This window comes from Eschrichtius robustus, chromosome 3 (assembly GCF_028021215.1).
Source record: "Eschrichtius robustus isolate mEscRob2 chromosome 3, mEscRob2.pri, whole genome shotgun sequence".
NCBI classification, from domain to species: domain Eukaryota; kingdom Metazoa; phylum Chordata; class Mammalia; order Artiodactyla; family Eschrichtiidae; genus Eschrichtius; species Eschrichtius robustus.
Window position 1 is genome coordinate 79,218,585 of NC_090826.1, and position 144,179 is coordinate 79,362,763.

The 144,179-nt window shown below is 41.6% G+C and overlaps 1 protein-coding gene across 7 annotated transcripts; it reads left to right on the forward strand.

Annotated features, from left to right (window-relative positions):
• Positions 1-10,106: 10,106 nt before the first annotated feature.
• Positions 10,107-118,873, forward strand: LRRC8D (leucine rich repeat containing 8 VRAC subunit D). 7 transcript variants are annotated; one of them, XM_068540254.1, is made up of 3 exons: positions 10,108-10,388; positions 31,616-31,766; positions 115,590-118,873. In XM_068540254.1, the coding sequence occupies exon 3, from the start codon at positions 115,592-115,594 to the stop codon at positions 118,166-118,168; it is 2,577 nt and encodes an 858-aa protein (XP_068396355.1). In that variant the 5' UTR covers positions 10,108-10,388; positions 31,616-31,766; positions 115,590-115,591; the 3' UTR covers positions 118,169-118,873. The 7 variants fall into 7 exon arrangements, with proteins under 7 accessions (XP_068396360.1, XP_068396355.1, XP_068396361.1 ...); XM_068540255.1 differs by lacking the exon at positions 10,108-10,388 and adding an exon at positions 10,427-10,837; XM_068540258.1 differs by lacking the exon at positions 10,108-10,388 and adding an exon at positions 11,095-11,274.
• Positions 118,874-144,179: the final 25,306 nt, after the last annotated feature.

The following is a 144,179-nucleotide window of genomic DNA, read 5'->3' on the forward strand; positions in this document are numbered from 1 at the left end:
TGGCTACAACAGCAGAGGTTGATTTCTTGATCGTGTTATGTGAACATGTTATATAAACAGGAGTCGTCCTATAAGTCTGCATTGAATTGCATAGCATAGGCTCAGCCCTCATGCTGGCTGTAACTCTGTACCACATTTTCTTTAGTCCAAGATCCAGGCTGAAGGAGCAACTCTAATCTGGCACATTAATATTGCCCAGGAAGGGACTGGTGGCACAGTGGTTAAGAATCTGCCTGCCAATGCAGGGGACACGGGTTCAAGCCCTGCTCCGGGAAGATTCCACATGTCACAGAGCAACTAAGCCCGTGCGCCACAACTACTAAGCCTGCGCTCTAGAGCCCGCGAGCCACAACTACTGAAGCCCAGGTGCCTAGAGCCCGTGCTCCGCAACAAGAGAAGACACCATGATGAGAAGCCCGCAACCGCAACGAAGAGTAGCCCCCGCTCGCCGCAACTAGAGAAAGCCCGTGTGCAGCAACGAAGACCCAAACGCAGCCAAAATAAATAAATAAAATAAAGTAAGAGTGGTAACCCATGAAGAGGGAAAAGAGAGGTGGTGAGAAGCCATAACAGCTCTTAGAGCTCTTCCTTTAAAAAGAAATGGTCGGGGCTTCCCTGGTGGCGCAGTGGTTGAGAATCTGCCTGCCAATGCAGGGCACACGGGTTCAAGCCCTGGTCTGGGAAGATCCCACATGCCGCGGAGCAGCTAGGCCCGTGAGCCACAATTACTGAGCCTGCGCGTCTGGAGCTTGTGCTCCGCAACAAGAGAGGCCGCGATAGTGAGAGGCCCGTGCACCGCGATGAAGAGTGGCCCCCGCTTGCCGCAACTAGAGAAAGCCCTCGCACAGAAACGAAGACCCAACACAGCCATAAATAAATAAATAAATAAATAAAAATAAAAATAAAAAAAAAGAAAGAAATGGTCCATGTCACTTTCACTCACATTTCATTGGCAAAGCAAGTCATGTGGCCAAAACTGAGGTTGCTGTTTGGGAAAGTATAAATCTCCCACAGAGGAGAACAGTAGACATTGGAAACAATATCACAGCTGCCATAGGATGGACCTTGAACATCAGACCCAGTGGTTTATAGCTAATGCATAGGAAACCACTGTAAGCTTCTGAGGCAAGCAATGGCACCAGAAAGCTGTATCACAAAGCCATCTACTTTGCTTGTAAATATAGATTGGGGTGGGTGGTGGGGGGAGAAGAGCATGCTGGGTAAGGGCCTCGGCTGGAGACCATTACATTAATTCAAGAATGAATCAATGGATTTGGGTTGGGGATCATGCAGAGGGAATGGAGAGAAACATTTGGGTAGAATAGTTATTTTAAAAAGCGAAATAGACAGGACCATTTACCTGGATAGATATGGGAGCTGGAGGGGTGTGAGTGATGATTCCAATGATTCCAAGATTTCTCCACTAGCTGAGCCGTGAGGCATTGAAACACGTTATTTAGTTGATGGTAAAGAGTCTTCTAAAGATTTCTCAGAATCACAGCACACTGATTTTCAAGGTCGATGTGCAGCAGCTATGATGCAGTAGCTATAAAGAGCACTGAACGTGGCCTCAAAAATCTGGGCTGGGTTCCTGCGTCCGGTGTTTATGAGCTGTGTGGTTATGGGAAAATCCCTTGACTTTTCTGTCTCGGTTTTTGCATTTGTACAAAGGGAGTATGCGATCCATACCTCACAGAATTGCTTGAGAACCACATTTCCCGTGAAAATTCTTTATAGTGATTTATAAGGTATGAATATCAGAGCCCTGGTTGGAAGTGTGTCCTCAGTCTAGCCACCGATGATTATATACTGTCTTGGATTGTTTTGGGGCTTAAGGCATGCCACCGTCTCATTCTTGAAATCTATCTTGAGGTTTCCTTGTTGAAACCCTGGGCGTATAGCCAGATAATGTAAACTATCGATCACAGCCTCAAGAGACTAGAGGAGCCAGATAGGTAGTTTAAAGGTAGGTCACGTACAGGGAACGTGAAGCACTTTTGGAGGAAACGTTAAGACGTGGTACAGAGAATGTTCCCTGTTACAGATAAAACAACACGCACAAAATAATAAAGGGCAGCAGGCACCCCTACCCCGCCCCCCCCACACCCCCACCCCGCAGACCATCAGGAGTGGCCTGGGTGCTTGTGAACTGCAGAGAGAGAAGCAGCTGAAAGGGGGCAGCAGCGGCTCAGCCCCAGCACGAGCTTGCTGTGCAGGAATTACTCAAGGTTTGCCAGATGTTCTGGTTGTTAAAAGTGCTGGAAATCTGGGTATTTATGTGACATTTCCTGATTATTAAATATTGGCAGCTAATTGAAAAAGATTTTTAGAAAACACTCTGCAGTTAAAACACATCTGCAGGCCGTGGGTGCACAGATTGTCACCCAGGTATCACAAAAAGAGAAGGGGGACGAACATGGTTACTCACAGAACTCTTACTGAGTGAGAAAGAGAGAAAAGAGGAGAGATTTTGGAGATGAGGCAAAAATCAGGAGGGAAGTGGCAAGAGGAACTATCCATTACCACGCTGGAGATAAACTTCCAGGGGATGTCAGGGAATGGGAGGCCCCTGGTCACCTGGTCTCAGGAACTCAGATTTAGACTGAGACTTAGCTGCCCTTTGGCTCCGGGGCCCTGCCTGGGCTGGGAGAGTGATCAGAAACAGGGGCCAGGATGGTTACCTCCTCCTCTGTGTCCCCACTGCCTATGCCAGGGAGCCGCTCACCCTAGGAGAAAGCAGACTTTGAGTTCCATGACGACTCTCCACCCTCAACTTTATTTTCAAGTCATCTCCAGGCCACACTGCTTTTTTGTTTGTTTGTTTGTTTGTTTTTGTTTTTCAGTGTTTTGTTTTGGGGTTTTTTGGCAGCGCCGTGCGTCTTGTGGGATCTTAGTTCCCCAACCAGGGATTGAACCTGGTCCCTTGGCAGTGAAAGCTGGGAGTCCTAACCACTGGGCCACCAGGGAACTCCCACAGGGCACACTGTTTTAAAGATCTATCAGATTAAGTTTCAGACAGTAATTATAGACATAATAATCTTTCAAACCCAGAATGCTAGCATTTCACCCTTGAGTAAGAAAACCCTCCAGGCTGGCTTTTCTCTTCCTGTGTTCACATTCCTCTCTCCAGCCCAAGCCCTGCTCAGCCTCATCTTGACAGGTCAGGTTTCCGGCAGCGCTCATCTTCCCTTCCCACAGACAAAGCTCTAAGGAGACATCCCAAACGGGGCTGGTGGGGTGGGTTCCGTGTGGATTTTTAAACATTCAACTCACCATTTGGAAACGGCAATCACCCTTCCTTCCTCTTTTCAAACGACCGTATAAATCAGTTTGCTCTGGGAGCTGGTTCTGTTTTGTTTTGTTTTGTTTTAAAGTCTAGCCCGATTCCTTTCCACAGTGCTTTTTCTTAGGATTTCTGTGTCATTTCAACTTTCAACTGCCAAAACTGTAATTAAGGTCCCCACTTGCTATTTTATGTCACATCTATGTTTTTTTATTTCATTTAAACCTTTTCTTTTAGCCAGATTAGACTACATAGCCACTTTACTACACAACATGACAGTTTTAAAGTAATACGTTACGAGGAAGTGAATGTTTAATCTTCTCTAACTTACTCTTTTCACTACTGTGTTACTTTGCTTAAATACTTTCCTTAGTAAGAATATAATTTAGGACTTTGGAATTATTATTTTGCAATTTTTTTGTTAACTCAGATGAGCTTGTTTTCCTGTTTGCTAGAGAACTAACAAAAAGGTAATATTTTCTACTAAGTTTCTTCTTTTGCCACACAAACTACCAGGTACTGTTTTTTAATAAAAGACTTGGAGACTGAATATGAATGCCTTTTCTCAATTAACAACTACTTAGAGAACAGCATGATACGAAAAAATCTCTTCCTAGGAAAAAATTTCCTTATTTGTATTGATTAAAAATCTGTAATAAATCTATTCATTTATTAAAACGTAATTATTGAGTGCCTATTATGTGTCAGACACTATTCTAAATACCTGGGATACATCAATGAGCGAGACAGATAAAATTTCCTGTCTTTAAAGGGCTTATATTCTAGGGACTTCCCTGGCGGTCCAGTGGTTAGGACTCCAAGCTTCCACTGCAGGGGGGCACCAGTTCGATCCCTTGTCAGGGAACTAAGATCCTGCATGCCGTGCAGCGCAGCCAAATAAAAATTTTAAAATAAAATAAAATAAAAAAGTTTATTATTTAAAAAAGGGCTTATTTTCTAGCAGGGAGAGATAGCTATTAAACTGTATATATATAAAATAAGTAAATGATGAGTGCTCAGAGGAAAATAATAAAGCAAGGTAAGAGGAATGGGAGTAGGAAGGGAGTTTCAATTTTAGATATGGTTGTGCTTAGGGGATGCAGATCAGGTAAGAACCTTGCAAACCAATGTAAGGATTTGGGCTTTAGTCTGAGTAAAATGGGGAGCTATCACAGGGCTTGGACAAAGGAATGAGATGACTAGACTTACATGTTAAAAGGATTACTTTGGCTGCTGTTGAGAATACACTGTAAGGGAGGGATGGGACAAAAGCGTGAAATGGAAGCACATAGACTAGTGAAGTGGCTAGTGAGTTAGCCCAGGAGAGAGATGACAGTGGATGGAACCTAGGTATAGCATTGGAGGGTGTGTGTTTGGAAGGTAGAGCCAATAGGATTTACTACAGTTGTGACGTAGGTTCTGAGAGAAGATTCAAGGATGATTCCAAGGCTTTTAGCCCAAGCAAGTGGAAAGATGGACTTGCCATTTACTAAGAGTGGGAAATCTGTGTGGGTTGCACAGGTTTCTGGGGGAAATCAGTTTGATTTTGAACTCAATTTTGAGGTATCTATTAGAGGTCTAATGGGAAAAACAAGTAAGCAGTTAGAAATGCAATTTGGTGCTCAGGAGAGAGAACTATGCTGGAGATGTAAATGTGGAGTTGTTGGCATAGAGAGGGAATCCAAAGCTCTAAGACTAGATGAGCTCCTTGGAGGGAGGGAGTGCGGTATCTTGGAAGGGAGGAGAAGACAGCTTACCAAAGAGGAGGGAGTAGTCAATGTGTTCAATGCCACTGAGAGGTCAATTAAGGGCCAAGAATTGATCACAGTATTTAGCACAAAACGAGATGACAGTGTCCTTTGCAAGATCAATTTCAGTGATGCAATGGGTAAAATCCCGATTAGATGGAGTTGAAGAGAAAATGGAAAGAAGTGAATTGGAGATAATAAGTATAAACAATTCTTTTGAGATGTTTAGATGCAAGGGAAAGAGAAGTGGACTGGGGAAAGCAGGGTCAAGAAAAATTTTATTCCTAATGATGGGAGAATAACATTTAAAAAAATGGTGATGGCAGTCATCCAGTAGAGAGGGGAAAGGGGACAGGGCTCAATTGCTAGAGCAAATCAAATCTCAATCATTTGAGATTGAATGAGATCTGGCGCAAAAGTGAAGGGACTGGCTTTCGATAAGAACATGGATAAGTTCATCCTTAGTAGTAGCAGGCAGGAAGGCAGAGGATATGGGTACAGACTCTCAAGTAGTTGGCTTTGGTATTTCTTTATGCTTTTTAAAAAAAATTTCCCCAGTGAAGGGAATAGTTAGACTAGGGTTACCAATTAAGAAGCTCTGGCTTACCAGTCAGGCAACCCTGATCTGATCTCCCTATGAGTCCATTTTAGAAGGTATAGGTCCATTTCTTTCTTCTCATTGTGGTTGATTAACACATTTACCCTTAGTTTTTCTAGTTTCAATTTCACCACATTATTTCTAACTATAGCAGTCTGGCAATTCTCCTTTCCCTTTGGACCTTATGTTACGTCAGGATGCATCGAGAGTTACCTTACGCACCCCACTCGGTTCCTTTTCTCCACACTGTTCTCCACCCTCCACCTATTCATTTCTAGTCTGGTCTCCAGCATTTCAGTCTCCTTAGCTGTGAAGAAGGCAGACAATTTGTTTCCTACCTCCAAGGCTGAGAGTTTAAATAGGTCTAAGAAGTAAAATGGTTTTAACCCATGTAAAGAGATAGAAGAGAACAGTGGGAGGTAGCACAGGAGAAGAAAGATAAGAGTACTGCTTACCATGTGCTTAGGTTGAACCGCGACTATGTAATTTCTAAGCCTTATATGTATGTGAGCCCCCAGGTGTTGCATGTTATGTAAGCTGCAGTATTTACAGAATAACCATAGACTAAGAAATCTGTCACACTTATAATATGTGGATACACTTATAGTAGGTAGTATTTACTTAACGGTAGCTATGTTCTAGGCACTTGGCTAAGACCTTTCCATATGTGATTGAATCCTTGGTCTCACAATATCTGGAGATAGGTGCTATTATCTCCATTTCAATAACCAAGAGAGGTGAGAGAAAGAGAGAGAGGTTCATATAATTTGAAATCCTGTAGCTCTTGAGCTCATCGGTGTTACTGCCACTTCCCAAGCAAATATATTCCACATTTATTTGTGTATGGTTATACAGGTGCAATCAGATTTAGCTCTGTCCCGCCAGGGCTATTCTTTACTCTATGAGGAATTCATCATGATATTATTCATAAGCTACCCTTTTGGATATTTGGGATGTATTTGGGATCAACTTATAAAGCTTGATTTTTGCACAACTTTTCAAAAACATGTTTACAGATTACTGAAATTCATATCGCTTACCACATTTTGGGCACGCTACTGGGTGACAAACACAGGAACAATGCAAAATCACTCCTCCAAGGAGCTCAGATTCTTCTCTAGTAGGAAAGTCAGTTATTCATTCACTCATTCAATAAGTATTACTGGGACTTCCCTGGTGGCGCAGTGGTTAAGAATCTGCCTGCCAATGCAGTGAACACGGGTTCGAGCCCTGGTCCGCGGAGCAACTAAGCCCGTGTACCACAACTACTGAGCCTGCGTTCTAGAGCCCGCGAGCCACAGCTACTGATGCCCGCGTACCACAACTACTGAAGCCCGAGCGCCTAGAGCCTGTGCTCCGCAACAAGAGAAGCCACCTCAATGAGAAGCCCGCGCACCACAACAAAGAGTAGCCCCCGCTCGCCGCAATACAGAAAGCCCGCGTCAGCAACGAAGACCCAACGCAGCCAAAAATAAGTAACTTTATTTTTTTTTTAAAGTGTTGAGTGCCTTATGGCATGCCAAGTGCTACAATTTAGGTAAACACAAATCAACTTAGAATCACAATACTTGGTAGAAAGAGATGCATGTATAAAGGCCTTTATCTTACATGGTCCTCAGTATTGTGAGTGTTTGGACCTCTAGAGCCAGGCTTCGGGGCTTAAAAGTCTGGCTCTGCCATTTAAAGGCCGTGTGATCTTGCACTGCTTATATAACCTCTCCAGGCGTCTCTAAAAAATGAGGATAGTAGAAGTATTTCTCTCCTAGGGTTGCCGCAAGGACTAAAAGTGGACACATGTACAGTACTTAGAGCAGTGCCCGGCCTATCACAAGCACTGTGTTAGCTGTTGTCATTATTAGTGTGATACATATTTAACAAGTGCTGGAATAGTTGCCGATTTGTGACCATAACTCAACAAAGGACAGTAAATATTCTTAAGTCTCTGCTGACTAAAACTTCCTTGAAGCCTTATTGTGTTTGCCCCACCAGATCCCTGTAGACAGGCCTAGAGTAGCCTCAGATGCCTCTTCTATCATATTTCTTCATTTTGAATCCAATGTCAAATCAGTTATCATTCTTTACTGCCTCCTACCTGTTTGTTTTCCTTGGGGAATAGGGGAAGCTGACCTTTTTTTTGCTTCCTAGACCCTCAGAGTGATCTTCATTATTTGTCATTGGTACAGCTCTTAGCAATTTTATCTTAAAATTTTTTTTGTTTACTACTTTTCTTATTATCAAAGTAATAGGTGCTCAACATAAAAACAATTCAAACATACAGAAATTTGTAATGGAAAGCAAACGGCCCTAGTAATCCCACATCCAGAGATAACCACTGTTAACTGCTTGTTATATATGCTTCCAGATTTCCTCTAAGCATACATTTTATAACATGTGTATTTTTGACAAAATATGCAAATAAAATGGGATCATACTATTCATATTGTTCTGCAACTTGCTTTTTTCACTTACAGATTTTGGACATTCTTTCATGTTAGTACAAATAGGTCTCTTATTTTTATAAAACAAGTTAAATTTGCTTAACCAGTTCCCTACTGGGATTTTGTTATTAGACTTATACACCGTTATACGTTTCCTCTGTTATAAACAATGCTGTAATAAACATACCTGTACTTATATTTTTCTACATGTGTGTAAATATTTCTGAAATACATAATTTTTGCACACATATGTCCAAAGTATAAATTCCTAGATGTGGAATTGCCTGGTCAAAAGAACCTCACATATTAATTTCATCCCAAATTGCTAAATTGTCCTCCAAAGGGATTTACCAAATTTGCACTCATTTATAAGAATATGTACCTCTTTCTCTACATTTGACTGTTTTCTGAGTATTACTTTTTTCTTTTCTCAAGTTATCCCACTCTGGAAATCACATTTCTCTCAAATCTAGAATCATAGTTTAAAACTCAGGGGAGATCAAAACACAGAACAGTGTTTTTACAGACAGCAAAACATTCCAAATTAATTATAGCAGTGAGGTGTTTTCAATCCAAACAAACATCACACCACTAGACGTTAACAGTTTTAAAACAGCTCTAACCTCCCAGATCAGCGAATCTGGTACTGTAACTAGATCACCTGCCGCAGCTCCTGCCTACACACCTCCTTCTTGGCTGGGTTTGTGGAATAGGAGAGGCTGCTGGCACAAGGGACAGGGCAGGGAAAGTGAGAAAGCAAGAGGACGTCAAAAGAGCTCAAAATCTAGTGTCATCTTGTGAGCAGTCTAGGACTGTCCCTTGAGTGTGTCCTGGACATCTGTTCATACTCCTCCTCAGGGCTGCTCTACTTTACTTCCAGTGCCTGAGGAACAAGTGCTCACTCTCCAAGGGTCAGTTCTACCCCCTTCTCTCTGAAGTCCTTCCTGAAACCCTAGAAAACCACTCTCTTTACTGTGTCATTATATCTGAACTCACACTTTCCTGAGTACCTGTAACATTTTGTGCAGCATGCTTATGAACAACAGTTAGATGCTTAGTAAATGCTGATTGAACATTCACTGACTTGGAGAGATCTTGGTAGAAGAGAGATGAGATTTCCCATGGTTCACAGAAACGGGTGGATTCAGATAATAGGAGATATTGAAGTACTGGGCTTGGAACCATTTGTCATGTTAAAAACCAACAATTCCAAACATCCCTCCTGACGTTATTTCTTGACCCCTACGTCTCCCCACCCACGAAAAAGACTGCAAATATACTTTGATCTTACAACAGAAACAAGAGGGAAAACTATCAGGTTGGTAAACACTTCTTAGCGGAGGACAACCTTTCGTCTGCCTGCTTCAGATACAAGACATTTTTGGCATAAAAGAATGGGGGGGAAAAGAGTAGACTCAGATTAAAACAAGAACTGACTCTCTCGTGTATGTTTAATAGCAGACACTGAACAAATGAGGGTGGGAAGCTATTCGTTCCAAGATAAAAGTTGTGTGTGCCCCAAATCCCAGGAAAGTGCGTTCTCCGTAGGGTTGGAAGCCGCCGAAATGACTTTTACGCAAATTTCCCCCCACCATTTCATTGCATCCCCCACCCCCCCGTCTTACTATCAGAGCTTGAGTTGACAGGATAGCCCCAGGGGGGATGAAGGTTCCTGAGGTGGCCTCGCGCCAGCCTGGCGACACTGGCCGCCGGGCCCCGCGCCCTGTCCAGGTGGGCGTTTTACAGCTGAGCGATGGGGCGACTGCGAGCTACGGCGGCTGCCCCTCCCCGCCGGCTGCACCTGCGCGCACTCCAGCAGCCTCCCGCCGCCAGCGTCAGACCCCGGGCCACCGAACTCGCCACGCCGCCCCTCCGGCCAGCACGCCCAGCGGCGGAAGCGCCCAGACCTCCGGCAGACGCGGGAGAGCCGGCGGGGGAGAGAGCTCGCCATCACATGGAGGCCCGAGCCCGCCCCATTGGCTGCGGCCGAGCCAGTCGCGGCGCTCGCTGGCTGCGGTTGGTCCCGGAGCTGCAGCGCCTGCACGGGCCCGGAGTCCATGTTACGCTTTGTTTAATTCCCCCCGCTACAGAGTCATGTGCTGCTGCTCCCGTCGCCGCCGCTGCCGCCGCCCGTGGTGCCCCGGCTCCTCCGCCGCGCTTCGAGGTGGCAGCCGCGGGCGGGGCCGCGGAAGCAGGGTCCTGGGCGCCGCGCGCCTCCGCCGCCCCGGCACGTCCGGGAGCAGCCGCCGCACGCCGCAGGTGATGCCGCCACCTCCCGCCTCCGCCTAAGCCGGGGCTAGGCGGCCAAGCTGCCCCCCAAGGTTGGTGCGCGCCTCTCCGGGGCAGGGGCCGGGGGCTGCGCCAGTGGGAGCCGCGCCGGAGCCGACGCGCGCCACCCCGGCGCCGGCGACCTGCCCCTCGGCGCCGCGGCCCGAGAGGAGGCTGCGGCTGGGACCTCGCTGCCGGGGGGCCAGGAGCCCGGGGACGGGGAAGGCGAGCGGGGCCGGGCCGGGCGCCCGCCTCGGCCCGCTGGGGCCCGAAGATCGTTCCGCTTTCGGCAATTTGAGCGGCGGGCGCCGCGGCAGCCGAGTGGGCCCCGCGAGAGGACGGTGCCTGCGACCTCCTCCCTTCGGCTCCCCCCACGCGCGCTCCCTTCTCTTTCGCCTCCCTCCGCCCCATCGGAAGGGCGGGGGGACCCGGTTACGGCTCCGCTGATTCTTCCCGGAGGTGGGTGTTTGGTGTCTGGCCTCCCTGGCCCGCTGCCCAGAAGGTGAGCCCTTCAACTTCTCCAGAAACGCTTCCCCTCCGCCTCCTTCCCGCGCCGGGTGGGCTGGACTGGGAAGTGAGGGCCCGCCCCGCCCTCAGCGCGAGAGGGAGGGAGCCGGGGGCCCGCAGGTGCACCCAGCCCGCCTCGGGCCATCTCCGGGTTGGGTACCGGTATAATCCGCTTCTAGCTTGTTTGGAAGCGTGGGCACTTGGGAGCCGGACTTCTGCTCGAATCCCGTTCAGTGGCTTGGGAAGGAGGAGGCTTGGGGGTGGTTGCTCAGGGAATCATCACCTCCGCTTACTGGAGGGTTGATAGGGGCCTTCCTCTTTCTCTTCCCCTTTATTTGGGGTATCCCTTATGGATAAAGAGATGAGTTTTTTTGGTTTCTTACAAAGCCAGCCGCGGTAAAGAAGAGCTGCCACAGGTCGAGGGGAGGAGAGGTAGGTCCCTGCTGGAGAGGGAGAGGTGGGGTATGCGGTCCCATTTGGATACGCAGTTGGGGGTGTATGTGGCAGAAGGTGGGGACGTAGGGTTTCAGGAAAGAAATAGTGCAAAGGTGAGAGTGTGGGAGCACTCAGGAGGCGCAGGGGATGGGGAATAGGTATCGGGGAGTCCTAGCCGACTGTGGGGCCCAACTTGAGCCACTTGGGCTCCTATGTGGCTCCTTCTGTTTTGCAGATTTCCTCCTTTCCTTCTCCTTGACTTTGAAAAAATATTTCTTGTTGGGCAAAGAAAGCTTTGAGGACATATTTTGAGAGATTCAGGAGTAAAGAGAGAGCTGACTTACGGAGACTTTCCTTAGCAGCTTTGATAATAAAATTCTAGTCAGGCTGCGTTTATTGAGCACCTATTATGTGTTCTGTGCCAGAAGTTGGAAGAGTCTAGGCCAGCAGGGAATTCCCGTCTGCAGTACTGGTGAGGGCTGTTTACTTCATAAACAACCGAAGGGCGCTTCCAAGTGCCAAGAATGACAGTGATTCAGACCTTCCCCGCCAGAGCTTCTGGGGCCTCTGCATGGTACAGACCTGTGGGAAGAAACCTGCACCATTCCCAGTAAATAGGGTCTTCAGGCAGCATTTATTTTTACAACTCATTAATACTGACCAGACACCTCCCATCAGCTAGGACACGGTGAGAGTTGTCTCTTTTCCTGTATTCTACATCAAGTGACTAAAACCCTGTTAAAATACAAGAACAAGATAGGAAAGATCCTGAGATGAAAATTAGGTAAAATAGGGTTCCGGCGAAGTCCTTGGTCTCTATAGGTTAGTAAGGGAGCCTCCCATGAAATGATTAGGTAATCCATAGAGCTGGGGAAAAAGCAATCCAAAATCTTGAATTGGCATGGTTTATTTATATACTTGAACATTTTATCTTAGATTTGTCTCATTTTTATTGAGGGCGTGTGCGTGTGTACTTTGTTGATTAAAACCTAACACATCAGAAGGTTGGAGAGGAAACTGTCCTCACATGACCCAGTCCTCCAGTCTCTTCATGACCATGTGGAATGGTGTATGATGCAACAGTTAAAGTATTGAGCCATATTTGTATCCTTTTCTTTCTGCCAAGGTTTACAGAATTTAAAAAACTTGGTCAAAACTTGACCTTTTTTTTCTTAATTTTTATATTGAACAGAACTTTTTTGATTAATTTTTTAAAAGTTTGCTGTGTTTGTAAGGTCCCAATAGCTAAATTATTTTGGTAGCTGTATTTTGGAAATCAAACTTGGTTCAGTCTCAGTACTGTAGGTAAATTGGCACTAGCTATGAAAAAGTCAAAGTTTTGTCAAAACGGTGTGCTCATGATTACATATGTTCTTGAAATGGCAGTTGGTAAGGGGTTTCACGTATTTTTCATGTATCATTGGAGCTGATGTTGACATTCTGAGAAATGCCAGCCAATATTTATTGAGTACCAGCAAGAAGCAGAGAACCAGAGTGGGTGCTGTGATGCCTTAACCAGGAAGGAGAGGATTCTTGTACGAATAGAGGGCAAGTAAGACCGCCCACGTGAGGACACCACCAGAAGCAAGGGATTGCGTTTGTCTAGGAGGCCAAGGAATACCGAGATGTAAAGGGTGTTTGGAGCCAGCCGCCGGGAGTGTTGTGTGTGTTGGGGAAGAGGGAAGGAGCACGTATTAGGGGAAGTGTTGAGGTATGTCATGGGTCAAAAATAGGTTTGCCTGGCTGGAGCAGAGAACATGACTGATGAAGGGAGGTAGAGGGAATCTAGTTAGTGGAAAACTTAAACCACAAGTCAGTGGTGTTAATCATTTGCCTCAAGAGTGGGTCTCCACAGGGGGTGACTTTGCCTCCCAGCAGACATTTGGGAATATCTGGGCATGGTTTTATTTTTGCTTGTCCTAGCTAGGAGGCAGGTGCTACTGAAATCTAGTGAGTAGAGGCCATGGATCCTGCTAAACATCCTGCAATGTGCAGGATATCCCCCATGACAAAGAATTATCCCATCTGAAACGTCAGTAGTGCCACGGTTGAGGAACCCTGCCTAGACAGGGAAGGTAAAGGCCGCTGTGAAGTGAAGTTACATCTCAGAATAGGCCTCGAAGGAGGTGGTTTTGACATGTGAGGAAGGACGTTGAGGTTGGGAAGCCAATCTGGGAGACTTCTGCTATGCTCAGGCCAGAAGTGGTTAGGATCTGGGCAAATTCTAATCAGAGAAAAAGGCATTTTTGAGAGATCGTGGCAGATGAGCTAGCAGGGCAGTATAATACTGGGTAAGTGGAGAGTCACAGAATTAGAACTGGTATTTTAGAGAAGTCTTGGTCTAACTTCTTTACTTTAGTAAATTCTTATACTTGTGAGGCAGCCTCTGTTTAAACACCCCCAGGAACAGGGACCTCTGTACTTATGAAAACATGTCATCATATCTTTGGACTGTGTGTATGATTATTATTTGAGCTGAAGACTGCCTCCCCGAAACTTCGTTCTGTTGATTCTTTTCCTCTGGAACTACCCACTTCCCCAGGACAGCCCATCAAATGGGCAAAGACAGAATGACGTCCCCCTCCTGGCCCTCCAGCTGATTAACTTTTCTCAAAGCAAAATAGTCCCATTTCTTTTCACAGTCCTGCATGGGACATGGTTTCTGTCTTCTCAGTTTGTCCACATCTCTCATGGAAAGTTATGGCGACGGGAATTGAATATGGTAATTGAGACCTGATCTGGTCCACAAAGAGTACAGTAGGACAGCTATTTCCTGAGACCAAGGCACAACAAGCATCTACTTTCTGCAGCTTAAGCTTACAAAACTGCCCAGCACAGACTCATGTACAGGATTCTGGACAGTCAAAACTCCCAGATATTTGTTGTATGAGCTGCTGCATCCTGTGTTCATCATGCAGATTTGTGTGTGTGTGTGTGTGTGTGTGTGTGTGTGTGTGTGTGTGTGTGTGTGTGTGTAGACGTTGAGTGGATGTTTTTTGGTTTGTTTTTGTCCCTGTTCAGTGCTATCCTATTTATTTTGGTCCGGTCTTCAGGCCTTTTGAGATTTTAAAATCTTAGTTCTGCCTTGTAATCACATGAGAGAGGAGTGGAGGATGACTTTGTCGAAAGCTTTGTAGTCACTTACATTAATACTTCATGAAACCCAGTACTTTGTTTGACACTGCTGGTCCTATTTGAGAGCTGGGCGTGCTGGGTGATGGAGGTGAATTCCAGGGGTTGATTAGCCCCAAATTTAGGGGCGTCTGAGAAATTTGTGTTCATGGCCAAGCTACACTGAGTTTGGCTCTTGCTAATGTTTGCACCTGAGGTGCCCTTTCGAAATTATTTCAGGCTGTTGCAAGCTTCTGAAATCGGTACTCCTCTGGGGTCTTTGTAATTCTGTTTAGACATCTGGAAGAGCATTGCTAATGTTCTGTGCAAATCTGAAGCTTGCCAAATCCAAGTTGCTTTTGAAATTTGTGAAGAGGTAAACTGGGTAATAACTGGTATTGGCAAAAACCATGGATGAAGTTTGTTCCCACTCAGGCTAAGTGTTTTTTTTTCTTCTTTTTTTTTTTTTTTGCTAGTATGCCTGAAATACTTCATTAGTGACAGCTTTACATTTGGGGAAGGGGTGGGGGGTGTTGGGGATTAGAGATAGGCCTTTCTCCCAGTACTAAGATTTAGCTTGTTGGTGGTGTAATATCACACTTATCAGATTTCACATGTCTTCACTGAGAAGACATTAGGAAATTAACCATTCTTGGATGTCTTTTGAAGCAGACAGGTTAGAAATCCTAGGTGGCTTAGTGCCAAGTTCTCCAAATGTTCTAGATCTATCCAGCAAACTAGATTTAAATAAATTACTTGATTCAGGTGGTCGCCATCCAACAGTGTAGAGAGTGCTAGAACAAAATTCCAGATCTCATAGCCAAAATGTGTAACCTCTTTGTTATGAATGTCCATTGTGCCCCGAATCGTTGCAGGTGTGTTGCCTGTCCAGATGGTACAGTCTGCTTGCTCTCACTTCTGTGCTAGCCCACATGGGAAACCTGTCTGTATCCTCTGGAGATGAAGGATATTCCTATGAGAAGAAGGGATTTTTGTGAATTTATGAGATTTCTTGAGGGGGGGAAATATTTGAAAACCCTTGGAGACTGTCCTTTTACACTTTCAAAGGCTGTATCAAAGTTGAAGTCACCTTGGGTTTGAGGATTCAGTGTATCATTTTTGAGTAGGAGGAGGGAATTTTATAGATGGGAGTGATCAACGTTTGAATTAGATAGAGGAGGAAATTGAGGCCCGGGGAGCGGATGTAGTGACAGAGCACGCATTAGTATCCACCTACCTTAAAGACCACAAATTAAGTCTAAGGCTAAAGACATCTCTGCTTGGAGGTGTGTAAACAGTGGGGTCCCTTAGGTCTTACTTACATAATTGATCCAAAAGAAGGAGTACCCAGTGGAATTTCTAGGTTTACAGATGACAGTAAGCTCTTCTGAATTATGAAATAGCTAACCAATGGGGATTTACTTCGGGGAAGCTGTGCTAGGATATGTTAGTCATCAGAAGATTTGCAGGTGAGTTTCTTTGTGGGCAAATGTGAAGTCAGGTATTAAGGAGGGAATTACGGAGCTGTCATAGGATGATGTTTTGGTGGGAGAATCCAGGAAAGGGCTTTGAAAATACTTGCACAGTGTTGTCCCAGCTTGTTGTTGCAGATTAAAAAGGACAGGAAATACTAAGCTTCATCAAAAGATTTTGGCAACAAAACAGAAAACACAGTCTTAATTGAGTTTCTACTGTGCTTTGTTCAAAGCCTGGGCACCTGACTTTAGGCAAGACACCAGAGCTGGAGTGAGCAACGTAATGGTACCTAGAAAGGGTAGACAGTCCTGCCAGAATGGAAGCTCCGTGAGGACAGAGCCTTGCCCATCTGCTTTTCTGATGTAAATATTCGAGTTTCTAGTATCTGGAAGAAGACAGCTGGGAGGAGATGTCTCTGAAGCCCATGAAACCACTAGATTAGGGACAGAGGAAACCTGAATTGTTTCCCTAATCCTAGCAAACCTGAGTGTGCTGTTTCAATCGCCTGCTTTCTTGTCTGCCTGCTCCAGTACTCTGTCAATGTGGTGAAGGCAGGGATGTATCTGTCTTGCGCTCCACTGATTTCCTAGTGCCCCACGCATGGCAGGCCCTGCCTTGGTATTTGACACCTGAAGGAATGCATGAAGAGGTGCATTCCTTAAAGCTTTATAAGATATAAATTCAGGATAAATGCAAAAAAAATAGGGTACCAGTTTTTCTTAGCCCTGGCTGGCATCAGAATCAGCCTGGGGAAGGTTTTAAAGTTACATGAGCGCAGACCTTTCCCCACACCTATTGAGTCAGAGTCTCTGGGAGTGGAGTTTCATTTTGAAAAGAGCCCTCTTCACTCCCCAGTGATTCTGGTGTGCAGTCAAGACTGAGAACCACCATCTTGCATAGTTGTACAGAAAGGCTGGTATTGACTGGAGAAACCTTCAGAAAGTTTTGAAACATTTGTGGCTGACAGGCCCACAAGTGGTAGTTAAGACAAGGAGCTTTAAGGATACATCTGTGTCCTTGGAAGATGATGACCAAGACAGCAGATGTCCACCATGTGGCCCTTGGTGCCTCCATGAGACGCTGTGTCCTGGATTGGATGGCATGAGGGGATCAACCTGCAGTCCATTCTTGAGCAATTGTTTCCAGAGTGGATCCATAGTGACAGTTACACCAGCCTATGGAAAAATAAGAATAAAGACAGTGCAGCAGGCTTTTCATGTTTTATTTTAGTACTAAGTTTGTTCAATTTAAAGGATTTTTTTTTTTTTAATCTTGGGATCTCTTACTTTGAGGGGTTAATTTTTTTTTCCTTTTATGAAAGGATGGTGATGGTTTGCTTTTGGTATCATTTCTTGGTCACCTAAAACCTGGTAGTTTTGTAACAGTCTTCTTTTGAAATTTTACTAGTCTGTGATATCAAAAGTCTGGGAATTACTACTTCCCTGAGGTGTTCAGGATGTCCATGTCCTCCTCTTGACACCTGCTATTGGGGAAGGATCACACATGTCGATGTTAGATTCTATTATGAACATTTTTTTTAAAATTAATTAATTAATTAATTAATTTTTGGCTGTGTGGGTCTTCATTCTGGTGCGCGGGCTTCTCATTGCGGTGGCTTCTCCTGTTGCGGAGCATGGCCTCTAGGCGCGCGGGCTTCAGTAGTTGTGGCTCGCGGGCTGTAGAGCGCAGGCCCAGTAGTTGTGGTGCACTGGGTTAGTTGCTCAGCGGCATGTGGGATCTTCCTGGACCAGGACTCAAACCCATGTCCCCTGCATTGGCAAGCGGATTCTTAACCACTGCGCCACCAGGGAAGTCCCATGAACATTTAATTCCTTAAAAAACGTTTTATTTTCCTTCTCTGCTTGCTGGTAATAGGAACTTTGCCAGAGAAGGTTTCACTTCCCCAGCAACTCTTAAGTCCCATTGCTAAATCTCAGTATCAAAAGATCACCAATACTGCAATGAATTCTACAAAGCAGGGAGAAGGAAGGAAGTGCAAGGCAGCCGTTCTCTCTGAAGGGTGTCAACCACCAGGAAGCTGCCTCTGCAGAGCTCACTCAGTGGAGACGGGACAGATTCATGCCCATCACACTGGGTATGAAGTGCCATCTGTCAAATTCTCTTGTTCCCAAGCCAGTTCTAAGAAATATTTGGATACTAAAATTCTTTGGAAAATGACCCCCATGATTCTTGCAATGGCACCCTACTGAATAGGCTTTTAAAATTAGTTTATTATCAGATATAACTAGTTTTTTTTTTAAACTTAACTGGTCAAGAAATAATTGGGCCATTTATGGAATACCCAGAGCTAATAACAATAATCATTTATTAGGCATTTACTGATTGTCCAGACCTATGCCTTGGAATTTACATGCATTCTCATTTAATCTGCAAAACAATCCTGAGTGGAAGGTGCACTTATTCCCTCTTTAGAGATGAGGAAACTGAGGCTTGAGAGGTTATGTGATTTGTAAAAAAAAAAAAAACACAAAGAAGTGGTGGAGGTGGAATTTGAAGCTAGTTTTATTTCAAAACTCATTCTCTTAATGTACTGCACTCCTCTCGTTTATCTTAGATTTCTTTGTATTCATTTTATAATATTATTAATATTTCTTTTAAAGAAAGAGAATCCAATTTTGAGGTGTAAAGAGACCTTACAGCTTGTCTAGTTCATGCTCCTCATTTATGGACCAGGTCTGAAGCGTGGGTACACAGCTGAGGAAAGCTATAGGGGCACCCAGCTCTGCAGGCTTCCAGGCCAGAGTTCTCATCAGCGCACAGTGGTTTTAGAAAACATCAACCTGTCGGTAAAACCACTTGAGTGAAAGTTGATCCTAGAATTGAGAGGGTAATTTAAAATCACTTGTTTTGGTGCTTTCTCTAGCCCTATTCTCTTTTATCATCACTATTGGTGATAGAATGCCACTTGTAATAGCACACACTAAGTGCCCTCCTCCTAATTAGATCTGACCCTACAACACTACTGTACATGAATATATAAAGATGTAGCTAATATTTGTTAAGGTGTTTTTGTCCAAATGTTTGCTGAATAAATGCTATCACAAATATATGCAGTTAAAGACAAGTAATCGTTACCCCATATCCTCTGAGTTAATGATGATGAATCAATAAATAGCCATATATCTATGTGATATGTAGTCTGTTTTATTTATAGATTTATTATGCTCAAATATAATTATTTCAATGGAGTAAATTCACTCTGTTAGAGTTTCTACTTTAATGGCTCTATTGTTCATATTAACATTTAGCCAATAACAAAGTACAGATTGGGAAATGGTCTGCAGTGTTACACAGCTTGCACAAATGAATCCCCTTCCTACGCACACACATGCACGCACTTACGCACACACACGCAGAGGCTTTCTCTTTAACTTAGTTCTTTTCTAGCATTTCTCTATTACGGGACATTTTCCTTTCTGTTTAGTTCTAAGTTCTTTTCTTTATGAATTATTTGTACCTGGAAAATTCTGTACGAGGCAGAAACTTTATAATTACATCTGTAATTTCTGCTCTAACCAGAGAGAGAGTTAGAGTTAGATGCCAGCTGTGGTCTCAGGCATATCCCAAACACTGCCTGAAGCGGGCCTCACATGGGATAATTTATGACAGCTGGTACTCAACCTCAGGGTAGGGTGATCAGGAGGGAGTGGGGGGTGAACCTGGGCTGAACCAGAAACTGCAGGTCCTGTCGAAAAGGGGCCTGTTGAGCAGATCTATTCAGCAGCCAACTGTTGCCATATGGGAATGTGGGCCAGTCTTGACAGATCTTCTGATTTTTTCACTGTAAGCCAGAAATCTGGATTACTTAAAAATCTCCTGATTTTAAAAGATTGGCTAACACGACGTTTTAAAAAGAACTTCCTGCAGACCAAACAAAATAGCTTTGTGGGCTGGATACAGCCTGTGAGCTTAGACCCTTAGAGATAGATAGACCTTTAGTGGCCAGGTAAATGGAAGCATATGATTCAAATAAAAGCATAATACACTTTTAAAAAGTTGAAACAAAGCAAAACTTGATGTCATCGTTTTATGTACCACACACACACGCACACACACACACACGCACACAAACACACACACACACACACACATACAGAAAGCAGAACAAAACGAACCAAAATCCCCATACTTGTAATGGTAACAATTTCTGCCCTTTACATTTGGTTTGTTACATCCAGAGTGGTTACATTTGAAGGGGTTGTCCTGCCTGAGGAGTGACAGACTCGGAGAGAAATACGCGGAGTATGGGAATGCAGCAGGTAGGAGAAGATACGGGGGGTGGGAGGCAGGTGGGCCCCGTGGTAGAGAACAAAAGGTCAGAGCCGCTTGGAGGGCCAGAAAGATCATCCACCCCAGGAGATAAGTGAAGAGGAAGACTCCATTATATCTCAACATTGATTTGGGGGTTATAGGGAGGAGAGGGAGATGGAAGAGGAGCCCACAGTGAGAAGGGAACACTGTGATCTGATAAATATTCAGAAATAGCGCAGAAGCTCTGGGTGGGCAGAGGGCTGTTGTTTTGCCCTTCCTAGTGTGCACGTTAACTTGTGTGGTGGCTTCTTCAAAAGGAGAATTGGAGTGAGAAGGAAAAGAAAGGATTTAGGTCAGGAGAATATAGAGTGAGGAAAGGAAGAGGCGACGACAGGACAGCTGGCGTCACAAAGTAAACCAGTAAAGCTGAAAACGTTTCCCTGGTACAGACCAGCACTCTTCCCCCACCCCCCAAACGACGGCATTGTCTGAGGGGGTGAGCACCATAGCCCCCCGCTCCCGGATGGCTCTGGACTCCAGCTTGTTTGGCTTGCGGTGGGGGGGGGGGGGCTGGTGCGCTCAGTGCCACTGATGTAGCCCCCCAAGGGCCTTTCGTGTGAAGTTGGTGGCAGCAGGGCTGCATCTGCCCCGCCAGGCACGCTGCTTGGAGGTCAGTGCAGGCTGAGTTTTAGCCCCTCTTCCCGGCTGGGTGCCCCCCGGGAAGGCCGTGACCCCAGACCTGTGTTGTGACCCTTCCTTCTAGGGCTCCTGTCTTTAGTTTTATCTGCTGTTCTGGGGAAAATCCTTCCATTGTTTAAGTCTAATCTGTTATACATATGCCCTCTCCGAAGGAGAGGAGAGGTGATACTCTAGCAGCTCTGTTACTAGCTGAGTCGAGACTTTTAGCCTGAGAGGGGATTTTTAAAACCATTTTTCTCTTAATCATCCCAAGGATAGCACATTGTTCCTGGAATTCCAGCATTTTCTGGGAAATAAACCTTTTGATTCATCAGCAGGTTTTATCCCAGTCCTTAGGACTGTCATCCCTGTGTGACCTGAACCATGTCTTTCTCAGCTGGTATAGCTTTAAATTTTTAACGCTTTGGTTGCTTTCAGGATATAAAGCAAATTTTACAGATGTTCCCCTATGTTAGTTAGTTCAGTGCTATAAGTTCTTTGTTTTGTTTTGTTTTTATTTAGTTTCTCAGCGTGGAAGCCCCTTTGTAGTACGGAGAGAATGGGTACAGATTTACTTGCACTGTTGCTGGGAAGGAGGAAGATTCTTCGAATTCCACTGTTTGTTCTTCCAGGGACTCTAGCCCACAGATGGAAATCCTGGAAGATCCTATCAGGAAGTGAAACTTGTAAATAATCTTTGTGCTGGTTTGGGGCATTAAGGATTAACAAATTGTGCAAGAAGTCTTCTTTAACCTTCTTCTAAAATACACTTGAAAAAGAACACAATCGTAGAGAGTAATCTAGTCTGGAAATAATAATAGGAAACACTTGCGTAGTACTTACACGTGCCTGGCACTGCTTGGAGCACTTTATGTATATTAGCTCATGTGTTCCTCACAACAGCCCATTTTGTAGCAGAGAACAACAAGGGCCGGTTCCCCTGTCTGGCTGCACTTCCCCATCTCTGCGAGCAGCCAAGCGACTCAAGGCCACAGAGCTGGAAGCGACAGAGCTGTGATTGGAACCTAGGCAGTCATGGCTTCAGAATCTGTGCTTCTGAGGACTGCATTATGGCCCCTTGTACTCTTCTCACGACAAGGATCGCAAATAGGCTTTACAAACTTCTTTTGCTTTCCATATCACCTCAGCTGTAAACTTAGGATCAGGGTTTGATGTTAAAAAAAAGAAAATTATACTCCTTCCCTAATACCTCCTCCCCAAACCAAATGAACAAACGGAATTGTCAGGAGACAGTTTCCATCTAGGAACAGAAACTAAAGGGTCTTCCTGGAACACTGTCCTAAGATACCGGACTGATCTCTCTAAGGGCTGCAGGTGGGGCCTCCTTGCTGTGACAGCCCTCACTCTTGGCACCAGATTTGTTTTTAAGAGGACAGAAACTATTTTACCTTTACAACTAGTGGATTTGGTGAGCTTCTGAGAAAGTTTTAAAAATGGCTTTTCACACTTCATAAAGGACAGTGGGAAGGGCCAAGGACTTGGAGCTTAGATGACTTGAGTTTAGTCCTGGCACTCTTCTTCGCTACTGACTGTGTGGCCTTGGACTTCTCGACTTGGGTTTCATCCCCTGTAATTGGTGGAGGGGGCGGGGTGATAACGGCAATAGGATTGGTTTGGTGAGGATAAGGAGCTATTACATAGGACGATATTTTATTAACAACAGTGGCCGTGTGTGTTAGGCAGCTGGGGACCAGCGTGTGCTCTGCGAGCGTCGGGAGTCTTTCCTGTGGGTGGGTGGTGAGCTGGACGCTTGGGAGTTGGTGGGAAGGTTTGCGTTGATCTGAGCTTCTTTCCTTTCCTGTTCTCTCCTTACCTGTGGTACAGTGTGGATGATAATGTGGGTGTCCACTCAGTGTCTGGCCCAAACTCCTTTTCCTTGGTGCTCCCTCCTGCTTCGGGCTCGCCTCCGGTTTGCCTACAAAGTGCTGTTTGTTTTGAGGGTGAAGCGGGCAATTCTCTGGGCAGTGCAGTTACTGTAGTTCAAAGCAGAAAGCCAAGCTGGAGGAGGAGGGACAGACAGGGCTTGTTCGTTAGAATTTTGTACATTGATTTTTGAAGGAAAGAAAGGGGATTGATTAAGAGATGACTTCTCCATAGAAATATTATGAAATGCCCTTCATAACAGAACAAAATTGGGCAAGGAGAAAGGGCTTTAAGAAATCACTGCTTATTACTTTGAAAGCAAATGCTTTTGTTTGTTTGTTTGTTTTGTTTTTTTGAGAGGAGGCAAATACTTTTGGAACTCTTACTATGTCTGCAATGCATTCTGGTAGGATAGGAAACAAAAATTGATAAATGATATTTACAACAGCTGTCATTTTGGTGCATTTTAGGTGGTCCTCATTGGGCCAAACACTTTTCCTGTTTTATCCTCAGATTAGTCATGAAGGCAGGAATCATTTTTTGTGTGTCCCATTTCAAAGATTATAAAATTGAGGCTCATAGTATTTAAATAACCTACCAAGGGTTACAGTGCTAGTAAGTAACTGGAAGAGCTAAACTTTGAACCTAGGTCTGTCTCTCATTCACAGTATGAAAAATGAGTGTGTCACATGCCCCTGCTTTCAGGGGGAGACCACCACATACGCAGTTTGGTGTAATTCAGCTCAGCACGCGGTATATGCTGTAATTGCTGCATGAGCTAATTTTTTTGAACATTTGTTCAGGGGAAGGAGAGACTGATTTTGATTGGAAAGATCAGAGAAGGTTTCACAGAGAAAAATAACTTGAGCAGCGCGGAGGTAACATTGGGGCAGCAAGTGCCGAAGACATAAAAGAAGCATGTGATGTGTTTGGGGAATGGTGCTGTGACAGAGTGAGGGATGTGGGAGGGAAGGAGGGCAGAAAAGTAGTTTGGGACAGATCACAGAGGGACTCCAGTGTCCCGCTAAGGAATTTAGACTTCATTCCATTGCCTTTGAAGGTTATTCCATTAAACGTTCTTGAGAAGGGAAATCATTTATTCTAGTCTCTGATGTGACTGATTCTGGTGGCAGTGTCTAGAAAGGAGTAGAATGTGTGCAGCAAAGGTTCCCCAACCAGACTGCAACATAGGGTCACCTGGGAGTTCTTAAACATACAGATGCTGGGAGTACCCCATGCCCACCAGCAACACCCACCCACCCCTGCCCCAGACATTCTGTTGATTCTGAGTGCAGTCAGATAAGGGAGGTGATTCTGAGTGCAGTCAGATAAGGGAGTAGGGCCTGTAGACATTCTGAGGCTAATTGTGAGTTTGCCATTGTGTGGATGATTTATAAACCACAGGAGGGGGCCAGTAATCAAACCTTGGGGAAGATCTGTCTATTTAGGTTTTATCGTTTGCTTATTATTCCGTATAGATATTAAATAATCTCAGAGCATCATCATTTTCACATAAATTTTCCCATTCATATCTACAATAGAATGCAGTATGGCTCTAAACTTTACGCCTTTGTGCTAAGTCCCCTACCCTGCCCCACCCCCTTTTTTTGTTTGTTTATTTCGGAGGAAATGGAACACGTAGCATTTCCTTCGTGACTGTCCCTTCATGGACAATCTCTCATCAGCTGTGGAGTCCACTGCCTGGGGCATGGTGGCTACAGAGCTAATAGTTCAGCTCTTCAGTCTCTTAGGAGTTGAATGATATGATGCTCACTTGTACATTTCCTGGGACCTAGCGTGAAGTTAGGCCATTTTTTTTTTTTTTTTCCAAATGTTGCAGACCTCTCCTACTTCCGTTTCTTGAGTTCTAAATCAACTACTGACTTTTAAAGTATAAACTTTGCTGGGAGAGCAAACAGTTCTACCAAGGGAGAAGCAATTTCTCAACATTAAAAAAAATTAGAAATTATAATTTATGCTTAAAAAAATAATGTTAGTCCAAGTTTTTGCTCTCTTCTCTCTTCCTTCTCCGTTGTTCTTTATCCTGCCGTATGTTTACAAACCATTCTCATGACCTTCTGCCTGAGCAGCATATTTGTAGTGGGGCCAGATTATACATACACCACTGACTTTTTCATCTGACCTCTAAATTCAGCCTTTGAGCCCCTTCATTTCTTTGAGTTTTGCTAACAGAGTCTTCTTGTTGAAAGGAATATTATTTCCCATGGAACTTTACTGATGGTGTGTGGAATTATAGGATCATGCTTTCTGAAGTTCAGACCGAAGGTCCTAAAATCTTAAACGTATCCAGATTGCTATTGCTTACTTTACTTTTAGTTCAGTCTTGGCATTTCAGGTCTAGAGGTGGTTACTACCCAATGGGCATCCTCAGCCCCTCCCTGAAAATTAAAGGGAGCACATAAATGAAACCAAACTTCTTGTTTTTCCTCACCTCTCTGTTAATTTAACTAAGTCAGTTGGCTTGCCCTCATTTGCCCTTTTCACCCCTCCCAAATTAATGTTATGTGCCAATTTGATTATAACAGTGTGAATAATTTCTAAGTTACTTTTCAATACAGATTGAATACTGTTCCTTGCGGTTCTTTTCTTCATCACACTGGTAGATGTATCCAGTGTTTTTCTATCCAGCCTGCTTAACTCCTGTGTGGTTCTTGTAGCCATGTAAGTTTCAGTTGATTTGGCCATCGTGATTGTATGGGACACTGTATCAAATGCTTCATCAAGATCAAAGCACGTGGAGTTCAGTGCATTCCCTTCCCTTGCTAACTCACTTGTGCTGGAGGCAGGCAGTCCTGGAGCCTTGCAATCCAGGATTCTGGTCAAGGTAAGGAAGCAGCCCTTCTTCCTGATTTGGCTGTTCTGCAAATATCTTTTCCTTTCTTTTAAATATTCATTTATTCAGCAACATGTAGCAGGCACTGCATTCCTGACCCTGTACAACCAGTGGTTACGTTCTTGCTATAGAAAGGAAAACCTCTTAGCCTTTCACTTCTCTCCTTCTGCCTTAGCATGGGACTCTTCCCCGTGAACTTTCATGCTAGAGAAAGCAAGCCCAAGCCAGTGGTGCCCCATTGGTAGTAAAATGTGTTGGTTAAAAGTAGATTCTGTGGCCAGCCAGGCTGCCCAATTTCTGGTATTTGCTAGTAGTATTATTTTAGGCAAATTACTTAATAGCTCTGTGTCTGTTTCCTGGTCTGTAATATGGAAGTAATGGTAGTTCTTGCTTCATAGAGTTGTCTGGAATAATTGAGTCAATACATGTAAAGTGGTTGGAATTTGTTTAGCTAGGTTTAGTTTAAAAATTGATGAATAATCTTTCAAAAGTTTATAATAACGTTTCTGGATTTTCCAGGCACTTTGTTTTTCTTTCATACTATTTGCCTTAGTCACTCCACTGCAGACAAAGGAAAGGAGATGAAGATCAAACAGTCCAACTTTGCTACCTTAAATTATTTGTAAATTGCTTTTCTTCTTGAAGACTCCATTATGATAGGTAGTTGAGAATTGATATACTCAGTAGACAATATGACTTATTCCCTATTTACTCTTATATTGCTACTTCCCAGTGTGTAATTGTACAGATACTCATATTTTAAAAATCTTTTTAAGAACATTATTTTCTTAGTAATAAACATTATATTTATTAGACCTGTTAAATCATTTTAAGTTGTTGGATTTTTAATGTATTATTTTTAAACGGATGCCCAAAGAGAATTTTTAAATTTTTTTTTTAATAAGGAGGCAGAAATACCCACTACAGACAATGAATAGACAAAACATGCCTTCCAAAGAAAAATGTCTTATAGGACAGTGTTTAGTCTACACAATACACATCATGATCAACAGTCAGTAAATAACCCAAGGCTGTTCATGTTAGCAGTCTGTGCTAGGAACTGTTTGAATACTCTTAACTTATGTACAAGTATTTGCATTTAGTCAAGCCTATATGGCTTCCTGCTAATCTTTCATATTTATGCTCACTGAATCACAGTACATCAGCCATCATGGCTCACTTTACATGTATATTTGCATATTAACTGAAGAATGAGAGGGGAAACTTGGAAAAAATGTATTAAGATTTTGTCCATTGGGACTTCCCTGGTGGTGCAGTGGTTAAGAATCTGCCTGCCAATGCAGGGGACACAGGTTCGAGCCCTGGTCCAGGAAGATCCCACATGCCGTGGAGCAACTGTAAGTCCACGTGCCACAACTACTGAGCCTGCGCTCTAGAGCCCGCGAGCCACAACTGAGCCGGGGCGCCACAACTGCTGAAGCCCACGCGCCCTAGAGCCCGTGCTCCACAACAAGAGAAGCCATCGCAATGAGAAGCCCGCGCACCACAAGGAAGAGTAGCCCCTGCTCACCGCAACTAGAGAAAAGCCCGCGCGCAGCAACGAAGACCCAATGCAGACCAAAAAAAAAAAAAAAAAGATTTTGTCCATCACAGTTTGATCGACCTGTGGATCTGTCATTATTATTTTATTAAATACTTTTCAGCTGCAAACTAAGATCATGTTTAACCTAATTTATATTGACATATTGCTAAAAATCGGTTGGCCCGTTGCAAAATACATGTTTATAGTTTACTCTTTCAAACAACTTGGGAAGTTGATGAAGTCACATGATATAGTTGAGAGAAGATTCTTCTGAGTAAAAGATGTGTAGCACAGAATAATAAATCCACAGCCAAAATGCACCTACTCATTTCTTTTCAATTCAGAGGAAGAACAGACCCAGGGTGAATTTTAGCTCCATTACCTACTGCTTTGAGAAAAACACCTATGAGCTCCACTTCTTCTAGCACAGTGGTAATGAGTCTTCCTTGCAAAGGCAGTTCTGAGAATCCAGTGAGGCAGGGCATGTGTGGGTCCTATGTAAATGTTACTAATTCTGCTCAAGATGTGTGTGCTTTGAAGCACTGAGCTGAGGGACATACCAGCTCACGCCTGTAGCCACCCAGGCCTGTGTTTCTGACGTGTAGCTGGGTCTTGCAAGTAATGGTGCAGGTGTTCTGAGTAGTGCTTTCCTTCTCAACTTGCTTGAAACCAGGAGACTCTGTGCCTAGGAGGGAGCCTAAACCATCTTGCAGGCAGACTTACTTACTTACTTACTTACTTACTTACTTACTTATTTATTTATTTATTTATGGCTGTGTTGGGTCTTCGTCTCTGTGCGAGGGCTTTCTCTAGTTGCAGCAAGCGGGGGCCACTCTTCATCGCAGTGCGCGGGCCTCTCGCTATCGCGGCCTCTCTTGTTGCGGAGCACAGGCTCCAGACGCGCAGGCTCAGTAATTGTGGCTCACGGGCCCAGCTGCTCCGCGGCATGTGGGATCTTCCCAGACCAGGGCTTGAACCCGTGTGCCCTGCATTGGCAGGCAGATTCTCAACCACTGCGCCACCAGGGAAGCCCCAGACTTTTTTAAAAAGGTGATTTGCATCCCCTTGCTACATTTTTGCCATGGGAAGTGACACTCTGGCTCCTTGAAAATGGCTAATAATTGTCCATGGGTAAATGCCAATCAAGCCAGCCAGTTGGCTCTGAAGACATTTTCCTTGAAAGCCACGGCCCAGGTTTTGCAGAGGCCGGGAGATGAGTGTGAGTGCCAGAGACCTCCTTCACAGAAAAGCCTGTTGCATGTGCTACCCTAGAAGTGAAGACAGAGACAGGGATGCCGCTGTGAAGCCTGCTATTACAGAGAGACAGTCTCTTAGGTAACCAGATGGCTTGTCATTTTTCTTTCTTTGTTTGCAGAAAATCCAGCTGTAATAATGGCCAAGAATCCTCACACAGAGAAATCGTGTGGCAGACGTTTTTAATCATCAAAGTAAGGTCTTTCTCTTTTAAGATGAAGAAAGATAAGGAACATCGTTTTGGGATATGAGTTTATCATCTCCTCCTCCACACCCATTAGTCCTTAGGAAAGCTATCTTTCGTCACTTAATTTGGAGCCTCTAAATGGCTTTCACACTGTTGCTGTCTTGGTCCATGGACTGTGGTACTTAGGGAGTGGAGACTTGCAAAATTAACCTCCAGTATTCTTCCAAAATCAGTTTTATTTTTTGTGGCGTCATTTGTGCCTACCTGGGAGCATTTTTTTATGAGGTTGTTATTTTAATATTTTTTTCTGCCTAACAGTGGCAAGGAAGAAACACTTTCCATGAAATACAGAAGGGGCAGGAGAATAGCTGAGCTGTGAGAAAGTACGATATGATGCTTTGGTCTTGTGATTGTTAGGATACATACTTGTCAGGAATGGATGCAATCTTAGGATGTTGTATTATCCAAACTATGAACTTTGGGATCCAGACAGCTTAATTTAAGCATGTTTCCTTTGCTTTGTCTCAAGAATTTCATTTTTCTTTAGAGGTTTTCCTTTTAGGCTCTTGGATTTATGAGTAACAAATGAAGGCAGAGATACCAAAAGGTATTTTAAAATAGAATTGTATCCAAAACATGGTAATCATTGACTTTTTTTTTTTAATGAGAGAATTGAGAGAAGTTTTGAGTTAAATGCCCTCCTTCCTACCTCCCTCCCACCAGGTACTTTGTGGGAAAGCAATGGCAGTGCTTTGGGAAGAAGCATTAAGTTTGTGAAAAGAAATGAAGAGTGGACAGGTCCAGGGTAAGCAAGGGACTGAGAGAAGGAAAATGATGGCAGCAGAGGCAGACCTGGACCCTAAAAGCATGCTAAGATCCCTCAGGAGGTTTTTAGTAATAAGCCCGCATGCCACTGTGCGAACCTGAAGGATGCGAGTGCATCTGCTCGTGCCCAGCCCCTGCCCAGCCCGTACCGGCACACTTGAACTGTCCTTGCCCTTCACCTGCACGCCCTACAGCTCCAGGGTCTGTGCTGCTGAGTGAGGTGGTGGGGAAGGGCGAGTGAGACACAGTTCATCAGGAGAGAAGACAAAAGCACTCACTTTCTCCCTCACTCTCCGCTCAAGTGTCTGGGGTCTCATCATTGCCAAGATTCTTAATCACCTTTTAATACATGCTCTGTTTCTTGGCTTGTCAGGAGGCTAATAGCAGCATGCTACTGACAAGTGAAGTGTGAACTAAGTGCCAAAGCAGAAGGAAATGGAAAGTGAGAGAATTTCAAGTTTCACTAAGAGTGGAGTCCATGCCTCTTTTGTGTGGTGTGGTTTTTGTTTGTTTGTTTGTTTGCCTTCTTCTTAAAAGGGCCCAGTTGGAAGAGAATTCAGGGAACAAATATTAGTCAGCAGATTAGGTTCTGAACTGGATAGACTTTGTACCTTGGCATATGAGTGGTTATCCTAGAACCTTTTGAACTTTTACCACCGAGTAATTCTGAAAAGGCTGACAGAGCCAGTGGTAGATAATGGGAAAGAGCGCGGTGTCCTCTGCTCAAGTAATCAAGGTACATATTATTCAGGTGGGTAAGGAGCCTAGCTAGTTCAACAGAGTGATAGCATGGAATTGCAGGCTCATTTGGAGATGAAGGAATGGATCACAGATGGTCGATGGGCTTGATTTTTCTCTGAGAATTCACTATTGTTTTGAGAATAAGCAGAGCTTAGAGGAAATGGCCCAGATTTTACACTTAGGAAAGAACTCTTATTCAATTCTCCATTTGACCACTTTCTAGCTAAGACATCAGGACAGTTACTTAACTTCTCTGACCCTGCTTCCTCAATTGGGAATATGAGAATAGGACTTTTGCAGATCTGTTGGGAAATATTAAGACTAAAGGGAGATTAAAATGAGATGCTAACGCTTAGCAGGAGCTTAATGTCCATCAGTTTCTTTCTTTCAGTCAAAATTTAACTTTTTATGTAGAATAATCATCCTTTATATTCTATTCTCCATGTTGAGTTTTGAAACAGGAATAACTTTTATTTAAGCTATCACCTTGATGATAAAAGGAGTTGTTTATCAGAGACAGTGCTGTAGGTGCCTTGCAACCAGATAGATTCGTGTGCAAGGGCAGGCAGGGTACCGGTGAAGCTGTCCACACCTGGAAGCCCAGAAACTGGGCACTGAACGCATAAGCGGACTCCTAGAGCTGGTACACTCTGCCTATGGCAGATTCTTAAACCACCTGTTTGCTATCTTTTAAACACTACCCCGAAGTTCACCCAAGTCAGAGGGTGACAAAATGGACATAAACGCAGAACTTTGGAACTGCTCTGTGATTCATACGCCCAGAGAAATACTTAATTGTTTTCTGGAAGAATGCACTATATGATGATCTTTTGTGTGGAATTGGTATGTGTAAATGTTAGGGCACTGTGCGGGTAAGGATCCCAGTAGACAGCCTAGGAACCCGGAATACTTTTTTTTTTTTTTTTGGCAGTTCGTGGCTGCTGCATGCACGCTCTCCCTTTTGAGTCAGCCAGGCGCAAGAGAAGTAATTTCCCATCCAGAAGCTCTTTCGGCAGCTGAGCTGTAGTGGATATACTGGGATGTGGCTAAGTTTAAAATTGTGCGTAAATCCAGCTTCCTCTCCCCTGGAAAGGCTCAGCTTGTCTTTATACCTTCCCCTCCGGCCGATTTTTTTTGTTTTTTTCCGGGGGCAGAGAGGAGAGGAAAGGAAAGGAGGAACACTGAGGCAGGCGGACAGCTTGTAGTTGACTTAGGTCCGCGCGGGGAGGGGGAACCCAGGCGGGGGCTGGAAACGGAAGGTCTGCCAGTGCGCCGCAGGCGAGGCCGCCGGCAGGGGGAGGCCGGGCCGCGGGCAGCCACCTCGCGGGCCGCCGGGGTGGCGGGTCGCCCTCCGGGAGAGCGCCGGGTGCCGCGGACCGTGCGAGGCGGGCGGCGGCGGTTATGCAACCCGCAGCCCCCTCGTCCGCCCTCTCCGCCGGCCTGCGTCCCTCCCTCCGCTTGGCCGGCACTCGGATCTCTCTCGGTCTTTCTCTCCCCTGTGTGTTTCAAACAGGAAGTGCACGGCTGTCTGTAACGTGCCGCCGGGTCCCAGGATGGAAGAGTGAAGTCTTCGCGTCGCGCCGGTTCCAGCTCGCGGAGCCCGCCGGAAGCCAGTCCCCGGAGAGGAGAGCGCCCTGAGGGAGCAGGGTGGCCGCCTGGTCCAGGTGCGGGGCTGGGTTGCGAGCCCGCGGGCCGGGCGCTGGGCTGTCACTCAGTCACTCAGCGGATCTGCAGCTCCCGCGCTGCAGCCTCACTCGCCGTGCCTTTTCTAGGTTGCGCTCCCCTGGCTACTTTCTCTCCCGGAGGATCTCTCCAAACTCTGTGGCTCTGCTACCCGGGTGCGTTGGACCCCGGTGATAAGGCGCGTGGCGGCACGCGGCGCCCGCGGGACCTGCCCGCTTCCTCACCCACCTTAGGCGGGAGCTTTCCAGGCTGGGCTGCTTGTGCCCGGGAGGCTTCCCGAGTCGTCAGCTGCCCTCTCCACCCTCGCCTCTCCTCCTCCTGCCGCCTGAAGCAGCGGCTCTTTGTTCTTCACTTTGTTCGCCAGGCCAGGGGTTATCTACAGAAATGGGTGGCTTGGGTGTTAATAAGAGTGATGTGAGTGGGAGGGGTGGGGACCTGGGAGAGAAAGAGGATGAATTGAGGGTGATGTGTAAGTTGGAAAGGGGAGCAAGAGCCTTGGTGTCCGGGCTAAGATATCTCACCAGCTCTGTAGCCAGTAAACAGAGGAGTCCAGGCTCTTTGCTTTCCATTTTGGAAGAGCCAGGCTGTCAGGAACTGAGGGAATTCGTGATGCAGACACACACTGGAAAGGTAGTGACCAGGAATGAGGGGCAGCTAGTTCTGAGATGTTTAGTCTGGTGTCTGGCTTGTTAACTCCAGTTGTGGATTCTTAGCCAGCCTCTCTTGCTGAGACAGAGGTACTTTTAAAGGTAGAAGCCTGACATCTTTATTCATTAAATGCCATTTTTCATCGGAGTAAAATTGAGAACGACTTTTCTCCAATTCACTGGGTAGGTTACAGTTTCACATTGCTTGTCTTACTCCATCTCAGAAGTGCATAGGTGGAGAACAAAATGCTAGAGGAAAGGTTGGTTTTATGCGCAGAGTTTTTGCTTCTTCATATCCCTGGCAGCTCCTCTCTCTGCGGACTAAATCAGACGGACTTTTCCCCCAGTGAAAGCCTGGTCTTGTTTACCCGCCTTTACTTGTCTACCTGGTTGAACGCCTGTCTTGCGGAGGGACACTAAAGGAGGTGTGATGGTTGAGAGGAGGTGAGAGGCAGTTTGATGGGAAGATTGTAGCCTCAAATTAAATGTTTGAATGAAGTTAAAGCCAGTAGGATCTTCTTTCTCTTTCTTTTGGAAGAAGGGATCCATGCAAATGACTAGAGGGGAGGAAAGTGAGATTCTGCAAAGAAGGGCCTCTTTCTGTAGCAGGGAGGGAAAGTGCAAAATCACAGTACTATGTGCGCTTAGCCCCTTCACCTTATTGGGTGGTCAGGCTTTCTCGGGAAGCAGGGTTGGTTGTAGAATTTAAATTCGTGATGGCCTATGCTGACTATACCACTCTAATGCTGATGTTTTTTGTAGTGAAATATTTACTACATAATTAATTTTGCTTTGAAAGGAAAGTCTTTTGTAGTTACTCAGCCTGGTACATTTGTACTTTCCCCTCCCTCCCTTTCTTTTTCTTATAAGCAGCATGGAGGTAATTTAAATTATAAGATCCCATTATTCCAATAGTCCTTCAGAACTTTAATCTCTTTTAAAATGCAGGTGCTTTGAGCATTGTGATATTATCAGTAATTGGCATAATTGTGTTAGCATTAAGTAGCCAAGATACACTAAGAGCGCTGAGCAATTAATTTTATCTTTTTCTAGATAGATGTGGACTTCTCAAATTTGAATTTAATTGAGACGTCTGTGTTTATGCCTCTTCTTGCCAAATACATCATGAGATTAAAAGTGAAAACAAGTCATTAAGAGAGACTCTTGAAAGACCTGTACAACCATAGTATTTGCCTCTATTTTTATACCCAGGTATACTCCTGGCCTTCTGATTCATTAATTTACCTGAGGACTTTCCTCAGCATCTGTCATTCTGTTTCAAGATAAAATAGAACAGCCTTTGTGACCGCCCAAACTTGTCCCCTATTTAGGAACAGGATTTACTCCCACCCTAGTGGAATTTGATAATAATTAATTAATAACCCAGGAATAATAAATGGCCTTTAGATCCTCATTTTCTGTTTGTTTACAGAGCGCATTTTCTATATCTCCTGTATAATTTATTACTCTGTTTAACAGTCTGAAATAGGATTCATTTATTCTATTTGATGGAGCGAGGAAACTGAGGCTGATAAAATGTGACTTGTCAGTGGTCATACTAGTAAATGGACCTGCTGGGACTTGAACAAGAGTCTTATGCTTTATAGTGCTTGGCTCTCTTATAATCTGGAAAGTGGCTGCTTAAGGAAGAGATGGCAACGCTGATTCAGATGGTCTTTTGCCTTTCTAAAAGAGAGCTGATAAACACTGACTCGAGATTAACTTCACCTAAATCTCCAGATCTTTTCCCATTCCTCTCTACCCAGAGCTTAGGGGGTTCTATTGTTGTTGTTGTTTTTTCCATGTTTGAAATTTACACTTCCTCTGTGTTAGTGACTAGGTTTAGCTGTGTTTGCATCATTTTGATTTGTTTTCTGCTGCCAACATTCTAATGGCATATTTTAATTTACAGATATCTTATGTCAGGTCTTAGTGAACAGTATCTTTTTGAAAGGTCAGATTAGCATATTTTAACTTCTTAGAGTAAAAAACAACATTTATGGTTTACCCCTAGGACATAGTTTACATCCCAGAAAAGAAATAATAAATTAAAAAATTAATAAATGATGTATATAGCTCTCTTCATACTCCACTACCCTACATACTGTATGACCACTGTACATAGCCCCCTAACTTCCCCACCCCAGTTCAGGATAACTTACTGAAAACCTTATATTATAAAAGACATGGGTAAATCCATATACACTTTATATATTAAATATTTTTGTAATACTCCTCAGATGGAAATAAGTTTATTTTTCTTATTTTTGCAACATTTAATGTTGAGGCTCTTTTTAGCTAGGATTTTTATGTTACACCGAGAAGAATATAAATTAAAATTTAGAGTATATTTTCAATGGGATATGCTAGATAAAATATTTATTTTGTCTTCAACAATTGAAGTATCTGTAGTGATCTATAACTTCCCCTTTGTAGAATTGTGTCAAAGCATCAGGAGAAAGGGGAGAAGGTGGGGGGGAGGGAGGGGGAGGAAAGGGAGATAAACTGAGTGATCTTTTCTTTTATAAGTAAGGAATGGAATGATATATGCATATTTTCTTAATACACAATGCACTGCCACTTCTGTCTGTTTTGAACAGTTGCAGTGGCTTGTGAACTAAGAATGAAAGGGTAACTAGCTTTGATGTTAAATGCCAAGGAAAAGTTTATGGCCAAGAGAGGACTAGGAGTGGAGATGAATGTGCATTAGGATTTTCATTTTTTCAAAACCCTCTCTCTTTTCCTTCATGTCTATTATAAAATAAAAACTATCTTCGATTGGAAATTGTGAACTTTAAAACAGTGGTTCTCAACCCTTAACAAAAATCAGGAAACTTTTATTTACTACTAAAAGATTTCAAAGATTTTGACTTGTTCAGAGTTTTACTTCTCATTTCTGATGATTGGTAATATTTAGTGACAGAGTCACTATTTAATGTTACTTAACTGGATATACATTATAAAGAATCACCACGGCATCTTCCCGTATTTGTAAAATAGTAGTACATGTATGAGTGGGACAGGGGTTCAGTCTACCGACTTCTGCCAGGATCCTGAAGTCCACAGGTTGGGACTCAGGACTGAAGTAAAACAACTGCTCCAGGCTGAAAATGCAGAAATGGTGATGTACAGTATGTTAGCCGTCAGGTTATAAAGATTCCCAAGTGGAATTTTTCCTCTTTAAATTTTTCCTCTTTAAATAGGTGACGTGTAAAGTCCTGACTTTAAATTTTTCCTCATTAAATAGGTGACGTGTAAAGTCCTGACTTTGGATCTGATCTTGTTTCTGGGTTAATTGTTTTCATGGTCAGCTTTGAGGTCCTGTAGTTACTCAGTCACGGGTAACTGGAGTTCTTCTAAGAGCCTTCTCCCGACATTCTCCCTACGGTGGTTCCTTACGTTTGTCGAGTCAGGACTCTGACACCAGTCCCAGGGTCACCACTGTCATAACTGTCACCATCTGCAGCCTTATATTCATTTCACAGAAGCTAAAATAGGCTTCCCAATCTTAACCTTTACAGTTTTCAATAAGTATATAGAAGGAGAGAGATTATTTACCCTGTTCTGTAGTGGAAAAAGCTGACATATAGGTTCATATTGAATCTGTCTCTCTGATTTCCATGCCCATTGCTGAGGTTTTGGTGTTCTGTTTAAGGCAGATTAGGCAGGGCACCAAAATCTGTTAGGGTTAGTGCATGATGCTCTTCTTTCTGGTTAAAAAAAAAAAAATCACTTTCTATTTATTGAATGCTTTTTATGGATTATCGGTAGTCTTCCTGGTGTTGTGCAGGGTGGGTAATATCCCTGTTTTATAGGTAAAGAAACTGAGGCCAAGTGGAGATTGTAATTTATCCAGGTCACATGGACAAGCTGAGGCCTGGCCTCAGATCCAGGTTTGTCAGTCCCCAGGCTAAAACATTTCTGTCATCACATCTGCTTCTTTCTCTGTCCTTAACCTCACCTGTGAAGAAAAATGAGAATATTTTGTTTAGTCTTACCTACCTTTTCAGCAAAGGTTCAGTTAAAATCATACAGAACATGCAGACTTTAGGGATAGGGACATGAAAGGGTCAACATTTTTATAAGTATTTTTGGCTTCCATGCAGTATATATGCTCTTTTTCCCCCCAAGGAATGTATACTTATATTCGTGAGTGTATTGAATCTGTTGGTAAGAATTTCTTGAGGCAGTATTGTCCACAAGCAATATTGCTGGATCTTAGGTCATAGCATACTAATTTTACTAGGAACTGCACAGATTGTTGTCAGTTTTATATCTCCACCAATTCTACACGATGATTTCTTTTTTTATTAACAAATTTCCTGATTTTTGCTATCCATTAGATGTTCATTGTGCCTCGTGGTTGAATTTTGCCTTGTTTTGATTATAAGTGAGGTTGAGCATCTCTTCATGTACTTAATTTCCCTTTTCTGTGAATTGGGTCTCTTCCCCTTTTCTTGTAAGAAGTTCCTTGAAAGAATTCTTGTGGAGTTCCTTGTATATTCTGGAAGTTAATGCTTTGTTAGCTGTGGATATGGTGGATACTTTCTCCCAGTATGTCACTTGTCTGATAAGTTTGTCTGTGGTGCCTTTCAGTAACAACAACAACAAAATCTTTAATTTTAATGTAGTTGAACCCACCAGTTTTTAACATTATTGTGGTCTGTGCATTTTGAGTCATTTAAGAAACCCTTCCCTATTCTAGGCTCATATTATAGTCTCTCTTCACTTTCTTAGCTTTATAGGTTTACTCGGGTTTTTAAACGATTCGAAGTTTAAGATATGAGGTGTAAATTCATTGTTATTTTTTGAAAACTGTTCATCTTGTGAGCCAGTTTCTTCAACACTATTTACTAAATAATCCACTCTTTCTCCACAGATTTTTGGTGCCACCTCTAGCATATAAGTGTACATTTATACAGATCTCCTTCTGAGATCTCTGTTTTGTTCAGATGGCTTATTTGTGTGTTCCTGGGTGGTTGATTCACTTTTTTAAATTACTAGGGCTTTGAAATATGCCTTATCTTGTTACCCGTACACTTATATGACTTGATATTATTATCATGATTGATATAAATTTAAAAGTTCAAAACTATTGGAGATTATTTTGGGTGGCTGTCTTGCCCTTATTTGTATGTGCTAGCCCTTTACATCTGCAAATGTATCTTTGAGAAGTGTGTTTACTCCTTCGGGAATATTATTTATTTAGTAGCATAATTTAACGTAACTCTAACATTCCTGACATTACACTTTCTTCTCGATTTTATTATTATTTCTTTTTTTTAGCAATCACAGCTCCCTTTCATGCTTGGTCATCTATGTAGGGCAGTGGGTGTCTCACTTCAAAGTCCTCTCTTCTTCAGTGATCTGCACGCGCTCATAGATCTGGGATATGCATTCCTGATATGGCTTTTGAATGAATGTTTTATGAGGTGTGATGCCGTAATATATGGCTGAATACTCTTGAAAGCCTGTTAATTATAGATGTCTGTTTATTATTGGGAAAACACTGCCAGTTTCAGCTCGGGTTTTCTCCAAGTTTACTTTGCTTCACTCTTTTCCCAGCTCACGGGGGTCTCGTTCTCTCTCCAGTCTCCAGTGTATGTCACACTAAATGCTAGGTTGCTTTATTTGATAAGCAGGCATTTACATGTCTTTTGTGTGTGTGTGTGTGTGTGTGTGTGTGTGTGTCAATTATTTTTTTTTTTAACATCTTTATTGGAGTATAATTGCTTTACAATGGTGTGTTAGTTTCTGCTTTATAACAAAGTGAATCAGTTATACATATACATATGTTCCCATATCTCTTCCCTCTTGCATCTCCCTCCCTCCCACCCTCCCTCTCCCACCCCTCTAGGTGGTCACAAAGCACCGAGCTATCTCCCTGTGCTATGCGGCTGCTTCCCACTAGCTATCTATTTTACGTTTGGTAGTGTATATATGTCCATGCCACTCTCTCACTTCGTCACAGCTTACCCTTCCCCCTCCCCATATCCTCAGGCCATTCTCTAGTAGGTCTGTGTCTTTATTCCCGTCTTAACACTAGGTTCTTCATGACCTTTTTTTTTTTCCCTTAGATTCCATATATATGTGTTAGCATACTGTATTTGTTTTTCTCTTTCTGACTTACTTCACTCTGTATGACAGACTCTAACTCCATCCACCTCACTACAAATAACTCAATTTCGTTTCTTTTTATGGCTGAGTAATATTCCATTGTATATATGTGCCACATCTTCTTTATCCATTCATCCTATGATGGGCACTTAGGTTGCTTCCATGTCCTAGCTATTGTAAATAGAGCTGCAATGAACATTTTGGTACATGACTCTTTTTGAATGATGGTTTTCTCAGGGTATATGCCCAGTAGTGGGATTGCTGGGTCGTATGGTAGTTCTATTGTTAGTTTTTTAAGGAACCTCCATACTGTTCTCCATAGTGGCTGTATCAATTTACATTCCCACCAACAGTGCAGGAGGGTTCCCTTTTCTCCACACCCTCTCCAGCATTTATTGTCTCTAGATTTTTTGATGATGGCCATTCTAACCGGTGTGAGATGATATCTCATTGTAGTTTTGATTTGCATTTCTCTAATGATTAATGATGTTGAGCATTCTTTCATGTGTTTGTTGGCAATCTGTACATGTCTTTTTTGTCTGCCGTTCTTAAGGTGCTTTATGGATATAGTAGAGGGACGCAGTCCACCTACTGAAAGCTTGCATAAAGTGTGATAAAATGATAATGTAGAATGTTCTACAGTCCAAAACCTGCTTATAAGACCAATGTCCTTGGGCTGTTGGAATTGTTCTCCTATTGTGCTTTAAACAGGAGGTATTCACCTGCGTTTAATGCCAACAGCCCCAGCCTCTGACCTGACCGACCTCACATCCTCAGGAGAGGACTTCATCAGTGTGGACATTTTCCATTTCTCATTCAGGTTCCTCTGTGATCACCTTACCAGCTGTCAGGTCGACCTGTCTTACCAGCTCCTCTCCAGTTATTCTAATGTAATTGACAGCTATGCTACTTCATTCGTTCAACAGACATTTGCTGAGTTCCAAACTATTAAATCTTAGTTCCCTTATCTCTCCTCCTCCTATCTGCTGTACACCAGTCATTGTGCTAAATTCTGAAGATACAATGTGAGTATGACACAGTGCCTGACCTTAGAAGATAGACACACAAATCATTAACTGGAACTTAGAATGTGGAACACTTTACAGCAATACCTTGTAATAAATAATAACAGAGAGTGGGGCACAAAGGAGGGAGTGCTTTGTTCTTTCTTGTTTGTGAGGAAAGAATTCATGCCGGAGGTGATTTTAGTGCTAAATATTGGAGAGATAGGATTATTTATCAGGCTGAACAGGAAAAAAAAAAAAAAAAAAAAAGGAAGAAGAAACAGCCCAGATTCAGAGCCCGGTAAGGAGCACCAAGTATGTGGGACTGGAGCAGAGGGGTCGTGGTGCAGAGGCGAGGAGAGCAGGAGGTGCATCTTGGTTCAAATTCTTGGTCCAGTCCTGTCTAGGGTCGTACATTGCTATTTCTGGAAGTGTGGACTTTTTCCTGGCAGCATTGTGGAATCATCAAAGGTGAAATAAATGCTTAAGTCACTGTCTTAAGGTATGTGAAAAGAAAACAGGGAGAAGCCCAGTGGCTGTTGAAATAATCCAGGTAGAAATAATGAGGACCAGACCTAAGGTGATGATGGCGGGAAAGGAAAAGGAGAGGATGGATTTGAGAATCACTTAGGAGAAAGAATTGTTTGCTGATTTGGTGGAAAGTGGGAGGGGAGTAAGAGGGAAGAAGAAGAAAGGTGACTCTTGATGTTTCTCGTTGGGAAGATCCACTGTCTGAGGGTGTCATTCATCGGGATGGAAAACAGCAGAGGAGCAAGTTTGGAGAGAGAATGGTGAGTTCAGTTTGAAGTAAAGTTGGGGTGTCTGTTGACACTCAGCTGATCTTGAGAGACCCAGACCCCAGGAGAGAAGTCAGGGCTGGAGACGTGTATTGCGGAGGGAGTGGAACTGGTGGTTCCAGCTGTGCAGACAGTTGAAATTCCCAGGGATGGCCCAAGGACCGAAGACAACAGACAGAAGAAGGGGAGAGAGAAAGAGGACCAGGGAAATCCACAAATACAGATGATAGTAATATTAAGCACCAGGGTTTTTGGTGTTGTTTCCGTATGTTATGTCAGAGAATTTTTACAATACCCCCAGAAATAATTATTGTTATTGTTCTTTACAGATAAACTATCCAAAGCTCAGGTAAGCAACTTGCCAAATCGCCCAAGTGTTACATAGGGAAAACTGTCAGGTGTGTCCAAGGCCACAGGAAGTTCAGGTAAAGATTGAAAATGGGAGATGAATTTGGTGATTAGGTATTTAGTTGGTAGAGAGTTCTAAAGTCTAAATCTAGGTTGTCATGGGTGAACAGAGTAGGAGTTGAGAAGCAGGGGCACTGAGTGGAGAGTGTGTGTGTGTGTGTGTGTGTGTGTGTGTGTGTGTACACATTTGTCCACGGAGGAATATTTTTTGTGTATCATGGTAACTAGAGCTTATATTTTAGTTGAGAGTAGTGGAGAGGAAGTGACTGAAGGTAGAAGAGAGAATAACTAAGGGAGTAAGTTTCCAGAAAAGATAGGGTGGCCCGGGTCTGGAGTGCAGGCTTGTCTCGGGAGGGAGTAGGAACGTTCATTCCTTTGAGACAGGAGAGGAGGAGGGAAAGACACGTGTGACTGTGGATGAGTACGCAAGTGGAGGCCGCGAGGAAGTTGAGAAAGTTCCTTCCTGACGGCTTGGGTTTTCTCCGTGAGGTAGGAGCAAATGAAATCTGCCGAGAGCGAGGGGACCTTGAGAAGACAGTCGAAAGTGAGTTCACAGTTAACTTGGGAAAAGGAGCTCACTGATTTAGGACAAGTAATAGTCCTGTATCATTGAGGGCCCAGCTAGGGTTTTGTCAGTGGGGATTAGATGCTGGTGGTGGTGTTTTTTTGTTTCTTTGTTTTTCTGGTTGATAGAGGAAGATGAATACCATGAATGACCTTTTAAACTAAAACACACAGCCCTTGCCTGCAATGTTAAGTTTAGATGGTGATTTAAGGAAGCTTCAGGATGTTGGATCCAGGGTGGGGTGTGGAGGGCAATAAGACAGAAGGAACAAAAATTGAGCTTAGGGAACTTGTGTTCTAGTCTTAGTTCTTCCAGTAACAGAGAATGGGTTTAGGGGAGTCAGCTAATCTCTCTGAACCTCAGTTTCCTCATCTTTCACTGGAGGAAGTTACTCTTCATGTCCCCCAAGTCTCTTGTAACTCTTAGGACTTCTGTGAGACTTGTACCTCATTGGACAAAAATGAATGGACAAAAGAATAAGAGTCGTTAGATTCCTGTCATTTATCATTCATGAGTCCTGATAACAGCTCTAACGCCAGTGAGTATTGACAACGTGAGACTAGGACAGCCGTCAGGTGACCATGTCCAGGTCTCTGCCACTGGGCTGCACCTGGCAATGGGAGAGAGGTAGCAAGTCAGGAAAGGGGGAACAGAGCATGGGGCTATAATGGGAGTTGGGCAAGGGGCAGACAGGGTGGGTTTGCTGTGTGCCAAGGCTCCCTGAGACATCATTTCGTAAGGGTGGTCATAGTCTTTGTGTTCCTCATCTACATTTTCTTTCCCTATACGATTGCATTTTATTTTCACTGGGTTTATTTCTCCCTCTTAGTTAAAAGTGTGCCATGTGGGAGAGAATTCGACAGTGGAAGAAGGTTAAGCATTATTTGAAGCATCTTACCTTAAATGTCCTTTCTCCTTCCCATCTCCTTCATTACACCTTGCTTTTCTTTGCCCGTAGAGAAATCAGAAACAGTTTGAAGCATTTCATCACTCTTCTCAGTTAGCTATGTTCTTCCCCTGGAAAGTTTATTCTTCAAAGCCATGAACTGTTTCTGCCTCCTATTAAGAGCAGGGATGGCATCTTTAAGCCCAGGAGGGTGTGTGACCCTAGCATTAAAGGGTGAATCCGGATCAGGTGAGTGACTCAGAGATGATTGTAGTGATTTAACATGCCTAAGCAGGTGATAGGACACTCTTTTTAAAATTAAACCTTTAATATTTCTCTATGCTGTTAACATATTTGAGAGAAACTTGGGCATTTCCTTTTGTCTTCATTAAGCTGTTGCACAACTTAATGCTTGGAAAATTCTTCACAGGAAGAAACAGGGTGTAACAGTTCGTGTGAGACATTTTTTGAAAATTCGCCTTTTTAGCTTAAGTCTGAGAATATTCTCTCCACCCCCCTGCTCTAATTTCTTTCAGAAAGTGTTAATATCTCCACATAATTAAATATTCTTCAAAGAGAGACATACTTAAAAAATTAAAACCATTTAAACACAAAATTAAAACATAGTCTATAAATGTGTTCTTCCATTTCCTGAGAAACAACAGGAAGGATTTGCTTTCTCAAAATAAACTAAGTAGCCTGACTGAACTCAGAGTAGTAGAGATCAAAGATTCCAGCATCATCACACAATGGGAAATTTGCAGTCATTTTTTCTAACCTCGGAAAATCAAGTCTAATACTTTTTTTTTTTTGAAACACAAGGAACTAGGATGTGTATATACAATTTAGAAACATACCTTTGGCATATGTGAAATTGTGTAACCTAAATATGTCTAGGAGAGTCTGTTTCCAAGATGTATTTGATCAGTATGGGCATGTTAGACATGCAACCATGGAAAGTGTCCTTCAGCATTAAACTTAGAATAGAGAAAAACCAACTGAGTTTCTATATATCCATATAGCATCTAAACTTGAACTTGCTAGGTTAGTGAATTATTTCATAGCTTGGCTAGTAAGAAAAGTTTAGCAGCTCATGTTGACCATGGAACTACATTGAAGAAGGAATCTGCTATGATAATCATAATAATAATAGTATATGAATTCCCAGGCAGGAATAGGGGCATTTGTTAATATTTCTCTACTTCCAGAAACGAGGAGTGGGAGCCCATTTTAAAGAAAGGAAATCAGTTGTGTTATGGTTGCCAGATTTTTGTTTCTGAGCTATCAGCAAGATTAGGGAGAAAATATGTGTTATTCATCTATCATTAATTTGTAGGCTCAAAGAATATACAATTTTATATTTCTTAAATATAACATAGGTCAACATTTTGAAATATTGAGCAGTGTTTATGTGTATTGGGGAAATTATGTATACATTGAGAACTTTATAGACTTTCTCAATAGACTAGTTTTTTTTCTTTGTCTTTCAAGAAAAGGTAGAAAAACAGATCTCAAAGTAGTAGACAGCCCATGATCTCAGTTTCTTTCTCAGTCACTTTATTTTTAACCTAAGTCTTTTATATTTACAGTGGGTCTCTTGTAGATAACGAATACGGGGTCTTTTTTAAATCTTCTCTGACAATCTGTGTCTTTTAATTGGTGTATTTAGATGATTCACATGTGATTATTGATATAGTTGGATTAATATCTACCATGTTTGTCCAACTGTTTTCTGTTTGTTGCATTTGTTCTTTGTTTCTTTTTTCCCCTTCTTTTTCTGTCTTCTGTGGTTTTAAGTGCACATTTTATATGGTTCTATTTTGTCTCCTCTTTTAGCATTTATTTCCTTTACAGAATTTTTTAGTCCTGGCCCTGGAGGTCACAATTGATCTCTCACTTTCTTAAACAGCAACAACAACAAAAACAAACCAGAAAACAAAACATTTGTGTGTGTATGCATAGAAAAAAATTTGGAAGGATATATACCAAGACATTAAGAGTAGTTATGTCTGAGTGTCAGGATTGTAGATGATTTTTTCTTTTTTTATAGTTTTATGTATTATCTGATTTTTTAAAAATAACAAACAAGTATTGCTTTTATAATCAGGAACAACGAGGCTCTTTTCATTTTGAAGAAAAGGAAAAGGCAAGTCAGAGCAGAACAAGCTGAAAATCTCCCATGGTTCTGAAATTTATACCCTTTCTCTGCTTCTAGCTTGAGGTAAGCACATTGTCCCACTACACCAGCACTCCACAGGTAGGAAATAGGAAGGGGCTTCGCAGCTTCTCACCTTGCCCTGGGAAGGTTGTCAATTCTTGTCCTCTACCATCTGTGCCTGTACAATGAAAATGAACCTTCTGAATGACTTAGCATCAATTCACCCTGTGTGGTTTGACATAAAAAAGTTTTCCATCTAATACAGAGTAAACCAAAACCCTCTCTTTCTGCATAATTAAGTTTTCCTCTACCTGGAATGCTCCTATGCCTCTTAACTGTCTTTCAAAAAATAATAAGCAGAATAAGAACACTCGAAAACTAAAGTATAGCTTTCCATGTAAAACTTGTAATAGTTCTTATGGTTTGCTGGTATGAAACCCGTTCTCTTTTTGGGCAGGATGGGGAGGGGAGTGTTAGGGCTGGTACCTATGGTAATAGGTGAAGATATTGTAACTAGTGTGAGGCTGTTGTTCTGTCTGGATTTGGGGGAATTCAGTCCCCCTTGTGAAGTTTTAGAGAAAATTATCACTCCTGTTCTTGCATTGTTAATTGTATCCTCTGAATTTACTTGTGCATGTAAACCAAACCCAATTAAGGTTTAGGAAAGTTGCATGGCTCAGTGCGAACAGATGAAATGTAGATTTTAAAAAAAAATGGTTTTTAGTACCAAGTCACCTGCCAGGTGTTTTCAAGAAAGTCATAAATTTTGTAAATACTGCAGTTTGTTAGCCTGTATAATTGGGACTATTATCTTTTGCTGCTTAATTGCTGCATTCAAGTAGACAAAAGACAAGTGAAGCTTTTTGTGTCTTCTGAAAGAAGAGAGTCTAAAAAAAGCAAACTCTTTTTTCTCTTCTTCCAAGTGAAAACCTATAGTTCTCCATTTTAATGTATCTTATTATAAGTGTCAGGAAATTTTATTTAAGGTTAGAAACGAAGTAGCAGTCATATTCTGTTTAAAGCTAATAGAATTATACATTTTGATATGTACAAAAAAAATTAGAAAAGTTATGAAATAAGTGTAAAAAAGAATTCATTCACAATACATTTATTGTTGCAGCTATGTTAAAATAGATACAAATTTTGAAGGGAATGCAAAAATATAAATATTGCTATTTAAGGAATTATAAGTAAAATTTAACAAGCTTTCTTTATAACATTCTGATGTTAGACATTTTACAAGAAGTAGAGACGTCAGAAATCAAGTCTCTGGGATGCTTACTAAGATAAGTTGGAAAAGGTATTGAATTTTTATATTTGCAGTATAAACCATATTAGTAGACTGTTCAGTAGATGTGGGGAGTAAGGTAAGTAATCTGACTCTTTTTTTAAACTCATTTCCGAATGAGAGACTTGATACATGGAGATATTAGTGGAGAAACAATGATGAAAAGTCCAGGGCTTGTTACCACGTTAGCTCATTTATTTAAGCATTACCTGTGTTGGCTTGGTGCCTTTGACCTGCTGCTGGTGGTCCCTTTACTCTGGTTTTAACTTGTCGAAGTCCAAATTATAACATTCTCTCTGTCTTTTTGTTCCTCGGGTACAGCTGTGAAAATTACTTAAGTGAGAAATGGTTTGGGGGTAAGAATTGTGAATGGAGGAAAGAAATAATCCTCTCATTATGTAAATACAGGGAAGGAGGATTATCTGCAGCCCTGAGCTTTCACCCCAAAATAACTGATAGTATAATAGGTCATCTTTGCTTTTATAAATGTAAACCATAATGCTTTAATAACTACTCTTAGGAAAAAGTCAAGAGGCACTAATTTTGAGCTACCTTTTCATCCTTTTATTTCATGATGATTCCTCTATGTGTTTCCTTAATCCTTTGCTCTTTGAAAGAAGTATGAACTTGTGATCAGTCCTGCCACAAAGACCCAGTATGAGATCTAGATATTAGAACAGTGCATTGACAAAGAGGCCAACTCCAATTTTATGCTTTCAGGAAGTGGTTGTAAACAGTGAAGTGAAAATTTTAAAATTGCAGAAATGATTTTGGCAGTAACCAATAAAATACTGAGCGTTAAAATAATCCTTATATAATTGCCAAATTGATATACATTTTATAAATACATATAATGAATAAAATATATGAAGTATTTTATGTATTTGCTAAAATAAAGTTCCCTGCCTTTTTTTTTTTTTTTTCCCTGCCTTTTTTTAAGTGTTTAATTCTAGATGAGTAATTCTTATGTTTCAGGACACAGTAACACTTAGACCGAAAAGCAACATTTTTACCACAGTTTTAAACTACACTTTACCAGGTAGTATTCCCACTTTATGGATGGAACCTAAAAGCCAAGCAGTAAGTTTAAGTAGTAGGTCACACATTAGATGAGCTATTCATTCCTACGTAAGCTTTCATCAGAGCTGGGAAAGAAAGCTTACAAATCTCCTACTTCAGGCAGGCTTTTATCTGAACCATTCCAAGATTAAGGGAGTGTACATTTTCAGCTTTTCTAGAAGAAATGACCTCTGCACTCTGATCTCTTTCAAACTAATCATATTTTAAAGTAAATACTTTATGCTAAAACTTAAGGCAACTGATTTCTTTCTTAATAGAAATAGATGTACATCGTCCTCTGTGAAATAACTAACCAAAGACAAGCCCATGTTCAACCTTCTCTGTAGTAAGTTTACTAATTCCAAAGCTTGTTACCCTTACCTTACAAGTGCTATTTTTAAAAAAAGGAAATTTAGAAGATTTTTTTGAGATTTAAAAAAAAAATTTTATAGGATATTTTGAGATTTCCCTTGAAAACTTTCTCACATTTTCCATTCCTCCGTTTAGTTATTATCGATAGGGGCTTTGACAGGAAACGTCATTTGCTGCAGATGTGATGATCTCCTGGGATAAAGGCAGGTGGAAGTTGCTGGGAGACAGGCTTCAGCTTAATATGGGGAACAGATCTCCTTTAAAGCCAGGCAGAGCTGGGCTCAACTGCCTGGCACTGTCCAGGTCCCAGCACCGAGGGCACAGAGGCTGTCCCTGCTTGACCAAGGGTGTAGAGAGACCTGAAACCTCCCATGGGAGGGGGCCCAGAGATGCCCTCTGAGGTCACAAAGTACATATTCAGTCACAAGCTCTGTGCTGGAAAAAACTTTGTTCAAGTACCAACTCTGCGGTGTATTGGCTGTGCAACCCTAGGAAAGTAATCTAGATTCTCTAAGCATCAGTTTGCTCGTCCTTAAAATGAGGATAAAATGATGTGAGGCTTATCATGTGAATTTAATAGATCTAAAGCACTTGGTGTAGTTATTCCTTCTGATTCTGTAGCTTTTCGTTCTCTGCCCCTTTTCTGTTCTTTTTCTGCCCTCACATTCATTCTTTTACAGTCTTTATCTTCTCTCCTGTTCTCTGCCTGTGCCCTACGGCCTAGGGATGCCCTGAGCTCCTTCGGTAGCTTTACCATCAGTGTCTGATTCCTGGGCAAATCAATGAACAGCTGGTGATCCTCTGTGTCCTTTGGATTTGGCACGAGGAACAGCACCGAAGACCTTAAAAAAGCCAAGATACATTGCTGCATTAGCTTTCCTATGTGCTTTTACTATGGCACTTTCAGCTTCACAGTTGGTGGTCATGAAAGCACTAAATGGAGTTGGATATGGATAGAGGAAAAATTTTTTATACAACAGGTTATGAAAGTAAAAATCTGTGTTGGTAGCATTTAATTTTTCCTCTATTTAAGTCTCTGTTTTGGGGTCGGGCTGCTAATTGTGAACATTATATTTGAGAGAGAAGAAGAATATCAGGACCACAGGGCCAGAAGCATTGTTTTTAACAGGAACGCTTAACATAACTTTAGGGAATTGCTGTGGTACTAAGGGGGCAACTAAGGGTACTAAGGGGGCAACATAAAAAAATTTATTTACTACATGCTATTTGAAGACCCACTTGCTTGACAGAGTGATATCCCTTAGAAATGTGATGGAAACTCATTAGTACATTTTGACTAAGAGGATCTGGTTATACCATTAAAGAAGTACAGGTTATTAGAGCTGGAAGGCATCTTTGGGGCCACGCAATTCAATGATTTTCTTTTATAAATAGTGAAATGGAGAATCAGAGGCATGAAGTTTCTTGTTCCTTGAAACATAACTCTTTGTATTTAAAAAAGGCACATCAGGGAGATGTGGCCCCTACCACTGTAGCTATTTTCTTACATTCCACTGCAGTACCATGACTCCTGCCTCTGGGCCTGGAGTCATTTCCCTGTGGCTCAAAGATGGTCTCTCTACTCTGTTAGCCCTGATTGCTGAGTAATGCAGTGATGCGAAACTTCCTGTGTTCTCAGATTCTTTCTTTTGTTCATGTTCGATGATTTTATGAAATCTTTGGTTTATTGGATTTCTCTGGCCCAGGAATAATCTACATAGGCAAATATTTAGACAGTTTAGTTTTCCTGTGTTTGACAGTTTTGTGATCTCTTACTCTGTGCCAGGCACATTTATGTTTTTTTGTTTTTTTGTTTTTTTTTATGTTTTTAAGTAGTTTATGTGAGTTAACTCGAGGAGACAGGTATAATTACCTATATCCAGTTGTCAGATCAGAAAACTGAAGCTTACAGGGCCTCAGCATTTGTTCCAGATTCTACAATTGGTAAGCTAGAACTAGATCCCAGGACGGTTTTTCGGACCATATGTTCATCATCTCTGCCTTGTCTACATTTTCTGCTCCCCTTACTGCCTGTGTAATGGGGAACAGGGCGTAGAATTGAAGATCTCATGGCAGATGATCCAAAGAGGATCATCTGGCCTCGCCTCTTGGCTACCAACAAATGAGGTATGATGTCATACGTGAGGCATTCGAGGCCTTGTTTTTATTTATTTATTTTTTTTGGTTTGGTATTTCAAAGTAAAAGTGGTCTTTTAGTTTTTCATTATTATAAAAGTAGTAAATCCTCATTGTAAGAAAGTATGAAAATATAAGAAATAATGGAGAAAATTAAAATATCCTTTATAGCTCTGATGATTAAAAGTGGGTTCAAATCTCAGCTGTATCACTTGCTAGCACTGTTTGACTTGGGGCAAATTTTATAGCCGAAATGTCCATGCCTCAGTTCCCTGTGCATAAAACAAGAATAGTCATAGTGCCTGCCTCGTGCAGTAGTTAGGATTAAGTGGGTTTTTATTTGTGAGGCATTAGAATAGTGCCTGACACATAATAAGAGTGAAATGAGTGTTGATTAAATAAATGATCACCCATGTCAATGGTCTTGCCATCTGTGGCCCCTGGGGAAAGAAGTAGAGGCAGACCCAGAAGGTAGATTGTGCAGTGCCGTGAACAGATAATGGGCCAAGTTGTGTGGAGACAGAGGCAGGGGAGAGTGGCCCGAGACCCTCTGCTTCTATTTGCTTCCTTAGTAATCCTAATAAACTGGCACATTAATAAAGGTCTGTCTCTCACTTTCATGATACTAAAAATGATTCTCCTCTTTCTACTCCTTGCTTTTAGGGAGCCCACAGAAGCCAAGCCTGTTTATTTGAGATTTTTCTCTTCTAGGCTGTGCCAGACATGAATTTCCTTTCATGTGATATTTTCTGTGGTCTGTGTTAGTTTAGTTCTTCCTTTGTTTTCTTGTGCTTTGGTGTGAAGAAGATGCCCTGTTTATAGAGCCTTGGTGTCTTTCATGTATAATGCATTCTTAAGCTAACTCCAGTTGCTCTGACCCTTTGAGATTTTTAAATTGCTTTGTTCCAGTTTCTAAGCATTTTTGAAATATTAAAAATGTTCATGAGGGTGTGGGTCATGGGAAAACTTTTCCCAGAGTTGCTTGTTCTTAGCAAATTGTGAATTTGCATGGAGAGGTTTAATGCTGGGTTAAATTCTGCCAGGTGCATTGGTCACTTGAACTTGAATTCCCAGTTCTGTTGATATTTAAATCCATGTTTCTAAGGCATGAAGTGCAGAGTGGGAGCCTCTTAAACCTAAGTACCTATGTTGCCTATTGTCCCATCAAAGAAAGGTCTTAAGTAGTGCTTGGGTTTGCATTGAAGCACTGTGTCAATAGTCAGGATCAACAGATGTGTCTGTTCTCAGATTTTTGTCTTTGAACCAAGACTTTCCAAAAAGAACACAGGCTTGTTTTGAATATTGCCGCCTCTGGGTGTGAGTGATTATGCAAGTCAGTAGTATTTTTTTAAACTATTCATAATAGATGCAGAGGTATGAAATTGCAAGAAAAACAAAAATACTTTTTCAAACAGCTTGTACAAAGCAGCCTTTGAATGCAGGTGGTCCTCAACTTACAAGGATTTGCAATTCTTCCTCCTTCTGGTGAAAGACACCATCCACCATTCCCACTTGGCCATTTTCCATAATATAGCCTTCTCATTTAACTCCAACCTGCAGTGAGTTGCCAAGTTGTCTCAATTCTATCTTAAACTTAAATTCTTACATTTTATCCGTTATGTCTTAAAACTCTCCAGTGTGCTGCGGCAGTGCAGAACTCCTGTGAGGCCACCGTCCTGTCTCGCCTGGCCTGCTGAAGCGGCCTCCAGCTGCCCTCTCTGACCTTGACCTCCAATGCTCTGTACACGCTGAAGTCGAGGGGTTTTTGCAAAACAAAGCTCAATGTCAGTGACCTGTGTAAAACCCTCCAGTGACTTCTCATTGCCCTCAGAACTCCTGCCTAAGGAGTTAAAAGCCAGACCCCAGAAGGAGTCTTCAAGACCTTGCAAGAGGAAGTCCCTGCCTCTATCTGGAATCTACAGCTATTGCCCTGCCTCACCTCCCAGCATACTCCAGACTCACACTCCCCTTACAGCCTCACAGAACTTCTTTCTGTTCCTCTCATCTGCTATGCTTTCATGACGACAAGGCTTCAGGGTGTGTCTGATGTCAAGAACGCTCTTTCCTCCTCTGCTGCTTCACTTTTGTCTAGCTGAGTCCTATTTCCTCCCTTTTTCTTAACTTAAATGTCATATTCTTCAGGGAGTCCTTTTTACCCCCTGAACTAAATGAAGTCCCCTTGCCATTTGTTTCTGTAGTACCTTCTACCTCTCCGGCATTTCACTTGTTACATTCGTGTGCCTTTTCTAATAGATTCTAAGCCCCCTGAAGGCATAGACATGTCTGTCTTGTTCCACACTGTATCCTAGTACCTAGCACACAGTAGGATCTTGAATGTTTTTTGAATGAATGAACATGTTCCAAATCACCCCCATATTATTACTTACAGTAGCGTTTGTCAAACAGCCCACACATGCATTTCAGCCAACTCCTTCTGTTGACTTAAATTAGCTTAGCTTAATTGTACTAAATATGTACAAACGTGAAGTAAAATATATACTCCTTATGCTTATAGCTTTTATACCACTATTAAAACATTTTAAAAATCACCAATAAATGCAAACAATATTTTAAACCATTAAAATTTAAATTAAACATGATGAATGCATTTTTTGCTGAGACTAAATCACCTACGTCGCTTTTTAAAATTACTATAAAGTTGTTGCCTCGGGTCCTAATATATACTTAATGCATAAGAGTCTTTTGATTTTGATAATAGTAGTGCAAAAAATACCTGTTGGCAATCAATATGTTATTCAGAAGCACATTATGGACTTGAAGGCCTTGCTTGCTATCATCTCAGGACCATCAGATAGCAGCTGTGCCAGTGAGCAGTCCTTGAATTACAATTTTAATGATTTTAATGATTTCCAGTTTCCTTGCTAGTGCAGTCAGTGTCTTGTACATTCAAAGATAAGGCTAGCATTCCAGAGTTACTGAAATCAGCATCAAGCATACATCTAATTCAATGATTGCTAGAATCAGAAACAGGAATATAATGTTTGTGAATTTTAGTTCTTACAGATGTGGAAAATTTGTACAGTTTCAGCATACAGCCAAGTGTCAGACTGCTGAAGGAAGTCAATAGATAGTAGAAATGACTCATTTACACTGTTTTGAAAACAACTTGAACAAAACTCCTTTTCTTATCATTGCCTCCGCTTTGTAAATTTTTGAACCACTAAAACAAAACCTTTGTCATAATACCTTCGTGCCATTGTGAAGACATTATTATGAATGCCTTAATGTCATTTGACCTTCATTTGGTATGACTTCATCAATTATGTGTCCAGTCTGCCTCTGTCCTTTCCTTATTAGCCTGTAGCAATTAATATAGTACAGTACTCCACTGCCTGTCATTCCATGGTGTCATGAAATCGAAGTCTTAACTCGATGATCAATAAGTGTCTTAAACTGACCTTTATCATTGTCATGTGTGTGCTTGCCCGCACTCTGTCAGCATTGCTGATAAGGATCACTCCGTGCCACTGTAATCATAAATGCATACCTGGGCACTGTGTTGGTAAAGGGTTGGTTCAGATGATCCAGTGTGAAATTGTATCAGTTTCTTTCAGATGAACACTGAAATGAAAACACAGGACTGAAAGATTATTTTGGAGAAGTCACAGATTCTTGAGTGTATCTGTGGGTCTCTAGAGATCCTGAGACCCCCATTTGAGAATATTTGCTTATAGCGTTCACAGCAGACCATGTACAAACCATAGCCAGATCATTGTGTTTATGGAGATCTTCTGGTTTATGTGGGTCATTCCCTTGCTTCTCTACCTCTCTCTAGCCTGCTAGCCTGTCCCTGCATCTTACCAAGCCCCTTTTTGGTGAGAGGATGGAGAAGCCTTATTTTCTGGTCTCTCTAAGGCCTTAGAGGCTCTCTGTTGGAGTCTCTTTCTGGCTATTTGTGGTCCCCTAGGTAACTCTGAAGCCCTATCCCTCAGGAGCATGGAGCACCTGTTGAGGAGAGAGTATAGTAAGAACATAGCAGAGGGGGTAGGGAAGGCAATGAGGATTTCAAATATATCAGATCCTTACACTTAACATGAAAAGGAAAAATTGGTGCAAATTTTGCTGATATAGACCCCAACGTTGTAGCGGTTTTATTACATCATGGCTTTAGCCTAAGGACCTAGAAGTCACTTACTTTTTTTGCATGTATAATTTTAATAGCTTTACTGAGATAACATTCATATACATACATTTGGCCCAATGAAAGCGTACTATTCAGTGGTGTTAAGTACATTCACAGAGTTGAGCAAACCATCACCACAATCAATTTTAGAATATTTCATCACCCCAAAAGAAACCCTGTATCCATTACAAGTGATTCCCATTCTCCCCAATCCCCCTAGCCCTTGGCAACTACCAGTCTACTTTCTGTCTCTGTAGATTTGCCTGTTCTGGACATTTAAATAGTATTATATAATATGAGGTCCTTCATGACTGGCTTCTTTCACTAAGCATAATGTTTTAAAGGTCAGCCATGTTGTAATGTGTCAGTATTTCATTTCTTTTTTTTTTTGCCAAATATTCCATTGAATAGATACGCCAACAAATTTTAAGTGTATTGTTCGGTGGTGTTATATTGTTGTGAAACAGATTGTTTCACATTGTTGTGAAACAGATACCCAGAACTTTTTCATCTTACAAAACTGAAACTAGATATACTTCATTTTATTTATCCATTCTCGTTTGTTGATGGACATTTGCACTGTTTTCCACTTTGGGGCTGTTGTATATAATGTTATGAATATTTGTGTACAAGTTTTTGTGTGGACATACGTTTTCATTTTTCTTGGTGTATACCTAGGAGCAGAATTGATGGGTCATATGGTAATTCTATAACATTTTGAGGAACTGCCCAACTGTTTTCCAAAGTGACTGCACCATTTTACATTTCCATCAGCAACATACAAAGATTCAACTTCTCTACATTCTGGCCAACACTTATTATTTTCTGTCTCTTTGATTATAGCCATCTTAGTCTGTGTGAAGTGGTATCTCATTGTGATCTTTATTTACATTTCTCCTATGATTAATGATGTAGAACATCTTTTCATGTGAAGACATTTAGTTAAACAAATTTTTTTTTCTTAAAGTTTTCCTAGACTCCTGGGGTTACAATTTAAGAAGGAAGTACACTTTTGGGGATTGGAAGATTGAGAGAAGATAACTGCCCTCATTGTGGACTGACTATTGGCAGAATTTAAGTAGAAGCAGTTGAACACTCACATTTTCAGGGACCTACATATGGAGTCCTTGTCCATAATAAGCAAAGGAAGGAAGAAAAGGTGGAAAATGGGCCCAAGTGTAAGAGATTCCCTTTCAAAGTGCTAAGCTACCAACACAACCAAGCCAAAGAATGGCCTTCAAATGGTGGGAAAATACAGTAGTCATCTTTATATTCCCCAGTATCTTGTTTGGTGTTTGGCACAAATTATTTATTATTTGTTTCGGAGAAGATGTATCCTTGACTGTAGCAGACAAACCAAGAGTTTAGAATCATAAGATATGAGGATTAGAAGCTTTACATTATATAAAATGGGGCTGTGAAGTAAAGCATCCGTAGATTAAATTCATAAATGCTACCAGACCTCCTCAGATTGCACAGATTCCTTCAAAAATATGTGCCTAATATCTCCCATGACTACCACCACACACACAGGAAAGGCATTTATGAATTCACTGATGCCAATGATGTTTATTTATGTCAATGTATCTCACTTTATTTCCCCCCTTACATAAGGCAAATCAGTTCTTGCAGTAGTAAAGAGCTAATTGTTGAGTTTCCAGGATATGCCAGGCACTGTGCTAAAACCACATAATGTCATTGTGCCATTTAATTGACACAGCACGTGAATGAGGTCTGTCCTACTCTTATTCCCATATTATAGAGAAAGAAATTTAGGCTCAGCATCATTAAGGAACTTGCCCAGTATCACACCAGCCCTAAAGAGACAGGCCAAGAGGATTCTAGGCTTCTAGCCAGTGCTCTCAACCACTGAACTCAGTACAGAAAAGTCTTCCTTATCCCACTGAGTCTTTGCAGCAGGAATTGGGCAGATGTAGAACGAGAATTTTATGTACATATTGATGCCATTTTATTTGGATGGAGATTTTGTCATTGCTCCCCTGGCCTGCTCACTGCAGGTGCAGTTGAGTGTGGCAGGAACCTCACAGGGGGTGTGGCCATGGCTGCACCTGAAGCAGGTATTGCAGTTTCATGCGCACTTAGGAAGTTTGGACTTGATCCTAGAACCAGCAGGGGATTTTAACCTGGGAGGGTAATGATTAGATGTTCTTTTTCTTTTCTAAAGAAATGTAACTGGTGGCATTGTGGATTATAGGCTGGAGTAGGTGGAGATGGGTGGCAGGGAGTTTGGATTAAAGCTTAGATTTGGCAGTGGGGAAGAGAGGACCAATGTGAAAGATTTCTAAGGTGAAACCATTAGGACTTGGTAACCTTGGGGATGCAAGAGTTGAGAGACAGAGGACTTCAAGAATTCTAGCTTCAAGAATTCTAGCTTAGGATACATGGGCAAGGTGCCATATTGATGCAGAGTTGTAGGATTGGGTGAGAGATGAGGTGGGGAATATCAAAGCCAGTGGTAGACTTAGGTTCAAGGCCCCACCCTTGATGGTCTGAGAACCTTTGGGGTTCTCTTGATCTTGGGTACTTTAGTCAACTTAATTAGAAGATAAAAAGTTCAATTGTGTTTGCCTGCCTTTTAGTTTTTCTAGAAAATTGATGAACATTAACATTTCTCCTGGTATCAGGTAGTCGTTTAAGGCAAGAAAAGCATTTCGTTAACTGTTAGTGCTTTTACTAAAGTTTTCCTATGTTTTTGCAAAATTTTCTTTTAAGTTGGAGTATTTAGAAGGGAAACTGAAGAAACAGCATTTTTTTTTTCTGAGCTGGTGAGAGACATTTTAGACTCTGCTCCTCCCCAGAGGAATTCAATCTGATAATGAAGGTGTTTTCCCAGTTGTAGGTCCCAACATCCATCCCTTCCTTAGCTACAGGATTCCTCAAGATAAAGCTTTAGTTTAAGGGAAACAGACCCTGTAGGGAGCAGTGACAGGGTGGAACTAGGTACCCCTCCCAGTTCAGCCTTATGAATATTTGTTCAGTTAGATCAGTTTTGAGTGAACCAGTGGTAGTCACGGTGTGTTATTCTTGGAACAATTAAATTTAGACTTGTACCTTCAATTTAGGCATAAAATTGAACTTTAATAATTCTACTTCAAAATCCGTTTCTGAGATATATAGTAATATTGCATTGTAGTGATAGATGATGAAGTTGCTTCCCGTGTTTAGTGCCTCAAGGTTGCAAAGTTATGTAAGCTGTTTACAGATAAAATGCTAGTGAAGAAAAGTTTTTTTTTTTTGCTCCTGCAAGAAGGTACAGACCCCAAGCATTTAGTATGATGAATATCTTCCGTCTTCTCTTGCAGCTGTTTTATGTTTACGGAGTCAAATTATCTTATGTATATCTAGGGTTAAATGTCACAGTTTCATGGGTGATACAGTGTAACAAAGTTTCTATTTTGTACTTTGTTAAAGAAAGTGAGTAGATGATTACCTAAGGTTAAATTGGTATTTAGAGCCTCATTAATGATTAATTAAAAACACACAGAAACACACTTTTCTTCTAAGTGCCTGTACCTAACGGTCTTTGGGGGCTAAGATATTCAGGAGAGATCCTCTTAAACTACTCCTCTAAAAAATATGTTTACACTTAGACTTAAAATATATATGAATAGAATTCAAAGCTTAGAGTTCTTAGACTATTTGCATTTACATTAATTTACATAGGGCATAATTATCTCTAGGTCTCTGATAGCACTGGAGTTCCAGTTTTTCATTAACGCTCATTTCTTTCTGCTACTTACAGGAATACTAACAAGATACTTTAACTATCATCTTGAGAGTTAATGATTTATGTCAGTTGACTTCATTTTAAAACTTTCTGGTGATTTGCAGTTGGAACATGTTGATGACCCGCAATATCTGGTTACCTGTGGTTTGGTATGGATGGTGGACAGATTTATTTCGATAACTTCAGTGGCTCTTTTGTGAAGTAAAACTCTGCTGAAAACTATTATGAGGTGTTTGTTATACTTTTTTTTTTTTTTTTTTTTTTTTGCTTATTGCTTTCAGATGCTATCTCATATTTCTCCAGTTTTGCTTTTGGGCATCTGTAGCTTTTACCTTCTTTTGGCTTTGGGGCCATTATACCTCTGTTTACCTAGTATAGCTCAGTTCCTTGAATGATCTCTTCCTTAGTACCTGGCAATCTCTTGTAGAATTTAAAATTTATATTTTGTAAATTAGGATATGGCTTAGGTCTGTACTTAATCACTTTCCTGAGAATATATTGTCTTCAATTTAAATGAAAGTTGCTTTGCGACAGGTATGCTAGTTGAAATGTAAGTTACCACTGACAGCAGCCAGTATGGTGCTAACTATATGGTACTTTCGTGGTAAGCACTGGTTGAATGGAGTTGCCCAGAGTGCACGATGGACGGCTTATTATCTGGAAGCAGAGCATAGAGAGCATTCTGTTAGCTGCTTTCAGAGATGTTGCATATCCCTTCGAGGCCAAATCACTCATTGCCAAGACATGAAGTCTGAAACTGCCCAGAGGCAGTTAGTCACCTTTCTCTATTCTTTATGGGGGTCCTTCTACTGTAGTGACCAGAACTTTGTTCAGTTGTTTGTTACAGAAGAGGCAAGACATGAATCAACCCAGTCGTATTCTGTACCAAACACCCTAGCAGTCTGTTCTCCTTTTCCCAGCTTTGGTTTCTTCATTCCACATTTCCAAGAGAATTTCCATAAGGATGGCCATATTGTGAGAAATATATCCAATTGATGTTGAAGGACCTCTTTGCTGTCCTTTGGAGAAACTGAACAGTATCTGTATTTAATTTCCACAGGTTGGGAGAGGATTAGTGTAGGGTTGAAATTGGGATAGAATCTTGGGAATTTTAGGTGGGAATAGTTTGTGACCTGAGATGAATAAAGATGGTTTTTTAAGCCATATTAAAACCAGGCTTCTAGTGCAGAAGATGTACTTATTCTGTCCATACTGTGAACAGTTGTCTTGTTCTCACCAAAGGCAATTTTGTTGAAATGTTCTTAGAAACAGTGTGTACAGGCTTCTGTAGTCGCACAGGGGAGAGATCATAGAGACCCAGGGAACATCAAGATACTAATTCAACCTGCTGTCCTCTTTGAAAAATATTTGACCCCTTCCCTCTAACTCAACAACCCCTCAAAGCTGTCAACACAAAGTTGAAAAATAAGAAATGAAAATCAGTTTCTATATCACAGCCTTCTGGGAAGATGATGCTAGGAGAACAAAAATATTTCTGCAAGTGTAATTACATATATACCCTTTTTATTTTCTTCTTATATTTTTAATGACCTAACACCTGGAACATTTTTGATAAGCTTGCTTCTTACAGAACGACCCCTCATAAAAGGCAGCTGAAGGCAGTGAAGGACTAGGTGGTGATTGAAGCTCATGGCTTCTTTCCGTGGCTTTTCCTTTGTGCGTCACCCCCATGTTCATATCCAGAATGGACTAACAGCATTGTTATGTTCCAAATATGCTGGTTATAGTAGAACGGGCGTGTCACAGGCTCCTCTGTAAGACTGAAACTCATGATTGAAGAGTTAAAATAGAAATACATCTTTGTCGTTGTGTAGGATTGAAAACTATTGAATCAAATTTATGGTGTGGTTCTTACAATTCTAAATTTTATAGTCCTCTCTGTTAAGTTTGCTAATAAAGCCCAAATGTTTACCCTTATGTTCCTGAAACCAGTTTATAAGGGCAGAGTATCAGCTGTGTCATAGCAAACTTAGAGCGCCTTTCAATGCTGAATGACCCAATCAGTTATTAATCTTTTCTATGGGGAATGTTTTTCCTTCATCAGCTGTCTAAAATATCTGGGAAATTATATCTTGTGGGAGTTGCCATTCATCAGGAAGTGCTTGTTCATAGATGTAAGCTAGGCCACATGTAGCAGTAAATGTTATTTATCACTATGGAAACCAAAAATCACAAATGGGATGGCCTTAAATTAAGTATTAAACATTCTGCATCTTGTGGGGATAAGTCATATCCAGATTTGGTTCAGTTGACTCAAATATTTATGGGGCACTTAATGATCAAACAGTCTGAGGGCACTTTGTTTCATGACTAATTTTCCTCTGCTCAAAACCTAAAAGATCATTAAAGGGAAAAACTAGGAGGAAAAAGTCCAATTTGTATGGATTATCAAGCTTGTAATGTAGAACTCTGGACTGGGAGGCAAGAGGCTAGGGTTCTAGCTGTGGCTCTTTCAAAAACTAGCTGTACGGCTTTAGACAAATCTTTTAACTTATTTGGGGCTCAGTTTTCTCATCTGTAACAAGATGGAATTGGACCATCTGCCCCCTAAGCGATAAATCTGTTTTCCTTCATTGTTCCTTCGGAAGTACGAAACTCTTTTTTTGCTGTTGTTTATTGAGAAGAGGTGTTGTACTTGGATGTGCCTCAGGTCAGGAGTAATGAGGGTTATTGTTATACTGCAATGACTTTATCACCTGGAAAAACATCCTTGCTCAGGACTGGGGCCATATGTCTACATGTTACCATTCGTTTGCAGACCCGGCCTCCTCTCCATTCAGCATGTACTGACATGGGATGTCAGTATCGTCTAGTAGTGACGAAGTATGCAGTAATCTGAATGTAGATGTTTAATATGACTTATAGCCAAAAGGTGGCATTTAGAGTATCTATGATGTTCATAGATAAACGTAAGGATAATGCCTTAAGAAATAGGCTGAAGATGTTGAGAGGTTGGTAGAAGAGGAGGCGGGCTGCATTGGTTAATGAGGGTGTTTATTCATATATCCATTTAATTCTTGGTTCTACTAAGACTTTGCCATGACTGTCATTTCAGTAGTTTCCATGATAGGGTTATCTCATAAGTGGAATTTGAATCATTTGGTCCTAATGGCTCAGGAGAGTCTGTGAGAAGGAAAAGGTGTCTCTGTTTCCAGCTCTGTTGCTGATCTGGGTGTGTGTTAACAAGGCAACTTCTCTTGGCTATTTTCCCATTATTAAGTGGGGGAAATATCTATCCCATCTTTATCCCGTCAGATCATTATGAAGTTAAACAAAATACCTAAATGAAGCTATAAACCAATGTTACTTTATACGTTAAGTAACCAGGTAGAATCTTTTGGATTTGATTCAAAATTCAAACATCCTTTTGACAGTTAGATATTGCTATTTAATTTGTTTAATGTGGGAGGAGTTTACTAGACTATAAGTTTTAAAATATGCTTGTGATTAAAAGTGAGAGGCTTCAAAACATTTGACTACCTGGCTTTTACAAAAATACCATAATATAATAAGGGTCCATTATGTGTTCTTCATATTCTTATTATTTCATGTCATAAAGAGTTTTTGATCATTTGCTGAACACCACACACTGTTTTGGGAGCTGGAGAAAAGTAGTGAGTATAACGAAGCCCTGATCCTCCCAGAAACCATAGAGTAAATGGGGCTAATAAATAGACATTCTGTGGAAATCTATTAGCTCTCCTGTAATAAGTGCTAATAAGAGAAATCAGGCATGATAAGAAAACAGAGCAGTGGGAGAAGGTGGTGTTCGTGGTCACGGAGGGCCTTTCTGATGAGGTGACACTTGAGCAGAGACCTGGAGGGTGGGATATCAGGAACGTTCTGCTTAGAGGAAACACAGGCGTAGATGCCGCATAGCAGCTGTGGGGTTGGAGAAGGGCACCCTGGCTGAGCCGAGTGAACTATGGGGCAGAGAGAGGACACAGTTCAGAGGAGGTGCAGGCAGGTGGGCAGGTGGCCTGGGGCCTTCTGGGCCACCGGACACACTCTTGACATTTAGGTTTTTGTTGTTATGGTTGGTTGGTTGGTTAGAATAGTAATAAGATTTTTATTTTTCAGGAAGATGACAAATTCTCATTTCTAGGAAGATACTATCATATATCACAAAACATTCCAACCACATAAATCTGCAGTGAAAGCCATTACTAAAGAGTATTTCTGAAATCGTTTTATCCTGGAAGAAAAATGAGAGGGCTCCGATTTTCTGATAGATAATATTTTTTATATTGAGATATAGTTGACATATAACATTATATTAGTTTCAGCTATGAAACATAATGATTCAATATTTGTGTATATTCAAAATGATCACCTCAAGTCTAGTTAACATCACCACACATAGTTAAAGTCTTCTTTCTTATGATGAGAACTTTTAAGATATTTTCTCAGCAAGTTTCAAACATGCAATAGTGTATTATTAACTATAGTTATAGTTTTATATATATATATGTCACGATAAATGATATTAAATTGTTTTTCATTTTTTGGGGGGGTTTCGGTGGTTGTTTTTCACAGTCGCTGTAAGTTTAATAATGCACGATAAACACCATCTCAGATCACTGGCCCAAGTCCTCGGCGCATCTCTGGGCTCCGTCCCCAGTGCATGGAATCCAGTCTTCCACTTAGAAACTGGGTCTTCCGTTACATCCCCAGTGCATCCCTCCTGCTTCTGTCCAATCCCAGACTACAGCAGTCAACTTCCTTTCCCCTGTCTCCTCACATCCTCTCCTTCATATTCATTTGTGATGTTTTTACTATTGTGGTAAAAAGCACGTAACGTGAATTTGCCATCTTAACCAAGGGGCACGGTGCGGTATATGAACTATACGTACAGCAGTGCGGCAGAGCTGTAGGACTTTCTCTTTTAAGTGCACACAGCACTGTGTGCCGTATAAACGTGGCGTCAGACAACGTTTTCACGTCCGTCTCCTCTGAGGTGCTCTTTATTTTTGTATCTTTACATCTAACACTATACCTGACACATAGGAAGTGATTATTAAATGTTAAATGGCATTTTTATTTCTTTCACAAGCACTTATAAAGCACTTGCTCTGTGCCAAGCAGTGTTCTGATTGCTTTGCAAATGTTAATTCATTTGATTTTCACAAGAACCCTTTGTATGCTTTGTTTCATTTTGTGAGGAAACTGAGGCACCAAGATGTTGAGGAACTTGTGCATGGTCACAGCTAATAGTGGATGAATCCATTTATAAAGGAAGAAAAGATAAAGAAAGATAGGCTCTTGAAGATTCCTTGCGTTGCCTCTGGGGTCCAGGAACACCAGACAGGATGGGTCTCCACCGGCTGGGAGTGTGGTGGGGCATGTCGGTTCCTGAGGTCCTTTTGAAAAGCTTCTTTGTCCCCTGCCTTCCAAGCCAGGCAGATACCTGTCTTCCCCAGGCCTCCTTCTACCCTGAGCTCTTTCCTGCTGGAGCCATTTGAGGCCTCCTTTGCCCTCTAATCTGCTCAAGTGACTCTTGGACATTTCTGGGAACTGCTGGGGTTAAGTGATAGCTTTCTCTCTGTGGTTTGGGATTACACCTACTAGAGGGGAATTTACCAGCTAACTCTTCATTCCCTTCTCCCACCTAGTGTTTGAAAGGCTAGCAGTGTTTTTCATACGGTGGTCCACAGACCACCAGGATTAAAACAACCGTGGAGGCTCATTTGACATGCCAGTTTCTGGGCTCCACCTTAAACCTACTAAGTCAACCTTTGAGGATGGGGCCCCCCCATCTGATTTTCAGCTTCTTAAGAACTTTTAGGTTGGAGTATGTGCACTTGCACCTTGTGAGGGGAAAGAGATGAAATGAGAGAGTTACATGGCGCATGTTTCTCTCCACAGAGAGCACAGGGAGAGTCTATACTCCTGCTACAATTCTCTTTTCCACTGGTTAAGGAAGAGAAGTTGCAGATCCAAAACTAGGGGGAAATATACATGGAAACTCTAGTCATCTAGAATGAGGGTTGGTAAACCGTGGCCAGTGGGACAGCTGCCTACTTTTTGGAAACATAGCCATGTTTATTTGTTTATGTTTTGTCTGTGACTGCTTTGCACTACACTGGTGGAGTTGAGTAATTGCTACAAAGACCATACAGCCTGCAAAGCCTAAAATATTTACTGTTTGGCCCTTTATGGAAAAAGTGTGTCAGGCAGCCCAATATCCAGTAGAACTTCCTAGAAAGATAGAAATATTTTATCTGCTCTCCAGTAGGGTCGCCACTGGAACTTGAAGAGTGGGTCGTGTGATCAAGTAACGGAAATTTTCATTTTATTTAGTTTTAATTTAATTTCAAAAATTAAATTTAAGTAGCCATGTTTGGCTAATGGCTACTGTAACAGGTTGTGCAGGACCAGTGCAAAGGTTTCAGACTGGAGTTGGCTGTGGGATGTCTTAGATACTGACAAGTGTTTACTTCAGGCCCCTGGCAAGAGGGACCCTGGAGAAAGGAACATGCAGAACGACTGCATTTTAGAAGAACTGTTCATTTTATCCCATTGTGATTTGTAAGCGTTACCTGTGTTAGGATTACCTGTGTTAGGATTACCTGTGTTAGGACTCCCCTCTGCCACTTACCAGCTTTTTGACCTTGGTCAAGTTACTTAGCTTCTCTCTGCCTCAGTTTCATCATTTGTAAATGGAGAGTGATAGTACCTACCTTATAAGATTGTTGTGAAGTGCTTAAACAGTGCCTTGTATATAGTAAAAACATTATAAGTGTTTACTGCTCTTACCATTATTTCTTAAATTTTTTATAGCTAAGTCTAGGAAAGTAATTCTTATTATTTACCCCCTCTCCTTTTTTTTTTTTTTTTTCTTTTAAGGAAAGTGGATTTTGAGTTCCAGGATAACACGACATTAATCTAGCTAGTGTAGTCTGTTCCTAACTTGGAGACTAGCTATACTTCATAGCCTTCCGTGTAGTTTCACTACAATTAACCCAGTTGGGTCCAGCATGTGACCGAGCATGTGACATATGTGACATGGTATTGTCTGAGTTTTACTGATGGTCACTGCAAACACTGATAGATGGCCACATTATTTTGCAGAAACTCTTCACCAGTAAACTGGGTATATTTAATTAGAAGCAGGACGTTTCATAGTGTTGGTACTTGTTCCTAAGCTGAAGAAATCCTAGTAATAGTTGAAAGGAAGTATGGTTCCATTTTATCTTGAGACGTGTCAGAGTCTGCTAACATGAGTAAGCTTGATATCTTCCCTTTTATAGAAGCATGTGCAGGGCTGGCAGGAACACACTGGGAGGTGGGAATTGCGTTTGTGTAAATGATAACAGCAGAAATCCAAAAGTGAGAAAAGTATTCAGAATGATAGCGCTATAGGTTTTTTTTTAACATCTTTATTGGAGTGTAGTTGCTTTACAGTGTTGTGTTAGTTTCTGCTGCATAACAAAGTGAGTCAGCTATACGTATACATATATCCCCATATCCCCTCCCTCTTGCCTCTCCCTCCCACCCTCCCTATCCCACACCTCTGGGTGGTCACAAAGCACCGAGCTGATCTCCCTGTGCTATGCAGCTGCTTCCCACTAGCTAGCTATTTTACATCTGGTAGCGTATATATGTCCATGCCACTCTCTCACTTCGTCCCAGCTTACCCTTCCCCCTCCCCGTGTCCTGAAGTCCATTCTCTACATCTGCGTCTTTATTCCTGTCCTGCCCCTAGGTTCATCAGAACCATTTTGTTTTAGATTCCATGTATATGTGTTGCGCTATAGGTTTTTAAGTGGCGTGATCATTTGTTACCTTTCTCATCTTCAGTATTATCTACTTATAATCCAGGGCTATATACTTGCCATGACTAAACAATATCACTTTGTAAAACTTCGCAGAAGCCAATGAATGTGGCCTCTTGAAAATCTACTTTCAGGTTTTATGAGACAGTAATGATGTAACAATCCTTTTTAGTCCTTAGATCAGTTCTCCAAGGATGGAACAAGAGTGTTCAGCAGATTTTATGAGCTTCAACGGTTGCTCTCCAAGGCTGCCTTTTTGATCTGTAAGACCATGTTGCAACACCCCTCAATAAGCAAATAATATAAGAAGAAAGCTACGCCCAGATGGCAGGGGCTGTTTCGTTGTGCAAGTAGTGATCCCATCCTTTAGGCCATAGTATTCTGTTTGTTTTTTATTTTCAAATTCTAGGTTGTGTTTGAATGTATCTGAGATGCATTGAACCTGCTGAGAGTTTTCATGGGCTCGTCAGACGTAGAGCAGAAAGAATGAGAAAATGCTCAACTGTTAATATCCTCTAGTTTGAAACCATGTACAGCCTGAAACTGTGGTCATCGTAGGGTGGGAAGATGTGGAAGTATCGAAGTCTGATGGGATGTAGCCCATGAGGGGTTAGGTTGTCCAATAAGCACGGCTGTCTGACTGCAGGCCCTGCTTTTACGTGCACTTCTGTGTACCTCACTGCTCTGTATTTGACCACTTCATTTACCTGCTAGACTTTGTCTACTGCTCTTCAGTGCATTTATCTCCAGCTTATTGACACCCATTCTCAGCACTTCAGCTGAAAGAAAATAAGCAATAAAAACTTTTCTCCTGCTATAAATTCAGTTGTTTTTCCTCTCCTTTTGTTTGAACTGTAGAGAGAGGATGCAGCTTGCAATCAAGAATACTGTGGTTCCAATTATAGATTTCCTTGGGGTAGAAACGTTATTAATATAAATTGCAGAGCTAGAATTAATGAGTAGAAGTTATAAGAAGACTGACTTAAGCTCAATATAAGGAAACATTTGTTAAGCACTAGAGCTGGCCAGCAGTCTTGCTATTAACAGACCTTGGACATGCTCAGTCTGGACGATTCTGTTAGGATGTGGACATGGATAGGAAACTGGATGAGATGGTATCATATGCTGCGATGTATACTTCGAAGCTATTATAACAAAAACAGATTTCTTCATTAAACCCACGATGTTACTTCATTTATAGTGTTATGTTCAAGGAATTATTTCTTTTTTCCTAAGTCATAGGTGAATGAGACTAACTGAATGTGGCACTGATAGATATATTTGTTCTAATTATGTGTGTTGTGTAATCATCTTCCCTGCAAATTTATTTTAAAATTAATTAGTGATTGACTAATGAGAGTATACATGAGTGAATTCAGCAGTTATTTATTTGGGACTGACTATACCCATCACACTACGCTAGCCTCATCGAGGACAGAAATATAAATGAAACACCACATTTGCATTCTAATTGGAGAAATAGGCATGTGTACTTTAGCCGGGACATAAATTTCATAATTGAGACTATGAAAAATCTTTAAATCACAAAAACTGAAGAGGGAGCCATTAACTCTTCCTGGAGCAATCCAGGGAGTTGATGTAGACTGAACTTTAAAAGGCAAATAAGGTTGGAGCAGGCAGGTGTAATTAATTAACATTTATTTGGTATCTGCTATATGTGAGACATTATTCTATGTGCTTTGCATGTCTCTATATGGTTTGGTACTGTTACCCTCATTCTACAGATGAGGAAATTGCTTAGGGGTAAGGAGAGAATTTATTCAGGATGTGTGAAGGAGGAGATGTTGAGTAGCCGAATGTGGGGTGTGTGGGGACAGGGAACTGGATAAGAAATGGGAAAGGTATATTGGGTCAAATTATCTAATCCAAATGAAATGACTCTCCAGAGTCACGTCTAGGACCGTCAGAGGCAAAGCGTTCCCGGCAAACGATATTGGCATTGGAGTGACGAGCTGTAGATTCCACTTCCAGATTGTAATACACAGAAATCTCATTAGGTTGAACATTTGTCATAAAGCAGGAAGAACACTGTAGTTAAGAGACGTGGGTTTGATTTGTTTTTCCTACCACTTACTTGCTGAGTGTCCTGTGGAGACTTAGTCTCTTCATCCATAACATGAGGTGTGAAAGTACTGCCCCTTGAGTATGTGACAGTTCCAGTCTAGGTGTCATATGTGTATAGGAAGAACTCAGTATCAGTTGAATCTAAATAGAAAATGGTATTTAAAGCAGCAGCTCTTGCCCAGTTAGCCACATACCCTGAATCTATTTCCTTTCTATCCTCCTCAGCCTCCTGGGTTTAGTACCTTATTTCTCCTTGCATGGACTATTGTGATAGCCTCTGAACCAAGTTCCACACTTGCTATCCAAAATGTAGAAGATCAGATTAATTTTTTCAAGTGTAATATATATCGTGTTACTTTCCTGTTTGAAGATACTCAGTGGCACTCCACGTCCCACAGAATGAAAAGCAGGTTCTTACTACTGGCTCCAGTTCTTCCAACGTTAATCTCACCTTCTCACCTGCCTATCGTAAGCCTCTTCTCATTTCTACCTCCATTCCCACCCCTAGTCCTGCAGGTCCAAGTGGGTTTCTTCTTCCTTTATTGCTCTTTATAATCTCTTTTGACATTTTTCATTCAATTGTCTATTCAGGCAACATTTGTTGAGCACCTGATAATGGTGACACACTTTGCCAGGTGGTAAGAACACGTGGGTAAATAAGATGGGAGTTGCATCCCAATTTTAGTCACCTAGTGATGTTGACAGGTGTGCATATCATTATTTCCAGACCATAAGCTCCTTGAGGACTAGAACTGCATGTTTATACATTTCTATAGAGCACTAGGCACCTTACATTTGAGACATCTAAATTATTTGTTGCATAAATGGTTGAATTTATGTTAGTTTGACAAAATTATTGCAACTTCTTGTATAAAATTCTAGATAGACTATGGAATTTTTAGTGAGACAATAACTGCTCACTTTGTCTCTCAGTCTTTGCATTTATAAAATGAGTGTATCATTCCTTTATAATTAGAAACATGATGGGCAGTAAAGGAAATAGCTATTTCATTAAAAAGTGATATTGATAGGTATTTGTATATAATTCTGTCTGTTGAAAGAGGTAACATTTTAAGGTATCTCTTACCTTCTGTGTATATTTTCTGTTGTATATTTTTAAGTTGAACTTTTATAGAAATCTAAACTACTTAGAAATTAAAACAGCACTATCAAGTAGAGAAGATTGTCTGAAACTATTTAACGAGGAAGTTAGGAATGAGTGGGGACTTGGAACAGGATGTGGACTCAAGTCTCAAGACCCAGTAGTTCACAAAACGACATGTGCCATCAGGCTTTTCTGTGTGAATACATGTGTGTCAAAATTGTCTATATTTTCTTAATTTTAGAATTTAGTAACATTTTAATTTGAAAAGCAAAATGATAAATTTGGGGAACTTAGAGAAAAGAAAAAAAAATACCTTCACACAATCACTCTTAACATCTCCATGTCTTTCCTTTCAATGTTTCTAAAAAAGTAAAGTTGTGGTATACAGAGCATTTGAGATACCTTTTTTCATATTAATATAGAGCCATCGCTGTTGTATGACTGTATATCACTATGGTTGGAAAATCAGGTTGTTTGCAATGCAAAATGCTATAATCTGTAATGCTGATTATCATGTACCGATAGTTTTTCCTAGGTTTTGGCATATTTCCTTCGGTGAGATTTCCAAAATGGCTCTTCTTGTCTTTCTAATGTTAAAAATAACAGCGGAACCATTTGATGGGATAGTTTTTCAAAGTACAATATGTACTCGTTTTACTTATGCCCTCCCTGGACAATTGATGAAGAAATGATGGCATCTTTCTACCCAAACATTACTTTGAATATATTACACTGACCACAGCTTTGAGTGATTTGGACAAAAGAAATTTTATGCCTATAAAAATTTTATGCCAAGTAACTTTAGCCTCTGAAGGATTATGAAATAATTTTGAGAACATTGTTGACAAGCATCTGATTGAATCAAGTTTTACGCTCAGTACATACTTGTATGTGTATGTAAGTGGCGAGTTTATGTGTAACCCATCCCATCAGGATGTCTGAAGACTTGCAGTGAGTTATAGCTGTTTACCATGTTGGGATGACACGTGTCAGGTGCTTCCTAGCAGCCTTCCCAGGCACCCGTCCGAGAGTTGCGGACATGTTTCCCTGCGGAAAGGAGACTGCTAAAGAGGGCACGTTATGTACTTTGAATTATCAGGCTCTGCATAACCCAAGAAGTGTTCGGTCATCTCAGAATATCCCCAGGTCATAGAGAATAAAAGCCTGCACACACTGTCATATTCGGAACTTAATAATGAGAAAGCCAGTCAGTGAGAGGGGAGAGAACTGGGTAACAGCTGAACAAATTTAGAATATGTCATGGGGCAGTAAGGGCTATGGAGAAAAATAAAACCCAGGAAGAGGGCTAAGCAGTGTCAAGATGTGTGTGTGAGAGGGCGGAGGTCAGGGAAGCCTGGAGGAAGTGATGCCAGGAGCCGTGTGGCCACAGCTGGGGCTGAGTGAGCCAAGCAGAAGGCCATCCTGGGCCGAGGCCTCAAAGCACAAGAATGCTTGGCGTGTGAGGACCAGCTCGCGGGGCCCGGGGAGCTGGCCTGGCGATTCTGGTGGAGTGGAAGGGGGGAGGAAAGCCTGATGAGATGGGTTTTACAGAGAGTAGGAATGAGTGTAGACATCTCTTTTGGGGAGTTTTCCTACAAAGGAGAACAGAGGAGTAAAATAGAACCCAGAGAAGGATGTGGGGTGAAGGAGGGGTTTTTTTAAAGATGGGCAAAGCCTAGCGTGCAGCTTGCTGACAGATAGGACCCAGTGGCGAGGGGAAGTCGGGTGACAAAGGAGAGGAAGAGGCAGCTGCTGGAGGAATGCCGGTTTGGAAATTAGAGAAGGTGGGATCTAGGATACAGATGTAGGAGTTGCTGTAAATAGGGGCAGATAGTTCCTCCACAGAAACAGAAGGACAGAGAGTGTGGGCCTAAATGCAGGGAGGTTGAGGCAAGTGGAAGTGGGAGTGTGTGGAAAGTCTTCTGTCACTTCTGTTTCCTTGGTGAAGTACAAAGTGCATGGTTTTGTAGCTGCGAGTGGGGAGGAGATTTCTAAAGAGAGGGCAAGGTATGGAATAGTCATCTAGGACAGGGGAAGAGGATGGGCTAGGGAAGTATATAGTAGGATTGCCAAGGCTAACCTAAGGACCCACCTGAGATCAGTGGTCATGAATTTAAAATAGATCATGTTGGTCTCCGTGAGTATGTTTTTCTCCAGCCACATTCAGCAGCCCGGGTACAGGTGCAGAATGAGCAGAGATTAAGATTTATAACAAGAGCTGTGGTTTGTCAGATGAGCAGGATGAAGAAAGAGAGAGGGGTGAGGGGAGCACAGGTGGAAGTGAGGAAGGAAGGAAGGGTTTATAATAGTAGGCATGTGGAGAGAGGCTGAGTGACAGTGAAAAAGTATAGAGGGTCCATGGAATTTAGTCCCAGCAGGATTAACAGATGATTAGAGTGAATATCAGAGGGAATCATTTGGAAAATTCAGAGTTTCAGAAATGTTTAAAAGATAAGTAGAACTTTCTGATGGATTCGCTGTGGGGAGTGAGGGAAAGAGTGAAGTCAGGGATGGTGCTCAGGGCTAAGCTTGGGTTGACTCAATAAATATGGTTTCCAAGCTCAGGTGTTCACAAGGCCAGGCAGGTAAAAATATCAAAAAATAAGGCGTGGGTGGTGACTGTGGGAAAGGGCAGGCACGTGGTCCTTCTGAAAGGGGGCAGTTCAGCTCTAGTTGTTATTCCCCCAGGTGTGTGGATCCCAGGCTGCTAGACCTTTCAGTTAAAAAAAAATAGTCAGGATTTTGCTATGCAATCTCCCAGTTTATAAATGCTGACTACTTCTTGTGTTGTTGTTAACTAAACACAGTGGCAAATTGTATTTAGACCTCCAGACCACCACTTTTTCCCTTGAGGGTATTCCTGTCAGGGAAATAAAATTGATACACACAAAACTGCATCTATACCTCTCCTTATTCAAGAAAGAATTTGAAGGCACGTGGGGTGGAGGCAAATGGAGTACCAGGTTGTGTGCTGCAGGCGCCCGGCACTAGAGCAGTTCTGAGAAGGGGCCAGGAGAGGTTACCGAGGGCCACCGGCCTCCTGCTGATTGTGTGCTATCTCCCAGAGCCAGGGGCCTTGCCCTCAGGCCTGAATTCTTTGTGGTTTCCATCCCATTAACCTTGAACAGTTTTCACTGAACTTTATTTTTAGCTTCTGCTTTTCATTTCCAGATTGATAACTGAGCAAAGTGGTCATTGGCCCAATGAGCCTTGCCCGGAGCAGCAAGGCCAATCAGAGGGTACCCCTGGCCGTGAGCTAAATGATGGCATTGGCCTTGGTCACTTTAAGCCTTTCTATGAGCTGTTCATGGGCCTCAGTCTACGCCTTGCCCAGATGGTGGAGTGATGTCTTGGGAGGGTCGGGTACTTAAGTTCTGCCAGGAAGGTGAAGCGAGGCTAAGGCCTCACTCCCATCGGAGTTGGAACCAGGACTTTTGTTTCTTGTCCTAAGCCTGCCCACAGCGTTTCCTCCGGCTGTGCGCTGGGAGAGACTAGGAACCTGAGAGTTGGTTGAAAGACAAGTTCCTCAAGGACAGTGGCTGTCATTATTTGCTCAACGTTTGTTATGTTCCCTTGATGTGCCAAACTGGGTACTGAGCCCCAGGGACACAAAGGTGAGCAAGGCAGACATCCTTGCTGTCACGGTGGGTTGCTTCTTGCTTCCTTCTTTCCCTTCATTCATCTATGCCTCAGACTTACTGAGTGACTGCTGCATGCCAGACACTGGACTGGCTGTTGGGAATGTAAAAAAATTAATGTCAGTCTGCTCAAGGGTAAGGAGACAAATACCAATACATTTACATTTATTCTGTAATTGAGGTGGCTTGAGAGTTCTGTGCATCCACACATGGTATTCAGTGATGAGGAAGATACTGAAGAAAAGGGCTCATCCCCTGCCCTCAGGTGGTATACAGCCTACTCAGGAGAAGAGAAGCCACAGTATCATACTTCCAGAAGCATATACTGCTATTTAAATTTTTCCCTATTTGATCATTTGTATCTCAGACTCCAGGTGTCTTTGTATTCCCAGCAGAGTACCTGGTGCCCAAGTGCCGAATAAATGTTGGTTGAATTAATGAACAACGAAGTGTGTGTTGCAAGACAGAAATTAACTTGTTGCCATAATAGAGAGCAGTTCTTTTAGGAAAAAGTGACATTTGCACCAGGCCTGGGACAATAGGTGGCAGTTCCACATGAGAAGAGAGGAGGTGGCCCTGAGAAGAGAGGAGGTGACCCGAGACATTCCAGGCACCAAAAATGGCCTGAGCCACTCATTAAGCCCAGGAAACCACAGGGAGTTCTGTTTGGTGATGAGCACAGGGCATGTGGGAAAATGTGGAGACGTGAGAAAGGGTGGAGGGGCTTCGACTGCCAGTCAGGTGAGTTTAGACTTCAGCTGGTAAGCAGCAGAGTTCTTAAAGGGTTGTTCCAGAGGGTACTTTCAGAAATTACCTTTGATGGCAGTGTCATGGGTAGATTGGAGGGGTTACAGGATCAAAATAGGGAATTTTTTTTTTCTAGTTTTACTGAGATATAAGAGTTTTATTTTTTTAAATGGGGAGGTGGGGAGACCCAAGCATGACTGGAGTTTAGGGGAAAAGGACCAGTAGGAGAAGGGGAAGGTTTTCTGAGGTGCAAGGTCACTCTGAGATAGTGAGATGAACAGCACGCCCTTTGGGGACCTAGTCGGCGCAGGTGCAGGACACCCTCAGCAAAGCCCCTGCTGGAGACAGGTGCCCCTGGAGGAGCTGGCCGGGGCTGCGGCTTCTGGGCCTTTGAGGCCGCTGTCAAATGGCTCACCATGGGGTTTCAGCTGGGCAGGGGGGCAGGAGAGGAAAACCAGAAGAGCTCATGCTACCCCCCCTTGTATGTTCTACAACACCTCACTTGTTGCACCAGTGGTGCAATTGGAATACTGACGATTGGGCAGAAAATGCAGAACACTGAGCATTCATCTCTTGGGGCCTTAATTACCTCCTTTGTCAAATAACCCTTCGGATCCTGTGCACCACTAGCAGTCTGTGAATCTGTCAATGGAGACATAAGGGAATTTAGAAAACCTGGATGCTCTCTGAAAGCCCAGCCAGCCACGCTCTGCCAGCATCAGGCTCAAGAAGGGCATCCGGGCCTGGTAGAGTGTGGCTACTTTGATCCATTGCTTGCTTACTCATTATTACTACTACTTTGTAAGTGAAGTGTTTAGGAAAACACACCAGCTAGTTTAGAGTGTGTTCATCCTAACCTTTTTTCCCTTGTCATTGTTGAAGAAACAATGCATGCTGTCTGAACAGCAGCTGGTCGTGCTACAGTGTGTACCTAAAATTGCAGGCGGGCCTTTCTGCAAGAATCCCAAACGCGTCAACACAGACTCTTGTCTGTTCTATATATCTTGCTATAAAGGAAAATGATCTCATAATAAGCCTTAATAAGTTCATCTTTAGAGTGGGCTGTAGACAAGGTAGACTCTGTGTAATGGAACCATTTCTATTTCCTGACATGAGTCATTGAAGGAAAACGCCCACATAATAATAAAAATAATACCTAACATCTGTTCAGCACTTTAGAGCTCCCGAGTGCCATGTATATTCACATCCAAATATCAGAAATCATATACATGATGTTCTACTGTAAACTCAAGAAAACAAGGATAGGTGCTGGGTATATAAGGGACTGTATGAATTTTGGTAAGAATTTGTGGTGAAGAGCAGGCTGCTTCTGGTTTTTTTTCCAGGCCTTGACAGGGGAAGCAATAGTATGGATAAGAGCCATGGAGTTAGACAAACATGGGTTCAAATCCCAAACTACTGAATGTCGCTAAATCCCAGCTTCCTCATGGTAAACCAGAATGATAATTCCTCTCAGAGTTGGTATGACAGTGGAAAGAAATTAGGTTTATAAAACTTGTAGACACAGCCGGAACCAGAGAGGTGCAGAGACTGATAATTAATACCAGGGATCGCTTGTTTAGCTCATATACTGTTAGAGCTTGGCGTCACTGAATGTCCCTCACCTTTGTTCTCTCTAGTCAGACTGTCAACAGTTCCCACCTGCGTTTCTCCTTTCGAGACATTCCATGTGCTCTTTCTGCCTCGGTCCTGTTGATACCTTGCTTGACCTCCTCTCCAGCTAAATGATGGCAACAGCCTCCCAGCCAATCTCTAGTGCCTCTCGGTCTCCCCCACCCCCAGCCATGATGTCCTCACCATGTATCTCATGTATCATGGCATGACTGTGCTTTCTAAAGCTCAGCTGCATGTTAACTGTGAATCTGTACTGTCTTGTCTCTCTGTCGCCTACTAAATAAAACCAAACTCTGTTTGGAGTTCAGTGTCCTCAGAAATCTAGCTAAACCTTAACCTTTGTCTTTATTCTGTATGACTGTGCAATATGAATTCTTTGCTACAGTCACGCCAGCCAGCTGAACCTTAGACATACAGTGAGCTCAGACCTACCGCTGTGCCTTTGCTCAGGCCGTGGCTCCTGCCTAAAAAGCTGCATACGGCATTGTCTATATTTTAAAATATGCATGTATGTGTACATGTATCATTAGTCATGAAAGACACGTGAAGGCCCAGAAACACATCTTTCATCTAGAAAATGTTGAGGAATTTCATGTCTTGACACACATCCCTCAGCTTTCCGTTTTATTTCTGCCTTGATAATTAATTTTCTGACAGTGTTGGGATACAGTGCCTTCCTAATGGCATCACTACACCCTAGTAAGGATAGTACAAGGGTATTAAACTGCAGAGGAAGGTGTTTATGAGTTAGGGGATTTGGAAACGGCAAAAAGGCACTAAGTTTCTGGTTTATGTGCACTAAGAAACATCTTTCTAAACTCCTCAGAGAATCCTTATCTTGCTATTGCTGGTATTTACTGTCTCTCTTTAACCCTTTACTTAGGTGGAATAAACACTTAGATGGAATAAACACAACCTGCTTAAGCATCAGTGAAGACCTTGTGTGCAGAGACCAGTGCAGGGCACTGTCTGTCTCTGCCAGGACCCTCAGCAACTCAAACCATAGCTTCTGACCACAGGCTATGGAGGCAGAACAGGCAAAGAAGCATGTAAGGTCACTCCCCAGGTTGCTTTCCATCATTTTCCTTTAGGCATAACCAGATGTTTCTTGGACATAGAGACATGCTATTTTGCTTAGTCTTCACAATTGAAATTCTTCTGGTTTGTTGAGATACTTTACCTCACTGCCTTTATCTCTGTAAGGAGAGGCTGAGAGGGATATTACTGGGAGAATCTGTCATTGTTACACCTCATCCATGATAAATTTCATTAATCTTTGAAATTCTTTTTTCCCATCTTCTTCTGGAGTCTAGTGCCTCATCCATGGCAGGTGGTAGGAACTTAAGTATCCAAAGATTTTCTCTTTTTGCCAATTCATTTAATCTGTGAAGAGTGGGAGAGATGCCTTAAGACAGGAAGCACCCTTCTCAAGAGGTACAGATCAGGTAGTAATTTGTAACTGCCTAAGAGATAGCAGCCACAGTTAGGATTTTCTTTTTTGTCCAAGTTTCTTCTTATGGGTATAAGTAGTGGGGGAAGGATCTGGTAGCTCTCGTAGTCTAGCTCACTCAGTAAAATTTCTCCTTATCCAATAAGATAAGTGCTCCTTAAATCATAGTAACAATTAAGAGGCTACATTCATTTACAAGGACAAGGACATCTTTTTAGAAACCTTAAAGCAATCACTTGGTAATAAGTGATTTAAAATGGGGCAGAGGAGGAAACATTTTCCTTGGTGTTTATCTCAGAACATATGGTATATTCACAGCCCATAAATTGACAGTAACACAGCTCATTTAGTAAAAGGGGAAAATGCTTTATCAAGTTAACCAGGTCAAATACAAACACGCATATGCAGTATGATAACTTCAGTGTAAAATGAAAACCACACATGTATTCATAGCAAAAAGTGGAGGGGAACACCCCAGACGTATACAGTGGTCAGAAAATTATCTGATGTGTTTCATTTCTTTTACTTTCCTCTCTCTGTGTCTATATTCTCCAGTTTCTCTTCGTTGAGTGTTATTAACTTTATAATCAAAGAGTCACTCTTAAAAGGTTATGCCAAATAATGACAGGTGTGTACCAATTTGGTGTTTAATTATTTAAATTTTTTTAAAGAAGAAAAATGAGGGGAAACGTGTGGAGTGAAATATGAGAGAATAAGGGATTAAACACAACCTGTTGAGTATAGAGATTGTTCATGTGGGCAGAAATCTGGAAGCCTCAGATACCTGGACAGGTTACCAAGAAGCAAAGTAAGTCATCTGGGTAAATTACTTAATATATAAAAAGTGCTTAGAGCAATGCTTGGGATAGGATAAGCTGGTTATTTTCATTGTTATCACCCCTGGATACTAGCACATTTTTATAACACCTTGAATAAATCATGGTACTCACTAAGTGCTTATTGGGTTAGTCTTTCCAGACCCTTTGCAACCCTGGTTCATCTAATAGTTGTGTCAGTTTGACAGGACACGGAATGGCAGGTGTGATCTGACAAGTGCAGAGATGAGTGGGACCGTCCCCTCCCCTGTCCTGATCATTGTCCTTCTGGTAATGTTTGTGGCCAAGTCTCCTCTTTGCTCATATTCAGCCCCCTATCTATGAAAACATTGAAGTCTTTCCCATAGATGCAGTAGCTATTAAGCCAGTTCTCTTACCCTGATCCGTGCTCTTGAATTTTTTGAATTAAATTATATTAACTTGATCCCTGCTAAATCTAACCTGTTTTGTTTTGGCCTTTCAGACTGTTGGTATGTTTTTATTGCTAGTTCTTTTTCTGTCCCATTTGCTACCCTCTTCAGTTTTGTGCAGTCAGAACTTTTTCTGATTTAAAATGTGGGTCAGGACAGGGATAGGACAGAGAGCCCTGTGCACGGGCATTCAAGGCTTCCCCGTAGATTGGCATAGATGAACATCTCAGGCTCTCTTTCATTACTGGCTTATTCTTACATTATATCTAATGCTAATAAAACTCATCTATTTAGTTTTTTGGCTAATGACAGGAGCTATAAGTGAATAGGGAGAGAGAATTCTTAGAGATGAGTGGACTGACCATAGCCTGAGATAATGGCCCAATGCCTCAGGAGGAAACAGAAAGAAGAAACCCAAGGGATACATGACATTTAAGGGGGGAGGGTCTCAGGATGGAACTCGGACTATGACAGAAGAATCCGGCTGTGTTACAAATGTATGAAATGAGGTCGCTGAAGGGAGTAGACGGAAAGGGTACTGACCAACATCACTTTGGAAATGAGTGGAGACGATAAGACAGAAGGCAAAGGAGCTGCTCATAAGCACTTTATCAACTCTAGTTGAAGAACATTTCCTATGAGGGTGAGGGTACAGGTTAATGAATCTGAAACCACTATATGTATACTGGAATTAAATAAGTAAGTGGATACTGGGTAGTAGGAGCCAAGTTGTCACTGTGGAATGGGAGGTGACAGGTAAGCAAGGGAAGGAATGATCCATGTGGAAATGGATTACAGTTGGAGGCATCAGTATGGATTCATATAATTATTAAGCTAAACCTACATATAAATGTATATATATGGGAATATTTATAGGTAAGTATGTATACATGGGTTAGTAAACACACGTTTCTTTGTCAGCTGAGAGGGCTTGGAAGCAACAACACTCCAGTAGCAATGAGCACACCCAGCACCCAGATCTTGGTTTCTAATATCTGTCTCTAATAAAAGGAGCCAGAACCCCTTGTAGAATGGCTGATTCTAGGGCTGGGGCAGGGAGTCAACAAAATGAACCTGGAGCATTTTATTGTACTGGAAAGTGAGAGAGTTGCTTACAAAACCCCACAATGATGGAAGTTTGTCAAAGGTGCACAGGAGTTAACTGAAATAGCTCCAAGCTGAAACAATTTGAGCAACAAAATGAACTAGTAATGAATTATAACCCAAATTATAAATAAATACTCATGAGTCCCTGCTGATATAAGTAAATGATTGAATAAATAAATAAATGAGGGAGAAGAGAGAAATCTGTGCAGAAAATTTACAAATGATTTATGCAGATACTTCACCCTCAAGGAGGTGGGTCATAGTTGTCACACTCCCCAAGTGTGGGGTTTACATAGTGATTTCCGCCAAATAGTACAGTATGGAAAGGGGGCAGAACTGACAAATAGCACCTCAGCCAGCTGGTCACAGTCGATAACAACACAGTGACAAGTCATGGTAGTACTTCTCCTTGATATGACATGATGAAAATGGCACTTTACCTCTGGGGTGTTCCTCCCCCAAACCCATAATTCCAGTCTAATTATGAGAAAAAGGTGAGGCAAATCCCAATTGAGGGATATTCTACAAATCCCTGACCAGTGCTCCTCAAAACTGTCAAGGTCATCAAAAACAAGGAAAGTCTAAGCAACAGGTACGACCAAGAGGAGCCTAAGGAGACAGGACTATTTAATGTGGTATCCTGGAACAGAAAAAGGGCATTACGTAAAAAGCAGGAAATCTGCAAAAATCATAACCTTTAATGAATAATAACATACTGATATTGGTTCATTAGTTGTGACAAATGAAATACTAATGTAAGATATTAATAATAGGGGAAACCAAGTGTGAGGTATATTCTAACTCTTGTTAATAGCCTCGCAACTTTTCTGTAAATCCAAAGCTATTTTAAAATAAAGGTTTTACTTAAGGAAAGAGAAAGGTACCAGGACTGCAAAAGCTTTGCAAGAGTTCTTGAACGCCACACCCCAGGAGCCTTGGGGCCTCCCTATTACAGACCGTGTGTTGATTGATGTTCTTTATGTTGGAGCTGACTCAACTCTTCCTCACATACCACTTTAACCCAGAGTGGTTCTCACTACACTTTCCTGGTCAGAGCCACCTTTTTGCTATTTCTAGCCCCAGGCTCTGTGTACGCTCTATCATCCCGTTCAGTCTTGCTGTGACGTAGTTTGGCCTAGGAGTCCCAATATTCAAAATTCAGGTCTGAGGCAGCCTCTCCTCACTCCTTTAATCTCCTGGCAGAATCTCTGGCTCCTGGCTCAGGTAAATCCACTTTTTCTTAACATTTTATTTTGAAATACTTTTAGACTTAAGCAAAAGTAATACAGTCGCAAAAGTAATACAGAAAAAAAAGTCACAAAAGTAATACAGAAAGTTCTCAAATACCCTGCACCCAGCTTCCCCTAATTGCAGTGTCTTACAGAACATAGAACAATTGTAGAAGCCAGGAAATTAACACTCATACAATACAGTTAACCTGCAGAGCTTATTTGAATGTTGCCAGTTTTTCTATTAATTTTCTTTTTCTGTTTCAGGATCTAACACCGGATCCCACATGGCACTCCTCACCCCCATTCTGTGATAGCTTCTCAGTTTTTCTTTGTCTTTCATGACCTTGACACTTTTCAAGCGTATTGGCTAGTTATTTTGTACGCAGTCCTTCAGTTGGGTTTTCAGCTATTTTCTCATGATTGGAGTGGGGTTATGCATTGTTGGCTAGAATATCACAGAAGGGGTGTGTTCTTCCCAGTCCATATCATACCAGGGGGTATGTGATGTTGCTATGTCTCATCACTGGGGATGTTAACTTTGATCTCTTAGTAAGGGTGGTGTCTACCAGGTTTCTCCACTGTAAAGTTACTACTTTCCCCTTTGTGTAATAAGCATCTTATAGATACTTTGAGACCATGCGGATATCCTGTTTCTCATGATACTTCTGCATACTTTAGTATCTGTCGGGGATTCTCGCCTGCAACAGTTATTATGTAGGGTTAGTTGTCGTGCCTAGCATTGTTGTTATGACTGCTGTGTGCCTGGCGCTGTGCTAAGCTCTTGATTTCACTTTTTCAAAATACCCTCTGAATTAGACAGTTTGTCCCCAAGTGTTGTCTTTTCTGCAGAACCTTCTCCAGCCTGTCTGTGTGGACGGAATAACTCTCTTTGTTCCTGTAACTTAACAGTTTGCCTCTCTGCCATCATCCTTCCGACCCTCTGTGCTAATTCTGGGCTTTTTCTCTCCCACACTAGACCTTTGGTCTCTTATCCTTGCATCCCCAGTCCTGTGTGTAATGCCAGTCACATCATAGGTGCTCAGAAATTTGAATGAAATAATTTGGTTTTAGGGCCTTTATAACCCTGGATCATCCTCCCTAGTCATGCTACATTGTTCTGTTTCACATCCTTGTAGTGGCTCTTTGGTAGCCAAGCCATGTTGTTGCCCTGTATGAAGCTCACAGTCAATGATTGAAAACTGGATCTTTTTTTATAAGTGCTGCTGCTATTAAGCCAGGTGTCCTGAACTCCATCACTCTACTCTTGAATTTTTAAATGAAGTTGAAGGCTTTGGGCTGATCCCTGTTAAATATCATCTTGTTTGTTTAGCCTGTCTTTTCAACAATGGAGATCTTTCTGATACCTAATTCTGTTCTCTACCCCATTTGCTATCTTTTCAGCTTTGTGCAGTCTAAGCACTTTTCTCCTTCCAAATGACTGATAACAGATAAGGTAGGACCAATTACACAGAGATACCCCCTGCCATTCTTTAGCACTCTTTAGGTGCAATGGAAGACTTTTCTGAAAATAAGGTAGACTGTCTTTGGTGTTCCTTACTACAGCACAAAAAGGTAAGGTTTGATGAGACAAAGCTGATTTAAAATTACATGTTCTTTATAACCTTTCAATGACATCTGTTTAATTTTTTTCTTTCACTTATTCATTAATTAAACATATACTTATTGAACATCTACTGTGTGACAGACACTGTTCTAACTGTAGGACTGTAGTGTGAACAAAATATATGAGTTCCTGGTTTATGGATAAAAAAGCAAACAAAAACGTAAACAAGAACATACTTCAAATAGCTATAAAATCTATGAAGATGGTAAAGTAAAATGGGAACTAATCAGGAAAGTCCTCAGTGAAGAACTGATAGTTGAGCTAGGGTCTAAATGATAAGAAGAAAGGAGCCATGAGAACGTCTGGGGGAAGAACAGTCCTGCAGAGGGAAGAGCAAGTGCAAAGGTCCTGAGGCATGTGTGACTCTGGCGTACTCAGAGAACAGAAGGGCAGTCAGTAAGCTAGAACAAGGTTATAATTTCCAGTTACTTGGTAGGTACGTTTACTGCTTTTTTTTTTTTTTCTAGAAATCGTCTAATTTTATACTAAAAATTTGACCTTGTTTGCTCAGCTAGAAAAAAAGTTAGAATTGCAAGAAGAGAATTTGCACATTTCCCCAGGAACAAAGTATCATCTGAAAACAAAAACACAACAAAATGTTGGAACTTATGGATGCTCAAGAGTTGGTAAGAATGCTCCTACTTTCCAAGTTTTCATTTCTCCCTAGGGTAGATAAAATGATATTTCCTAAATAGAAAACCCATTGTACGGTAATGAGTTATTGTTTTGGATGCATTAATATCTAGTGTAAAATACTGCCTGGAAACATGCACTTGGTTTTTAGACTGAAGATCTTTTGATGATTGCAGACGTGGTGTAAATCAGATGATATAAGTTGTCTTCTTAAGTCTTCTCAGTAGACCATAATGGAAAATAAGAATTTTGTTGGATGTATGTCTGGAGTACTTTCTTAGTTTGGATTGTTGTGTTTTGGTATTTGCAGATAATTGGCGTTTTGAGTTTTTGATGGATTCTTTCCAGATGGGCTTAAGATTAAAATGTGCTAAACCTTCCCCCATAACTCTCATCGGAGCAGTATATGCTGGGAGCAGAGAGCTCCGTATCTCCATGATATCTCTCACTTTTCTGCTCTTTGTCTCAGAGTGAGCCAACTGTGTAGCATTCTCGGCACCGATGGCACAAGAGTATGAAAGGAAATGCTTAGAACATGAGTGGAGTGTGCAGTAGAAAATGTCTGAGTCTTGTTTATCTCTTGAGTGTTAACTTTCAGAACATAGGAAACTCAGATGTTCCCTTATCTTGAACATTCTTTTAGATAGAAATTTAGAGAGATGTTAAGTTAAATGCTTTCAGTAAATTGAACAGAGTCATATTCTTTGGGGTTCAGAGGTAGTTCGTATAATTAAGGATGGTGGCATAAATGGTCTGAAAGTGAATGGAGAACAGGGCAAACCAAGAAGAAAAAGTTCATGTACATCATTGGTACAATATTAAGTAAGCTAAATTATAGAAAAATAATTTGTGCTTAATCACTATTTGGATGTGAGTGACTTAAGTGTATTTTCATAAAGGCAGTCACAAGTAACTGCTTAAGTATTTGTCTCTTACCTTTCCCCAGGATACCAGGTGCTCCGTGTATTATATTATAGCTGAGGAAGCTTTGGGTTACATGTTAGGGAAGGTTCTGTCAAGCTCAGAAAGAACCATGCAGCTGACAGAAGCAGCAGCCATATTCCCTGCTACAGGCTCATGTTCTTTCACTGTCAGCCCAGGACCCGAATGTGTCCTCCCCGCTGCCCACCCGTCCTCAGTGAGCACGCAGGCTGGTGTTTCAGTGAACAGCGTGAACTGATTCCTACACCAGCTTGTCTGAGAACAGATAGGCATGCTGGATAATTAATAACTGCGTGTGTGATAATACAGTAAAAATGTTTGAGAAACCAAATTATTACATATACCTAAAAATAAATACACTGTGAGCACATGTAGAGCTTTTACATGACTACTCCAAAAAGATAAGCCTACTATATTCATAGAATAAACAATGAAGTCTGTTAGATGGCATTTACATTTATTTTTTCTTATTTGACAAGAGTTTTAAATTCTTTGTCTTCACCCACTTGACAGACGTGTATGTTTTCTTCAAGCTATCGTTATAAGCAAACAGCTTAGAAAAATTCACAGCTAGGTAATTTTATCCCAAGTATCTGCTTAAATTTCAAAGGCAACTTGAGTTAGCCCTGAGCAATCTCAGAAAACTGTATATAAATATGTGTATTATATAGAAATTTTTTATATAGTACATGTATCTTCTATGTAGCATATATGTTGATTTGAAATTTTTATGTAAAGATGTATCTCTTCATTCTCTCTTTGACTTATCTTTAATTTCCATCTTTTACTTTGATGTGAACAGGTTTGAACTATGTAATCTTAGATCATGTTGTCTAATGCCATCATTAGAAGGGGAAACAGAGATCTAAAAGGTCTGTGTGGCTAGCTCAATGTCACATGGCTGGTGGCCAAGCAGGACCTAAAATCCAGGTCTCCTGATACCCCGCTTGCTTTATGCAGGTGCTGATAGGAAGTCCACACCCTGGGGCTTGGAGAGACAGAGGCTGTAAGGAAGGGCAGGGGTCGGGGAAGCTCCTGTATGAGGATCAGGTTTTACCTCTCCTGGAGGCCAAGAGAGGGCAGGAACTAAGCAGAGAGGTCAGGACCCTCACCAAATAGATTAACATTCAGGGCAGAGTCCAGTCTAAGAATGGGAAATTGCCATACCACGGTAGTGATGATAATAATTACTCTTCAACTTTTTGGGTATCTATTATATACTAGGCAGTGGGCTGTGCATTTTATAGTAACATATCATGTAATTTTCATAACCCCTGCAGAAAGGCACTGTGTTCCCGTTTTCACAGAGGAGGGTGCTGATATTCAGCGAATTAAATGACATGCCCAAGGTCACATAGCTTGTCTGAGAGAGAACGCCATGATTTGAACCTGTCTGCCTTAGCCAGATCTCTTTGATTTCTGCAGTTTTATGCTGCCAAGCCAGAATCACAGATTTAAAACAGGGTGGGGCAAATGTGACAGAGATCAGAGATGGAGTAGGGGGCAGCATGGTGTGAGCCTGGTCCTGGAGGCTTACAGCAAAGGAACAGCACTGTTCTGGTGTAATAAAAGGAGGCCACCTCTCCGACGGCACAGCGGACAACAGAAGGAATTCCCACCTAATTCTCATACTTACCCTTGAGGAGCTAAATAAAGATGACTCATTGCCTCTGAAATGTGACTGAACCCCTGTATATGGTTTAGTGCCCACAGGCAATTGCTAATTGGGAGGGAAAATCTTGGGCTCCTAAAACTTGTAAAATATTTAACATGAGCCAGTAAGCTGTTGACGGTATACCACAGACACTGTACCAGAATCCACTGGTGCTGTGGAAGCGAGGCCACTGCAAACACTGTCAAAGCTTAAAGAGTTCAGCGGAGGAGAGCTGGGAGGGTGAAGAATGGAAAAACCACACCCTGATGAGGAATCACTAAGTATCTGTGGGTTGCTAAACTTCATGGATGTTTAGCTTAAAAAAGGAGAACTTTGGGGGAAGACCTGCACCTACTCTTATGGGGAAGGGAAGGAAAGAATTCTTCATTGAGCATCTTACGGTGATCCAGACATTAGATGCTTTCTGATCCTCACCAGTCCCACAAAGGAAATACTCCCACTCCCTGTAGTTCAGGAAATTGAAGCTTAGAGAGAGATCATTTGCTGTGGGTCACTTAGCTAGTAAATGAACTCAAACACTGTTGTCTCTGAATCCAAAGTCAAGTGGAAGAGGAGTCACACTAAGTCTGAGTGGCCCCAGTAGCAAAGCTAGAACCAGTAGATATGTATTGTACCATAAAGCGAGGTTAATTTCCCAGGTTAATCCAAAAGCACTTTCTCGTAACGAGCACTGTTCCTTCCCAAAATAAAATAAAGTGCCCTAAACACACACACACACACGCCAAACAGCTCTACTGAGATATAATTTATGAACTAGAACGTTCACATATTCTAAGTATACAATTCCAAACTGCCTTTTAAGGTAGCAAGTTTCCTCCTGTCACTGGAACTGCCTGAGTAGAAGAGGCTAGAAAATCTCTCAGTCAAGGATATAGTAAGAGGAAAGTCCTGCTTCCATCGCTAGAAAAGTTCATTTTAAGTCAGTTAAAAGTGGTTTCACTACCCCCAGAGTACTGAGCAGCTGTTCACGTAAGTGTTTTAAACTTTGATGGATACAGGGTCATGGAAGGGCCCAGAAGATGCTGCAGTTGTGCTTGTCACCGTAACTTTGGCTGCATGCTAGAATTGCAAGGGAGGTAAACACTCCAGATGCAGATATGAGGGCCACACCCCAGGGCCAGCTAAGTCAGCACCTCTGGGGTAGGGCCCAGCATCAGCTACCTATTAGAGGCAGCAGTGCTGAAAGCTGCTTTCCTCAGCGGAGAGGCTCAAGAGCTCGAGAGGGTCATGAAGGGTCAAAGACCCAAACCAAGCCCATCCTGCCTGTTGTTGCTTCTCTGCGCCCTGATGGTGAATCAGCCACATCCCAGTCGCTTCTAGTTTGGCCACAGCTGCCGCTGTCCCACGTCTAGCTCTTTCAAGACATCCAAGGCAGTGTTGACAGTTTAACCAGAGACAGTTTGTTCCATGACCTTTTAACCAGCGGAACCTTTGTTTGTATCTAATGTCGTGTCCACCAGACATTTCTGCAGAGCTTTAGGATGGAAAGGTCCTTGAGAAAAGAATTAGCGTAAACTCCCCATCTCCAAATCTGATTGGGGGTCCTGCTTTCAGAACAGTGATTTTACCCATATTTGAAACTTTGTGGCCTATCGTGCAGGTCACTACATATATGCCCACATCAGAACATCAGTGCTTTCTGTTTTATCTCCTATATGGAGCTTGTTAACTGATGATAATGTGGTCAAGTGAAAATCTAGCCTGGGAGCCAGACGGTATCAAAAACGGGTGGCCCTGGGGAGCCTTAAAACCTCTCTGAGCCTCATTGTCTGTAAAATGAGAGTGATAGTTCCTGCCTAAATGTCCCTTTAAGAATCCACTTTAAAAATGTGTGTGATCATGCCTTAACAACTTATTATTTGTTGCACTCCTGCTGTGTGTCAGGTGCTGTACTAGTCCCTGGGGAAACCGACCTGAGTAAGTTTTGATTCCTGCCCCGGAGAACCTTACAGCTTAGTGAAGGAGATAGGCTTAAAACCAGGTGACGGTTAAAAGAGTGTGGAGGGGCAGAAATGCACAGGATACTCTAAGAGCATCAAGGAAGGTTTAGAAGGACTGGGTTATTAATATAGGGATTTCAGGAAACGCCTCCCACAGGTGCTAACGGAGGACAGAGTGGAGGTTAACAAGGTGAATTGGAGAAAGAGGGAACAGAGTGAGCAAAGGCTTGTAGGTGAGAACGCAGAAAAGGGAGGTTGTGATGCAAATGCTGATAGGTGTTTTATTCAGTGCTTGCTTCCTTTCCCTTGGGAGAGGTGACTTGTTATTGAGTAGGGTGCATTGGAGAGGATTCAAAGGAAGAAGGGCAAGAGATACAGGTTAAAATGGTCGTCATCTGTTTTCCTCTTCATTTGCCTGATTTTGTGTAGGCATTTGGGATATGGAACAGGAATGAGGTTGAGTGATTTATGTACATCACCAAAACCCCATGATTAAAAAGAACACTTTGTCCAGGTCAGGTGTAGTATATGTTTAACACTCAAGGTGGGCATTGAAGCATAGTGGTACTTAGAGAAAGTCTCCCGCAGAGGACTTTCTTTTATAAAGAAAGCCTTTATAGCTCACGAGGTCTGAACTGGGGACCAGAGATGGTCCGCGAACCGCGCAGAGCACTGAGCAGGAGCTTCTCTTGAGCCTCACGGTAATTTCCTGTGTCTGCCCTGATTTTACTGTCAGCAAAACTGCAGCGGCATCCCTTCAAGACTGTTCTTAAAGTAGTTGTCACAGTTAGTTATGTGTCTTATCCTCACCCTCTATATTCTCCACAATTGTGCTCTCTTCAGAGTCAAGACATCACAGAAATCAAGAAAGCCAGCTGCCCAGTGGTGATTTCCTTTCATGTACCACAGCCCGTGGAGGCAGGAGGGGGGCAGGGAGTGTAAGGGGTGCATACTTCCTGTGCTGTAGGCTTTCAGGCCATGAATTGTCAAGCCTGAGCCTGATCCAGCCAGACTTCCTTCTGGCTGAGAAACAGACTGTCCCCGTGCATTTCTAGTCCGGTGAATCCTATCAGAAGGCCAAATGGCTTCATCAAAAGCAACGTGATAACCAGGGGCCTAATCTCTCCTGCCTCTTCTGTTGACTCTGTCAACACATGGTGCTGAGGTAGGAGAGACTGCCAGGGCTTTTTCGTGGCTGCCTGAGTTCTGAGCTGTTTGCCTGAGCCCTGATCCCCCACGCCCTGGGAGTGTAAAGCAGAGGTGTGCGGAGTAGAAAGAGCTCTCAGCAGGCACCACGAGACCCAGATTTCAGTCCTGGCCTCAAACCAGCAGTTTTGGCCTTGAGTGAGTCACCATCCATGGGTTATAGTTTCTCCCCTGTAAAAGGAGAAGGCTGGGTTTAGATCATCTCTGAAGTTCTCTCTAGGTTTAAGCTGGCAGGCATCAAAGGCCCTAACCTTACTCTGTCACTGCCTGGTCTCCAGCTCTCCCCATCTTTGCCCCTCGCCTTTGCCTCCTTCAGTCTTCCCTCTCCACCTACCTGCCCCTGCCTAGCTCCATTCTTTCATGCCAGCCTCTCCGTACCTAGAGGGAATCCTTTGGTGCCCAAGTAGGACTGGATTTCCAGATAGACTAAGCGTGTGTTTAGGGCACCTGCAAAGCAAAGTCACCATGAGAAAATGGTTTCAAGAGAATTTGATATTCACTACTTTAAAAAATATCAAAACAATCATGGAAAAAAAAAACCAGACTTTTGCTGGACTTCCTTGGTCTTATTTTATGGTTTGTTATTTTAATTTAATTTCTGTTTGGAGGAACACTAAAATCTATTCAGTACTTAGGGTTGCTGAAGGCTTCATCTTCTACCTCTAAACTTCTTGGACTCAGCCTTTTCACTAAAGCCTCGTAAAGGTAGGGGCAAGCGCGTTCGTCTGCTCTGTGCCCTCTTCTCTGTGCTAGCCACGTGTGCTTATTTTAGTACAGTGGCATGTATTTCTATAGCCCCGGCTTACTCAAAGTCTTCCATTTTATTATGGACTCTCTGGTTGAACATTTCCATGGTGGGTGTTAGGCTCTGGGACAGAGATAGGCCAGGAAAAGAGACATCTAACTATAAGACACACTCACGCCCCCCTCCAAAGTTTTCCATCGGATTGAGACGTAAGTCATTCTCCAGAATAATTAAATGCCACAAGTGCACGTAAATATTTGAAAGAGCGCTACGGAAATTCAGAGGCAGAGCAGTTTTGGGAAGATACTCCCTGCCAGAGGGTCCTTGAAGGAAAAGTGGTGGAGAGTTTTCATAATAACAAAATATGCCCATCTGAATGGCCTGTTAACTTTATTTCTAAATTCTGAATCCCATGATTGTGGACTGTTGGCTGCTACCCATTCTCAGAACTGCCCCAAACTAGTTTCTCCCAGACTCAGGCTTTCTGTCTCTGTCCCTCCATATCTCTTCTTCCCTGGCTTTGGTCCTTTGGACCTCTCGCTTCAGAGTTTAAACTGCTGTAGCCACTGAGAAGAATAGCCAAGCTGAGTCCCCTGAGCCCACAGAATGATAGGTCTTTTCCCTGGTAGACTCTGTGTGGTTGCTTAGGAGAACATTTGGCCTTTGCATAGACCCTGAGTGGTCCCCAGTCCCTTATTTTCACCACAGTCTGGTTAAGCCCATGTCATCGTTACTGTCATCATCAAGTTAAATGTACTGAGTGATTGTGTGCCAGGCACTGTGCTCGATGCAGCACATGTGTGGATTCATTAAATCCTCATCACAGCCTCTGAGATGGGTGCTATTTTTTTCTGCCTTACTGATGTGGAAAGGAAGGGATGTTAAGTAACGCACCTGAAGGGCCATATAGCTAATGGCAGAGCCAGGATTCTTATTCTAGCAATGTGATTCCCGAGCCCCTGCTCTAAACCATTACATTGTACTATGTGTTCAGAGGAAGAGGAGCTGGGCGGTGTCGTAGGCTGGGGACAGCGTGGACAAAGTAGGAAGAATTCATTCTGAGTTTCTTTCCATCAAGATGAAAGTTGTTTGAATTGTTAAACAAGAGGAAATGCCAGAAAGTGCTTCCTCTTAAATATATTAGATGATATCTTTTATCCGTAATGCCATCTTTTTGATTCTCCTCATCGCTTTTTTTTTCACTCAGTATTTGATCAAAATAAAAGTTGTTTGATATGGATGCCTTTTCAATGAGGTACACAGTATCACATTGCCAAGCGTAATTTCCACTTGGGTGGCACCGTTCTCACCACTGAGAGAAATGGCATCGTTAGCCAAAAAGGGTGGTGTTAGGTGTCTTACCTCTCTCACTGAACAAGCAAGCACAGTTAACGTACGTTGAGATCTGTCTTTTCAGGATTCTGGCATTGTTCATTGGTTTGTTTTCAGAAGGAGGGTTTCCTTCAGAAAGTTAAACATTATTTCCTCTGCTTCTTTATCGCATTGATTTTGGGGAGTGTTTGCTGATGTTCCTAAGTGTGGTTATACCTGTGCTTCATGAAAAGGTGTCACTTACTTTATGAACATTTCAGTCAGCTACTTCCCTTGAATGGAGTTCTTAAGACTAATTTGATGCCTTGAGTTGAGCCCAGAAGCTTTATATGTAGCTTTGAATTGATTTCTTCCAAAACATAAGTATGTGTACTTTTAAGACTCTCCTGATAATTCTGGTATCTAACACCCACTTGCCACTTTATTTAATGGTTCTAGTGGTTTGGGGCATCCGATTATTCATTGTTTTCACCGCTAAGAATAATGATCATTATGGAATTCCCAGTTTAGCCTGAGACCAGCCAACCTCCCCCTGCTCAGGACTCAAGACTTGCTGTTACGCCAAGGACAAACCAGAGAAGGCAGGGTCTAAAGAATTAAAGTGAGGATGCGGGATGAAAACTTAATAGTAGAGATATCTTTCTGAGCACTCTGGAAAGCTCTCTCTACCTTGCACCCCCATACTTCCATCAAAGCCAAAGGCCTTTCGGCCTCAGCTGGGCTCCTTCAGGAGTCCCCAGCCTCAGCTGTGCATTGTGGCTGTAAATGACCATCTGACCACTTGGAAATTCAGGAAAGTTGGACCTTCAGCTTCTCTTTGGAGTTAATGGAGCAGTGTAGTTGACCAGATGTGAAACTGTTTTTAGAGATGTCAGCTGCCCCCGGGGCTGGTTCCTGGGCTGTGTCCTTGTGGGTCTGGCCCAGGGGAAGGAAGGAAGGAAGGAAATAAAAAGAACTGAATTCACTCACTGTTCTTCCTTAAAAGGACTCTGCAGGGATACAAAAGGGGAATCTGAACTTGGTAAGGTAGCTTGCTCTTCTGTCTGCTCCAGGTTACTTTTTTGTTTTTGCTGGCGTGCTCTACCTGGATCTCAGCTTACCACTCCTGCAGCGCCCATGCCAGTTCTCATCAAGACTGCATGGAAAGCACTTATATTCTTTCATCACAAGACCTAGGTTTGAGTCCTAGTGCCACCGCTGTTAATTGGCCGAGTAATCTTGGGCAAGGAGTTGAACCTCTTGAACACAGTTTTCTCCCCTATTTGAGGTTGATAATAACACTTATTCACAGGGTAGCCTCAGGATGAATTAAAATGATGACATATGGTAAAGTCACCTTGTTAGCTGTTCGGTATCCTTGCCGTTACGCTTCCTACCCATGGCTGGCTTGTTCAGATGCAGGCAAATGCTAGCTACATGAATTTTTACATGGAAACACTTCATTTTGGAGGTTTTAAATAACCCTTTTATGAAAGATTGATAGTGTGAAATATCTGGCTATAAAAATGGAGAAGAACTTGTGAAGACGTTTCACGGTGCCCTTCAGGTTTGTTTCAGCATACGCAAAGAAATCATCCTAAGGGTTAAGTTTTCACCTGTGTCTTTTGGCTTGCAAAACATTTGGAAAAAACTTTACAGGTGGTTAACGCTTCTCATAGGTCAGAAACCTATTTCCATGTGCTAAGTCATCAGTAATATTTTGGATGTGATTGTTTCCCTTTTGAATATATTTTAGATGAATTGTTTCCCTTTAAGAATTCACATAGAAATTGGATATCATGTTTTAGACTACCCTCCCCAGCATTTGGTGGGATGGGGTATGGTCACGTACCCACCCACGAACAAATGAGACCAAACAGGTTATTTAGTTTCCTTCTTAACGCATTTTTTGCACGTATAGCTTCAATAAATAGTTGTTAAAAACTGTAAGATATACAAGGCAAGGAGATCCACCGACTCTTGAGATTTGAGGAGGCCCATAGATAACCCCTCCTCCAAGCTTGAATTAAAAAGCAGTTGAGAGAGATAAAGGAGTCAGGCGGATGGACAGCAAAATACCATCTTTATTACTGAAAATGCTTTTGGGAGAATGTGGCTTTGGGTCTGCAGCCAAGCAGGCCCTCTGAAATTTCATCCTTGAATTAGATAGATTTACCCACTCTTTCCCTGGTACAGCAGGACAACAGAAGTTGGCAACCAGCAGGGAAAACCTCCTACTCCCCAGTAGGAGAAAAGTCCAGCCTTCACCATTTTTGCAGGCAGGCAGATCCCAAAGAGAGGAAGGAGGAGGTGGAGAGAGAGGCCAGGTCTAGTTATCGAGGGAAATTCTCCGCAGGTGATAGGTGGAGAAAAGTAAATAAAAGTCTTCTCATAACACCTGCAGTGGGGTCTTCAAAGGTAGATTGGTCCTGGCCCTTCTCTCCAGGGACAGTCAGTAAGAAAGGGAGGTATGGCATCTGTCCAGCTGTGACTGAACCTGAGATCGCTCTGCTTTGCCTTTCTTCACTGCTTTTGCTAAAGCTCTAAATGTGAAGTAGGAGCACATTTTCTGTGGCTGCCACATTTTTCCCTGGCGTTTTAACTGGCCCCCTTCCAACGTCTGAGACTTCTTTCAAGTGCCACTTTAGGCTTTAAAAAAATTAATCCTTATTTGACTAAAAAATGATGAGAGGAACAGTTCCTCTTCGTAAAGTGCCAAACGGTACTGCCTTCCAAACATCTGGTGGTGTATATAACTTAGCCCCAAGGTGAATTTTACCCTAAATATAAGCAGGATGCAGAGTATATTGCATGGTGACACTGGGCTCAAACAGAAGCAAGTGCGTTGCAGCTGCTGAAGAACAGAAAAAAGAAGTCACTATCATCACTGAAGGGAATTCATTATTATTATTATTATTATTAATTATTATTACCATGATTAATTTCCTAGTTTTGGAATTGAATTTGTAGTACTGAACTGAACAGAACCCCACAATCACACCCAGCTTTTCTTTTCTGCTTTCCCCCACTTCTGTGCCCTTTTTAAAGAACAGAGTTTTACAGAATTTAAGGTAGACCAGGATTTTTTTGTTGGTGTCCTCAGCCAAACCCCGCTGTCAACCAGGACCTGGGGCTGGCTTTCTGCGGAAAAACCTGCCCGTGGATCGCTCCCAGCTGTGGTAGCCACTCCGTGATGTTCTCAGATGGGCTCCGGAGTAAGACCAATCCATGCGTGCGCATTTGTAGTAGCCACTGGATAAGAACCAGGATAATGACTCCAGAAAGCAAGGGTCACGGCTCTAACCTGCTGAGTCATCTCAGCTCAGCCTGGCTGGCAAGGGCTCTGCAGCTTCACTGGTTTGCTTTACTGCCCGTTGCATTCCAGCCTGCCAGGGACTCTTTTGCAGATAATGGGGGCTCCTGTAGAAAGGGTAGGTCCGGGTGGAGCAGAAGGAATCTGAATTTATAATATGTGCTCCAGCTCATCTTGATGCAGCTGTTACTTTAGAAGAAACACAAAAGAGTGGGTAACTCCAGCTCCTCCGTATAAACCTGTCAGCATTTACTCATGCAGAGAGGCTACTGTGATTGGTCACATTCAGAACACAAAGGGTCCCAAGGGGCTTCTTGGCCACCATTCAGGCGCTGGACTTCCTGTCTTCCACTGAGCCTTTATGCACAAGTACCAGCAGCCTTCACTCCCATTTGTCCTAATCGTCCAGGATGTGCATGAACAAGAAAAATAAATACCAAAGAACAGACAAGTACTACGTGAAATTTTGTCTGGGAACTTGAAAGCTGAACACTCTCAGGCCAAAAAATACATTATCTTTACTTCTTTTCTTTTCCCTGCCCTGGCCTGAGGTAGCCTCACTCTTAACTTACACCACCCCATGAAAAAATTTTATTAACCTTTCCTAAACTTTTTTCTTTTGCTTATCTTCAAGTATTTTAGTCTGTTCCACCTCTGAATCAGTCTTTCCCCTTTTGAGATCCCTTTTTCCCCCAAAGAGTTGAATCATTAGAAATAAGCATGATACAGATTCATACCCCTAACATGGAAGAGGAAAGATGGCAAAACCCTGCCAAGCGGTCACAAAATGTTAAAGCATCAAAGATCTTAGACATCTTAAACTCCAAGAGAATGTTTTTTCCTGTAGAGCTCAAACTTATGAGTTAAAATGCACTAAACTTGTATTATTATTCATCATCACATGCGATTGCCCTGTTTCGAAACTGCAGATGCTTTATGGGAGGGAACTTTGGTGTATCTTCAGGATGTGGTCTAGGTGTAAACAAAGTACCCAATGACTACTTGATAGGGTGGTTTAGAAGAATTTATTCTAAAAACATTTGCTACGTATCTTTTGTATACCAGGCAATTAGGATCTAACTGTTAGATGACAGATATAGAAAGATCAGTAAGACACAGTCTCTCCTCTGGAATAACTTGCAGTGTGTTGGGTAAACAAATAGTGATATCCTAATGATTACCCAAACGACAGCAAATAAGTTAGCATGGGGACTCAACTACTCTGAGTAGCTTACTCAGCCTTGGCGTATTGGGTGGGAGGCAAATGGCTTTCATTGAAGGATGTAATTGAGTTTGGATTTTAAGTGTGAACTGACTCTTAGAATTTTACATCAGGGAGGAAGAGACAATCTAACGCAGTCTTTCATTTTACCGATAAGGAACTGGGGACCTAGAGATTTTAATTGCCATTGCTAGGATACAATAGCTAGTCAATGTCAGACAAGAGTTCCACTAGAACTTTACTATTTCTTCTAGAAATAGAATTTGAGGTACCCAAAGAAATAATTGTTTGGGGAAAATGGGATCGACTTTGAGTATAATTTCTCCTGGAACAACCTGTTATTTTTAGTCACATTTATCGTAAAGCTGTCTTAGAAGGATTGATTAACTGTTTGTATGAGACTAAAGTAACAGCTCTCCTGGTACATGGGCTAGCTGCATTATTTTAATACTTTATTACAAAAACAGTAAAAGGCAGGGCAGTCTGGAAACTTGCTAATTGGAATAGTTCGTGGCCCCCAGGTAATCTTGGAGCTATAAATCATTGCACCAAATATACCAGAAACTTAATAAATGGCACAAATTATTTGAATGTTGAATCCTATCTTAAAAAAAACCACTTCTATAAAATTATTAAAATATCACTATACTTCTTTTTGTTTTTAATTAATTCTAGGCTTATAAGGATTTGTTAGATGAGAGAGAGTGGCCTTTTGACCTTCGGGGTGCCTAAAATTTCTGTTCCTGTAAAGTTTATTTCTAAATTTTTGACCATATATCCAGCAAGCACTTATAAGTTTATTTTTCATATCATTTGCATTCCTGATTAGTAGAATTAAATAGACTAATCTAATCCCCTCATCAAGAATCATTTGAATGCCTTCCTTCCTTATATTTCTCTAAAATGATTACCTGGACGACCTGTAAAACAGTGTGTTTGTGTTTAGTTTTGCCTCCTGGTCTGTCAGTTTTTAACTCTGTGACTTGATGAACTTTATGAGGATGATGTTACCTAACATTTCTCAGCTTTTTTGTTTTAACCTGTAAAATTAGGGAAATAATTTGCCTCAAGGAGTTGTATTAATTAAATGAAATAGTTTTTGTAAAACCCCTCCGCCAGTGTGCCTGGCACATACTCAAATCTCAGTAAAGTATAGCTTGGATTACTTTGCTTCATATCCTGCGAATATGTTATAACAGAGCAAACCTGTTTTGTATAGAGAAAAACTATCCTATTCTTTTCAGAACATGGTAAGAACATGATAAATATACTGCCTCTCGTTATTCTTTTGGGGATCTGGTGAACAGCTTTTGCAGCAGCCAGTTTTAATGATTAATTTTAAGGCCTGAACCCAAGCACTATTGACTAAAATAAAAACCACAAGCCTCAAGAGTCAGTAAGTATTGATGTTGGTTGAGAGCCAATGGATGAATGATGTTTAATATATTAAATATTAAAGGCAGAATCTTTTGGTTTGGTGAGTGTTGCTAATGCTGCCAATGAAAACATCCAGTTTGATTTACAGAAGTTTAATTTTACCCAGACAAAATCCATTTCACCTGACAGTTACTGTATAATAATTCTAAACTACTGTTAACAACCCAAATAATTTCCTAAAATTCTGTGGGAATTCAATGAGAAAAAAATAACTTTGTTATTTAAATGCTTATATTTTTCAGTGGGTGGCTAAGTTTGCATCTTTAATATTACCTTGATTGCTGAGAATTTTAAAGTACTATAAATTATATTTTAAATGTAAAACTAAAACAATAGAAAAAAAGAAATTCTGTAGAAATATGGGCTTCCCTCCTCCTTTATTTCTGCTTTTCTGTAATTTCCAAAATATCATTCAAAAACTTAGTATGTTGCATTCTCCAGAATTCTGCTTAAGTGTGTTTCTGAAGCAGACAACCTACATTTCATCATTGATTCATTGAATTTTCCATACAGTTCTAAAAAAATGAAAATTGTGGATTGAAATCAAATTGGAAACTTTCAGGCTTAAGAGAGTATTTTTAGAGGAGCAATTCAAAAATGCTAATTCATACACTTTGGCAAATCACAACAGCAGCTAACTCAAGTAGCTCTTATTTTGTGTCAAGTACTGTTCTAAGTACTAGTGTATATTAGCTCATATAATTTCACAACAGCGAGGAGGCTGGTGACATCATCACTGTTATCATTGCCATCATCAGTGTCATCACCATCATCATTACCACCACCATCATCATCACCGTCATCACCGTCACCACCATCACCACCATCATCACCATCACCATCACCATCATCATCACCATCATCATTACCATCACCATCATCATTACCACCACCATCATCATCACCGTCATCACCATCACCATCACCACCATCATCACCATCACCATCACCATCATCATCACCATCATCATTACCATCACCATCATCATTACCACCACCATCATCATCACCGTCGTCACCATCACCACCATCACCACCATCATCACCATCACCATCACCATCATCATCACCATCATCATTACCATCACCATCACCATTACCATCACCATCACCATCATCATTACCACCATCATCATTATTTTTATTCTCCCTTTTCCTCCTCCTCCCAGCACACTACTCTTACCACCACTTCCATTTCATCGATGAGAAAACTGAAGCAAACTGAAATCAAGTAACTTACCTAGTAGTACAGCTAATAACTAGTAAAGTCAAGAGTTTAACCCAGGGAGTCTGGCTCTAGGATCTAGTTTTGTAATTACTACACATAGGGCTAACTGTAGACGCAGCTCCCACAAGCTTCCACAGACTTATAAGTATGATTTGTGTTTGGATAATATTCTGAAAAATCTTAATTTTCATCATTTTCTAGAATACAGTTATTGAGCACTTAAGCCACCTAAATTATTTTCACTGATGTGTGGGCTCTGAGCGGATGTGTAAGAGGAGTTGTGCTGTGTATTAACGTTGCTTACAATCTCTCTAGGCCTAGTTTTCTCAGAGTTTTAGCTACAAAAGGGACATTGATAAATATGTCATCTGATTTCCTTCTTTTCCCAATTTACAAATGAGATGAACTCTTCCATGAGTCCCCCAGACAAAGTTAGTCATTTCCTGCTTTTTGATCCCGAGGCACTTTGTTCATACTCTATATTTTAAGTAAATACTGTTTTGTAGTTAATCTGTTTATATGTCACTTCTTTCCATCCTCCACCCTTGCCTCCAAGTGGGTTCTTCAGTTGCTGGAACCAGGTCTAATTTGTTTTTGTCTCCCACTAGTCTGGTGACAAATGGATGAATCATGTTGCCTGGAGAGGTTAAGGGACTTGCCCCGAGTAGCCGACCTGAAATGTGAACAGCTTTCATGACTCCTCGTCTAGCACTTATCACTCACGTGCTGCCAGAAACGTTTTCAGATGATTTGGATGCTCGCTTACGGAGCTAGGGCACAATTTTCCTATTGTGTTTCTCTAGACTAGCTCATTCTTAAAACAATCATGATAGTGTTGATGAGGATGTCTCCACTGCCGCCTTTATCTCCGTGTATCATTTTGAGGATGAAACGAAACCATAATGTTTGTGAAAGCTTTCGAACTGGTAAAACCCCTCCTGCAAGGATGTATAGCGCTGTTCCTCTAGTCTTTTATTGCGTATGTGTGATTTACAAAGTATTTGCACATTCATAGTCTCCTTTACCGTTCATCCCACCCCTGTGAAGTAGGTGGTGTCTCATTGCCATCTCACACGTGAGAGAACGAGGCTGAGAGAGACGAAGTCCTTCAGCTACAATCACAAGTGGCTGGAGGAAGCCCGAACCCAGCCACTATGTTGCTCTTTCCGACGTAGCCCCTGGCCCAAGGCTCAGAGTCGCTCAGAGTGTGGTGGTGTCCCCCCAAAGCCTCCGGGAGTGAGCCTAGGAGAGGCGAGAGCTAGGCTCTTCTAGGATCAGGATAGTTATCTATGTGTGTTTACGTTCCAGTCACATTTTTTTGTTTTCTCAAAATGTAGGGCCTGGGCACAGAAAGCTTTATAAGATACAGTGAGCAGGGTGATTTTGAAGTGGCCAGCCAGCCCTGGAGCAAGCAGCCGCAGCATGGGAGCCGTGTGGGTCCAGCAGGAGGAGGCGAACCCCGCCATTGCTTTAGTCTCGAGGGGGAGTTCCTTACTACCACTCTCAGGAAATGAAGGATGATAAATCCAGCTGCTGCTTCCTGTTTCTATAATTCTGAGATTTATTGTTTTTAACGGGTAGAATGCTTTATTTTTAAACCAGTGGAAAATACCCTCAACCTGTTCCTTGTTAGTATTTCCTTAAAAACTAGATGTACTCACTTGGGCTTTAAAGGGTGTGTGTGTGTGTGTGTGTGTGTGTGTGTGTGTGTGTGTGTGTCTGAAATTCCCATGATGCTGCCTGAGCTGGCTCACTCTCTGTTTTTCAACAACAGAAAGAAAACCAATTAACGCAGATTTTACTGGGCGGGAACCTCTGTGTGAGATTGATGACAGTCATTTAGAGGAGGCCTGTAATTTGTATCAGTGGTATTACTATGATGCTTGTGCAATTCAGGTCTGGTTTTTCTTCTGCTTGTGGTTATATTATTAGTGAATAAAGGTCTGAGTCATTTAAGAAACACACTACCTCCTCACATGCCATAGTTCATGGAAAGTCGCCATTAGGTATAGATTACCAGGCTGAAACTTGGTGGATTTGATTGTGTAACCAATGACTCCATGACTAAAAGTAATAGGTAGAAATATTTTCTCTAATGTCAATTTTTTTATTGCCTAATTTAAGAGAAAGAGAATGTGTATAGGAGTGCCAGTGGGGCATCATTTCAGAAGCACTAAAGTAAATTTATTCAGCAAAGTAGAATTATAAGAATATAGGGAATATAGCCAGTCCCCTTACTGAGTAAGAATCTTACCTCTGATTTAAGCCCTTGGCCCCCTCCTTTAATAGTCCTGAAATCATAGCTACGGCAGTACTCTGTTCACAGTGGGTAATTAGTACATGTTGCATTTAGGAACTGGCTGGCCACGTGACTTCTTTACACTTTTATAATTACAGTTACAGTTTATATTAAATGAATTCAGAATAAAAAGGAAATCTTCATGACTTAAATTTAAAGACAAGCTTATACTGGATATTTGGTCTGACCTTGCTAACATCTCCTCCTGAAGATAAGTAAAATTGTGAGACTCTAACACTTACTAGAGGCCCATTCTAGTATACTTGGTGCTATGGAAATCTCCAGTTCTAATCTCAGCTATGCTGTTTCCTTGTTGCAGTGGTTTCTTGGCCAAAAAAATGAAGTTGACACTATTTCTTTGTCTCTCAGTAGTTTGTAAGGATCAGATTAGTTGGAATCCATGCAAGTGCTTTTAAAAACTGTGATGATAAAGACATTAGCTAATAAACTCTTATTAAATGGCACTCGGGCTGTAAATTGTAATTTCACATTTCAGACTTTGCTCCTTGTGTCGTGAGGCAGCCTTTGAACACCTGGGTTTTGTCTCCTTCGCTTAAAAGTTCCTTCTAATAACTTGTGAATTGGTGGGGGATGGGATTTAATTTAATCTGAGCTAATCTCGAATTTAAAATAAGCTGAAGGGGGCAGTTATGGGCTTGGTAGGGGCAGTCAGATCTGGGTTTGAATCCCGGTCGACAGTATTTTAGCTGCATGTTCTTGGTCAAACTCAAACTTTCTAAACCTCAGTTTTTCTCTCAGTAAAACTAGAACAGTAATACTACTGCTCAGGGAGGATGTGACAATTTAATGAGCTCGAGAGTGTGAGTGTTTGGTCACTCAGTAGGGACGGTGTTCTTGTCTCCTCCTGTATGTTTACAGAAGTCTCAGTGCTGCATGGTGAGATGCAGCCTGAGGTTGCCACCCAAAGATGGTCTCCCCACCTCGTCTTTTCCCCTGCATACTGCGGCCAGGGAAAGGAGAAGAAAATGAAGCTGCTTTAGGTCACTGACACTCTCCTTAGGAATAGTAAATATTTCTTTTCCCACCTTCTTCCTTTCAGTGTAATCTGACTTGAGTTCTTTCAGTGCTTGACCTTCAAAGGGAGTTTCAGTGGGTGAGAAAGCCTGACACTGTTTGGAATCCTTGAACGTATACAGAGCTACTCAGTCAGTCATATGTCCATGAGCTGTGTTTTCTTTTCAAAGTTATATGAGTTTTGGAATTATTTTTGTAAGGCAGCACCTTTTTTTTTTTTTCCGTTAGACTTTCCCTGAAAAGACCTTTTAAAGTTTTACGACCGGATAAATAATATGGTGGTTAGCAAGGTTAATGTTTACCAGCTCTCTGAAGGGAAAAGCAAACAATATATATCCAAACTCTGTTTAAGAATTTCCATAGAATTATGAATTCTTTAATCTTGATACCTTTATGTAGTCATAGCAGCATACCTACTTGGGTGAGCGCTCCCAGTAGCAATGTGTTTACCGTATATTATTTAACTTTATGCTCGAAATGAGAAACAGACATATGAAAACATCTCTGTACTTTCTCACTGTTATTTTTAACTTCTAACTCCCTGCTCCTTTTCATCCTAAAAAATAACACCCCTCCATCAAACCTACCTCCTCTTCTAGCTGTTTTCCCAGCCTTTTGTTTTTCTCCCCAGCCAACTTCCGAGAAGCGAATGTTCCCTTTCCCACTTCCTGCTTGCCCACGATGGGCCTGACTTCTTCACGGAGAGAGCTTGGGCCAAATTCTCAGGGGACTGTCAGCTGCCAGACCCAGCAGTCACTTTCTTTACTCCTTAACTTCCTTGACTAGCTTGTGATAAGTGATACTGCCTTCCAGTCTCTTCTTGAAGCGTTTGCCTCCTTTGGCTTCCAGGACAGAGTTCTCTTCTTCCTTCTCCGACCCTTTCTTCTCCCTCTCCTTTGCTGAATCCTTTTCTCCTACCTGTTCCCTAAATGTTAGTCATCTCCAGGATTCTTTGACCTTTTTCTCTATATGGACGCTTCTAGGGTAGTCTCATTTTCCATACACTGATTAGTCATAAAATGTAATTCCATCCCAGGTCCTTCTCAGTAGTCCTGAGATGCAGGTCTGCTGACTACTAGACATCTCTACTTAAAACTTATTATACCAATTCTAGTTCTTCACGCTGAAAAATCGCATTTACCTGGAAATCATCTTGACTAGTAAAACTTTCTCATTTCCATTCCTCCAGTCTTTCCTCCCTCTGGTTCCCCTTGCATACTCTGGATAGAATTCTTTCTCAACTGGAATGCTGATCTCATTGCTCGCTTTGTTCAGACCCTTCAGGGGTTCCTTATTGTCCCCTTCTAATTTGGATCTGACAGGGTTGCACATTCCCTGAGCCCTACTCCTGCAGAATCCCCCACCCCTTTGTGTTCTGGGAAACCACAAAGGAGTACTCACGAGTGAGTCTATCCAAATCTTTCGATTTCTAGATGCTTTTTTTTAAAATTTTTTTTTTAATGCTATTCTTGTCTGCTTACATTCTTTTTATTTATGTATGTATGTATGTATGTATGGGTGTGTTGGGTCTTCGTTTCTGTGCGAGGGCTTTCTCTAGTTGTGGCAAGCGGGGGCCACTCTTCATCGCGGTGCGTGGGCCTCTCACTATCGCGGCCTCTCTTGTTGCGGAGCACAGGCTCCAGACGCGCAGGCTCAGTAATTGTGGCTCACGGGCCGAGTTGCTCCGCGGCATGTGGGATCTTCCCAGACCAGGGCTCGAACCCGCGTCCCCTGCACTGGCAGGCAGATTCTCAACCACCGCGCCACCAGGGAAGCCCTTCTAGATGCTTTTATTTAAGAGGCATTTTTTAGTAATTTGAAATCTATTAATTGTGGTACCTGCTAAATCGCTCTATCAGAGACCTCTAGTAGAATGGTTTAAATAAGATAGATATTTCCTTCTCATATAACAGCCCAGGTGTGAGCAGCCAAGGGCTGGCAGGACAGCTCTGCCGTGAACACATGGTTTCTGAGGCTGTGCCTGCTTCCCTGTTTTCTAGCCAGCAGGAAGAGGGGAAAAGGAAGGCCAAGTCCAGTAGCCTTGTCTATGTGGAGGTTACCAGGAAGTGAACAGTCACTTCTTCTCACAGCCTGTTTGCCCAGCTTAGTCACATGGCCATCGCTGGTTGCAAATGAGGCTCGGAAATGTTATCTCTAGTTGGCCGCAGTGCACCCAGGTAAACTGAGTGTCTGTTACCAAAAAGTAGAAAGGGAGAATGGTTTCAGGAAGGTACTTAGTTGTCTTTATCACAGAAAGAAAGAACTATGTTGATTAAAAAGTCAAACTGGCAGAAGATGAGTGAGTTTTTTTTGAAAAACTCATCTGGACCTACTCTGGAAGGTTTCGGCAGTTTCACAATATGTAAGTTATAGGATTCGTTCGACACCTTCTACTGTTTTTCCTTCCCCTTCCAAAAAAAAAAAAAATACGTTATTCAGGGTTAAGAATATATGAATGAAAAGGGCACTTTGTAGCTCTTATCCTCAACTAATGCATCTGTGGTAAAAATTGGTGGCACCTGACACATGAGCAGATCTACAGAGTAATGCTCAGAGCGTGGAATTTCCCTCTACACTCGCCATTTATATTTTCACATTTAGTACAGCTTTTGGTAGCATTTTATCACCATCTTCAGAACATTTTCTCAAAGGTAATGTTGACATATTCTTTCTCAGTGGTGTTATCATTCATCCTGCCATCTTGTATTCTTCACTCTCAGATGTGTAAGTAAGCATCACCTATCAACGTGTTGCATATTGGATGAGTTTCTCAGCTGGTGTGGCTTGGCACACAGGTAACAGCATAAGTACCTGTTTGCCGAAATACAGATCCTCTTAGCCCACAATGCAGAGCACTCCATCTGGGGGCAGCGTCAGCATTTGTCCACTTTGTACAGTACAAATATTATCATTTTCTACTATATCCTATTGGGTAAAAGTGTAAGAAATGCTGTTTAGATGGTTTGTGTCTATTTCTTTTCCTTTTTTTTTTTTCAGTTCTAGATTTCTTATTAGCAAGTAGTTGTAATATGTAACATGCTACCATGATAAAAGGTCAGTCTCCATTCGTAAAGTGGTAAAGACTATCGTGAGACATCAACTACTTTGAATTGACTGTAGTGTGAAATAGCAAAGTTAGGATGTATCTACAGATTATTTGTCTAAAGAAGATCTAGACTTGTTTATACATGCCTCACATAACGGCATCAGATATTTCTAGCCCATGTGGCCCATACTTAGGGTGACAACAACTCCTGGTTTTCCTGGGAGAGTCCCAGTTATACCATAGCCTGGCATCGCACCTTGTTTAGCATTTGTCACTATCAAGAGTTTTCCAGTTCAGAAGGTGAATTATATGTTTACTTATGTTGCATATAGCTGGTCTCAGCTATCACAGTTTTCTTGACAGTCATATACTTACTTTGATGTCATTTTTAGGGCCGTTTACCCTAAATAATTCTGGGCAGAATGGTGTAGTGGTTCATGCTTCATCTTTTCCAGAATACCTAAGGTAGGCATGGACAGATCTTTAAGCTCTGGGAACACAAGGACTGTATCTATCTTGTTCCATTATGTATATTCTCAGCAACTATCACATCACCTAAAGCAATTATTTGTTGAAAATATAAATGGTATGAACTTGATGGCTTCATGACAGCAAAGGTTTTCTGAAGTCTCTGATGGGCAAGATAAGTTATCTTCAACTACAAATCCCTAATACCTAACACAATGTATAGTGTTTGAGAATGAATCGATGAATGATTGAACAGCCACTCTCAATCTTAACATTGGCAGCCTCTACCTAGTGAGACTGGTCCATCAAGACAGGAGGCAGTATGATTATAGTTCTCATGTGTTGCATGTAAAAATTATACAAATGAGCCAGTTGTTTCTTGGTTATAATGATTTGTTTTTACTGTTTTGGCTCTCATGAGAAAGAAAGGAAGATGAGATTTAATTGCTCCAAAAATGATCATACCTCAGAAGGATAAATTCTGTCACTTAGAAGATTTAGACCTTAGTTTACATCCAATATCTGATACTTTAGTCTGGAATTCCCAGTGAGTGTTCTAGGAATTGGGTACCAGATGGCTGAAATATCAGTTCATTCATCAGCTGAAAGCCTTGGGCCTGACTGTGTTCACCCTCTTAAGTTTACCCAAAGGCATGTAAAAATGTCCTCTTCTCTGTGGGTCACGACATGAACTGGGCTGGGAAGCGCCATTAATGATCTCTACAATTAGAATAGTAGATACTTAAATAAATACATTGGCACCATTGGCACTCAAGCATGTAACACATTTTTGCAAAAATGTTACCTTGGGCCGTTTTTTCAGAGTTAAATAGATGCCATGCTTTAGCAGAAAGTAAATATCCCAAAATCTCCAAAGTCAAAGATCTTCATGTAATCTTCAAAGAAGCAACTCATCTGAAATAACTTACAGCATACTAAATTAGAAATTATGTATTTTTATAATTAAAGTGATATGTAAAGAAATTATGTACCTTCCCAATTCAAAAGGTTTAGGGATTTTTTACAAACTGTGGACTGCTCAATTGTGATTCCATTTTATAGCTTCACTAATTCTTTATAAATGGGGGAAGTGTTATAAATTATAACATCATGACTGTGGCTCTCTGTGACAGCTCCATTAGTTTGTTATAATTTGGGGAAAAGGAGAAGAGCATGAATTCCATGCACATCTTAGCTAGTGAAAGTCTTCCAGTTAAACGTCCTATCAGACCTGCTTTTCTAAAGATCATTTGTAATTTTCACAAGAGTTACACAAATAGATGCTAAGTCCTTAGAAACAAGATTAAGCAAATTGAATATGAATAAACATTCCTTTGAAATAGAACAAAAGTGATATTCCACCAAGTTTACCAACTTATCATGACTAATTCTAAAATAAGGCTTTGTTTGCATTCCTCTAAAAGGCTAACCCTTTGGGGTCATTTTTAGTCAACTCTATGATGGTTTCTAATGTTGATAATGAATTACACTATAATAGAGATTATGTTATCAAAGGTCATTAATGATTTTTAAGAGTTTTGATTGTCCTTTATCTCTGCAGTATTTGATTTATACCTTTTTTCTCTTGAAGTCAGCTCCTCCTTATCTTAGTTTTCTTGATTTTCTTTTCTCTCTTTTCTTCATTAATTTTTTTTTCACCCTCAAAGCCTTCATGGTCCTTTTTCCTCCCTGTTGCCACCACGTTTCAATCCTGGGTTTTCCTCAAGGTCTCCCCACCTTCCCCAATTTTTTGGACATCTAGGGCCAATTTTGGAGAGTACTTAGTGTGGGAACATCCTGCTATGTGCTTAACGTTATACTGGGTGATTTGCATATCTTGTCACAGTGGTATTTTATCCCCATTTCACTGATAAGGAAAACAAAGGCCCAAGTTTACACAGCAAGTGATGTGAGACATTATTTGTGTTCCTGTTTTACAGTTGAATTGGTAAGAGGTGGAGATGGGATGAAATCTCAGGCAGGCTAGCTCCTTAAGCCACGTTCTTATCCGTTATGCTACCAACTTGTTAAGAATTGAATTCCATTTTAAATTATTAGCTCAGAAAAAGAAGACTCCAGATTATTTGCGCATAAATTACACTATTTCTTGATTATCTTTGTACACGTTTAAAATATTTGGTTTTGTTCTCATACTATCACCCCTTATACCTTTGCTCCACCTTTATTGCTACCCTACTGTTTGGCTATTGTTTACTTATAAAATGTAAACTCATTTTAATATTGACCTAAAGAAAGCACAGTGAAGAATGAAACTATGCTGCCTTCCCCTGTCTCCATTAAAAGGTATAATAAAGGGTTTTTATTTTTGTTTTTTTACTGTTCTGTATAGTTTTTGCCAGAAACCAGATTTTATTAGCACGAGTAATCACAGGCTTTGATCACGGGTAGGATTCTTACGGTATTATATGCTGGCTCCCTTTTGATTATGTTGCACATAATGTTCAGTGAAATACATCGTATGTATGTGTTCTCCAAATATAGATGAAGGCAGACTATTTGGGGTTTTAAAATTGTGCTTCACCCCAGAAGTATTACAAAAAGATAGCTGTCAATCATCTGTATGTTGATAACACTAAAGTAATGTTTTTCAAACTATCTGAGCTTATAGATTTCATGGCCAAGCATGTGAGGGCTTATATTTCTTTTCATTTATTATATATAACCTACCTACTTTTTAAAAGGACTTGAAGAAAAAGAAAAGAATAAAGGATTCTGGAAGATGTATGAGGGGAAAAAAAAGGATTTGAAGGGCTTATGAAAAAAGATTTAGTTACAATAACACGATGTAAGTGAGTGTAAAAGAAGAAGGGTATGGAACAGTAAGTGGAGAATTAAAAGAAATCTGGGAGTCAACCTTGACACCTTTCTCTCCTTCATCCTCCCCATCCAATCCATTGAGTCCTGTTATTTCTTTGGCCTGTTAGCTCACAAATCCACCCATTTTACTCACTTAGTTCTCCATCAGTCACAGCCTAATGTTTCCCTCCGTCCTTTGCCCAGAGCAATGCGGTAGCTGCCTTCTTCATCTCACATCTTCCCTCACTGACCTGTGCACTAGGCCTACAGTAATCTTTTCAGAGACACAAATCTGACTTAACCCACCTCCCCCCTCCACTAAAAACACATCATTGGCTTCCCACTGCCCTTAGGTTGATGCCATCAGAAACGCTCACACTTCCTCATCTCCTGCCGCCCGTTCCTCTCACTCCCCAAGCTCCAGGCCACTGACCTTCTTTCAGTTCTTCAGTGTTTTCTGCTCTCCCTCTCTCTCCATACGGCCTTTGGACGTTCTGGTCCAGCCCACCGTGCACTCTTTCTCCACCCCTCACGTCAGTCCTGACTTCCTCCTCAGTCTTACTGACTGGCGGAAAGTCCCGTGTTATCCGCCTTCGTAATCCCAGGCAAGCAGGGAAGGTCTGGGTTTTCTGGAATCTGAAATTGGGGGAGGAGCCCTCTTTAAGAAAAAGAACACCAAGTTAGAGCCATAAAAGTAGGTGCAGGGCCTTGAAAGGGGCCTGTGGAAGGAAGGTGTCCTGAAGCTTGAGTTTTCACTGCACAGCAAATCTGCCTCTGCCTGTTCCTCTTCTTGGTGGCTCTTCTCAGTTGACCATTTTCTATATCCAGTTACAGGAACATTTCTCTCTGTGAGAAAGGAAATAGGCCTGAATTTGCTCACCAAGTTTTCTCCAGGAATGTGCATCATCTTAATACTTGAGTATACAGCATAGATTTCATGGAGGAAGGGATGAGTAAGTGAATAATTAAATGAAGACTCAGGCTAAGAGTTCATGTTTATAATGCATATATAAAATTTAGCCACATTTCTTGAAAGCCAAAGAGAAGTGGAGAACATCTGGATTCCATGGCTCTTTATATCAGTAATCATGAAAGACAAACTTCTTTTCACAACTAGTAGTAACGAGGTATTTGTATAGGGTTCTTTCTATAAAACAGCTTATTCAACACAGTGAATAATAACAGTGGCTAATCTTATTAAGCACTTACCGTTCTGGGCACTTGCTCAACACTTTGACATGGTTTTCTGATTTAAGTGTTTATCAACTCCAGTAAACTGTGTGTGTGCCCAGTGAGATACAGTCAGAACTTCTGCATCCATTGCCCAGGGGGAAGGGCAGCAAACTCCCATGTGGACAAGGAGAAGGAAGGCCTGAGGCTCTGGCAGCTTCATTATCTCAGGGAGTTTGCCTCTCTGGTGCTCCTTCCTCTCTGGCCTTTTACGTCACCTGGCTGTGTGTTTAATTGGTGCTCATTTGCCTCTGCCCTAGAGTTCACACTGGCTTGTCACCTGCTCTCCATCAGGAATCAGATCTCAGTCTTCTGTCCTGGTCAAGGTGTGCCCAAATTTACCTTTGTCTTTTTGTTTTCCTGTAAAATGTTTAATTATGAGCCAAACTGCATGCAGATGGTCTATCAGAATGAGTTACCTTCAGAATAACCTGTTCCAAAGAATTGTGTACTACTGTCCATCTGGACATTGAAGGACGCCTGTCAGAACTGGTCATTTTGACTTTGGCATAATTAATAGTGGCCTTATGTGTCACTGTAATTAATAGTGACAGCATTTGGCTCCCAGGTTCAGTGCCTTCTGAGCCCTCTCCTAGAATGCTGTTACAGGGCTTCGTGATTCATTCAGTTACAGACCTTTATTAAGCGCCTGTCCTGTGCCATGCCCTGGGGACATGCAGATGGAAGAAACTCTCCTCCCTTTAGGTTAGGGATTCAAACCCAGCTGGAGGGAGAAAGGGAACTAGCCAGACTGATGGAGCTCCCAGTTCAGAAGGGTCATGAGCAACCATTGTCTAACTCTGCATACGTTTTTAGTACTGATGGCTAAGGTCCCTAATAAACTGCCAAGTAGCCTTTTGTAACTAAATAAGCTACCTATCCAAGGTACACTGTATCAATGTCTGAGTATCTTTTCCTAACTTCAAGAAGTGTTTTGAGAGTTAGTAAGTAGAGCACCGGGGCAAGGTACTCACATGCTTTCTAGCAGTCTTTACCAAGCCAGGAATAAAACCCGCTAGGCTCCCAGCTGTCCATATCCAGAGCAGATATCCATGGGTTTGTCATCAGAGGGGCATTCTGTCCCAAAGACAGCTGGAAGAGAATGTGGCAGACTTCCCAGGACCATGGAAAGCTGCTAGGGTTTCAGGGAGCTCCATCCTAGTTCAGTTCCCTTAGCCCAGTTTCAGGCATGTGCCGGACATACTCTAGAGAAACAGGATTGAAGGTGAGTGACCTTAAAAGGAAAATGGTCATTTTGGGTCTAAGTTTCTATCTTACAGATGGAAAGAAGCAGCAGAAATGCAAATAAAGCTCCCCTTAGAAATCCCACTGGCTGCCTAGTAAACTGGGTGAAATTATGATTATAAAGGTTTGACCGGACACTTAGTTCTGATCTTGGGATGGCTTTCTCTGGATCCCTTGTTAAGATCCATTAGCTGCTGGCTCTCTTTTTAGGGGCTAGTCAACCATTTGCCCATTATCTCTTTTTTTCTGTTTGTATTTACTCCAGGCTGCTTTCTCAGTCAGGACAGCTACTTTATTATTATTATTATTATTCCCCTTTTTATCTCTAGGATCTATATCCAGCACACAGAGTATACTCCATAAATATTTGTTGAATAAAATGAAGTTTCTAGTAGAGGGTATATTAAGAGAGTCCTGTAGGTCCTGAAGCATTTCTGAAATTCTCTTGGCCTGAGTTTGTGGTTAAGGGAACGCTAGTGCTAACTTGTAGAAGAGACTCTGATGTTGTGTGGAATAAAATGTGGAAGCCCTTGATTTAGAGGCTTTTCCGTATTATTCCATGAATAATATCTCATTTCTAGCTCTCAAAGATGGGGCTTGACTTTTAGAATTAAAAGCTACGAGAAAAAGCAAAAAAGTTCACATTTGTTATATACAACTTTGTTTGTTATATATAAATATAACTCATTTGTTATATTTCCTAAGATATTTTGCCTTACGTCTACTCAAGTGTATTTAGAGTTATATTTCTCAGCTTTGAGCTTTGAAGTAAATTTTCTCTGTGAATAGCAAGCAGTACTCTAGAGAAAAACCCCCAATAGGTACTAAAATACAGGTACTAAAGTATACTTTGTGTAAAGTTCTTTTTATAGTTAACAAGTTCTGAAATTTTTATAGTCCTCTACTTTCAGGCGTTAAATGGATGGGTTTTGCCCAGTGTGGAATCTGATTTTGATAGGGTTTATATAAGAAGTTTCCTGAAAACTCTGGAATTTTTTTCTTTAAATATTTTTTTCAGTTATTTTTGAGGTATCTAAACCAAAGTAGTGTTAGAAGAAAACTACTTTTAAAAGTATCATTTCTTATCATAATCTTTAAGAGGGAGTAACTCTAGTAAATTGTTTTATTTGTATACAGAATTATATCAACTATAGAGTATCTTGTATAATTGTAATCCATAACTGTTAACACTTATCTAATACCAGTAATACAGAGCTCTGTTGGAAAAAACTGAATCATTCCTTCTCATTCTATATGTGAAGCATTTATTTTCTTTAACCATATGAATTTTAGGTACCTGAATTGGGTATGGTGTGTGTGCATTCATGCACTAGGGTATGCTGGGTGTTGAGGAAGGGTTATTCGTAGTGAGGGTGTAGCTTATTACCTCTTTATGAACTTTAATTTGTTTTCCTTTTACTTATTTCCGTGAAAGATTTGAGAATTTGATCCTCACCAGTCTCTTGGGTGTTCTCCCATTTTCCCAGTTTGACCAAGAAGGCTGATTGTTTTTTCACAGAACACTGTAGAAAGAAAATGAAAGTTGGTATTTGATTGGGTAGGGAACTCATACCTAGGTGGAAAGTGTATATATTAGATTGATTAATCAAGCTATTTGCTTCTTCTTACATTAAACTCTTTTCATTAAATGACATTTCAAAGCCATTTGACTTTCTTCCTTTTAATAGGGGTATGAAGACCTAGTGCGGATGGGACAAGTTTTTTAAGTTTTAAATTAGGTGATCTTTTTTTTTTTTTTTTTTTTTTTTTTTAATAAATGTATTTATTTATTTACTTTTGGCTGCGTTGGGTCTTCATTGCTGTGCGCGGGCTTTCTCTGTTTGCGGCGAGCGGGGGCTACTCTTCGTTGCGGTGTGCGGGCTTCTCATTGTGGTGGCTTCTCTTGTTGCAGAGCACGGGCTCTAGGTGCGTGGGCTTCAGTAGTTGTGGCTCGCAGGCTCTGTAGTTGTGGCTCACGGCATCTAGAGCACAGGCTCAGTAGTTGTGGGGCACGGGCTTAGTTGCTCCATGGCATGTGGGATCTTCCCGGACCAGGGCTCGAACCTGTGTTCACTGCATTGGCAGGCGGATTCTTAACCGCTGCGCCACCAGGGAAGCCCTAGGTGATCATATTTTTCTGTTTTAATGCTAGACTTTTTCTGTATGCTAATAATAATCTCATTAATGTAAGTTTTCCAGCAAACACTACGACGTTTACACTGCTAATAAACAGGAAAAAAGAGCAAGATTTGAATCCTGGTCTCTTTGGCATCAAAGTTGTGCTCTTTCTAGTATAATATGCCACCTCCTAATATAAGAAATTTTAACTGAAATGTTTTTGAATGAATAAATGAAACTGAATGCAAAGTTTTATTGTCAATCATTTATTACAGAATGAATTCTGTGTACATAGTGCGACATGCTAGTTCAAAATTCAAGAAATTGGCCCGGTCATTTTCAGTTAAAGACTGATTAAGATGGGCTTGCTTTCACCTTAATGATTCTTTTTCTGCATTCAGATTTAGCAAACATCTTTGGGGGCTTACTTTGTGTCAGACCCTGAACTGGTATTTCCACTACATGACCCACATGACCCTGAGAGGTGTTGATATCAAGATGTTATAGGTGAGGCATGGATGTTTAGAGAGGATAAGTAAAATGCTGAAGATTTTTCTCCAGAACCAGTTCAATTCAATCATAGTAACATAGCAGCCATCTAAAAACATGTTTGAACTTAGAATGTACATAGTCTAGCATGAGTATCTACAATTAGGCTATAATCTTATCTACTTTCACTTTCCTATTTCTGTTGAGAGTCAGTTTAGGCAATAAAGTTAACAAAGATTGAGGTCTAGCTTCTAAATTTTAATAGTTTTACCGGGATACAGTTCATATACCATACAATTCACCTATTTAAGGTGTACAATTCAATGTTTTTTAGTATATTCACAGGTTGTCAGGTTCAGGGTTGTTCTGAACCTGACTATTGGTTATTGGTTTATTCCATTATTATTGGCCGTAAGATAAGAAACAGAATCACATATCATAAAATAATATAGCTCCATTCTTTGTTATTTTCTGATTTATCTTTGTCCAACCAAAGTCCAGTAACATTCCCCTTTCAGTTCTAGTACAAAAAGCTTCCTCAACTTCCATGAGAAATGTTTGCTTACAGGAATATTAAGCTGATTTTCATACGTGCCATGGAGAAGTCTTGGAATGTGAAATCCACTTCCTTATAATGTAATTCTTTAAGTTCTTTGCAACAGACATATTATAAAGGAGAGCCCAAAGCATGTATGCAGTTAGTACTTATTAATGTGCCTTCCTCAGGTTAAAAAAAAAAATCCCCTAATAACCATTTATAGCCATTCTGAGTCCTGACGCACTAAGGAGATCAAGCCTCAAGATAACTAGGTACGATCTCCTCTCTCATTGACTTGACTTTTAGATTAGAAAGTCACCTGAGGATCATAATAGACTTAATACACTATATTATACGAATATGTATTTAACGTCCTTTGTACACACACACATACACAATATATGAAAAGCAACTTTTATTTTCAAAGTGCCACTGCATCTTTAATTCAGTTAGTGGTTGAAACACTCCCAGTTCTGCACCCAGTTTTTGATAGGTGAAATAGGAGAACGGACACATTAATTGAAGTCCTATGTTCGAGATAAGAGCTAGCCGGTGGCTGACATTGCAGGAAAGTACTGGTTTCCTGCCTTATGGCCCAGGCACTTCCTTATAACTGCATTTAAACCATCTATGCCTTGGTTTCCATCTCTTGGCTTACCCATTAAATGTGATATCTATTCAGGGGCATACTAGACTAATAATAGAATGACATTAGAGTTATTTGTAGTTTCTATAACATGATTTCTCCCATGTGTCTGTGTCATTGACTTGCCATTTCTTCTCCCAAAATTATCTTCCCTCCCCTGCCCACCACCCCATGGCAGCCCCCATCCTTCCAGTCTCACCTGAACAACCAGATCTTTGTGAAATCCTCCCACTTACCAAATGCAAATGTGAGTTTTCCCTGTCCTGTGCCTCTCCTATACCTTGCATTAACCAGGTCAGCAATTTTCTTACCATGTTGTAATAGCACACTTATTGCTTGTCATCCCCCATTAGACCAGGAGCTCCTTGATGGGCCATTTCTATCTTCTCCTCCATGGTGCCTGACTTGTGGTTTTCTTGAATTCTGAGTCAGTGTCATAAAAGGTTGTTTTTAGGGAAGGTGATGATTACATAATTTCACTCCTCTGTCTCTTCAAAGCCAAGGACAACAGTGAGAAGGTCTTTCCTTCAACAGCCAAGCCTTAGCCAACAGCACAGTCATTGGATGACAGCGTGATAGAGAAAGAGGTTTGAAGATGAAAGATTCTGTTAGCTCTGTCACTTAATTGGCTCGGGAAGGTCATTTAAGATTTTTGGGCCTCAGGTTTCCTCATATCCTTGGGCAATAGTAATGCTTAGTTCACTGGGTTATTGTGAGAATCAGTTGAGATATTTTATGGAAAAGTAGCTTGCAAACTGTAAAGCACTGCAAACATGAGAAGTAAAGAAAAGAGACGATAGAATTTGGTAGAAAGAACAGGTGGTTTGGCCTTAAATGAGGTTTTAAATCCAGACTCCACCACTAATTATTTGACTTCCACAACTCAACTCCTGTGAGCCTATTTCTTTACTTGTCAAGGGGAGGTAATAACACTTTGGCAACTTAGAGTAATGTTGTGAAGGTTAGATGGAATTCAAGCAGTGTTCCACTTGTGTTCTGTCTGTATACGTTCAACGATTACCAGCCAGAGCTTTTGTACATTGTATATTCATACCCCTGCACCCTCTTTTCTGTGGCAGATTGTACCCCAGGGAGAGCAGGCCCTTTCTCTCAAGCCGGGAAGATGGACAGCAAGGGGAGGCTGCCAGAAAACGTTACGGGTTCGCCTGGCCTTTGACCCCAGCCAGCCTGGGTGTGCCTTGGGACAGGGGTGAGGCAAAGCCTCAGTCTCGTGTCCCAGCACATTCCTAGGGCAGCTGTTTCTGCTACAGCTTCTTTTACCATTTCTTTTTGAAACTGCATATTGAAGTTGAAGCATGCATACGAAAAAGACACATAGCCTTAAGTGTACAGATCACGTTTTATGAACTGAATATGCCCTTGTAACAAGATCATTCATTCTCATTGCTGCCTGATGTTCCACTTTGTAAATATACCACATTTCATTTTTCCGTTCTAGTGCTAATGGGCATTTGGATAGCTTCCAGTTTAGGGCTGTTGCAAAGAGTGCTGCTGTGAATGTTCTTGTTCACGTCTTTTGATGAGTATATGTATTTCTCATGGGTATATACTTAGCAGTGGGATTGCTGGGCAATAGAGTTTTCATATATTCAGTTTTGGTAGATATTAAAGCAAAAATTTCCCAACACAGTTACATGAATTCACACTCCCACCAGCAGTGTTTAAGTGTTCTAATTGTTCCACATCCTCACATCCTTGGTATTACCTGCCTTTTTAATTTTAGGAGTTCTGGTGGATATTATAAGATTGTGTAGCATTTTGGAAATAGAACCATTCCCTCAGCCCCCAAAACCTCAACTTTAATACATTCATTTTCAGGAATGTGCTGTGTACAAAAGCAGGGGATTGTATCAGATGGCAAAGCTCCTGGTACAGTGCTTGGTATATGGAGGGAAGATGACAAATGATAGCTGCTACCATCATCATCATCATCATCATCATCATCATCATCATCATTATTGCTCAATGCCTTCTCTGTTCCTAAGGGGAGAGAATAGGGCACGGTAGATACAAAGGTGAATAAGACATAGTCTCTACCCAGGAGGAGCTCAAGTGCTAGTTGAAGAGACTAACACTGGAAATAGATTATTTTTAGACAGTATGATAGGAGCTTGAGAAAGAGGTAGTGCTTGAGCTGGGACCTGAAGAATATGTCAGAGTTCAACAGAAAGAAAAAAAAGGAAATGGGCTGGAGGAAACGGCAGGGGCCCAAAACCCTTGTTGGGGAGTGGCAGCGTGGACTGCATGCTGGAAGAGAAAAGCCATCTGAGGCTGGAGTCGTTGCGTGCTGGTGTTGGTTGTTCGGGTGTTATCGCCCTTGAAGGGATGTGCTGGGCCGAGCTGGTGACCATTCAGGGTCAGTGTGACATTACAGTACTCTACTGCTGTGTTCTCTGCCCCCCACCTTTTTTACCTGTTCTTCCTCCTCTAGGAAAGTAATCAGCCTCCTCTTCTCTCTCCTGGGATCAAGACCTGTCCCAAGTACAATGTGCTGGAAAACTACCATTGACACTATGACAGCTGCAAAGTGTCACTGGTGACAAGAATCCCCCAGTTTCTTTGCTTGTGTGGTCCTTTAACTTTTTATGTTGAGGACTGGCTTTAGAGTTTTTATTCTTGCTTGGGTCCAGGTTGCTTGTGGTGGCAATTAAGTTTAATAAAATGCTCTTCTGCCCAATACAGTATGTAGACCGTGAATAAATGTTCCTGAGGAATTTTGATGTTGATTATGATGATGGTGATAAAGGTGATGATCAGGAACCCGTACAGTGTTTCACTGATTGAGCATCAGCTGTGTTTCAGGCATTGGCTGTATAGCTTTAAGGAAAATGGACATGATCCCTGTCCCCATGGAACTTGTAATCTTATGGGGAATCAGACAAGTGAACAGTTGGTTCTGCCAGTGTGATAAGGGCTGTGATGGATAGAGGTACAGAGTCCTGTGGGAGCACATCAGAGAAGCACCTCACCCAGACTAGGGATCAGGGAGGGCTTCCTGGGAAAGGCAACAGAAACCTGATAGCCTCATGAAGGGGTGAGGAGGAAGTATTCCAGGTAGAGGAAACAATGCATCGGAGGAGCAGAACGCAAGGGAGAATGGCTGGTTGGAGAAACTGGAAGAAGAAACTAGATAAAGAAAGCATTTTCTCATTTAATGTTTTCACTTGCATCTGTGTCATAATGTCTTTTGTTTACCTGTTTCCTAGGAATGTTTACCCTTGCGGAAGTTGCTTCGCTTAATGACATTCAACCGACTTACCGAATCCTGAAACCATGGTGGGACGTGTTTATGGATTACTTGGCTGTCGTTATGTTGATGGTAGCCATCTTTGCAGGAACCATGCAACTTACCAAAGATCAGGTGGTCTGCTTGCCAGTATTGCCGTCTCCTGTAAATTCAAAGGCACACACGCCACCAGGAAGTGCCGACGTTACCACCAACATCCCGAAGATGGAGTCAGCCACAGACCAAGACCAAGATGGGCGGATGACAAATGAGATTTCCTTTGGCGCATCTGCTGTGACACCTGACATACCTCTCAGAGCCACATATCCTCACACAGAGTCCACGGTTCCAAATCAGGAGGCAAAGAAAGAGAAGAAAGACCCAGGAGGCCGAAAAACAAACTTGGATTTTCAGCAATATGTATTTATTAATCAGATGTGTTACCATCTGGCCCTTCCGTGGTATTCTAAGTACTTTCCGTACCTTGCTCTTATACATACTATTATTCTCATGGTCAGTAGCAACTTTTGGTTCAAATATCCCAAAACATGCTCAAAAGTAGAACATTTCGTTTCAATATTAGGAAAGTGCTTTGAATCTCCTTGGACTACTAAAGCGTTGTCTGAGACAGCATGCGAAGACTCGGAGGAAAACAAGCAGAGAATAACAGGTGCCCAGACTCTACCAAAGCACGTATCTACCAGCAGCGATGAAGGGAGCCCCAGCGCCAGCACCCCGATGATCAGCAAAACCGGCTTGAAGTTTTCAGCTGAAAAGCCCGTGATTGAAGTCCCCAGCATGACCATCCTGGACAAAAAGGACGGGGAACAGGCCAAAGCCCTGTTTGAGAAAGTGAGGAAGTTCCGTGCTCACGTGGAAGACAGTGACTTGATCTATAAACTCTATGTGGTCCAAACAGTTATCAAAACAGCCAAGTTCATTTTTATTCTCTGCTACACTGCAAACTTTGTCAATGCGATCAGCTTTGAACACGTGTGCAAGCCCAAAGTCGAGCACCTGACTGGTTACGAGGTGTTCGAGTGCACCCACAACATGGCATACATGCTGAAAAAGCTGCTCATCAGTTACATATCCATTATTTGTGTTTATGGTTTCATCTGCCTCTACACTCTCTTCTGGTTATTCAGGATACCTTTGAAGGAATATTCTTTTGAAAAAGTCAGAGAAGAGAGCAGTTTCAGCGACATTCCAGATGTCAAAAATGACTTTGCGTTCCTTCTACACATGGTGGACCAGTATGACCAGCTCTATTCCAAGCGTTTCGGGGTGTTCTTGTCAGAAGTCAGTGAAAATAAACTGAGGGAAATCAGTCTGAACCACGAGTGGACATTTGAAAAGCTGAGGCAGCACGTGTCACGCAACGCCCAGGACAAGCAGGAGCTGCATCTGTTTATGCTCTCAGGTGTGCCCGATGCTGTCTTCGACCTCACAGACCTGGATGTGCTAAAACTCGAGCTGATTCCAGAAGCTAAAATTCCTGCTAAGATTTCTCAGATGACTAATCTCCAAGAGCTTCACCTCTGCCACTGCCCTGCAAAAGTGGAACAGACTGCTTTTAGCTTTCTCCGTGATCACTTGAGATGCCTTCACGTGAAGTTCACTGACGTGGCAGAAATTCCCGCCTGGGTGTATCTGCTCAAAAACCTTCGCGAGCTGTACTTGATAGGCAACTTGAACTCTGAAAACAATAAGATGATAGGACTTGAATCTCTCCGAGAGTTGCGGCACCTTAAGATTCTCCACGTGAAGAGCAATCTGACCAAAGTCCCCTCCAACATTACAGATGTGGCTCCACATCTCACCAGGTTAGTCGTTCATAATGACGGCACTAAACTCTTGGTACTGAACAGCCTTAAGAAGATGATGAATGTCGCCGAGCTCGAACTCCAGAACTGTGAGCTAGAGAGAATTCCGCATGCTATTTTCAGCCTCTCTAATTTACAGGAACTAGATTTAAAGTCAAATAACATACGCACAATTGAAGAAATCATCAGTTTCCAGCATTTAAGACGACTGACTTCTTTAAAATTATGGCATAATAAAATCGTTACCATTCCACCCTCCATCACCCACGTCAAAAACTTGGAGTCACTTTATTTCTCTAACAACAAGCTCGAATCCCTACCTGTGGCAGTGTTTAGTTTACAGAAACTCAGATGCTTAGATGTAAGCTACAACAACATTTCCATGATCCCAATAGAAATAGGATTACTTCAGAACCTGCAGCATTTGCATATCACGGGGAACAAAGTGGACGTTCTACCAAAACAGTTGTTTAAATGCATTAAGTTGAGGACTTTGAATCTGGGGCAGAACTGCATCACCTCCCTCCCAGAGAAGATCGGTCAGCTCTCCCAGCTCACCCAGCTGGAGCTGAAAGGGAACTGCTTGGACCGCCTGCCAGCCCAGCTGGGCCAGTGTCGCCTGCTCAAGAAAAGCGGGCTTGTTGTGGAAGATCACCTTTTTGACACCCTGCCGCTCGAAGTCAAAGAAGCATTGAATCAAGACATAAATATTCCCTTTGCAAATGGGATTTAAACTGAGATCATACGTGCACATCCGTGTGCAGGAACAACTTCCTAGATTGCAAATGCTCACGTACCAGTTATTGCAAGATAATGCATTTTAGGAGTAGATACAGCTTTAAAAATACAACACAGAGAGGATGCATAGAAGGCTGATAGAAGACATAACTGAATGTTCAACGTTTGTAGTGTGTTAAGTCATTCACTTCCAAATCTTTTCTCTTTTTGTTTTTCTTTTGGGGAAAGGGAAGGAAAAATTATAATCACTAATCTTGGTTTCTTTTTAAATTGTTTGTAACTTGGATGCTGCCGCTACTGAATGTTTACAAATTGCTTGCCTGCTAAAGTAAATGATTAAATTGACATTTTCTTACTATACCACCTTTTTTTGAGGTGTCTTGATTTACTTTGCTTAATTGGTGCAATAGTGCTTTAACTCAGACCTCTGAAGGCACGTCAGGTCCAATCTTGTAAATTTAGATTCGCTGAAATACTGATTTATTTTTTGTTTTAATTTCAAGCACCTCAAATAAGCACTTCTTACAATATTTAACTGGTGCTACCGCTTCTGAGAATCCCATTTTATAGATTTTACACTCTTAAAGGCCTGGAATGCGGTAAAAGTGTGTAGATCGTTGAGGGAGTTTTGTTTGTCTGTTTGTTTGTTTTCTAAGAATAAATAACAAGAAAAAATAAAAGAATGCTCTCCTTACTCATAGCTGTTTTTCCGTAGTCTGGAGTTCTGGTTATATGATACATTTTTCTATCACTACTATAGAGCTGCCAATAAATAGAAAGTGTTATTTTAAAATAAATATAATTACAGGCAAAATAAAAATTTTAATGGCTTGATGACTAACATCCTTCCAGTATATCACCATTTGGAAGATAACACAAATTCAAAGCAAGTATCATTAAATTACTTGCCCTTTCCACTGTTGTGGGGGGAAAAATAGGATTTGTAGTTCATTGAGTTGGAAAACTGACTATATCTCTATTCATTTTAGTGACAGGCTGTACTTCCTGTGTTTGTCTGCAGCTAGGAGGGGTCATGTCCGGGGAAGTGCTGGCAGAATATACTTTTCGGATGATAGTTTTTCCTTCTTTATCTAACTTACAAAGTGGCTAAACCCGTCTGAGAAAGTCAGACTATTCCCTGCCACCTGTGTGGGTAGTGGTTGACAGGTATTTCATAGGCTTTTCTACAGGAGTGTTTTTTCAAGAGAAGAGAACTGTCTGGCACTCTGGGTAACAAAGTAGTGTCCTGTCCGTATACGACTGGACTCATTTAGTGAAACACTGGATAGTCTCTTGAAGGATTTTGCAGAGAATGTGAAAAGATGGACCTAACATTCTTGCTTTTCCTCCCCAAAATTGATCTCGGGCTACTACTGGCCTGTTGGAAGCGGTGGCGACCTTTGCTTGCCATAGAGCTTCTAAATACCTCGAGAAGTAGTATCGCTAATAGGAAAGGCTGCAGCCACTGTGGCTGAGTTAGCAGCGGAGCCCAGCTCCAGCATCCTGGCCACTCCCTCTCCTCCTAAAAGACTTGACGTAGAAGACTAGCTTATAAAACACCAAGTTTAGAAAATCGGAGGACAGTGGCGGATTTTTGGTGTAAGCACGTTCTCTTCCAGGTACACATCTTCCATTTCTCTCAGCATCCACTGATACATTCGCTGGTATTGATTATGTACCTACTTTGTGCCTTTCAGGTTCAAGGAACTGGGGATTAACTGTTGGAATAAGTCACAGCCCCTGGCTACATGGAGGTTTATAACAAAGTGTGGGAGATCATATCAACTAGGCAAATAATACAAATGATTGATTACAGTTGTACTACAGAAGGTGTACAGAATCTGTGCATGAATAACGGCTGGGAGGGGGCACATTTGGTTAAAGAGGAGCTTCGGGGAAGCTTTGCACTTAGAAACTCTGCCTGTAAACACTCCTGGACATTTCCTTACAACCAGCCACATTCTCCCTGCGTAGTAATGCCACCAGCAGAAATTGATACAGCGTCTTTAGAAGGATGCCACACTGTCTTGCTCGTAAGATAAACAGGCCAGATCTTACGATCCTTGCTTTATGGACTGGGAGACTTGCCTTCCTCTCTTAAGACAAGTGCCTGTTGTTTTTGAAGGGCACAAGTGGCAGCCTACCCACAACTCACCTTGCTTGTCAGAGGAGAGGGCTGTAGGAGACAGAGTCTGACCTTCCCACAGCCTGACCACTGGCAGCTGCCGTTAGGCACCTGTTTCCTCATCAGTACTTGGGGTTCAGTCATTTAGAGCTAGCTGATTGGTATTACATGCCTTCAGACAATATCAAGGGGTATCTTTGCTCTTACCCAAACTTCTATTGACTTTATTAGCCCTTAATGATTTCCTTGAACTCTGAAGAGTTCACGGTCAGTTGATCTAAATGCCGCATTCCTTGCCACTGTTTGCAAATAGCCATATTTTAAAAGAGGCTTCCTGAGAAATGCTGATTCATTTAGCAGACTTCAAATATACTGGGTCTTGGAGTCTCAGTAAGACAGCAGATGAGATTATGGGCCCAAATATACTGTCAACCCATATGTCTTCACAAATTTATGTTGGCACCGCACGCTCTAGACATGGGGGAAACACAAGTTAAAATGTACAAGTTTGGCTTACTAGTATTTTCATATCTTTTCCTAAAGTCCCTGGAGCACCATTTGAAGAAAATTATTTTAAAGTATCTTTAAATGTTTCATGTCTATGTGAATTCCACAGAGTCTTAGAGAATCTGGCTTGTTTTCAGCTGTTTGACTTCTTTTCCAGCAACATTCAGTTGGCTCTGCAGAGAGGATTGGCTTTTTCAGGGGTTCAGAAAGATGAGGTGAGGTTATTACTGGGACCCTGTTTCAGTAGTGGAGACTTAGCAATTTAGTAGTGGGTGGGAAGAGATCATTCTCTGTAAGTCCTGGACAACAGTCCTGATCGTTGGACATTTTTCGCGTGCAAAGGAAAAGGTGTTATATTTTATTAATACTATTGCTGGTACTTTCTCTGACTGCCTACCCTGGACTCGACTTCGGCCAGCAACCACTCAAAGTTGCTGATGGAGCAAACTCCAAAGTGCCCTTGAGACCAACTCCCACTGGTTGTTTCCATTCACCTGCTGAAGTGAAGCCAGAAGGCTATCCTCTCGCTAAGACCTCTGGCAGCACTTGAGTCAGTAATTCATTCCAATAAAATGGTCCCTTTATCATCCCTAAACAAAGGCAGTACTAACAAAAAGCCCCTTTCATGAAAAGAAGGGGGAAAAAAAAGCCTGGAAAACAGTTTTCAAATGTCCTCTAACTTGTGACTGTGACACAAAACACTGGCCCCGTCTGGCCCTGGCCAGCTGTGGCTCTTCTGGGACAAGTGCACCAGGTATTCATTGCGGTGTCTGCTGCAGGGGAGGGGGCAGAAGGCCATCAGGCCACAAGCCCTCGCCCCTCAAGTCTTGCCTAGCCTGGGGAGACGGTCATGCCCATGCCACCAACATCAGGGGAATAAGCCCCTTAACTCACAAGTCTTACAGCTCCAAAGAAGAATAGCTGTGCTGTCTTCATCTTTCTGCCTCTGGAAATACAATGTATAAATTGCCCCAAGTAAGCCACAACTTGCTCGTGGAAATGAGTAAGATGTTTTTACTTGGATCTCTGACTCATGACCCAGCACCCTCCCACTGCTGCAGCACCCCTTTGCTAGAAACTGCCCCTGTCCTGCTTGCTGTCTCTATAACCAGCTCTTCTTTGCTCCTAAGATTTCAGGCTGTGGAGTGAGTGTCTGGATTTGAATCCTGCCTCGGCCTCAGCTGTACGACCATAGCAAGCGACTTAACCTCTCTAAGCCTCAGTTTCTTTATCTGTAAACGGGAATAATAATAATGCCTACCAATGGCATTTTTTGCGAAGACTGAATGATTTAAGGGACTGTGCCTGGCAGAGAGTAAGTACTCAGTAACATTCTGCTGTCATTAGTTTGATCCCCAACTGTGACGGAGACTGTTAGCCTTCCCCTAATAACGCATTCTCTCCTTCCGCGGTCATGGAATTTTCAGTGGACACCTGGGAACATAGAATAAGATGTGTATAAAATATTTCCCAACCTTACTTGAAGCTAGATGTGACCAAGTGACTAAATTCTAGCCAAAAAAGGTGGAACAAGGAACGTGCAGTTTCTGGATCAGGCCCTTAAGGAGACGGGCATGCCCTTCCCTTCCCCAAGCCTGCTGGTTAAACTGCAGATATAGAAACAAGTGCAGTGAAGCCTGTACAGACCAGGACAACAAACCTGGCGTGGCCTAGCAAACGGGCAGAAGAAGCCTGGGCCCTGCAACTTCAAGGAGCAGGGCTACATAAAGAAGGAAAAAAATCTGTCTTGTCTAAGCCTCTGTGGATAGAGGGCTCTGACACATGCAGCAAGACCTAAAGACCTCTTGAATCAAAATCTGTATGTTAAGATGATATCCAGGTGATTTACAGGCGTGTAAAAATTTGAGAAGCATTATCCGAAATAACACACCTATCGAGAACAAGTCAGCTGGCCATCATCAGGAGCTGGGAAGAGGATAGTGCTGGTGACCAGTGGTTCTACCACCGTTGGGTTCTGCCTCTGCCATCAGCCTCTTGCTGGACCCTAGTTGGGGAGGAGTTGAGGTTTTGCTGGTGCTTCCGGTTTATACCAACTTCCATGCCCCCGAATTGCTCTTGCTGGCAACCGTACCATTTGTTCACCATAGCAACCACAGGAAAGAAGGGTGATAGTCTACTGCTTATGACTATAATTAATTATATATCATTCTCCCAGGAGTCTCAGGTTTTGAAGGTCCTACAGCTACTCTAATGACATATGCACTTGTGCTCAGCCCATGGGCACCCTTCACAAGCTCAGGTAGCTAATCAAACCTGTTCCATTTTTTAACCTTCGGGCTGGGTCTGGGTTAGCTGCTTGAAGCTCACTCAACCATGGGATAACCTGCTCAGAGCCTTTTCCGAATGTCCCTGGGAAACTGCCAAATAGCCTACCATGAAAACTGGCTAGAGTGGTTTCAGGGGAAGACCTGCCCAAAGGAATCACCCAGGTGTTAAGCCAAACTGTGCAGATACTGTAAAGAAATATATTTTTCACTTTGCCACTGGAAAACTATAAATAGTAGCCACATAATTCAGTACTTTGAAATGAAATACTGCCTGAATAGAAACCTCTTTTAAGACATATCTCGAAGGGTTTAACTCAGATCTTTCCTGCAACTTGGGCCTGCTGGCTCTTTATCTGGCTTTGGTTGTGGTGGAAACAACTGGTCACCAGCCAGATGATAACCCTCTGTCTTCTTGAAGGTGGTGATAAAATCACTCATCTCCTCTTCCCCAGGATGTTGTGAAGATTATGTCAGCACTGTGCCTAGAGCTCCCTAGAGATGAACGGTGCCTAAATACAGTTTGCTATTAATTTATCATCACGGTTGGCAGGAAAAAGTTGAAGACAGCATTTTCATCTCTGCCTAAGAAGTAGCGGAGGCATAATCAGGCCTACACCTTCCTCTTATCAATTCTAAGTAACTGCTGTTCTTTAGGAGATTATGTGTTTCAAGTTTCCATTTCTGAAGGTGGAAGAAGACATTAGGAAGTGGATTGGACAATATAAGTAGCAATAATAATAGCTCGGATTCCATGCTAGATGAACACGACTTACTCTGACTTACTTGTCACAGCAGACCTGGGAGGTATGAATTATCCCCATTTTAGAGATAAAGAAGCTGTGAAGTTACGCAGTCTGCCCAAGGTCACCTAGCTAGCAGGTGACAGGAACACTGTTAAGTCAGACAATGTGCATACCTGATCTCATTTAATCCTCACAAGACCACTGAGAGAAAGGCATTATCCCCATTTAAGAGATCAAGAAACTGTGAGTCAGAGAGGCTAACTTGTCTCTGGTTCCACCTCATAAGTAGCAGAAACTAGTCACAAAACTCAGGCAGGCCTAAAAGCAGAGCTCTGTTCTTCCACCAAACTACACAGCAGATGTCTGGAGCTCTGTCAGCAATTCCAAAAGAGGTTTTGAAATCTGCGTTGACATTCGGTTGCAGAAATCTCCCCCAAGCTAGGATCTTCCTCCGCTCTTTAGTATTAGAGAAAAGTTTTTGATGTGTCTCAGCATCTGCCCTTAGCGTTACGACTTGTTCCCTCTGTTAGGCTGCCTGACAGTCGTGAAAGGGCAGTCCACCCAAGGTAATGGAATTATTTTCCTTCACTAAATGTTCAAGGCATGACTGTCTTTACTCATGGTCATTTACTCAGAAATGAGAAAGCTCTGTCTCAGCTATGTGATGCATAGTAAATGTGGTAGAGAGTGACATTCAACAGGTTCAGAGAGGTGGGTGCACAAAAACACGGTAACAGTTGCCGGATCCTCTGGGCAGATGTGACTTTCCAGCCTGGCATTTCAGACACAGATTCTCAAGCTGTCACCTACCCAGGCGACACCTGGTGCCTGCATCATCCTGACCTTTATTTTTACTGGATCTCTTCTTCTGTTGACGGTCACTGTACTCCACCATCTGGGCTAGGACAAGAATCAGATTTTTGTGGTCTGTGGAGAGAAAGAACCCAGTTTTACGTGGAAGAAACTGATTAGAAGAAAGAAAAAGTGAAGATAGTTAAGGAAACTAATAACACCCCCCTGCCCCACTGCTGGTACCCCTGAATCCACACACACACACCACCAAATTTGTATTTTGATTTTTTTTTTTTTTTTGGCCTTCCTTCCTTCCTTATCCATTTAAATCTGTTCTAACATCTTACCTAAAGTGAGCTCAGTTTGGCGGAGGAAATTTTCACCAAAACATGACCTGCCATTTGAAAAACACTTACGTGTGTTTTGTATCTTTGACCCCGTGTAAAAAGTGAGTAGAGCTTTTACGAGCTAACACAACTCAGACAACCAATACAAGCAGAAGAATCTCGTCATGCACCAGGACTAAATTTCGAGTCGGTAGTGACCAAGAAAGTCTGCGGCTGGAGCAATAAGTCTGTGGGCCTGGGAAAAGGTGGAGATGTTTGAAAATATTGTAAAAAGTTATTCTATTATTTACAGAATAAAATTAGCCCAATGACACATTCTAAGTATGGCCTCAGTTCTTCCACCAGCCAGAGCTAAAGACATAGTAAATAACACGCGTGCTCAATTGCAGTGAATCAAAGCTGTTGCAGTTGCTTTGGGGAAGCTTACGGAGTAAGTTAACCATACTCATACTGCATTCTTAGTTGCTGAAATTTCCTAATTGTGTGAATTTAAATTAATTTTCTTGGCCTCAGGCTTAATTTCCTGTGTATAAATAGAGCCTCGTGCCAACAGTTCAAGTACCTTCTCTTTGTCACCAGAATGGAGAAGCTGCAGCCTGGTGGCCAGGGTTCAAGCTACTGGAACTGTCTCACAGGCAAGTTACTTAACATGGGTGTGCTTTTGCTTCCTCATCTGTGCGATGGGGTTAATGATAGTATTTACCTCATAGCACAGTTTTTTGTGTGGAATCAATGAGTTAACACACATGAGGCACTTAGGACAACGTCTAGCATGTTGAGTAGTTAATATGGTTTAGTGGTTTTCGTTAATAATGTTTCAAAAATATTTGGAATATCTGTCCACAAGCAAAAAAAATCTGGAAAATGAAACTTTTCTAATGTAATATTATACTAGAGCTCAGGAAATGGATACTGCCCAAGTAGGAACTAATCGTGCCTTTCCCTCCTTTCAAAAGCCAACAAAGACAAGTCACTGGGGACTTAACGTCTCACAAGCAGCTTTTCATACATTTATTAATCTGTTTGTTTTGCTTAGCAAATCAGAGGAACCAGACTTTGTATTTTTAAGAACCCTCTTTTGTTGGTTATGAATGTTCCTAAGTAGTTCTCTAAACTTGGGTCAGACCCAATGACCCATCTGGCCAAAGGCCTGAAGACAGATTTCCAAAAAACAGCCTCAAGGAACTCTGTCTTGGGCTAATTTATTGGGTCCTCATAAGGCATGTGGACTATTTTAGTTGTACAGGGAATATGGAATTGGTTGCTGGCATAGGGAAGGAAAAAAAGTTATTTTCCCTCTACCTATCTTAGGTTCATTGGCCGGGCCCTGTAAATCAGACTGAGAAAAGATATTAACAAGAGAAAAATCAAACAGAAGTTTATTAATAAGTGCATCATGCATACACCCAGAGCTGAGTAACTCAAAGGACTGGTTAGAACCTGGGCTTATATAGCATTTTAACAAAAGAACAATAAATTTTTAGAGAGGTGACAAGACAAAGGAAAAACACTTTGAGCTTCTAAGGGTGGCAAATTGTGGGAAGGCAAATATATGGGGAAACTAATGGTAAATAAGGGCTAGTTTTAGCCAAGTTTGTTGTGTAGATCTTCTGGTGCCATCTCTGAGCTGGTAAGGGTCTAGAGTTGTCTCCAGTGATTAACTTCTGTCTTTGCTGGTAGAGAGGAGAGACAGGAAACCTTTGCAGGTGTATGTCTTGGTTTTAGGCAAATAGGGATGGGCAGAGAGCTTTTCTTGTATGTGCTTCTTCTCAACTTCCTTTAACTCAAAATAATCCTTAGGCCAAAGTGGCATATTTGGGGACGGCATATTCTGCTACCCTTCACTGAGCTCATCAGTATTTTGTATTTCTTTTTGGTTAACTTAAAACCTGTACCTAAGACTGGGGCTGAAAGTATTCAGCCTTTTCTAATATACTCAAGAGGATGAAAGTCATCTCTCTGATCACAAATAGTTGGTCATTGCTTCCTTTAAAGAACTCATTTCAATATATATGTGTATACCCGATTTTTAGTACCTGATGACTAAGGGGGTGATCACTCAAAAAACACAAAGAATCTTTCCTTCTGTTCATCAGGATTAGCTCCTCTGGAACTCAGAAAAAAGAGGGTTATACACAATGTTTAGGAAATGCATCTGCTGGTTATAGCAAAGCACACTTGATGCTTTAAACAGAACACTCATTTAAAAAGGACTTGCCATCCAGGCTTGCACTGAGAATCTTTGGTTATTCATCTATTGCTTTGCCAACCAAAGAAGAGAAAAAGTTAACAGAGCTTTTGCAAGATAACAGAACTCATACAACCTTTCCACTGCACTTTTATTTTTTAGATTTTATTTTATTTTATTTTTTAACGTCTTTATTGGAGTAGAATTGCTTTACATTGTTGTGTTAGTTTCTGCTGTAGAACAAAGTGAATCAGCTATATGTATACATATATCCCCATATCCCCTTCTTCTTGCGTCTCCCTCCCACCCTCCCTATCCCACCCCTCTAGGTGGCCACAAAGCACCGAGCTGATCTCCCTGTGCTATGCGGCTGCTTCCCACTAGCTATCTAGTTTATATTCGGTAGTTCCACTGCACTTTTAACGCTGCCGGTCCCAATCCACACTTAGATATAAACGATTTGATGTAAAGGGTTATCTGAGAACCCATGAGATCTCAACCTTACGTGAAGGTTCAGCTCAATTTATTACATTTTTAAAACTAGAAACAGTCATGAGGTATATAGGACTTAAATACTGTTTTAGTATGTCAAAGATCAACCCTCCACTACACCCACTCTTTGTTTTAAAGATCCCCTTTAGAATTCAGTTGTACCAACAAAGAAGGGAGGGGGAGAATGGGAAGAGTGGTGTGCAGAATCGTTTAGGGTGACTGCTCAGGCCTGGTCATTCATTTCTTCAAGAGATAATCTAGCTCCTACCCCACATAAGCTGGGCAATATGCTAAGTGCTGGGATAATCAGATGTCCTTGATTCCTCTCAAGAAAAATGCACTCCAGGCTTTGTTTTCTCTTCTTGCCCCATCCTCTGTCCTTGCCTCCATCTCTTGCCAGGCACCATTCCACAGGGGTACAATTATCAGTGGGAGGACAGTCACAGAACATGACAGGTCCTCAGAGGATCCAAGGGCAGTAGCACAGCAAGACGTGCACTTTTAATCAGCTGCAATCTCCGCCCCCTACCCGTTTATTCCTCTCTCTCCCTCCCCTCTTTCCTCTGTACCCGTATGGTGGCATTAAAAGACACAGCTTGTACTTGTTGCTTATTCTTATGTTAGTCTTCTAGTCTTCCACTTAGTCTTCTAAGCGTTCTGATGTCTTTTTTTCTGATTACAAAAGTGAAACCTGTTCATCATTACATCAAAGTCAAATATTACAGAAATGCATGTCCTTTGAAAACATATCACTCCACCCCTCAAAACTGCACAGACTTTCCATTTAACCTAGAGTAAAAGGCAAAACTTCTAAACGGTCCACTGATTTGCATGCCTCCCCTCTCTGATCTTCTATCCTCCAATTCTGCCCCTATTTCCTGTGTTCCAGCATCAACACTCCAGCGGGCCTGCACGTCAGGGACTTTGCACCAGCTGTTCCTTCTGCAGCCGTGTTCTCCCCCAGATAGCCGCATGGCCTCTGTCTTAGCTCAGACTGCCATAACAAAATACCACAGACTGGGTCGCTTTAGACAACAGACATTTATTTTCTCACGGTTCTGGAGGATAGACGTGCACATCAAGGTTCTGGCCAGTTTGGTTTCTGGTGAGAACTCTCTTCCTGGCTTGCAGACAACCATCTTCTTGCTATGTCCTCGCATGGCCTTTCCTCAGTGCAACCTCACGACCTCATTTAACCTCAGTTACTTCCTTAGAGGCCCCATCTTCTAATACAGCCACATGGGGGCTAGGGCTTCAACATATGAATTTGGGGAGGACACAAACATTCAGGCCCTAACAGCTTCTTCCTTCTTCTCTTCTTATTTACATATCACCTTCTCAGAGACGCTTTCTCTGGCCTCCTCTTAAAAACACTGATTTATTATTTCTCTCGATTCTGTGGGCCAGCTGGGTTCACTAGGGTCATCCTGAGCTGCAGTCATCCGGCAGCTCGACTGGGACCAGAGCATGTACACTGCCTCACCCCCGCGGCCGGGCCTCGGTGCTGCTGAGGCAGGGTCTCTCTCTTCGTGGGGTATCTTAGTCGTTTACAGTCTAGTCCAATCTTCCTCACACAATAGCATGAACGTTTCAAAAAGCCAAGAGTGGAAGCTTCAAGGCTCCTCAGGGCCTGGGGTCCCTATGAGCAAGTCGGGAACAGCAGAGTCCATTGCAAGGGGATGTGGACCCGGGACAGCATGATTTGTCAGGGGTCATAATTGTAACAATCTGCCACATGATCCTATTTAAAATTGCAACTCCACTCTTTCTTTTTTGGATAGTTATTATCCTTGGAGAAAAAAACTACAAATTCTACACGAAAAGTGTTTGCTCACTGATATATCTCCATCACCTAGAATGGAACCTAGAATGGTGGGTGCTTAATAAGTATTTGTTAAGTAGCTGAAAACATTAATTTGAAGCTGTTTTCTGGAACCCTTCACCTTTAATACTTTTATAACTCTGGTTATGCTTTTACTGTTAAAAAGCCTTTTCCTATAAAATCATCCCATTTTACTGTTCACAACAACCTCATGAAGCAGGCAGGATAAGTATCATTTCTCCCACTTTAAAGATGAGGGAACTGAGGCCTAGACCGGAGGAGAGCCTTGCCCAGGGTCACACAGCTGAAAAGGAGAGAGCTTCTGACATCATGTCCCAGGCTCTCCACCAGCCATCATGGCACCTTCCATGTGAAATGTACCTTTCGCTTCTTGCATTTCCCTCCCCGGGGCTTCATGCTTGGAGAGCTCCGTAGAGTAAATAATTTTGGTTACCCAACTGGCTACAGGCCATGGGGCCAAGAAGAGCAGCACTGTCTCTCTGAAACTTCTCCCCCAGAAACCAAAACTTAAAGGTCTCGATGATCCAGAGCCATCAAGACACTAAAAGGGAAGGGTGTCAGGACCTATCTTTATGGACCTTGCCCTGGACTGCAGGCACTGTTTGTGTAAAGTTAAACTTTAAAGCCGCATGTCCAACCCATGGTTACCAGGCTGTTCTGGTCTGGATAAGCCTTGGTTCGAGCCTGTAGGGAGCAGAAAAAAAATCTCCTCTCAAGCACTGAGTGGCTATTCCACTCGGAGAAGGTTTGGTTAATAAGCAAATCTTAACATCACAGGGAAATGATACCAGATGGAGCAAGTACACAAGTCTGTACATTCAAAATGTGTTGTGATGCTTGTGGTAAGGAAGGCTTGTCCCCTTTCAGAAAAGCCCCTGGAGAGGCCTCTTGCTGACTGGAGCTAGAAACAAGTTAGAGGTGAAAGAAGTCATTTTTAAAATAGGAAGGTTTATGCTTTCTGCCTCATTCTTTCTTGCAACTTGTCATAGTGTTTTTAATTTGCTATTTAGTATCATTCTAAGTGAAGAAAAATGAAAGTTTTAGATTATTAGTATAAATTTTACCACTCATCTTTATATTGCGCAATGTCCATTTTAAATGCAAATATGAGAGCTTTAAATGTGTATGGAGAACAGTGAAATTATACAGTTTGTATTTCATAGCTCAAACATGTATTCAGATTTTGTTCTTACTAAAACAGTGGAAACGCTGGACAAAACTAACTCAACTGTTTTTATTTCATGTGTTGATACACACACATTCTCCCAACACTCTACCTTTGGTTTACTGATGAGTAAGCAAACACTTGAAAGGAAAGGAAACTGTGGGTCACCATCTTGCCTTTTCCTTCTATGTCATCATTTTCAATGTTAGTGGTTGGCTAATTCAGGGAAGTAACATGAATGAGAAAGGATCTATTAGGGTCCTTCAGTCAGTGTTTAAATAACATTTACATTTAGAGAAGCGGTCCCCAACCTTTTTGGCACCAGGGACTGGTTTCATGGAAGACCATTTTTCCACGGACCAGGGGTGGGGGGATGGGGGGGGTGGATGGTTTCAAGATGATTCAAGCGCATTACATTTATTGTGCACTTTATTTCTATTATTATTACATTGTAATATATAATGAAATAATTATACAACTCACCGTAATGCTGACAGGAGGCTGAGCTCAGGCGGTAATGCGAGCGATGGGGAGTGGCTGTAAATACAGATGAAGCTTCGCTTGCTTGCTGCTCACCTCCTGCTGTGTGGCCCAGGTCCTAACAGGCCACAGACCAGTTCATGGACCAGGGGTTGGGGACCCCTGATTTAGAGCACCATTACTTTCTTTCTGCATTCAAATCAAGTTCTGGTTCACAAAGCAGGGCCTCTCAAGGCTGTGAGTGCCCTGCCCCTCCCTCCCCTCCAGTAGATGGAACTCACTTACCTTGTTCTTGCCCTGAGTCTTCCTGAGCTCCCAGGCATCACAGAATCTCTGGGACTTCTGTGCTCATGGGGCATCCAGAATGTTATATGCAAATGGAACAGCAAGAGAGAGTAGACACTTATATTATACCTATCTCCTCTGCTCACACACATGTTCCCTTGTCCCCTCAGTGTGACTTGTAAAAGCCAAGTTCAAAGAGAAAATGATTAAAAATTTCAGAATGGCAACAGCAAAGCATTAAATCAAGTGTGGTGTGACTATACAAGTCTTGTGATAAAGCAGGCCTTGCTCCTTGCTCCATACCCCAGGGGAAGGGGAGTTTGCTTCAAGAGCTGTAATACACATCCTTCCAACTGGGCTCTCCACTGTTCTATCTTAGGCCAGGAGAGTGTTAGTGTTTGTTTATGGAGTTACCTATCCCAAAAGAGAGCAGGACAGGGAACCATTCTTCTCTTAATTCATTCAATGTGTAGGTATCAATTGCCTACTGTGTGCAACACACAAATTCCTGATGTTTATTTGTTCACTTTGACTCTCAGTGAAAGTCAAATAGAATTAGGTGTTAAGGTTCATGCCTTATAAAATTAGAGGCAACCTATCCCTAGTATGGTTATTGAAAGTTCAGATATCCTTGCAAATACTTGTCCTCTGAATATGTCTTGTCTCTAAGGTATGCCAGGTAGCACTTGACCTGAGCATAATTAATAAATTTCAATGAACATTTTTGTCCTTAACATTTGTCATATATCAGCAATATGTTTCTTTCTGGTTAACTGCCTTTGTATATTAATTTGTTTTGTGTGCGCTTGTTTGTTAACTTTTTGTTATGAGAAATTTTAAGGATATGCCAAAGTAGAAAGAATACTATAATAAACCCTAAAAGCACCTCATCCAACTTAACTAAATCAACTAATGACCAGTGTTTTTTCATCTATGATACACCTCTACATATTTTCCCTGCTTATATTTTAATTTTTCCCCAACTTTTTATTTGGAAAAATTTCATATCTATAGAAAAGTTGCAAGAATACTATCAGAATACCCATGTATTCTTCATCTAGGTTGCCCAATTTTTGACATTTGCCTCATTTGCTTCCTCCCTCTCTTTCTCTCTCTGTCTCTGTCTCTCTATATATGCATAAATATATGTTTATATATGTGTATGTGTGTAAATATGTGTGTGTGTATATATATACACATACACACAGTAATGTGCTGATAAAAGTTTAACAACTGGCTCTTGGGCAATGTGGGGAGGAGGAATCCTAGATTGTAGTATTTGCTGTCTTCCGTGGTGTGTAAATGCTCCCACTGTGGCTGACTTCTAGCTACCAACAGTTTAATAATATATAATAATAATAATAATATATGTGTGTTAACAATATAAAAAATATATATGGTGTTTTAAGTTGTTTTTGTTTGTGGTTATTTTTGCTCAACCATTTGAGAGTGAATTGCTCACACTTTGACATTTCACCCTAAACACCTTAGCACATTTCTCTTAAGAACAAGGACATTACAGTGATCACATTCAGGAAATTTAAATTAATATAATGTGTCATCTAATATAAAATCTGTACCAGCCAGCCTCCAAGATGGCACCCAATCTTCACCTCATGGTATTCACACCTTTATGCAGTCCCCTCCCACTTCGAATCAGGGCTGGTTCTTGTAACAAATAGAGTACAACAGGATGGACGTGATGGTTTGTGATTTCTAAGCCTAGGGGCATTACAATTTCCACCTTGGTCTCTTGGATTACTTACTCTGGGGGAAGTCAGCTGCCATGTAGTGGGGATACCCAAGCAGCCACATGAAGAGGAGCCAATTTGCCAGCACTAACTTAACAGCCATTTGAGTGAATCACCTTGGAAGTGAATCCTGCAGCCCAAGTTAAACCTTCAGATGGCTGCAATCCCAGCCAACCTCTCAGTACGACCTCATAGTAGACCCTGAGCCAGATCTGCCCAACCTAGCCACTCCCAAATTCCTAAGCAAAGAAATTGTGGGAAACTAAGTGATTATTGTTCTTTTAAGCCACCACATTTTGGAATGATTTGTTAAACAGCAATAATGAATATACAATTTGGAATCAAACTTTCCCCAAATGTCCCCAAAATGTTCTTTATTCTTTTGACCCAGGATCCAATCAAGAATCAGGCATTGCATTAAGTTGCCATGTGATTATTTTTCTTCATTGGATGTTGTGAGATAATAGAAAAGATATATATTTGTCTCTGCCTCTGGTCCCTGGCTCAGGTCTCCTAAATCCCTTGTCAATTCTTAAGTGATAAGAGCACTAGGAGCATCTTTTGATCTAATGACTCTGGGTGGGCTCCTGGATGGGGGCTGATCACCAGAAAGACCAAGCCATGCTTAGAAGTTTGGAATTTTCAGCCCCACCACCTATTCTCCAGAGAAGAGAGAGGGGGTGGAAATGGAGTTGTTAATTGATCATGTCTACTTGAGGAAGCCTCCATAAAATCCCAATAGCATGGGGTTTGGGGAGCTTCCAGGTTGCTTAACACATCCACCTACAGGGAGCCACCTACAGGGAGGGTAATGCCTCAAGACCCTCCCAGACCTCGCCCTATGTATCTCTTCATCTGGCTGTTCATCTGTATCCTTTATCATATCTTTTAATAAACTGGTAAACATACTAAGTATTTCCCTGTGTTCTGTGGGCTATTCTAGCAAATAATTGAATCCAAGGGGGAGGAGCTCATGGGAACCTCCAACTTGTAGCCAAGTCAGACAGAAGTTGTGGGTAACCTGGGAACCTACAACTTGCAATTGGTATTTGAAGTAGGGTCTCATGGGACCGAGCCCTTAACCTGTGGAATCTGATATGATCTCTAGGTGATAGTGTCAGAATTGAGTTAAAGTGTAGGATACCCAGCTGGTGTGACAGAATTCTTGGGATGGGAAAAGCCAACAAACAAACCTCACACATCTGGTATCAGAAGTGTTGTGAGAATGGCAGTAGTGTGGAGTATAGGAGAAATCAGGACTGAGGTTTTTCAATACACAGATATTGTTAAAATACTTTTCCTTTCTTAACGGCTATAATTGGTAACATATTCTAGGCAGAACAGTAAGAAATATAGAGCTTCACAATATTCTGTAATAACCTAAATGGGAAAAGAATTTGAAAAAGAATAGATACTTTTATATGTATAACTAAATCACTTTGCTATACACCTGAAACTAACATAACATTGTAAATCAACTATACTCCAATATAAAATAAAACTTTTTTTAAAGTTTTCAAAAAAGAAAGAAAGAAATATAGAGCTTCAATCCTCAGACTTTTACAAGCTCTGGAAAGTGAGAAACTAGCATAATTTATACCATGTTGGGGAGCCAGATGTGATCTTCTTTCCCTTACCTCTGCAAGCCTATCCTATGCATTCCTTTGCAATGCCATTTCATTCATTACCATGTCATCTTTCAAGGTCAGCCAGCCTTCTCCCTTTCTTTCCTTCCTTCCTTCCTTAAATTCAATTAGGGTATCGCAAGTAATTTATGCCAAAACAGCTGATTTGACTCATAATTTTTCTGGCTGGTATTTAGGTCAGAAAAGGCCAGATAAACAGAAATCCAAACCTTGTTCTAGTCCACCATCTCTCTGATCACTAAGGTTAAATATGTATTTTAATATTCATTCATCTTTCAAATACCCATTTGAAATAAGCTAGGTGGTAAAACAGAAGTGGACAATATAAACATGGTCCTGATATGGAACCAAATTTGGGTCCATTCACCCGTGTGCAGTAAAGCCAATCTACTGACACTGGGTTGTGGTAAAGGAAAGTGCAGCACGGTTTCACTCCCCAGTTTCATAGAGCTTACACTCTAGTGGGGAAAAAAAAACAATAAAGAAATTAGTTAAGAAATAAGGTATTTTCATCTAAAGTTAATTGCCATGAGAAAATTCAAATACATGGTGTAATACAGAGTGATTTGGGGAGCTCATTTAGACTGAGGGTCATCTAAGCCTTTCTAAAGAGGTGGCAAGTGAATTGAGATCTAAGCTCGACCTTCTCAAACTATAACTTGCATATGAATTACCTGGGGATCTTGTTTAAATTCAGATTATGATTTTGTCAGTGAGGTATTGCGCCTGAAATTCTGCATTTGTTATAAGGTCTCAAGTGATACTTACGTTGCTCGTCCATGGAGCACCTGTTGGATAGAAAGAATAATGAAAAGAATCTAGAGAAGAGAGTTCCAGGAAAACAGGTTACAGAGGTGTTGAGGTGAGAAAAAATTTGACATTTGGGTTAGACACACCATTTTATAGAGGCTGGGAGTAGTGAGCAAGGGATGAGGGTTTACGATAAGAGCAAGGAAGCAGGCCAAATCATGTGGGGCACTTATTTCAGTGCGATGGAAGACATTGGAAGATTTCAAGAGGACGAGGAGTAACGTGATCAAATTTAAGATCTTGAAGATCAAACTGACAACTATGAGAACATGTTAGAGGAACAAGAGTGGAAGGAGAAGAGGTTTTAGGAGACCAGAGTTGTACTCTTTGTGCAAGACATCAGTGACTTGGACCAATGGAGATAGAGAGGAGAAGGAGACTTTGATTATGATTTAATGACAGAGCCAACGGGACAAATGGATGGATTGGATATAGCAGAGATGGGAAAGAGAAATCAAGGATGTCAACTAGATTTATGTTTTGATCAATAAGTAGCAGGTGACGCCATTTCCTGAGATATAAAACCAAAAACAACAACAACAACAACAAAACAAAAACAACCCCTCCCCCCCACCAAACTTGTATTTTTGGTAAATGGAAAAGAGAAAATTATCAAGAATGACTCTTACTTCTAAAGCATCTCTTTGTATGTGTGCTGATGCAATTTCGTTTAGAAGCTGACATTAGAATGAAGGTAGAAGGGCAAATGCATCTGAGAATTTAGAATCATTTGGTAATTATCATTAAAAAGTTGGAAGTTCTCTGGCAAACAGTGTAACAGTGTTTTGCATTATGATGCAAGTTAAATAGACTTTTGCCCAAGCCTGGAATTTTGCAATGGAAGGAGATGATTTCTTAGAACAGGGATGGATGGAAATTTAGGGTATTTCTGAAGACCCACTAGTAAAATAGTAGTGTTTCACCATCAAGATTGCTCCCTTTTGGATTTCCACGAATGATTTCTGTCATTTGAAATAGTTTAAGAAAAAGTTACATCGTTTTTCCAGTTGAGTCTCTAACACATTTTTCTGGTACCACAAATACGCTCATATTTCCAGTTGAAAGGATGGTTAGGATTGAATTATTGTTCAAATCCTTTTTTTCCTTTCAAAGTTGTCTTTCCTTGAATTAGTTTCTTTGTCACTGTCAAGGTTAAGTGAAGTCAGTACTGAAGAAAAGAACAGAAGGAATTTGGAATGCTTTTCCATAAACTCTGAACCCCAATGACCTAGCCTATGAGAATTACCAGTAGGGCTCAGGGTTTTTAGGATAAATCATTTTGGGGAAATGCTTCCTTCCTTTGCCGTTAGATTGACATTGCAAAAGAAATAATACTCTTTGTGTCAACCTTTGTTCTAGCATGATTTCTCAAAGCAAGATTTTAGAAACCATGGGAATTTCTCCCTGGATGATACAAAATTGCATCTTCACCACCCAGTACTGCACAGAGCAGATGCAGACATTCAGTAGATGTTAATTGAATTACATTTGGGTTCCAAGAATCTTCTAGAAATCTTAGATCGGTTTCTTTCATCTCGCAGATAGTGAGCTGGAAGTGGAGAGGGTGGAGTTAAGAGTCTAGCTCCTAGGCAAAAAGACACATGTTGGTTAAGAACCTCACTATTTCCTTTGAAATTGAAGCCTTCAGTTTCTCAAGGACACTTTATAGATCAAGGGCCTGAATCCATAAACATTCCGTTTGCAATTATCTTGTTGATTCTACACGTGAACGTCTTAAGTTTCTATTTACTGCTGTGGCAGCATAAGCAGAGATCCTTCCCACCCCCACTGCATCTGGAGAGAGCTTTGGGGATCAACAAATTCTATCCTAGGAAGCAAACAGACATTCTCCACTAAGGAAGGACCTTTCTAATGAAATAGATTCAGGAAGGAAACAAAAACTACTTTATCAATGGTTCTGATGAACCTAGGGGCAGGACAGGAATAAAGACACAGACATAGAGAATGGACTTGAGGACACAGGGAGGGAGAAGGGTAAGCTGGGACGAAGTGAGAGAGTAGCACTGACATATATACACTACCAAATGTAAAATAGATAGCTAGTGGGAAGCAGCTGCATAGCACAGGGAGATCAGCTCGGTGCTTTGTGACCACCTAGAGGGGTGGGACAGGGAGGGAGGGAGGGAGACGCAAGAAGGAGGAGATATGGGGATATATGTATACATATAGCTGATTCACTTTGTTATAAAGCAGAAACTAACACAACGTTGTAAAGCAATTATACTCCAATAAAGATGTTAAAAAAAAACCAAACTACTTTATCACACCAATGCCAAAATTTTAATAATAGGGTCAGGCGAAAAACATGTTAATACACTGAAAAATAATTTGCTCCTCTGTTACTGACCTGCATTGTCTTTGGAAGAAGAGTAATTCTGACCGTGGGGAGACACTTGTCTTTAGATAATTCAGGAAGAAACTTGTCCCCGCTGGCAGCCTTCACTGCCTGAGAGTGAAATGCACTTAAGGTACACTGTGTGTTCCGCTACAAAACCAGCCCACGTTCCTCCCACTTCAGAGCGAGCTGCAGGCTGGGCAGAGGAATCTTCCATTAACATCCAGCTGAAGCCCAAGGCAATCATTTTTGCACTTAACAAGAGACGGCAGCAACTTGGGACCGCTTCCTCTTGTGGAGAATAGGGCAGAAAACTGCCCCATTCTGTGGCAAAAGGATGGGGATGTTACCTAGGAAACCTAGCGGGAGAATATAAGAGGAGGACAGCAGAGACCGGAGGAGAGAAAGTTGGGAAGCAAGGTAATAACCGTTTGGGATAGCTCCTCAAGGCCTAAATTGTGAGTCCTTGTCCTGTTTGCTCATCTCCACCTTTCCCCAGATGCTAGTAGCGAGCAGCTTACTCAGATAGGGTTATAACTACTAGTCCTCCTACTAGGAATGATTTTGCAATACTTACCTAACTTTTTTGGTTATGTTACTGACCTGGGTTCTTGGCCTCCTTAATCAATAGAAATTGCTAAGAGGCCAGACAAGAAATTCAAGCAAGGCTTTATTAGGGCTCCTGCTATAGCAGGAGGGAGCCAAAACAAGTAACAAGTTCCCTTGTTTGCTCCACAAGGTGGGGTGAGCTGGTTCCTTATATGGGGTGAGGGTAGGGGTGTGTCCAGGGGTCAGGCCAGAAGGGTGGCTTAGGGGGTTGGCCCACCCCTTGGGTGATGCTGTGTGCAGGGGGCATGCGCAGTACCCTGCTTTTGCTCCCGACACCCTGTTTTTGCTCCTGGCTCCTCAGGAGTGGCAGTTGGGATTTTGGTCTTTTTTTCTTTTTTTTGTTTTGTTTTGTTTTGTTTTGTTTTTTTAAATCAGTCATCAATTTTATACACATCAGTGTATACATGTCAATCCCAATCGCCCAATTCAGCACACCACCATCCCCACCCCACCGCAGTTTTCCCCCCTTGGTGTCCATACGTTTGTTCTCTACATCTGCGTCTCAACTTCTGCCCTGCAAACCGGTTCATCTGTACCATTTTCCTAGGTTCCACATACATGCGTTAATATACGATATTTGTTTTTCTCTTTCTGACTTACTTCACTCTGTATGACAGTCTCTAGATCCATCCACGTCTCAACGAATGACTCAATTTCGTTCCTTTTTATGGCTGAGTAATATTCCATTGTATATATGTACCACATCTTCTTTATCCATTCGTCTGTCGATGGGCATTTAGATTGCTTCCATGACCTGGCTATTGTAAATAGTGCTGCAATGAACATTGGGGTGCATGTGTCTTTCTGAATTATGGTTTTCTCTGGGTATATGCCCAGTAGTGGGATTGCTGGGTCAGGTAATTCTATTTTTAGTTTTTTAAGGGACCTCCATATTGTTCTCCATAGTGGCTGTATCAATTTACATTCCCACCAACAGTGCAAGAGGCTTCCCTTTTCTCCACACCCTCTCCAGCATTTGTTGTTTGTAGATTTTCTGATGATGCCCATTCTAACTGGTGTGAGGTGATACCTCATTGTAGTTTTGATTTGCATTTCTCTAATAATTAGTGATGTTGAGCATCTTTTCATGTGCTTCTTGGCCATCTGTATGTCTTCTTTGGAGAAATGTCTATTTAGGTCTTCTGCCCATTTTTGGATTGAGTTGTTTGTTTCTTTAATATTGAGCTGAATGAGCTGTTTATATATTTTGGAGATTAATCCTTTGTCCGTTGATTCGTTGGCAAATATTTTCTCCCATTCTGAGGGTTGTCTTTTCGTCTTGTTTATGGTTTCCTTTGCTGTGCAAAAGCTTTGAAGTTTCATTAGGTCCCATTTGTTTATTTTTGTTTTTATTTCCATTACTCTAGGAGGTGGATCAAAAAAGATCTTGCTGTGATTTATGTCAGAGTGTTCTTCCTATGTTTTCCTCTAAGCGTTGTATAGTGTCCGGTCTTACATTTAGGTCTCGAATCCATTTTGAATTTATTTTTGTGTATGGTGTTAGGGAGTATTCTAATTTCATTCTTTTACATGTAGCTGTCCAGTTTTCCCAGCACCACTTATTGAAGAGACTGTCTTTTCTCCATTGTATATCTTTGCCTCCTTTGTCATAGATTAGTTGACCATAGGTGCGTGGGTTTGTCTCTGGGCTTTCTATCCTGTTCCATTGATCTATGTTTCTGTTTTTGTGCCAGTACCATATTGTCTTGATTACTGTAGCTTTGTAGTTTAGTCTGAAGTCAGGGAGTCTGATTCCTCCAGCTCCGTTTTTTTCCCTCAAGACTGCTTTGGCTATTGGGATTTTGGTCTTTTTGTATCTTGTTCATAATTTGCTCCAACTGGCATGTGTGCAGTTATTTTTAGTCCCTTGTAGTTTCTTTGTATTTTGTTGCTCAGGGAGACGTTTGTCCAGGTGCAAGCACTGCAGCAAAGGGTCCCAGGTCCCAGGTTCCACCCTGTCTCAATTACTCCTTCATCAGTGTCCAGGGGGGACTCAGGGAAACAGGTGTGGGTGGGTTTGAGAAAGACATCAACTTCCTGATAACTTGGTGGGCCCTGGTGGAGACAGGTCTAAGAGGTACATAGGCCAGACTCTCTCTCGTGATTAAGATAAAGAGATGTTTACAGGCCAGCAGGTGACTCCCTAAAATGAGAGACAACATGCCTACTTTGCCTTGATCCCCCCTCAAGTGCTAGCAATGTTCATGCACATAGCAGGACAGGAAGGGTTCCTGGAACATCTGGGTCACGTAACACTTAATCCTTATTATTACAAAGGCTCTTTTTTCTCCCAAAAGGATTTGTAGATGCTGGGCATAGTACGGCACTGAGTATTCCTTCCACAAATGCTAATTTAATCCCTTTAGATGGCAGACTCTAATCTAGGTTCTGGGCAAATCAATTCTTTTTGGTCTCTGACTTTAGTGATCTCATAATCTACTGGGAAGACAACCATGAAGAAATAATTCATTTCAGTTCAATTAGGTTGAAGAAAACACTGTGAAGAGAGTCCAGTTAGTTCACCTAAGAGTTGATAAGAATCTAAACAGAAGCAATGGCAAGAAAGATGAAATAGGAGAGGGAAGCTGAGTCTGAGAGATGTTTCTGAAGTTTCAGATAGATTTGATAGGCAATTGGAGACAGTGGGAAAGGGGGCTGTCAAACCCTAGAGTATCAAAACCAAAGAGAAGACTCTGCATAGTTAGGGTGCGGTAGGGGTCAGGGGGCCACTGCAGTTGTGGCATCAGGGCCTTAAGTATTCTGTGTCATGAACGAGGGTGTTGTTTTGCCTTTTTGGACGACTACGTGTGTGTGTGTGTGGGAGAGTTTGCAGATTCTGGAAGTCCTAGAAAGGGTGGGGCTAGGAACTCACCTCTGGGAAGGGAAAGGAACAAAGAACAGGGGCTGAGTTACTTGTCCAACACCAATAGCAGATACACCACTTTTCCCTTGGAAAAATGAAACAAATATTAAGGTGAGGAAGATACGTTCAGTAGGACAGTGAAGTGGTTGAGAGTTATGGACTCCCCAGTCAGATTGGCTGGGTTGATCTCTATTAGCCCTGAGGCCCTGGGCTGGTTACCCAAGCTGTCTGAAATCTTATCAAAAGCCTGGCACATAGTAAGTGCTTAGCAAATATTAGCTTCTGCTATTCTAAGTAATTCGGGGCAGAAAAGGGAAATCAGAAGTATTTTTCTAAACATGAACAGGAAGCTAGGAAAAAAATAGCTTTCAAAACTGCACTAGAATGTAACTCCAAAAGCACAAGCAGCAAAAGAAAAAAATAGGTAAATGGGAAATAATTAAAATTTAAAACTTTGTGCTTTAAAGGACATGATCAAGAAAGGGAAAAGACAACCCACAGAATGGGAGAGGAATTTTGCAAACCATATATATCTAATAAGAGACTTACATCTAAAAAATAGAAAGAATTTTTATAATTCAATAATAAAATGACATATAACCTAATTTTTTAAATGGTCAAAGGGCTTGAATGGACATTTTGCCAAAGAGGATATACCAATGACAAATAAACACATGAAAGATACTCAACATCTTTAGCAATCAGGGAAATGCAACTCAAAATTACAGTGAGATACCACTTCACACACACTAGGATGGCTATAATGAAAATGACAAATAACAAGTGTTGGTGAAGATGTGGAGAAATTGAAACACATACTGCTTATAGGAATATAAAATGGTGCAGCCACTTTGGAAAACAGTCTGGCAGTTCCTGAAAAGTTTAGAGTAACCATATGACCCAGCAATTATACTTCTTTGTATATAACCAAGAGAAATGAAAATATATGTCCACAAAAAAAAACTGTGCATGATGTTCACAGCTGCGTTATACAAAAAGTCCCAAACATCCCAAATGTTCATCAACTGATGAGTGGATAAAGAGAACGTGGGCTATCCACACAGTGAAATATCATTTGGCAATAAAAAGAAATGAAGCACTGATATATGCTCAACATGGATGAGTCTTGAAAATATTATATTTGGTGAAAGAAGCGAAACATTAAAAAATTTTATATAATTCTATTTATATGAAATATCCAGAATAGGCAAATCCATAGAGACAGAACATAGATTAGTGGTTTCCAGGGGATGGAGATGTTTGAGGGGGTATGAAGAGTGAATGATAATGAATATGGAGTTTCCTTTGGGGTGATGGAAATGTTCTAAAGTCGATTGTTGTGATGGTTGCATAATTCTGTGAATATGTCAAAATCCATTGATTTATACACTGTAGATGGGTGGATTGTATGATGTGTGAATTGTATCTCTATCAAACTTAAAAAAGAACAGTATGTTAAGCATTTTCCTGGTTAAGATACATCATATGGACTGCCTGTTTCAGACTAACAGATCGATATCAAATGAAAAATTTCTAGTGGCTGTGCAAAATGGAAATTCATGGTCCTTGGATGGTCTACTTTTCTTGGATGACCCAGAAAAAGACCACTTGTGCTGGGTATCTTGCACTTGTTTCTCCAGATCCACTCTCCACTCTCCACCCTGCTCTCGGTAGAGGCTGATTTGTGTGAACTCTGCCAGTGGAGTCCTGTGACTTATGGTTGGTTCTGGCCATGGGGAGCTGCAGCAGGAGACCAAGGGGAAGGAGGAGTGAGGAGTTTTTGGAATCTAACTGAAATACCACCAATGCATAAGCAACATAATGCAGGATCTAACCGGACCTGGGCTGAGAAGAACAGTGGAATGATCCTAACAAGTGGATGTTTAATATAAAGTCCAGGTGAAGATGTGGTTACTACAGCACAATGTGAAGTTGTGATTATTGCCAACTCACTGTGAATCAGGAGTTGACATAATGCACCCCCCATAATAAAATTCTAATTTTATAGTGCCCCAAATAAAGGAATGTTTACATTCACTTCCTTTGTGATCAGACTACTCTTGGAGTCCTGTGTTCAGCTCTAGGTGCCACATGAAAAAACTCCCGTGTCAAGCTGCTGCAGATTTTAATGCATCCATTTTATTTCGAGCTCCATCTCTTGGGTACTCGGACATGAGCAAACAGGGACTGGGAAATCAGATAATTTGATAGGTAGATGTGAGGCTGTTTTAAAATTGCCTTTCCCTTCCAATTCTTAAGACATTGTTTTTGAACCAAACTCTCACTTCCACTAAATTCTTTCCCAGGCGGCTTCTGAAATCTTTATGCAAATATACTTAACTCATCCTACAGACCTTAAACCAACCCAGACCTATGTACACATTTTAGCCTCCAACCTGGTGCATATAGAAGAACTATCTAATCAATAAATTTGATCGGAAATAGCTTCTTAAAGGCCTAGTTTTAAGTGTATGGTGAAATTCAAGTTGAGGTCAAATAGTGTCAGAATGTTCATGCTAGAAGTGCCTTTGATATCATTTAGTCCAAAACTCTGCTCTTATAAGTAGGGAGGTTGAGGCCCAGAGACGTGGAATGATTTGCCCAAGTTCACCAAGCTAGTTAGTGGCAGAACCTAGACAACATCTGAGCTCTCCTGATTTTAACCCAGAGTCTATTCACTGGGCTACGCTGCTTCTCTGATGAAATCATGCTTCTA

Bases quoted from the DNA above. Each gene is read 5' to 3' on its own strand.
- LRRC8D (XM_068540259.1), top strand. From the start codon at position 115,592: ATGTTTACCCTTGCGGAAGTTGCTTCGCTTAATGACATTCAACCGACT.